Consider the following 122,197-nt stretch of genomic DNA (forward strand, 5'->3'; position numbering starts at 1 on the left):
CAGGTATTGCAACTACATAGAAATGAGGCGAGAGCATTGAAGGACAGCCAATGCCCATTTAGTGAAGGAACAGAGATGCTGGCTCCTAGTGAAAAGGTCAAAATTCGGAAGAAAATAAACATTAAGTATGGAAAAGACCAGGGTTTTAGAAACGAATGTATTACTATTTCTGGAAGAAGATTAGTTACTAGGAGCAGGAAGTGCAATAATGAGAATATTTTTGGTCTTTGCGGTTGGGAAAAAAGCAATGGTCTATGACATATATCTGAACGATTTGAAATAGATGAGAAAGCAGAATGCAGAGCCTTTCCTCCAATTTAAAGACAGGAGAACAAGACCCTAATTATCACGCAGACATTTCTGAGGCCAGAATTTTCATTTTAAGTAAAAGTAGCCACTGGAGTGTATATCTCCTTAAGTATATATTAACTCATTTCTCTGTCAGTTCCTTATTTGGACTACAGGTTAAGCTACCAATGAGACAAGCTGAATTTGCAAAGCTTGTCATACCTTTATAGGTGTGTTATATTGTTAGTTATCTACTGGCTGAATTAGCACTTACAAAGTAATGGTTTGCATAAAAGCTATGTATGGAAACCAAGGAGTTGGGTTACAACTTTTTATTTTGGCTGCAGATTAAAATGAGCTACACAGGCAAAGCCTGGCGACATGAGTCACGGGTGGCCTCTTTGCCACTGGATGGACTCCAGGGTACGTTCACCATTTGTGACACATAACAGCTCACGGGGAGCCCAAACATGTTAAATGCCCACTGCTTCATTTATTCTTGGAGCAGAGAACATGGTTTTCCATTAATGAACCAACAGGGTCCAGTTTTGGGACAAAGAGTCAGGAGATCTCTCCTGCTCTTCACCTGGAACTACTGCCTTTGGGAGCACAAATTTTCTGAAATTCTGTCACACATGTTTGATGCAACAAAAAGCAAAAGGCTCCTGAACCTTCATTACCTTATTGCTCCCTTTCTGAATCAACTGGTATGATACCACATCAGGAAAGAAAAGCCAGGACTGAGAGAGGTGTTGACTCATTTTTTCATGAGCTTTTTCCCGCCAGTTAAGGAGGGCTGTGCTGCTGCACAGAAACCCCACAGAGTGGAAAGCCACTTCATCCTAAGTAAAGACTGACAAGGGAGTGACAAAGCTGGTGGCCATTCTGCTGCCATGGAAACAGCTAAACGTCATAAGGAAAGTAAGACATGTCATTGGCACGCACTTTGCAAACAGTGACCATTTGCATTTGCACCCATTTTATTAGCATGTCAGCCACTGGCCATTTAAAATGCAATTTTGACAATGTGAAAAATTATGCTATTATCAGAGCATTGGTTTTATCTCACTTTGAAACTAAAATTGAAAAAGGGAGCAACAACAGTTGGAAATGCTTCCTGTTCTAAGTAAAGGTCATATCTTAGTCATATCTTCAAAAAAAAGTTGATGGATTTCGGTTCATTAATTATTTTATATTTGCCTCCTGGTTTAAACTTTAAGTAATAAACATCATGTTATTTTTTTAAATATAAGTTAGCATTGATGTTTTTTTCTTTCTTACTTAATTAGTTTTGCATCCTTTATATTTCTACAGTTGACAGGATTGGTAGTACTTGCACTAAGCTTGCAATCTACTTTTTATTTTAGTTACTTTCATCATATATTATTTTTACTAAATCTCTGAGAGGATTGCAAAAGATATATTATAAAAAATAATAAATACTTGCTTTGTCTGGAAAATTAAGTTTTAAGATCAGTTGGAAACAAGAAACAAGGATTTGGAACAGCGAAATAATTTTGGCAAAAGTAGATCACCATCTTTTCTTTGTCCATCAGTGATAAAACTGTAATCACTAGCAGAATATATCAGTTAGAGAATTTTTCTAGTTATGGAAATTAAAATAAACTGAAGGTTTTTTACAAAAACACATTTTAAAACTAGGCAGAAATCTCGGGACACTCCTAAATCATCAGGGAAAGGGAGTAATCCTCAAGAATGATGGCAGACTTGCACTGAAATTTTTCTTTGTAAAGGTTAATGTATGCAAAAGAAAACAGAGAAAATATATCCTATAAAATATTCTGGAAAGTAAATTATAATGAGAGATCCTGGTCCTTAACATAAGCTGTGAAGTAAAGGAAATTCCTTCAAAAAGGAAACTCAGGACACTTCTGATCCTTGAAGCAGGCACATATGATCCTGAGGCGACCAATTTGCTTCTTGAGTAGCTGGATTGAAGAGCCTGGAAAGTTCTCACAGCTCTACTAGATGTGGTCACCACGGGCTCCCAGAGAACCAGAGACCCAGAGACATCCCTTTGCTGTGACCTGCGCTGGTCGAAGTCCTGCCTGTTCGCCCATGTGTGGGGCAGGAGCACAGCTCTGGAGGTCCTGAAGGGGAAATCGCACAGGATGCCCATGAGCCTGGCAGGGGGAAGGTTTGGTCAGGCACAACAGCCTGCAGGTAGTTCTGACATGAGGAGTAACACTGCCCTGAAGTGGGTAGAACAAACCTCACAGTGACCTTATGTTTAGATGCCTTCACGTTTGGCATCTGCTACCTCATGGCCCTAATTACTGAATCAGAAGCTAATGGGAAAATGAATACCCGTCTCTACCTACAAACTACTTTTTCTGCTCTTAGTGGTAAGCAACACATTAGAGCTAACTAGATAAATGACAGGAGCATTCCTTCTGCCAAATCCAGCTATCTGCTATATTATTTCCACCTAGTATGAATTTATCACACTGCTTTTTTTTTTTTAAATCAAGGGCTCTTTAATATTTTAGATCTCTCCTCTGACATTTATTTGCCAGGAACTTCCAAAATTACATTGTGCTAACCTGTCTTTCATATTATAAATTATGAGAAGTAAGGAGAAGCATTTAATATCCATAACAATCCACACTGGTTCCATTAAACAGGTAGCAAGGAAACACGTTTATCTTCTCTTACCATACGCTACTTCTGTACAGCACAGATTCACAAAGTCACTGAGTCACCCTCTGCCCAACACAGAGAAATAATTCCCAAATTTCACTTCCAATGAAATATAAATGCCAAGGCCTGTCTTCTATATGATAGAAGTACCACAGGATACTCACGGCAGGTAGCAACTCATGGCCATACCTGGCTTCAGTACCCACATCCAAGGCAATCACTGCACTGGGAAGTGTTTAACTGGTTGGACTGACAGAGGCATTTTGAACATCGCCAGGTTCCTACTGAATATCCATCATAGCATCGGTGCTTGCTAGCAGCATGTTTTACACAACCCTGAATTAAGATCCTTTATAACGAGCTTCCTACACGGAAAGAGCGGTAGTCTACGCTTGCTGCAAATTGCTTATACACCAAAAAGACAAGGCAGCCCGCCTGAGGGGCTGGGGCTCCCCTTCAGCACACTGAGCAGTTGCTTTCTGCTCAAAGTTAGTCCTCCAAGTTTACTCTAGAGTCAGTGAGAGAGACTTATCATACCTGATGTGGGCACCAACGAGGCTGGGCTGACCTGGTGCTGAGAATGGCCACAGATTATTTCTCCTAAATCTAAACCAACAAACAATGAGTATCTCAAATAGTGCAGTTCACTTTGAGGGTGTGCGTCGGAGGAGAATTCAGTCCAAGCATTACATCAGTTTGAAAAAAAGCCCAAATCATACTCATGGCTACAAACAAAGTAACTGATATTAACTCTTCTAAAAGAAAATATTGTTGCTAAACCCAGATGTACAGTAACATGTTCTCCAAAGAATGCTTAACCACACTTCTGTAGCTAGCAGGTCAATAAAATGCTTCAGAAGTTTTGGGATTGTTATTAGGTCTTCATGAATAAATTAGTCCATAGCCATTGTAAACAGACTTTATTCCTTGCTTCCTTTAAAATGCTAATGGTGAGTTTTAACAATCACATAGTTCTAATGGTTTGTGCCACTTGGTTAGACAAGTACTTTATGCCTACAGACTCTATTAGTGTTATTCTCTAGCCTGATATTAAAGATATTCTTAAATATAGAAGGAAAATTCTTGAGAACTGAAAAACTTCCCCCCCTGAGAAATCTGCATCAATTCAGTACATGTTAGATTGGTGTTACATACAAAAAGTTCAGAGCATCTTCGCTGCTCTAAGGAGATTATAGTCCTACAAGGGTATGAAAAAATTATTGGAGTTTCACAGACAGCTATTTTGTTCCCTTCTGTCGCTGGATTATATTCTGTCTGAGAGAATGAAGGAAGGTCTCCTGACCTTCTAAAGTTGACTGTGATTACTGTGTTAAATTCCACTCTTATTATACTTATTTAACTGCATGGACCTTTTCTTTCTTGTTTCTGTTTATTTTCTCTTAAAATTCATCTTTAGATACAAAATTTACTTTCAAAGTGCCGTAACATTTTACTTCATTGTGTCAGTACATATCTACACTTGAATGTAACAAATAGAGTTTTAAATTAAAATTATTTTTGTCCCTAGTAGATAAAAAATATACAATATCTCCACAGTTACTTCCTTTCATTGTATTTGGAGTACTCCTCCAGCTCATAGGGTACCGCAAGAGTGGCATCATTGATTTTCATGATTACTGTGCCTCAATACAGTATATATCAACTTAGAAATAAAAAGCCAGCTTTCTAACCATCTGCGCCTCAGAGACTCAGCACAAACTAGAAGGCTTGGAGGATTTTATATTCCTTTTTTTCCATTACGACCAGGAATAAACATTCTGTGGACCAAATCTTACCCTTACTTTTATTTCAGTAATTCCAGTGTCTTTATCATCTGCTTTTGGAGACAGCTGTAACGCTGTCACACCTTGTACGGTGAGATTCATCAGCACATCATCTCTTTCAGCAGAGGGTGCATATCATACCAGATAATATGTCTTTGGTGTGACATTAACTGTGGCTTTGCTTGAATAAGAACAGTCATGCTTTCAAACATGATCAAAAGGTTATTTCATCTGATCAAGGTTTAACCTAGGAGTCCCAGGGTCTTCTAACATGGTGAATTTCTGAGGACGATAAACCAGGTAATTATAAATGGTTAGTTTGTTTCCATATAACTGCCATTATCTAGGGCAAGGCAATTTTTAAAATGCTTTAATAAAATGTTTTAATTAACAGATGCTTTCTTCCTTGTAAGATGTTCTGAGGTTGAAATCCTGGCCTCACTAAATCCAGTCTGTTTCAGCCTATTAAAAATGAAAGGGTGTGAGGAAACCAGGCTGCAGTTTTTCAAGTAGCTACAAGAGTTTCAGGGGATGTTCTTTAATGACACTACACAAATGTTTTCCCTTTGATATAGCCCAGCTGTGCTTTTGAACCTTGTACACAAGAGGTCTGTAGCACCAACAATCCTCACGCTGCTTTAGCATCCAGCTGGTTGTCCAGTGGGACTTGGAATGAAAATGTTTTGCTCCTACATTATAAAAAAACCCAAATGATGGATGGGTTTAGACACGAAGTTCTGTAAAATCTTGACTACTTTACTGTTTCTGTAATGCCAGCAGGAGCATTCATTCCCCTGCTGTTACCATGCTGAAGCCTTCATGGTCTGGACCATGTTTTCCCTCGGTGTGGCCAGCAAGATCCCCACCAGCACAGCCCAGGACTGTGCACTACCTTAGCCCTGTGCTACAGAAGTGTGACATTTACTTCCATATGCCACAGAGACCAAGTTCCACAAACCACCAGTGCTACAAAGCTGGCCAAATATCAAAAAATGAAAAATAAAATCCAGAGAGTGGGCACAAGGGTTTTAAGATAGGGTATTTTCAATGCTTTTAAACTTTAACACAAATAATGCCAGCTATCATCTTCTGTTACATTAAAACCAGAATTCCTCTCAACCACAGCTTCTCGTCATCAAATAGGTAAGACATCGGTCCAGTAGGATGATATGTATTAATGTCAGTGCAGTTATCATTACACGAGTGCTTCCAAAGCTATCTAACCCATTTTCATCCATTTGGTTTATTCCTGAAATTTCACTGGGACTCAAAAATCAAGACCAGACTGAAGAGTAACTTGCCCTTAAAATGTATAAAATTTTCTAGTTTATATCTTTTACAAAAAAATTTCAATTTGAAAAAATGCCTGAATAAACATTTTTCACTGAACCTTAACACAGCATTTATTCAATCCAAACACCGAAAACCAAAGTAGCAGAACATGAAGGATGACATATATCTTGTAATATCCATACATACTTAAAATGAACACAAAAAAATACTTTTCATCTCAAAGATCCCTAATTCTGATCTAAGCTTTAAAAAAAGGGTTTTTTCAATAGCATTTTTAATCTTGATTCTGGTATCAAAATGTTATTTTAAATGTTATTGTTAAACAGCCACTATTTTTAGAACATATTTATTAATGGACAAACTTTTGATAAAGTCTTTTTGATCTGAGACAGTTTCACATAACTACTGAAAATACATAATACTGTCTATGTATGTATATGTGTGTGTTTATATTTATATGTAAACATAGATATAAACATAAATATGCAGATGTACAGCTATAAAAGTTGATTTAAATTTTTGAAGCTATTTTATGCTATGCTCATGTCTAATTGCACTTTTCAGATTACTGAGGAAATAATGGTTCTCTTGAATAACAATGGTTGAAATTTACTTAAGTGCAACATTTTCAATGTGGGAAGCTCCCCAGGCTGGGCATGGAAGAAACAGAAAAGACAGAGGGAAGGATGCTTGGTTTTGACTTGGTTTCATCTGTGCAACTCTCCCTCCTGTGCATATGCATTGCCATGGAGATTTTAAAGGGGATGAACTGGGTTATTACCTCCAGGATTTCTGCTTCACGCAGGGAACACATTCAGCAGAGAGATGGAGTGAAAAGATCAGTACAGCTTTATTCGTTATGATTAACGTGCGCTGACGCCAAAAGCACCCCAACACTATTGTTGCAGCTACGAGATCCTGCGGGAGTTCAGCTTCCAGTTAAATCTCAGCCCCGAATTTCTTTGCCATCTTGAACAAGTCTTACTGGGTATCACATTTGTTAAGGGGGCAGCAACAATATTCCTCAATTTCACAATGACAGATTAAGGTAGAATTAAATAGCATCTTGCTACAAGTGATCATTTGCTTACAAGTTGTAAAAGAAAATAAAGTCTTAATTCAATGCTGGGTGAAAATCAGAAGTTGTATGGACTGTGTGGCAACACTTCTCTCCACTTTGAGCTTGGGTTACATATAAACGTATAAAGCCTGTGCCTCTCCTCGCAGACTCTTTAATTTGCCAACTATCACAACTACCTATCTCCATAGTTAGGAAGAAAGGTGAAGAAATCACAAATACATTTATCATGCATTCAATGTCCACTCACTTCTGACCTTTCTCAGATCCGAAATCCCTCAGTTCAGAACCAGGCTGAAATTAGATTTATTTTCTAAATTTTCATGTGTTCTTCTCCCCTACCCCCAACTGGCTCTGAAATGTGTCTCTGTGGTGCGTTGACCTTGGCTGATGGCCAGGTGCCCACCCAACTGCTCTCTCACTCCCCATCCTCAGCAGCACAGGGGGAGAAAATAAGATGGATTGAGATAAGGACAGGGAGATCACTTACCAAGGGCTGCAGTTCCTGCCAGAAAATCTGCTCCTGTATGGGCTCTTTTCCACAGGCTGTAGGGGACACATCTGCCTGCTGTAGTGCACGATCCTCCACAGGCTGCAGGGTAGATATCTGTTCTGGTGTGGTCCTCCATGGGATGCAGGTGAATCTCTGCTCCACTGCCTGGAGAACCGCCTCCATCCTTCTTCACTGACCTTGTGGTCTGCAGGGCTGTTTCTCTTGCATCTTCTCACTCTCTCACAGCTGCTGCACTGCATTTTTTACCCTTTCTTGGATATCTTTTGCAGATGCACCACCAGCTGATGGGTGCAGCTTTGGGCAGCAGTGAGTCCATGTTGGAGCTGCCTGGAACTGGCTCTATCCGACATGGAGGCAGCTCCTGATCTGACAGAGGCCATCCCTGCAGCCTCCCCCCATACCAAAACCTTGCCACATTAACCTAGTATAGTCTGATGATATTTCTTGCATCTTTTAAACTCTATTTGAATACTGGTTCACACTAGACCATTGGTATGAACACATAAAAATTTTGGGGCACCTCAGACTCCAGAGTGTGCATGAGAAACTATAAGAAAAGAAACTGAGCATTCATAAAAAGGTGTGGAATCCTTGAAAAAAGGTGCTGAAGAATTCTCTTTATACTTTATAGGAAAGAGACAAATATTTCATGAATCTTCTTGCAAAGTATTTGCTCCAATATCTCCAACATTTGCTAAAGGCAATATTTACCATTTTCCTCCGTAACACTGCATCATTCACTTTTAGTACCACTTGAATGACATGACACTTTTCAAAACCTACTGTGAAGGCAGTAAATCAGTCTAGTGCTTAGAACAGATAAAATTCATTATTCAAGCACCAGTGTTATTGACAGTATATCAAAAAGGTCAAATGAGCAGATTAAAAACATATTAAACCTATCAGTTGATCCTTATGACAGTGAATATATTTCACACAGGCAACAGAGATTTGTACATTTTCTGTTAACAGATTTGGGCACATCTTTTGCACTTTCTGCTTGAGGAAGTGCAAAATATGTTTGGAGAGAGGCAGATGACAAGCAACGAGATAATAAGAATGTGAAATTTTGCACATTGCCATTTTAAAGGGAAACATTGACTGAGAGGGTTGTAATAGAAAGAAAAAGTGTAATTTTTAATCCTCCTAACTGGACAAAACCTTTCTGACTGAAGAGATGGGTTGAAATTTTGTATACATTAATACCACATATACAAATAGATAATTTCCCTTTTTTAGTCTTTAAATCATCCCATAAAGGGCTTACAGCAGTCAGATTCACTTTGGAGGCTATATGCAGTTATTGCTAATCTAGGAAGCATAATTTTAAACAGAGCCCTTAAATCAGAGTCCATGGGACTAGAAAATCCAGACACAGGAATACAAAATCCAGACGCAGAGAATAATGAAGATTTCTAATCATTATGCTAAGCAGCCCAGTTTGATCTGCAGAAAAAAGAAAAAAAAAAAGAAAAATCAGGAAAAAGATGAACTGAAAATATGTATATGCCATGTTCGGTTTTTCTTCTGGTCTCTGAAAGCAACAAGCTCCCAAGAAAGCAGCTGTGACTCATTTTTCTCACTGACCTCTTCCAGGTAGGAAGTTATTCCTATACTGGAATACATTGGAGGTACCTGTGTTCACAGTCAGCACTCCTTCAAACAGGACTGGTTTGACAGAGTTTTGTCAAGAGAAGGACATGCACAGTCTGTATGGGTCACAGTTACCACAATTTTTGACATTTCCGCACTTCACACTTAGTGTAAATTTTCAAAACAGTAAAACCACTGGATGCCAAAACTGTTTCCCAGCTGATCAAGAATATTTTACAGCTCTTATGCAACTCTTATGTTCCCTTGCAGTCATCTTTGGTCTCAATTTACATTGCAAATTACTGTGTGACAGACACCATCTCTTCAGAAGACCACAGGAAAATTCAGATTAGAAGGATCTGCAAGGGTCAACCACCTGCTTGAATTAGGCTGAGCCATGAGGTCAACCCAGATTCCTCAGGGCTTCATCCAGTCAGGTCTTGAAAAGCCCCATGGGTGGAAACTGTACATCCATGCCTGTGCCATTGTCTGACTGTCCTCAGAGAAAAGTTTTTCCTTGCGTGCAGTCTGAACCTCTCTTGTTTCATTTTGTGCCTGTTGTATCTTATCCTCCCACCATGGACTATGGTGAAGAGCCTGGCTCCCTCTTCTCAGTGACCTCCCCATAGATACTGGGGGTCTGCTCCTAGGTGCCCCCAAAGCTGTTTCCTTCAGGCCAAACAAGACCCCATACCCCAGCCTCTCCTCACAGGGCAAGTGCTCCAGTCCCTGGCTGGATGCCACCCAGGATGCCATCAGCCTTCCTTCCAACAGCACACACTGGGCTCATGTGCCACTCACTGTCCACCACAGCCCCCAGGACCTCTTCAGCTGCGGGCTGCCCCACCAGTCTGTCCCCATCCTATATCACTGCCAGCCATTCTTCCTTCCCAGGGGATGGACTTCATCATTGTCCTTACTGAATTTCATAAGTCTAATGTTGGCCTGTTCCTCCAGCCTGTCCAGGTTCCTCTGGATGGTGCCCTGCCCTCAAACACTTTGACTGGTCCCCTCCATCTGATAAGCGTGTAATGTCACTTACTCTAGGTTATTGATAAAGATGTAAAACAAGACAGGTCCCAGGATAGACCCCTGTGGTGCTTTGCTTCTCACCAGCCTCCAGTTAGATTGTGACCTGTTAACCACCACCCTCTGAGCCCAACCATCCAACCAGTTTCTAGGCCATGGCAGTGCGAGGGAAACACCTGTCTGACAAATAACAAATTAGTACACCTCTGTTGACCATGCTGGGCTTTTGGCTTTCCCAATCTGATGGAAAGATTTTTCCTAACTGAGGTTTCTTGCCTGATTAACTTCACCTTGCAGATGTCACAGAAAGAGAATAAACAAATTAAACAGTCTTGTTTTTTCCACATGAGACTATTTACATTGTGCCAGGCCATATTAGCGTTCATGGCTCTACAACAATAAAATACACATTCAGACAAAAAAGAGAGAAAAGTGGCCAATGATCCATGGGAGACCAGTGTCAGGAATCAACAAACCATAAAAGACCACTGAGAAACAGAATAGAAAGAAATACTAGTTTGAACCCTATGGAACAGTTGGGCTATTTCTACTGCTGGTCTTTTAGACTTTAAATTACACAGCATATTAAAGGAAAAAGAAAATAGCTATGGTTGCATCTGCAGCTGTCTATGAAGTATGAGAGCCGAATCAACAACAGTGCTACAGGAATAGCAGTTACGCTTGGCCAAAAGGAAGTCATCACAAGAAACATCAGATCACTAGTTAAAGAGGTCAATGGCTGTTTCAGTCAATTACTGTTGAAACACATGGATGCCTCCTGATTTCACAGCAGAGCAGTAGCTAGCTTTCTGCTCATAGTAAGTTTTGAAAGCGCTATATAGTGACGATATGCATGGTCCTGTGACAGTGTGACACGTTTTTATACATTCTGTACATTTGTGTAAACTTTGCAAAGGTAACTTGGGTAATCTAAGTTTCTGTATGACAGTGGTTATTAAGTATCACCAAATATTCCAGTCATTCAAAATAACACCTACCACAGTTAGAGAGCATATTGCTGTCAATGTCCAGACCTTTCCTTCATAAAAGCATTTAGCTCCATGATCTTACCAGTCCCCAAGCTTCAGAAGAGAGTGCACCCCCTCCTCGCTTTAAAGGTCCCTGTCAGCCTTACCTGGGAGGAAGAATCCTGCCCAAATCAATACCTGGGTACTGGACTAAAGCAGAGAAATGAGCATCCGCACCCACACATAGTTTCAGTTCCTGTTAAAATAAGCGTGCTCAATTTGGAGCTTTATAAATAAGCAGCTCTGACTGTACATGTCAACATTTCACGTCAAGCAGAGGTCTCATTCCAAATTCCCTGTCACAAGGCCTTTTTTGTCTCAGCTGCAAGACTGGTATCATGGTGTTATAGACTTGATGACTTCCTTGGAAGAGAGTAGCATATCTTGTCACTTAGCGTTACTCTTGCCATGTAACCTGTATGTCCAAACCTCTCAAATGACCTCCTCTGTTGCTATCATAACGATAACAAAACTCTGCAGTTCCTGATTTGTACTGATTTATTTCAGTACAACTCAAGTTCTTACTTTTTTTTATATAGAACTTGCATTTAATCTGAACAACTGCCCCTTTATTTGCAAAATTAAACAAGTAGTAGTCCATCCACCCAACACAACTCTTGATGCAGGATAGTCCTCTGGAATATTTCCCTGAACAATGCATTTTGCACCATATGCAGCGCTTTTAAGATTTAGGTCTTTTGAGATTTTTTCTTTTAGTGGTAAACAGCCTGCTGCTCTTATTTACACCCACATATAATAGTGAAAGCAATGGGTTTGGGTCTTGGAGTTACTCCACAGCTTTCCTTGGCACTCAAAGAGGTTTCCTCCCACAGAACATAGTCTCCAGCTCAAGACATCCCAAGGGTCATATTAATGAGCACAGTATCTTTGGCCCCATTCCTGTTCCTTGGAAATGCTTCTTCCCTGGAGCCACAATACCAATTAACTGCTCTTTGCCCAGGCACCCCAGGTTGCTAAGACCCAGGAGAAAATCTCTATGAGGTTTAGAAGACAATCTCTCTGAAGCAGGCATTTCATATCTCCAATTGTACATCTGTGCTGCCATCACAAGTGTCTGAGACTCGATGAAAGCTAAAAACATGCTGTAGCCTAAATTAAAATAATCATCAAACTCTATTACAGATAATGCAGTGCAAAAGCAGTCAAACCACAGATGGCATTTGCATTTTTACCTTCAGAAAAACCCATCCAATTTTACTTGAAATAAAGCTAACACAAAGTTTAAGAACAAGCTTAGCTGAACGTGTAATAATGAAGATGGTGTGTTCTTGCGAATTAGTCCCCGCTTCCTTCCTGTTTTCTAAAAATATTCTTTTGGACAATCAAGCATACTGCGTTTCCAGATCTGGTAAGTGATGAAAACATCTATATCCCTTGATAGTATTCTCCTATACTTGCAGACCAGCAGAAACCTGCCTGGTTTTCCTCTGTATTTGTATGTTTTGCCCAAAGCAATTGTCACAGGATTACTAAGGGTTAAGAATATCACCATCCACAGCTAATCTGCTGCCCACTGTTACTCTGAGGGTTTTTTTGACATTATATTTTTCAAGTTTTCTGCCTTTTATGGAACTTTCCATCCTCCCTCCCTACCACCCCCATTTGCATTTCTTCAATTTGAATGTGATTTTAGAGTGTTTTGTCTCCAATTCTAATCTGTCTAGGTAGCACTGAGTTATTCTTTTGATCTGAATGGCTTTTGCATACTATTACTCCAGGGGATGTGTTGTGAACATACTCTTATTTTGTTAGTAGGATATTTCCAAAAGATCTGTATGTTCCAGCTCTGAGCTAAGTTTTTTTGATATATATATATATGCATGTATATTTAAAAAAAAAAAAAAAAAAAAAAAAAGAAAGAAAAGAAAGGAAAAAAAAAAATGAAGGGAAGCTTGGCTATCTTTTTCCTGCACCTTCTTTAAGTTAGCAGACTCCAAGGACTAGGACTATCATTCTGGCACCTTCCATAAGTCTGAATGAATGTAAAGCTCTCCCATAACTCATCTCATGCATCACTTCAGATGGAAAAGTGATTTTAAAGCAACCAAATGTGTTTGGAGCCTGTTGAACTCACTTATAAACTAAAAGTATCACTTTATCTGTGTCACCTCAGCTTGCAGTCACGTAAGCTGGCGCTTAGGCTTTGTGTCAGTGTGAATTTCTTTTGTAAGAATTTCTGCTGCATCTTTCTACCTTCTCCTTAGAAACTAGTTAAAGTCAATGCTGTGTTTCCCATTTTGCGACTGGATTGATACTGTTAGTTGACAACAGAAAACGTGTTTTCCCCATGTCCTGCACAGGGGCTTCTAGCAGGGTCCCACGTCCTGCAGAGGGGCTCGTAGCAAGTCAGGCACGCTGCAGGCAACCACATTGCCAAGCCAGGCTCCGAACCCATGGCAAACCCATCTGCTCTGGGCCCAGCAGAGCTTCACACAGGATCAGCCCGTAGCACCTTCAGGAGCTCCAGATCTCAACCAATGGCCTCCTGAACAGACTGATCACAGCGTATCAGGGTATCTTTTTGGGCTGTCACTATTTTTGCTTTCTACAGTTACCTGAACAGAGGTTGTAACGAGGTGGGCGTTGGTCTCTTCTGCCGAGTAACAACCAATAGGACAAGAGGAAATGACGTCAAGTTGTACCAGAGGAGGTTTAGGTTAGACATTAGGAAAAACTTCGACACTGAAAGGGTTATCAAAGACTGGAACAAGCTGCCTGGGGGAGTGATTGAATCGCCATCCTTGGATGTACTTAAAAGCCATCTCAATATGGTGCTCAGGGACATGGTTTAGAAGTGGGCCCAGTAGAGTTATATAACGGTTGGACTTGATGATCTTAAAGGTCTTTTCCAGCCATAACAATTCTATGATTCTATTCAAACAGGTTTCAGGAAGATGATGAAAGATGAGGTTTATTCCCTGTTGGACAAGCATCTCCTTTACTGTTAGTTATTAGCTCTGTCAACGTAAATTAAATGTTCTCATTCTGTTAGGCATAGTGTGTTACTTAAAATTCATTATGAATATTTTATAAAGTGTTGTTTATTTGTGGAAAGTTGATTGTTTATTCCTCACCCACACATACAACTTCAGGAAGTTACATAACCAAGATATACATATATATATATATATATAAAAAAATACATTGTTCTGTGTGGGTATGTTTCTAGCTGTTCAGTCCAGTTTTCTCAGGCCACAGGGAGAGACAAATTTAAGTAACAGCAAAGTCCTCTGAGTGACAAGGAGGTCACATAGAAGTGGTTCTTGCCAATGAAATGTTTCAAAATCATTGACCCACATGCTGCATAAAGCCGGCATTTCTGGCAAAGCTCAGAGATGGCTGTTCCTAATAAGTGATAAGCCTCCCGACCAGAGGTGCAGGAGAAAGGCTCAGCAAAAAAGGCTTTTTTTCTGAAAAGCTAAAAACTATGTGCTGACTTAAATAGCCCTTGAGGGGTCCTGATATCCCAAAACTGGAAGAGAGCTGCAAAGATAAATCCCGAGTTTAAGTTTCCCTTATCACAAAGCAGTTTCAACTGAAGCACTTTTCTTTTTTAACCCAGCACTTTGAAGAATAAAGTGGAAGTGATAATGTTAGATGAACTGCCTTCCAAACATTAAATATATTGGTCTGTAAATTCTCAAGAGGCAAACACCTGCAAAAAATGTGCTTTCTCTGTTTCTCAGGGTTTCCTTCTAAAGCTCCACACCCACCCACATAGAGCAGAATTAATTCACTAGGCACTCCATTGCTTTCACCTTTGTTATTACTGAATAGAGCATTCCATTTTAGCCCCAGGTCTGTCACTTCTGCAGAGCTATTTCTGCTTGCTTCTGGCCAGAAGAGTGCTGAAAGGGAGGAGATAAGGTAATAAATATTGTTCTTCTCACTTAAAAGAGCATCCACAACAGTAAAGTAAATTTATATTAATATCACTGAGAATTGCTAACTTCCTAGGCCAATTCTAGAGCTGGTGTAAACTGAAGTTGCTTACTTGAAGGCAAGTGAAGCTCTAGTCTAGGTAGGTCCTTTGAAGTAACAGTGAATTTATTCCAGCTGAGAATCTAAGCCGTAATCTGGAAAAATCAATGTTACTGTAAAAATGTTAGCTTATATAGAACCTGCTCAATAAATAAAACGTATTCACCTTAGGATAAACGCATTTGCAAGTGCTTGTTTACAGAAATATCTAGTCTGCATGGAGAAAAGCATCCATTTCTGAATACCGGGTGACCCACAGCGGTTACTGCAGTCTTCTCCCCACACGATGAACTGCCTGGTCAGCCTCCACAAAGCATGGCAGCAGGTGTCCTCCCATCCTATTCCCAGCTCCAAGTTATTCTGCATTGCAGTGGTTTTCTCTAAGGTGCACTGGGGCAACACTGAAGAAGCAACACTAAAAGCAGGGGGATCTCTCTCACCATCTACCACACTGTAGGACCCAGCTTTTAGACATGCTGCCCCGATCAAACACAAAAGCCTGGTGTGCAACTAGCGGATGTCGGTGAGCTTGTCCTCTTTTATTGTCAATGAAGAGTACCCCATTTTAAACTGTGGGAAAGCCCAAAATGCCACCCAACTTTCCCTTCATAAATACGCTGTTCTTCCTACACATACATTTCTTAGACTCCTGCTTATGAAGAGACAGGCTGAGCTCAGGCAGTTGGAGTAGACAATCAGGTGATCCCTCCTAACCCAGACAACTCTGTGACCTGTGATGTTACACACAGCCATCCAAACATCAACCATGTACACTCACTTACGCTAACCCACCTGTTGGCACAGAACCACCACCTTTCCTGCTATCACCAGCTCAACAGGGCAGCACCTGAGAAGCTCCTGCCCACCACCCTCGTGGTAGCTATGAAAGGTACCCATGCCAGTGACAGTGGGCAACTAACCGACCCAGAGCAACTTTCCTGACCAGGGTCTGTGCCTACTGCTTCTCTTCCTTGGGCATGCTGCAAAGAGTGTCTGAAGGAACATTCCCAGTGTTGACCTACTATGACTTTGTGCTTTTTCTGGATGATTGCTGGTCTGGCATCCAGTTAAATATTTCCTCAGTCACCTTGCCATGATTTTTTCTAGTGGTGGTTGGTCTCCATCAGACCTTGTCCATCTACTATTAGCTTGGAAAAAATTGCATTTAAGGTCAATAGTTTCCTTTTGGGTTGTAGCAATTCCTTACAGCTCACTAGTCAGTTTTGTAGCTGTCTGGAAGGATTTGGGTTTTAAGGAAAGGCTGTGTAGATTCCTCCACACAAGCCAGCTTCTCAAATAGCAATCATCTTCTGGAAGAAGCTCAAGATTTGCATTAGTTTTCCGTATTTTAGCACGAATCTGTTCCTTCCCATCTTGAACAAGAGTATACAAAGGCCACATGCAATGTAAAGTTGCACTGAAAGATGTTGCTATCTGCAGATGAATTCACAGTCCGACTAGCTGTGCATGAACCTCTGTTTTCAGGTTAATTGTGGGGGCTGAGGCAAAAGATAGGTTAAGTCTGGTAGAACTAATAGGCCATAAGCTGTGGGAGGAATACACGGCTTATGGCCTATTAAGCACTGTGTGAAGCAACTCCTTAGATAAGGAGGTGCCGCTCACAAGGAGGAGAGATTCCCTTTTCGGTGGGAACGTGATCTTTTAGAGTACGTGATGGTGTAAACAAGTAAAGTAGAAAATTAGTGGCCTTGGTAGAAAAGTATATAAAGAGCACGCTTGCTTAATAAAGCTGATTTCAATCCTGCATATCAGAGTCCGTGTCTTTCAATCTGCCACAGTTAATAACAAAAACCAGTAAGACATTCCATTATTAGACACAACAGGGAAAAAAAATGTGAAAAGATACAGTCAGTCTCTCCACAGATCGGTTATTACACCCTTGACAAGGAGAGAGTCCAGCGTCTAGCCATGCTATTATCCTATCTCAGTGAGAACTGGAAACTGCTGGGAAAGAAATTAAAAGCAATAAAGGAAGGAATTGAGTAACAGTACTTCAGGAACAGGGACAGCCATTTTCCGAAAACAGACTCTTTTTTCTCTGGTGGGATCAAATATAGTGAATCAATACTTTAGCCCAGAAGTGGTTCATGTTTTTCAGACGACCTTGTCTGGAGGAACAGATGCATTTCCCATTAAGAAAAAGGAAGGGTAAGGGTAAGGGTAAGAGTAAGGGTAAGGGTAAGGGCAAGGGTAAGGGTAAGGGTAAGGTAAGGTGGGTGGAGGCAAGGGAAGGGGAAGGGGAAGGGGAAAGGGAAAGGTCAGCTTTCTGTCCTGACACGCTGCAACACTGACAGGGCTGAACTGGAAAATGCTGCCATTTCCCTAGAAATGGTGTGTCTCTCAGTGCAATAAACCCAGGAGGTTCGTGAGCAATAAACAAATGTTTGTTATTAGCTTGTGTCCTTGCTTTTATTGAGTCTCGTGTTTCTTTGCCAGAAGGAATATTATTAGTTTTCTTTCTTTACCTCCCAAATGTCTTCAATCTGTACAAATTGAGGGGTTTATTCCTCAATTACATTTTTGTATATTTCTATAAAAATACATATGTATACACACACCCCAAGTGAGAGATAATATATTTACAGAATATATTAATAATTTATAATGAATAATCAATGTTTATTATTTATATTTAAGGAGGGTTACACCAATGTATCCAGATATATCTAAAAACTTGTTTTGTAGAAAGATGCATGGGATCAGCATTCAGAGTTGCTGCATATTTCAAAGAGTTTCATTGTAATCCAGTGTCCTGTGACCAAATTCCCTGTTGTCCCAGTTCAACCTATTCCTTCACTTCCCTTCACTTCTGCCTATATGAATAAGGAAAACTATAACGACACCCCATTTAAAGCTTTTTCTAGACATCTCCAGTTTAGGAACACTGTACAAGTGCTAAAACTTTAGTATTATGAATGTACAAACCCCTTCCAGGTTTCGTAACCTGGAATTGGTGAAGACTTCCCGGCCAGGGAAAGGCTGAGTTTCTTAGCAACACATTCCTGAGCCTTGTATTGGGTCAGTCCTTTGTAATAACTAGGGTAACCATTTGGCACTTTCTATCAACTTTGATGTTGGAAGAGATTCATAGGGACACATTTCTACATACAGTTCTGTAAAAAGTGAGGAAAAAGTATTTTATGGACTGCTCACTACAAATAGTTAATTCCGTGAGCTTAGTTTATCAAGTATTTTTCCTTTAAACTGTTAATTATTATCTGTTCCTCTCCTTATCCACCTGCTTTTCTGCTGATCCCCCTCATTCCTCTTTGCAAACAAGGTTTTATACAGGAATTTTTAAATTTGAGCCTCCAGATAAATATGTACTCAGAAATTCATTCTCAGCATGTCACTCACATACAGTTTTCATTTTATAAAATACATATATTTGAAAAAAATAGCAGTGAGCTTCTCCAATGGATTTAGCTAATTTTTATTAGCTGTGGGAAGCGGCAGACTAGCTGCCTCTGGCAAAAAAAAAAAAAAAGGAGCAGATGTTGCACAGAGGAAGGGAGATTATTTTTCTTTTCATATTCAGCATCTGCTTTAATCTTCTTTGACCTGTTGAATGATTAAGCTCCAACGAGACTGTTTGCACTTAGATCTTCCTGAAGCCTCCTCTCACTGGGAAGGATTCTGTGTCTATTAGGAAGGATTTGATGATCTGCCTGTTCAATATTAACATCCTGCAGATAATTCTGCTGCTTCTTTGTTTCAAAAATAGCATGTTCCCTTTCTGTCACCTGGTCACTGCTGTGTGTGGAACAAGCTGCCCACTACACTGAGCATTAGGACATTTTCCCTTTGAACAACATTTGCTTGTAAACTTAAGTCAATAAGAAAAGCAATCATAAATATTCAGCATAAAGTATAAAGGCTAGAGTATGTGCCTGTTACCATGAGGCAGTAGAAGTTTTTCATCTTGAAAATTCTAGCCTCTGAATAGTAATGGCAGACAAGTGACCTTCAGTGACCCTTCTAGTTGCATGCATCAGTTTTATTTATACTGTGCTTTAAATGCAGATGCTGGAGATGTAATTGTCAGTGGATGCAGATTTTCACTGACTGAAATAGAGATGGACAGAAGATCTAACTAAAGTTTTGGCCCAGAAAGCGCATTAATGACATGTTAAGTATAATTAAGCAAATAATTTGTTCAATGCATTTTATTTCTTTTTTCTTTATATGGAATATTCATTTCTAATATATATATAAAACAGAATATAAAACTACTGCTCCTCGCATCTACTTATCTGAAGCTACAAACAGACGAGCAATATCTAGTCTTACTTCAACATTTTCACAGAAACATCCTTCAAGTCACGTACTTGATCCACTAAAAAGTATGGACTCATTGGTGTCATTGAAATGACACTAGGCTATTGGTCTAAGAGGAAGAGCTGAAGGGATACTGTCCCCTCTAACGTTAAGTATCACCCATTTCCATGGAGCTGTACCACCTTTACCGTACGGATGCAAAGACCGAGGTAACAGTTAGTATCTGTGTAAGCATGAATCTTCATGGAAGACTACTACCAAGAAAAGTTTATGTTCAAATCTGAAGAATTATCAGGGAGTGTAGTGATAGGACAAGGGTTAACATTTTTAAACTGAAAGAGAGTAGATTTAGATTAGATATTAGGAAGAAATTCTTTACTGTGAGAGTGGTGAGGCACTGGAACAGGTTGCCCAGAGAAGTTGTAGATGCTTCATCCCTGGAAGTGTTGAAGGCCAGGCTGGATGGGGCTTTGAGCAACACGGCCTAGTGGAAGGTGTCCCTGCCTATGGCAGGAGGGTTGGAACTAGGTGATCTTTAAGGTCCCTTCCAATCTAAACCATTCTATGATTCTCAGAAAGAATGGAAAGTCTACTCCTCTTTCTGTCCTGTAAAAGAGTTATCCGAACATAATGTAACTTGGAAAAAAAAAAAAAAAAAAAAAACAGAAAAGAAAAGGAAAACTAAAGAAATGGACGTCATGATAAAGAACCTTGTATCTTGTTAGAAAACATACTTTCTATCATGAAAAAAATATTGTTATGCTCTAAAAGACCTCATCGGTTATTTCTGTGGTGAGTAACTCCTGAACTAATAGGACCCATCTTAATAGGACCCATCTTGACTGGGATAGTCTGGGCAGGTTGAACAAAGATGACTGGATAGGAGGAAGATCCAAAACTGCCACCGTGGCCAGCCACTCTCTGTGACCCTGCTGCTTGCTGCTTCTCCTGCTGAGACACCCACCTTGCATACCGCTCCCTCTGCACCAGGGACCAGGCATTAACTGTGTGCAGGGAAAATATAACCCTTGGGATCATATCTGCACTACTGCCTTATTTTAGATATTTTTTTGCTGATCATCTCTAATTTACTGATAAACGTCAGAAAATGTATATTTTAAAACACATTTCTGTAATTCTGCACCTGCAAGGCTGACAAGGTACTAGACAGAGGAGACGGTACAGTGCAGACAGTGGCTGGCAGCTCGCATTCACAGCTATTCATCACTACCCTGAATAGCTTTGTACATCAGAATAGGACTCAAGGCAATCACACTTATCTGATGCAGTTATTGTTTGTATGAATCCTCATTTTAATTGCCAGCTTAGTGGCCTGGCACAATCCACTTCCCCCACACTTTTCTTCATTTTCCCATGTTTATAGACAGGACTGTGATACAGGCCTCTCTGTGAAGTGTTTAGGAACTGAACTGATGAAAAGTGTTGGTTGAAACAGGAGCCCTCACACAATTACTGTGTGATAATGGTGATGATAATAACAACAATAATAATAACAATAACAATTTCATCTGGTCATTGCAAGGACTGTTTTTCCTTCTACAGCTTGAACACAACGGACATCCCAAAAGTAGAGGCTTTCCATACAGACTGTGGTGCATTTAAAAGATTGCATTGCTACCATAAGGTTTAAATACAGAAAAGCTATAATTAACAGCAAGACGTTAGTGCTGCCGGTGTCTGAAATTAAATTAGATTTTGCATTCAAATTCAGTCACACATGTATGCATCTACATGGTTTCTTTTCATATTTGCCTTCTTTTCAGAAGGACAACTATAACCTTTCCCTTAAAACATCACAATATTATTTCCTTAAGTTTTAATGATTCAATAATTATGCCTCTTTAAAACAACAGATAGAAGTACCTTGAGTATCGTACAACATCAAAATATTATATAAGTTTTAAGGATTCAATAATTACGTCTCCCTAAAATAACAGGTAGAGGAATCTTTGCATTAGCTACCAAGAGAGGCTGGGCATCTAGCTTTCATTAGACACCCGAGTTTCAAATGACAAAAAAGTGTGTTCAAACAGGTTAGCTTACTGTGCACTTGAACGCCAAGAGCATCATCATGGGAGGGGTTTTGCTCTCCTTTGAAAATGAGTAAAACTGCCTTGTAGCTAGTGCATGGCCAGGGTGATCATCAGGGAAATTAGATCAGAGCAACTGGCTTACTATAAATTATTACACCCTTGCTAAATGCAAAATAACTTCCTCCAGTAAACAAGTGCTCTGAATAAACATACCTGGTTGCAGAGAGTTGCTCGCTCTAATCAATCATTACACTGTTGGAGGGGTATGAAGACAGATTTAAAAAAGTGTATTTCAATAACATTTTTAGAGGACTGCAGGCAGAGCTGCAAAATGAAAAGGCATAAAGGCCTCACTCGAACACAGTTTTATCCTGAAATTTAGGGTCTTACAGAAAGGTATTTAAATGTATGACAACAAAGACATATTGACAGTAAAAGAATTTTTGAAATAATTCTTGATGCATTTCTGATATGAGTAAGCTAAAGAACCTGAAGACAAAGACTTCAGCAGGTAGTCAAAATGAATTATTTCTGCTTAACCATGCACTATAGTTGAACCTGGAGAACAGGGACTATTTTCACAAGCGAGTTTAGTACCCATTGTGCCTCTTGCCAATCCAGTTACATTCTCCCGAGGAAAATGTGGTTTTGTAAGTAGGGAAGCAAAACCTTGACATTGTTCTCTCCCCAGATTAATTATTTATACTGTGCCTACTCACTCGTGAATTTAAAAAATGCATAGATTACCATTAAATACTTCAGTTACTCATGGAGTTCAAATAATTTCTAAGTACTTGATATTCTTGTAGTGGCACAGACTTTATGAGGATTGTACTAGTATGTCATAGAGAAAACAGGAAAGAAAGATTACTGCTAATCTCAGTAACGGATGTTAGAACTACAATTATAACTCCCTTGAAATACCACTCAATAAAAATTGTCTGGAGAATTTTTAATAAGCCAGGTGTGAAATGTGGCAACTGCCTGATTGATACAAGACGCACCTTTTGCCTTCTGCGATACCTACTTGTGAATCTGGTAGGCAGAATCTCTTCCTGCCCAGCAGACAAACTGGAGCAGCAACCTCCCTGTCAGATTAATAGTTTGAAACAAATATGGAAAATAGGCAATAATTGTAAAAGTCTTAGTGAGATTTCTGCTTCCTTTGAGTGCTTCTAGGAGGACAAGGATGGTGTTCTCCAAGGTAGAGTTTGGTTGTAGGAAGGAACCAGAGAAGCACAAGCAATTTGTTGCCATGAAGGATCATAAACTAAAGGAGAAGTAAATTGTGCCATACACCACAAGCTGGCCAAGTACTCACTTCAGCACAGAAGCCTTCAGCCTTCACCCCTCTTGCACAGAAGTAAGAGTCATCTGACAGCTTTTCCTTTTAACAACCTCATAGGATAAGGCTTTAGCGATTCACAAAGAATGCAAGTTCAAAACTGAATTCAAACATCAAGAAAAATGAAGAGCTAGAGTTTTAGCCACATTATCCTGTGAAGAAATCATGTTTCCAGTAAGCTACAGCTGAGGAGAGAAAGAACTGGGGTGAAGAATTGGGATGAAGGGGCTGGAGATGTAGGAAGGGAGCAGAGCGTGATGAGAGAGGTGCGAGTTGGCCATCAGCAGGCCCGTCACTGCTGGGCCACTTATTTCCAGTGTCACCCTTACTGCACATGCTCTGTGGTGTTCAGTCAGGTAGATTTGCTGCAAATGGCTCGCTGGGTCAAGGCGGCTTCCCACAGAAAACAGGCTTGCCAATAGGGACAGAAAGCAGGGTACGGAACAGGACGCTGGGTACAGTCAGTGAAGCTCAGCTGTTCCATCTGTCCAGGGAAAATTAAAATGAGATATTGATGGCTTTAACACAATGCTGTAGCGAAGAGAAATGCAGCCCTGGTACAAGAGTAGAGGCCCTGAGAAGTGGGGGCACAGGAGGTGGAACAGGTGGACACTGGCATGGGATGGCAAGAGATGGGGCCGGCAGTGGCCGATGGGGCCTGGCAGTGGAGGCCCCAAGGTGGACCACAGCTCTCTAACAGTCAGTTAAAAAAACAATGCAGACAACAATGGGCAACACTGGTGTTGAGTATAACAAAGGACAAAGAAATAGTGTCTAACACGCATAAAAGTTACCATTTATACTAAATTCAGAAGTAACGTGAGGCTGGAGACCAGTGGAGTAAGGTGTAAAAGAGTGCTAGCAAATATATACAAATGACCCCAAGTGCATCATGGTAGAGGAAACCATGCACACCATACACCTCCTGGTGAAGGACTCTAGATGTTGGTGACGTGTCGTAATCCCTCTCCACACACCAAGCCCCAGAGTGAAGCCACTGACCTTTGGACCCAGCAAAGCAGGGTAAGGGTGAGCATAACCCCAGGAAAAAGGGAAGAAACTAAGTGTGCGTTACAATTTTAACTGCATTATAATTATTTCTTTGTCTGTAACAACTAGATCCGGACTAAAATAGACTCTTAAGATTCCAGTTATATTTAAAAAAAGAAAAAAGAATCTGGCTTCCTTTTATGTAGATGTGCTTCCTCTTTGCCCACAGTCAGGATTTTGAACATGGCAGGATCAAAATGTCAGCGATGCCTCTCCTATAGAGCCTTCACAGCCCTATGCCACAGAGCCAAGCTCCCATTGCTCCCCCACTTGCTCCAAGACAAGCTACTGAGTGCTAGGCAGAGAGCTGGTGGGGACAGGCTAGCAGTGGTAATCTTTTCATGTGGAAACATAAGGCAGGATCTCTTCCAGATTTGGGTTATAGACAGAAGCAGGGTTTGAAACACCAAGTTCTCGCTCATGTTTCTTTTTTTGGTGGGTATAAATGCCCCCCTTTCCAAATACAAAATTTTGTTTCCAATTTTTATGTCCCTGACTGTCTCCACAGTCTCCTCATGGAGTGAATATTGTCAGAAGTCAATATTAATGTCTCAATTTACAGTTTCATTCCAAAATATCCTATGTAGAAAGATCATTGTTCAATGCCTGATTATAACAGCTCTACAGTTCCTGACCAGGTACAATTCCTTCTCAGCAACCCGCAGTTTCAGGGACTTAAGAACTTCCTTGACTAATGTGGTACTATGTCATTTTCCTTCATACTTTTAACCCTCATCTAATCTTAACATTAAGGTCAGGTTATTTTTTCACCAAGCCAATAGTGAAGTAAAACTCCTTTATTCATATGATCATTACTAAAGCTTACAAGGGTGTGATTTATACTGGAAAAAAAGCTTCTGGCATAAGGGAAGCCTATATGTGCAAAGAAAACCAAGGAACTTTGACAGAAAGATAAAAAAAAACTCGAACAAGTCTAACTTTTCATCGAGATGCAATATTTCTACAAAGAATTATCTATGATTCTAAGGTCTCCGTGTCATTCAAATAAAAAGGAAAAGTTTTAATAATGCCATATTTAGAGTAAGACATTAATTTCTTGGTAAATCACACTCCTCTACCCAGAGCCTTTAATCAGAGCCCTACCCTGCCTATCGGCCAAAATTATTGCACCATCTTCTGACAGCTGTCAATCTTATCAGTGCAAATCATTCCAAATCCCAGTAACTGATAAGCTAGTAAACTTTTCAAGACATAAATGAAAACTGATGCAATGTATGAAATCTCTTGCTATAGGGTTATGTGTAGCAGAGGACAGATCTTACTGTTAATATCTTAAGCCATGACTAAATTTAGCATTCAAAAAACAAGTCTAGATAAAATTCTATCAGATAACTTCAGGATTTTCAAAGGGACTTTGGTACTTAAATCCCTTTGAAACTCAGATGCCTTAAGCCCAATGAAAAATCTCTATTTAAACATTTAAGGCTAACACTGTGAATTATGTTGCTGGTACAGATCTTGGGAGTACTATTAACCCTTTTAAGATTTAAAAATCAATCGATCGATCAACCTCTGAACTCTTGGTATTTTGCACAGATTACTGAAAAAAAAGTATGGTTGTGCCATGCCGCTTGTTCTTGGGGCCAAGTCCTTTTAGTGCAGTGGCCCATAGCCACAGCAACCATCTGCACAGTGTTGCAGCTGGGAATGAACCAGAGAGCAGGACTGCAGCTTTCAAGGGCCAAGCAGGTCACATTCCACATGTGACAACACATACATCAGGGGTACGTGTTTGTCATGGGTGTGCGCTTGTATTTGGGAGGAGTAGTTATACCAGTGAGATGAATAAAATGAGTAACTGACTTGCATAACTTCAGAGAAACTTCCCAAAAAATATTTTTCAGAAAGCCCACCATCAGTTTTGAAATGTTGGTTATTTGGATAAATGAGTTTCCAGACTGGGCGGAGGAATGTGCACCTCAGAATCCTGGAAAGGACCCAGGAAATGTAGCTGGTTTATTTTGCACTGCATTCTAAGTAGATATTTTGATATTTCATCATTCTCAAAGAATACAAAAGGCTATTATTCATATTGATACCTATAAAAATGTGTAATTCTGGTCAGGATTCAAAATGTTTATTAAATTTTCCACTCAGGCTTGCCTTTTCAAATGGAAGGTGGGCATGGCGACCTTACCAACAGTTAACCTTTGTTTCCAGAGTACTGAGATTTTCCAACCCTGAGATTTTTATAGCAGAACCTATCTGTGTTTTCACATTCAGAATTGTCATGAGAACAGCAGTTCTGCAGCTGGAAGGATTGTGGATTTTGACAAACAGCAGCTTTTCTACCATGCCTGTCCCAAACCACTAGATACTGACTGCCATAATTCATGGAGAATCGGATGTACAAGTTGGGGCAGGCAGAGCAAAGAGGGGATGTGAAATTCAGAAGTCCCCTGCTGTGATTCTTTGTTACCTGTTACCTGGAGCAGCTGTTCAAGCCAGGATTTGTCAGATCTGGTTCCATGCTACACTCATTTATATTGGTTTCTCTCATTAAGATGAGCTATCATTCTGGAAGGCTAAGTCCCAGGAAAATTCCCTGGATAGTGCAAAGCTAATTTTATACACCACTTCTGCACCAAGCCAGCAGCTTGGGGTGTACTGAGACATTGCCAGATTTCCCTTATCCCTGCCTATTGTATAGACACCACAACGTTATCCTGGTACTCTGACCCAAATTAAAATCAGCCCTGTGGGAGGATTCTGGTGCATATCAGAATTAACCCGGCCAGGAAAACAACAGAGAATCAATAAGCCATCTTTAATTTCAGATCTCTTGCTCTAAAAATCAAGCTAAGTTGTGCTGACAGATCAGATTTACCAAATGCAAGATGCTCTAACGGAACCCGATGGTTTCACACATATTTTGTTTGAACAGGGCCCCAGCTGCCAGGGAATATGGCCCTGCATCACTTTATAGCAGTATAAGACGGGAAGGTATATGCAGGAGACAGCAGGTAAATCCTTTGCTGTTTGTTTAAATTCAAGGAGATTTGCTTGGAATAAGCTCCATATCACACAAAGGGCACAGACTTTTTCTATTATAAAGCCACATGCCAATGAAGTTTATCTTACCCTTATACTGTATTGATCTGATAGTTCCCCTGCTCAGGTCTTCCCTGGTGCAAACAGCGCAGCTCTCAAGTGAGCTTTAGCCTGGAGGCTCTAGAGCTGGTAAGTCAATGTCAACTCACCACAGGTGTCAAGGACAGAGTCTGGAGTCCTTCACCGCCTGCAGGAGCTCTTTCCTTTGGACCCCAAAATCACCCTGCAGTGGCTGGATACCTGTCTGCAATAGCAGGCAGCTTATTTGAAGTAACTTTTTAGGTTAAGGTAACAAAATAGATCAACTTAGCAGTGTGCTACCAACAGATTTATTTTCTCTGCTACTCAAAATACAGGTCCCACAACACAAAGCATCAGTAAATCAATTAATAAATTAATTGCCATACAGGAATGCTTAGAAGTAATAAGAGTACCAGACATCCAGACTGATCTTTCACATTACTTATAATTTACACAGCTGGTGTTTAAAGGAAGAGAAAAACTCTACCTTCTACCCTGCTTCCAATATGTCCCTGGAAGAAGGTCAAAGATTGTTCTGCCTCCCAAAACAGAGAATTTTGTCAGGTAGGTTAAATATTCTACAAAAAGAAATCAAATCTGATGACTTCTTTCAAAATTTTTTCAACATTTTGAATTAAAACAGTTATTTTGGAAGAACCTTAAACACTGTTTTTTGCCTAGATTAATTCAGCCTCCTTGTCTTTTTCTACCAGGAAGAAAAAGGCCAATTTGGTGCTCTGAGTTCCTCAGCAGGGAAGCCTGTTCTCCATCAGCTGCAGAGAGAACACATTTACAAATTAAACTAACATTTGCTTTTGCTTTGGGTTGGTTTGTTTTTAATTAAAGTGCCCCAGGTTTCCCAAGAATTTTGAAAGAAAGCTTTTCCCCAGAAAATGACTGCTGGGAAAGGATTGGATTTGTCTCTGTTTTACTTCCTTTGTCATCTGAGGAACAGTAGGAGCAAACACGCAGCTTTCTTGGGGAACCTGAAAGTCATTGATTTCAGGCAACTTGAACCATGAAGATCTTCCAGTATGACAAGCACCAGCACAGCTATAGCTATGATATACGTGAAACAGGAGTGTTTTTCTGTGTATATAATGCTCATCCTGACAGAGAAGAGGGATGGAAACCAAATCCTGCAGAGGCACCCAGTGTCCTCAGCTGGAGATATCACATGGAGGAAAAACCTTATCAGCCTACCCTTCCCAGAAAGCCGTGGAAAATGTAAAGTACAAACAGTCCATTTGTCAACCCCATCACATTTTGGCACTTACCTGAGTGTCAGTTACTTGGTGTAACAGAGGGAGAAGCCAACCTCAGAGAGTTTTTTCTTTAATGTCAAACTAAAGATAATAAAACCAATAGTAATAATAACTCCACACAAAGTAATTCAGACAAAAATATTTTATTTTCCAGATCCAATTATTCAACATCAAAAATGACAAAATTGAAATGATCTACATAGCCTCCAGATGGGCCTCCTGGGTACCATATTCATGTGTTTAAGTAATATAATTGAATTCTCCTCAGGATACCTGCTTTATTTGGGTGAACAGGATGAAGAAATTGCTTTGAGGGCAGCAAGTGTGCTACAGAAGTTTGGCTGAAACTATGCTGCTGATGTATTTTTGCATAGATGGCATTTCTACCGCAAGGTCTGCTGTGCAACGTTTGTGTGGGAAAGGTCTTATTTATCTTTAAAATAAGCAAAGTAATACACAAGTCCTCTATAGACAGTCTAATTTAACTGCCAGACAGAGAGCTGAATTTCTTCTGAAATGACATATTCAAGACCAGACAAAAAAGCACCCAACTCCTCAATTGGTTGTAAGTCCCTACAAGTGTTTCTAGAAAAAGGAACAATAGAAAACAATCTGGAAGATAGAACAGTGTCATTTTTCTTGCCAGAAGTTCAGCTCACTTGCTTTAAGTTCAAAAAAAAGATTTCATCCTGTCGATATCTCTGTATGCCTACTTACAATGATACCAATCAAAGACCAGAACCATATCTGGGTCAGTATTGTTCTTATGAGTGACTGAAAATCTTTTACTAAAATCTGAAGGAGAATAAGATCTAATTACAAGAGTAAAAATCAATTCAGTTTAAGAAATACTTCAACAGAAATTTATATTTTACAATCTGTAGCACTTTTGTTTCTAAAAGTAGGAAATTCAGACATAAGGGTGCACTTAACACATAGACAACCAGTGCTTTATCTGCTGAAAACAGGAGACCAAATTAGTAAAAGCAATATTTCAACCAACTGAAAGCATTATTTGCATAAACCATCCCTTTCACGTTCTAAAGGCATTGAACAAAAATTAGATATCGTTTCTGCAAGCTGCCCCCTACTGCACAGGAGTTTAAGTGGAATTTGTGACTTTGTTGTTGAAGCAATTTAATCCCAGATCCTTTTGACTAAAAGGAAACAAGTCATATAGTGAATACATGAAAAGGAAAGGAAAAAGCAGAACGAACACACAAAAATTAAACTAGGAACATCCATTCATATTGCCTCCTCATATATTAATTCTTTACAGGACACCATTGTTTCATTTCTGGTATTTCAGACTTTTCTATTTTTTCATAAACAAACTATTTCCCTTGCTGTTAATTTAAACTTGTGATTATGTAGGTTTCTTCTAATTTTGTATACCCTTTAATTATAACAGCATGAAAATCAGATTTCTTGTACACTTTTCTCTGAGCACTCAGTAATGAAGAACTACCCTCTATAATTAAAATAGAATTATCCTGTGCTCTGAGACACACTGTAAACTCTCATTACTGTCTGCAGCATGTCTTTAAAAACATGCTTATGTAAACAGCAAAGTCATCCAAGGATACAGTTTTGGTGATATTTGGTCTATGAGGCTTTGCCTGTGTGTAATAAGAGAGGGGGTAGAGTGTCAACAGTAAATTTTACACAGGCTTGCAGCGTCTCAGTATTGCAATTCTGTGTACTTAAAGCTTCCAAAAGTGCAACAGCATTCAATTTTGGCTTTATGAATACCTTATTCTTTACATGGGCTTTCTGTAACCCTTCTTCAAAGAAAGAAAAATAATAAGCCAATACGAAAAAACTGCATATGGCAGTCTTAACCAACAGGTCTTTACACCCATGGCATTTAAGACAAACTGAAAAGAAAAAGAAAGAAAAAAAGAAATCAGAAACAAGAGGTATCTTTTGCTCCAATCCAGCAAGATGCATCAATACTTTGAGCTGTACATTAACATACATTGCTGCTCTCGGTTCAGCGTAGAAAGAAGCATCACAGCATAGCAAGTGCCTGCTCAGCATTAGGGGGGGACTTCAGTGCTTCATTTCTGAGCATGCAGCAGAAGCAGAGCCGTGTTCCTGCTGCACTCCCCTCCGGCCCTTCCTCCATGAGAGTGCACCCACAGGCAGCATCCATCCCCGATGCGAAGAGCTCCTCCCCTGCGATCGCCCGTCAGTGCCTGGCAGTAACCATCACCATCCCAGCATCAGCCTGTTAATTTTCTACTGCTGGGGAGAAAAGAAAATATATTAGGCAGTGAAACATCTAAGGAGACACTTGGATGTGAAGCTGTTTACTGAGGTTGTGAAGGAAATGACCAGAGAGAAGTTTGTCAAAATGGAGGTGGTTTCATTTCCACCACGGAGCTGCATGCTGAAAGACTCAGGGCAGCTGTGTAGACCCTGGGTGCCTTATTTGTGGGCTTGCAATGGGCACACAAATAGCAGGAACGCACCTGCAGGAAGCTCTGACCTCTGCAACACACGCGGGCTGCTGGCACATCTTGCTTTGTAGCCACGGGGATGGACGAGGCTGCACGCCCGGGTGCTTTCTCCTGCTGCAATGCCGCAGCTGTCTTCTCAGGTTGATGCATTACCAGGACCAGTTCCTCTGAGACTGTAAATGCTTGGTGTTGTCGTGGAGCCAGCATTATATCTATAAACGTAATATATCTAAAGTCTGGAGAAACTCTTGAGTCTACACTGTAGGATAGACGAAAGTTCAGCATGCCTTCGGAAAATATTGTGAAAAGGAGGTTTTGTGTAGAGTGTGACTAAAGGACCAGGTGAGCAGGAAAACCACCACACTGCTGTACAAGAGTAGGCCCACAGCAGACATTCAGGTAGGAAACCACAAGTCACTCATCTGCATTATGAACTGCTGAAAACATTACCCTAAATCAGTGCAGGATGGGTACATGTACTCCTTTCCAGACGAAAGAGACATCATCAGCCCAAGGGGACAGCTCGATCTAGGATGAGGTCTAAACAACATTGCCTCCATCAGCAAAGCAAGTTGAAAACAAAATATCCACACCCAACCCCCTCTTCTGCCCAAAAAATCCAAGACGTTGGCTGCAGGTACAGCTGATGCACCAACCCACTGGTCTATTTGCTATTCTGGGGTAAGTAAATCTTCTTCCGAACCTGACCATGATTTCCAGGTTGAATTTTAAAGGTCTTTAGGAACAAGTTTAATCAGAACTATTTTATTCTACGGAGAAACAGACACAAACCCTTTGGAAGACGTTTTCTGTCCAAACTGGGCGGGGGGGGCGGGGCGGTTCAAGACATTTTGACCAGTTCAGCCTCCTCTAAAAATTAAAACCTTCATAACTTTTTGTTAACTTTAAGCAGTCAGTCATGTCAGGATCAACAGTGTACTGATGAAATTTAGGAATGACTCCCTCAACGTGTTTGAACAGTTATTTGGATGAGGGGAAGAAGACTTTATGATTTTAATTTTTTTCAAGACTTTGATACAGGAGGCTGGAGAGCTGCCTTCACAGCCTGGTAAACCAGAGACACAACAGGGACTTTAATGCAAGCTTTCAAAGCCCCTTCACAATTTTGAGATAAAAGATCATTTCCATCCTTTGTTCCAGATTCATTTTAGAGGAACAAGTGGGTTTTTTTTGTTGTGAGGACAGAGGGCTTCAGAGAGACAAACCAGAACTTTATTCACCAGTTGCCTCATTGTCCTGTATGTCTTCAAAGTATTTAAAAACAAGCTATCTTCTGCTTTCTGGCCCTTGTAAAAGGAGTTTGTGATTGTACCAAGAATATGGACTATGCTCCTGTGTTAAGATGAGTGCAATTTGTGGAAGCTTGGTTTGCTACAAGATTGCAATGACTCCTTCTTTTTAAGTCACAAAATTGAAGACAGATACTCATCAGGAGATCTGAATGCAACTGGCTTTTCAGCAACTGTCCTACAGCTTCATTTTTCAGCAACAATAAAATAGTTACAAAAGAAAGGGACTATAATCATGCTGATGATGAGCAAGATAGAGGAGCTTCAGGCAATACACGACACCATGATATCCATTAGGATAAGATAGAGCAGTCACAAGGTAAGGCAGAAGCACTTCTGACAATAACCAGACGGAATATACAAAGGCTTGCTTACTTGAAGTTAAACACAAGCATTCTTCACCCCCAAAACAATAAAAAAATCCAGTAAGATGAAAGAATGGCAGAGCTCCTGCAGCAGGCTGAGCACAGAGGGTTTGTCGAGTGTTTTCAATATTATGCCAGAGTCTTGAGTAAGTGGGGAGGGCTGGGAAGGGGTAAAGTTTCCAGGCACAGACTGAGGTACCCAGTACAGAAAAGGCTTTTCTGAGACACTTATTTAACACCTACACTGAGCAGCTCCTTTCTATTTCCATTCCAGTTCTCATCAGTGAGATGAGACAAGTCCTCCTAAAGATACTTAGCTCAGCTATGTCCGAGGCAGTGAATGAGGGCTTGCCTACCCAGGAAAGCCATAGTTAAGGGAAAAAAAAAAAAAAAAAAACCAACCCTCAGGTGTGAAAAGAAAGCATATTAAGCAATCAGTACGAAGCCCCCCTGCCCATGCCACCACTTTGGTTTGATGCACTCATGGCCCCTTTGTTCAGTTTCATTGAAGAAAGTCAACTTATCAAAAGGTTATTGAAGAATAACTATTGCAGACCATCGCCATGCAGTCACTCCTTCCATAGCAAGCAATGCCTTACAGGAGGAAATCCTGCAATGTAGCTCATCTGGCAAAGTTTCTGCCTTCCAACCCTCATGAAGAAGGACATGTAAAAAGAGTGCCCAGCAACAGTATTCATCAGTTTTCTTGAAACTGAAGAACTACCTGACTGCTCTAAAAGATAATCCAGGTGCCATCCCATGCTCTGATACCATAATGATTTTCATTTACAATAAGTGAACACTAGGATGAATTTTGAACCTTCATTCGGATGAACCTTATATCATTATTTTCTTCCTGTTTACCCTACTCATGCATACCTACATGGGAATATCGGGGTGTTTGGGGTTTTTTTTTTAGGGTGGAGTGTTTCTTTTAAACAGTTCTGTAGTCTTTTCAGAGGATTTCTTGAAGTCTTTTAGACTGGAAATAACCCCCAGGCTATAAGAATATCACTGCTCTAAAATTCACTCTGGCTAAAAGGGCCTGAGCAGAAAGCCATGCTGAAGCTACCAATTCCTGATGCAGTCCAGACCAAAATAGATTACAGATATTGTGGCATTAGACTGTATCCTTTTGACCTTAAGCATGAAAAGCTCACCAGAGTACAAGCCACAGAAAAACACCCTGAAACTCTACAAAAAGGACGGTTCTCCCAGCATGCTTTTAAAGCTCACTGGTAGGTCCACACAGCCATTTAAGGGTGTTCCTCAAATAAAAGAATGCTTTTAGCAACAAACAGCATGGCAAAAGTAGATGAAAAAATGGAACTGAACAAACTAAGGATGCAGGGAACAGTTACCCACTGAAATTAATAAATTAGATTTCTTTGCCTGTCAAAAATTCCTTATAATTTTTTTACTCCTTTGGAAAGTTACCAGTGTTTTAGCTTTGTGAAGGGTAATCTTTTTCCACATCCATTTTTTTTCCAGTTTCAAATTTAAAGGCAACTGAAATGTTTCTTTTCAATACCATAGTGTTTGCTTCAATAACATAGTCAAATTAATGTTTGAACAACTTTCTGAAGAAAGGATAAACTGAGAAACACAAGAGGATGGCAATTCATGCTGCTCTATGAAAACATTTTTGGTTTCATAGTAATGAAAACTTGGAGTTTTCAAGCAACTGAGGTATCAGTGCTAGAAGTGGGGTCAAGCTGTGTTGGTACCAAGTAATCTGTTCATTTTTCAGAAAAAAAGACTACGCTCAAAGCTTCTCAGTTGAACACCCATGCTCTGGTGTTTGGACCCCACCACCAGGATCCTGCACACTCTTGAAAGCTTTCCTTGGCCATGACGCACTTGTTTCCCTTGAGGAAAGCAGTTAGCAGTGCAGAACAGTTCAGGCACAATGTTGAATGTTTCACCAAGTTCTGAGCAACCCAGATCGTAATTGTGTACTCTGAGAAAAATATTTTGACTTTGTGGAGCATCTGCTTGGTGGAGAGTTCAGTACGGCAGAACTGGACCTAAAAAAACCCAGCACATAGAGCAAGGCCCGTAAAACGAAGCACTTCATATGAAGTGCCAACCATATCCTGGGCTGCATCAAAAGAAGTGTGGCCAGCAGGTCAAGGGAGGTGATTCTGCCCCTCTACTCCACTCTCGTGAGACCCCACGTGGAGTACTGCATCCAGCTCTGGAGTCCTCAACATAAGAAAGACATGGACCTGCTGGAGCGTGTCCAGAGGAGAGCCACGAGGATGATCCGAGGGCTGAAGCACCTCTCCTATGAGGAGAGGCTGAGAGAGCTGGGGCTGTTCAGCCTGGAGAAGAGGAGGCTCCGGGGAGGTCTTATTGTGGCCTTCCAGTACCTAAAGGGGGTCTACAGGAGAGCTGGGGAAGGACTTTTTACTAGGGCGTGTAGTGACAGGATGAGGGGGAATGGCTATAAACTGGAAGAAGGCAGGTTTAGATTAAACATTAGGAAGAAGTTTTTCACTTTGAGGGTGGTAAGGCACTGGAACAGGTTGCTCAGAGAGGTTGTTGAGGCCCCATCCCTGGAGGTGTTCAAGGCCAGGCTGGCCGTGGCCTTGGGCAACCTGGTCTAGTGGGAGGTGTCCCTGCCCATGGCATGGAGGTTGGAACTCGAAGATCTTCAAGGTCCTTTCCAACCTAAACCATTCTATGATTCTATGATTCTATGAAGTCAAATAAAATGTGTTATTCCACCTAAAATGGAAACATTCTTGCGAAAAGCATGAGGGAGGAAGACAGAGAAAGAGCAATCAAATTTTCCACACTGTCCTCTTCAGTACCATCGAAGTTTGATTGTCAGGCTGGCTACTTCTCAGGCTGGCAAAACTAGAGGAGGTTTAAAAAAAAAAACCACTAATGGCAGCATGGTATAGAGTGGAAACCACAAAGGAGTAGCTCTGGGGAAGCACCCTAGCTGTAAACAGGCTTGGAAGTGTGAGCAAGGCAAATGCCTGCTATTTGCAGCATTAGGATTGCAGCTTAATGTGCACGTCCCTTGTGAAGAAGCCGTGAAAAACATCGCTGCCATTTTTCCTCCCCACAGGACTAATCCACCTTGCCCCCAGCAAGCCTCTAAAAGTTGCAATAGCATTTAACTTCTTGCCTTTTCTTTAAGCGTGACATTGGAGCAGAGAGCATTATAGTATGTGCATGTTAGATAATACGTTAGAGGGAAGACTTAAAGCAATAAGTCTGTGCCACTCTTGCTCTAAGGATTTTGCAGAAGGCTCCAGTTTATTGCAAACTCAATGGAAACATAACCTGAAAAGTCACATATGGATCTTCTGTTTGAAATGGCTGCTCAGAAAGAAGCACTGGCCAAAGAAAATCACAGCCAAAAGCATTAAGCCTTTACAAAAAAATCCCATTTAAGATAGTGATATTTATTGCATTTTTCAAAGCACTATAAATTCATGAAGCACATAGCACAGTATTTCAACACAAATACTTTTGTATTAAATTCATCATTTTCAAGTATTCAAGTGTGACAAAAATGTATTGTGAACAGCTAAATTTTGGGCATAGCTTTCATGAAGTTTTATGAATCTCTAAAATACCCCCCAAACAAAATTTTATTTCCCTGTAGTCTTACTGTTCTGCAACAGCAGCCACTTAAAAAGTTGCAGCTTTTTCCTACATCAAAACTTGAATTTTGTAACAGATTCTTGCATTCTCTCACTGGTGCCTGCACGATTCAGAGGCCAACCAGCTGACAGCACCTCTAGAAAACTATGTAGGACATAGAAGTCATGATCAAGAGAAAGAAAAGGGTGGAAAGGAGTATTTCAAACAGTCTCTGGATTCCCTGTTACCCTCTTCTAATTTAACCTTTTCACAGAGGGAGAAAAGAAGGTTCATCAGCTACAAGAGGAAATCCCTGATCACAACAAGATGCACATTTGCTGTGCCTTTTCTCTTGCGCCTGCTAGCATTTGTTCCCTCATGACACTGCATTCAGAAGCCATTTACTCATGGATAATAAATTATTAGAGGGGTTTTTTTGGCCTTTCCAGCCTTTCCAAATGACTGTAGAACCTGTAAACTCAGCAGTAATATAAAACTACAAGAGCTGAAGATTTACCAAAGTATTTTATGGAATTTCTTCCAGGCACAAAATACTGTCCACAGCTCTACGATTTGCATGAAAAGAATTCAGCAAAAGTACCAGAAAAGCTGCCCACTCCTCATGCAAGATATACATAGGGCATCTGCAATAAGGACCCCTAATACATCAACACAAAGAATGCCATATAGCAGCTTCCAATGTAATCCAGTTCATGCAAGGAAATGAAGACACCAAGGAGAAGTAATAAACCCACTTTTCAGGTAAATTTCAAACAAAATCGTTTTTTTCAGGCAAAAAGGAGATTGAATGTAGTGAAACCTTCTTATGGCATCACCTTTTTAATGAGATCTCCTGTATGAAACAAGTACAGACAGCTACCGAGTATTCCTCATTCTATCATCTCTTGCATTAAAAGTCCCGTCTTCTCTGTCCTTTTGAATGCCATAGGGTTATCCTTTTAGATAACTAAGATGTCATTCACATTGAAATCCAGTACCGCACCTGTTCATGTGCAGTCAAAGGAAGAGTGTGGCTGTTGCAGGCCAGACTCTCCAATCACCAGCCTCGGTATTTTATATTTCCTTAATTCTCAGGGTTTCCTGGGGACTCAATCCTTCCCCCCAATTCTTCTTCAAAAAGGGGAGAAAACATGGTTTTCCTCTTTTTCTTTTGTTTCTGTTTCCAAATCATCCCCACTTGAAAAGACTATTGTTCTACAGCTTATTAGTATAGCCTTGTCTCACTCAGCCTTTCCTTAGTCAGCTCAAGCGGGCGACCTGAAGACAATCTTCTCCAGCAACACTGGAGATCAAAATTAATCAGCACACAGAGCTACGCCAGGACATTTTTAAACTAATGTCATTATTAATATTGCAATAAGCTTACCAGAAGCTCATAATGTACTTACTGGAAGCAGCAAGGCTAGTGAGGCAGTGGAGGCCCTGCTTTACTGTTTCATGCATAGCAAACTTTCTCTACCTCTTATTGGTTAATCTGGATCTGGTTAATTAGGATGATAAGGTCCAGACCTGCACCTCTCTGAGTGCCTTTATGAAATTTATTCATCCTTAAAAATATTCAAATAACCTCTTCCACCCTTGAAAGTGAGACCTTGTTCTCCAAAGAAATGTTAAGGGAGGGAGGTTGTCCCCATGGACAGACACCACTTGCCCTTGCGTGTGCCTGACTGCTCTCTGCCACATTTGAAAGATCTCAGCAACTTTGATATGAATGAATTTATTTTAAGGGCAGCCACTTGGTGGGTAGGACTGCAGGCACATCAGCTCAGGTAAGGGAAAGGTCTCATGAGCCCAAACGAACAGCGCAATTGATTTCAAAGTATAAAAGTGAGATGTACCCCTCTGTGTTAACCCAGTCGTCTGGGGGGAAATGGGTTAAACACAGTCAGATACCAGCTCAACTGGGAGATGGTGATTTGCAGCTGGAGACTGGAGTGCCAGGGGTCAGATGCCCTCTCTCCAGCTGTTAGTTACCTCACCCAAGCCCAAAGCTCTGTGTCCAGCCACGGCACCCAGAAAAAGGGGTCAAAGTCCATCCAGAAGGTGTAGCTTTCATATAACAGCACCCCAACACAGGGGGTCCCAGAGCTCAGCAAAGGGGTTCCACAGTGTGGATAAGGGACAGGGTGGGATGCATGCTCCAAACACATACAACAGGTATCACCTATGGCAAGTCTTACAGCTGCAAGGCAAAGGAAATTTTGTCAAATCTACACATTTTCTCGACACTTTTGTCTTAAACGTGGGTGACTACAATAGCCAGGGTGAAATTCAGTAACTTCCTTACACATCTCATCACACTAATACTAATGAGCCTGCTGGCAAGACTAAGAAACAGACTTGTGAGGAAAGCTTATGAGCTTTCTAGATGCCTAGACGACACAGGTAAGGTAAATAAGGGAGTTTTCCAAGCTTAGGAAGCAGCAGAGAGCAAATACACAACTTCTGGACTAAAACAACAGCAGGCAACATGACGCAAGGCTTTCTTGAAATACAAAACTGGCTAATTCACATTCAGCTTAATGCAAAAATGCAAACCAGTTTCACCTTATACTAGAAGATAAAACTGGCACTCCCCTGGGGAAAAGGCACTATCAGTATAGAAAATCCAGCATCCAGTCTCGATGGAGTGAAATATATATATATATGTATATATATAAAACCCATAACCTAAACCATTCTATGATTCTATGAGAGAGCGAGAGAGAGATATTTACACCATGGCCTCTGTTCCACACCAGCGGTAACTCTCAGAAGGGAACATATTTACCAGAAAAACCCTGCCAGACCACTGAAGCAATTCTATGGAGTTACCCTGGGGCAATATCTTACTCCTTCAGAAAATAGTCCTTTTTGTTATTTCTCACTGCCAAAGTTTTCCCATCATCTTTGATGGAGCAGAATTTCACTTGCTGTTTCATGTGCATGCTTGAATTAAAACTCAAAATCCCTTTTATAGCTGCATGAGGGGGGAAAAAGACATGGGATTTGTCAGAGAGCTACTCTAGTTTTGGTTCAGATTTGACTTTAGGAAACATTTCTTTACCAAGAGGGTGGTCAAGCACTGGAACAGGCTTCCTAGAGAGGTGGTCGATGCCCCAAACCTGTCCATGTTTAAGAGGCATTTGGACAATGCCCTTAACAACATGCTTTAACTTTTGGTCAGCCCTCCATTGGTCAGGCAGTTGGTCTAGATGATCATTTTAGGTCCCTTCCAACTGAAAATATTCTGTTCCATTGTTTGCAGAGTCACTAAAGGGTACCTCCACTCAAACTGTGTAGTCAGAGTCTCTTAGTTCTAGAGCACCCAAGTGCCCTTACCCCTGTTCAGTATGACAAGCGGTGGGTTCCCAGAGGACAGATGGTTGGCCCTGCAGCAGGACCTGGAGCATCAGCTGGAGCTGGCAGAGGAACTCCAGGGAATTCACTCAGGAGGTGACAGATCTGTAAGTCATTCTTATGACCGCTGTCCTGGTTTGAGGTAAAACAGGACCAATTTTGTTCGGTAACATTGCTTCTTAGCTGGGCCTCTTCTAACTACTGAAATTAACAACATATTGTGCAGACACTGTTCGCTCTCAGAGTGATGAGATGTATGTTTATAGTTGATGTCAAGGAATGGTATGCAGAGAGGCTCTTGCTTATACTTATTGCTATAACCAAGGTCAGCTAACTTTGTTACTTGTGCTGTTGGAGGGTCAGAAGGGGAAAAGGGTAGAGGGGTCACACCTGTGGGGAGGAGCAGACAGGACAGGTGATCCAAAACTGACCAACAGGGTATTCCAACCCATCTGCCTCATGATCAGTATAAAAGCTGAGGGATCAAAGGGTCAGCCCTCTTTCTTCAATGACCAATGTCTGAGGAGGACTCTGGCCGTTCATCTGCCTTTGATCCCAATCCTGAATCCAGATTCGGAATCCAGTTCCCGTCTGTCCCTGCATCCAGTCTGGGACTTCCCCAGGTGCCAGCCGATGACATGATCATCATCCTGGGAGCTCGATATGGTTTTGTATATATGTCATTATTTTCTTTTTATTTTATTATTAATATTTCATTAAAGTAGTTTAGCTTCTTCTAAACTCATAAGTCTCTTTTTCCCTCTTCTGTCTCTGTCTGTGAAGGGGTGTAGGGGGGAGCATCTGTCGCTCGCCCAATGGCCAGTTCAGCCTAAACCATGACAACCTCCGTGGCAGAACAATTCCACTTCTTTTTCTGAACCAAAGTTTTTGCCTTTGGAGGAGTGGAGAAAAAAGTTTGGGAGCACTGTAATGCAATAGCATCTATGATTTATAAAATGTATCTCTCGTATGTTAGTTATCAAAGACACTATTGACAATAACTTAGACAAGCTCCACACTTTATTTAATTTCATGTTTATTTACCTCATATATTGTGAGATAACAGGGAATTTGTAACTAACTGAGGCGTTTACATTTGCATTCAAAAGGAAGGCTTACTGCATGGTGAGATAAAGGGTTTTTTAAGTTTCCTTTTCTGAAGATACGTCTGTGTTTCAATTTTTAATTAGGATGTTCCTCACTAAAAAGCACACAACATGTCTCTTTGGGCAATAGCTTCAGAAGTTATCTTAAAATATAAAAGACATTCTTTGACTAGAGCAAAGTACCATCTATGTACAAGAATCAAATCTGATTTATAAGTTGATGCAACTACTCTGTGTAACCGACAGTAACTGCCAAAAATTAACTTACCAGACCCATATCCAGTTAAAACTCTATTAAAAAGAATTTGCTAAATAGCATCCATTTTAATAGCTGGGGTCAAAAAAAAAAAAAAAAGAAGAAAGAAAAAGGGGAGAGGGATTTTTCCATTGCTTCTAAATTGCCTTGGAGAGAGGGCAAGTCCATTTTTCATAAAGTGTTATTAGTGAAAATAAATAAATGAAGGCCAATTCTATCTGCCTTTGAATGCGCAAGTTTTGAAGAGCAGCATCTTGAAATTATTATTTTCTTATGTAATTCCCCTAAATAACACCTAGAAATACCAGAATCCAGGCAGGGATTTTTCCCTGTGGCCATCCTCACCAAGCCCTTGCACAGGCTATGGCTTCTGGTGGGCATCATCCACCAGCCTCAGGAACAGCCACCTGGAGCCCATAGAGCACTACCATGAAGCGTCAGAGAAAGGGATACTCAGAAGGATACATTTACAACCTTGACCTCCTCTAAGCCTTTCCCAGCAGGGCACATCGTTGTCAGGCATGGTCCTGAGTCCTGTGGATCGGAACGAGGTACAGACCTTGTTGTAGTTAGCTTGATGTACAAGCCAAAAGCCCATTAACTTCACTATGGAGCCTGACCTCACAATCATGGAGCCACCACTCATGAGCAAACTTCTGTAAGTTTTTAAGTTAAATGAATCTAATGTTTTAGCAAGGGTAGGATTTTGCAGGTACCACTGGCAGAGTCCTGAGTGAGCAGAAGCCTCAGAAGCTTATCTGATGACTTATATATTTGCCCTGTTAGACTTGACTTAGTCATGGACTTTGTGCATACCAGTTGTTCAAAATCACAGTAGTTGAAAAGTAAACAACTTTTGCTAGAATAAACGTCATAATGGTCTTCCTACTTGAGCAGGCTATTTAATCATAGTTTTAAACATACTTGTTTCCCCTTCCTTTTTCCTTATTTTGTTCAGGGACTGAAGTACTGCAATACAATAATCTCAAACTCAAGCTTAACATTTCCTCATTTCTTCAAGCAACACAGTTCAGAATCGGTATGTTTGTTTTACTGTGTTCCCCCCCATAAAGTTACGTTTACCTGCATTTTGAAAGTTAACATCTAACAGTTAGTTATACTGGAGTTTGTAATTTGCAGTAAGCGCTTCAAAACCTTCTGTATCCGTAACTAGTGGAGTTTCTCGTTCCTGACTTCTACCACAATACAAGCACAAACACGATTTAAGACAAGACCTTTTCTCTTGCACCTATCTTCCCGTATATCATAAATAGCATAAGAATTACTCACTAATACAGAAGATAGAACTCAGCTTTTGTACAGTAAAGCAGGACTCGATCACTCCAACGTTCCCAATTGCTAATTGCCTTTGAAGCCATCCCTCACCCACTCTTCCCCCCCACATGAACATCTATCCAGAAATTTAAACCCATTTTAAAACCTGTGCCAGCAATTTTTTGAGAAACCTTCCTAAGACTGGCTGACACGCTGTCAAAAGAAAATGTTTGCAAGCCGGCTTTCTATATAGGCAGCTAAAAAATGGCAGGCAGACATCAAGCAGAACTGTCTGTTAGAAAGGGGAGAAACAAGCCCCAACGAGAATGGCTGGCTGGCTTCAGAGAGCTAGGCAGCTCTCCAATCATTTAATTGTGATTAACTAACCCTGCAGCAGAACAACAAAATTAATTGTATTTCTAATTCTCTCAGAATGCTAACAAAAGCAGGATAAAAGAATACTGAAATATTAATTAATTAATGTCAAATTTTCTCACAGGATATTCATGCATTTGCAAGAAATGGTCACAAATGTAACTCCCTGTGGTCATTGGACTGGCTGAACCCTGGGTGTTTCAGCTGCTGTGAAAAAGATTTAGAATTTCTTCTGTTCTGTTTCAAAATAAGGATCTGGAAAGCCATTGAGTTTGGCTTCCTTTAACTTGAAACCCTGCAGTGTTGTTTAGAATTTAGTTTTAAATTATATTTCATCCTTTATGAAAATATTATCTTTGCAATATTTCATGAAAGTTAATAATAATCCAGAACATACAGAGCCATTACTGGAATATTCAGATGTAATACTGTTGTAATATTCATTTTTCTCATTTCAATCTTAAAGTGATTAAAGACAGACTTATTTTGTATGAAATAGCACCTTATCTTTTCTAAATTACAGCATGTCTTTCCATACTGCTATGAAACATTGTCAGGATGGAAATAATCCTCTCAAAAGCCTCTTCACTGAAGCACTCACCTTGGAAGTGGTAGATTTATGTTCACATACAGTGAGTAGGACGGTTGCAGAAGATGGAGATGCTCACTGCAGAGTATTCAGGAGTTTTGTAGTCAGCATGTTTCCCTAGGATGCAGACCTGAAATTGATTCCTTGCTCAAATCCAAGCAGAATAGAAAAAGATTTCCCTCCAGCCCAAGAAGCACCTTATCCACTGGTTTGGGGAATCTAATGGACACATGCATATGGTCTTGCAGTCCCAGAACGCATGTTGGAGGATCATGTTTTGTAAGTGGAAAAGAACATTCACTTTTACACCCGATTGGGCTCCACAAGCAAGGCAGACCTGGTTTAGCAATCATACTAGCTGCCACTTAGCTGTAGTCTGCTCAACAGGCATAACATAAATGCAATAGCAGTGTCTAAACACTGGCCATTGGCCCCGCTATTATAGTTACATCTGTAAGACCCCTCTTGGACTTTGGCAATATTATAGAATCAACGAATCGTCTAGGTTGGAGGGACCTTTAAGATCATCAAGTCCAACCATCAACCTAGCCCTTCTAAGTCCACCACTAAACCATGTCCCTAAGCACCACATCTACACATCTTTTAAATATCTCCAGGGATGGTGACTCAACCACTTCCCTTGGCAGCCTGTTCCAATGTTTGATAACCCTTTTGGTGAAGAAATTTTTCCTAATATCCAATCTAAACCTCCCCTCGTGTAACTTGAGGCCATTTCCTCTTGTTCTATCATTTGTTACCTGGGAGAAGAGACCAAAACCCACCTCGCTACAACCTCCTTTCAGATAGTCGTAGAGAGTCATAAGGTCCCCCATCAGCCGCCTTTTCTTCAGATTAAACAACATCAGTTCCCTCAGCCTCTCCTCATAAGACTTATGCTCCAGATCCCTGACCAGTTTCATTGCCCTTCTCTGGATATGCTCCAGCACCATAATGTTTTTCTTGTAGTGAGGGGCCCAAAACTGAACATAGTATTTGAGATGCGGCATCACCAGTGCTGAGCACAGGGTGAGGTGAAGTACACTAATGAGGTGAAGGTATGAGGGGGGAAAAATGCATCAGTGCTGTAAAAGCAAGTATAACAGTTATGTGTAGAGAAGCTCCATATGGCTTCCCAAGCAATTTCTGCAGATAACAAAATAGTGTAACAAGTAGGGTCCAAGCCTGGCAAACCAGCAGTCTGAGATGGTTAGCAGAGAGCTGGCACATAAATTGTGCTGCTATCGCCTTTTGACTGTTTCTCCATTCCCTGGAAAGATCCTCTGAGGAAAGGAGTTTCCCCAGCACAGTGTGTTTGAACACGTTAGAAGTGATGGAGGGCTTGCAGGAAATGCTGTGGTAACAGCAACTGCGACAAACATTGGCTTGAGATTCTCCAGTGCATTGCTTCAAAATATCTGTTCCAAAACTTTTCCAGGAAATTTGTTAAGTTAAGTAACAGTCATCATTTAGAAAGGTTTTGCTGTTCCCCGCTGGAATATCCAGCTGCAGAACAAGGACCTCCTCACTCCTCCATACCAGAATGAACAAGATCCTGAGAAGGTCCTCGTGATTAGAGCACTAAATAGGGCTGTGAGAAAGAGTTTTACATACCTGATCTAAAAGAAGGCCTTTAACAGGAATACCCACATCCCAAGCCACCTCTGGGTTATGGACCACCTTTTTCCCTGGAAGGGGTCCAGCTCATCCCTGTGAAGAATAGGAACATATTTCATTTCTAAAAAGTAAATAAGCTTGTCACACATTAAAAGCAGTTAGTGAAGTGAAACAGTGTGTATGGATGTGTGGAGCGGGGAGTAGTTCTGACAGTAGGTAGTTAGAACATATCAAATATTTTTTACTAAGGACACTGGAAACATAACCTAAAATGGGCATTAAAAATGCATACTTATGTAGATATAGTAAGATAATAATGGGTGTAATTATAAACTTAAATATCTAGCTTATTAGATTTAGGGACACTTCAGAAGAATCTTAAAATTAGTCTGAAATCCTGTTTAATTCAGAATTAATAGTTTATCCATTGACCACTTATCTTTGAAATCACTGTATATAATTTTAAAAGCATACAAGTAGCTTTAGAGCCTAAGTACCACTGATTTCCAAAGAAACTCACATTTCTATTACCTAAGCTGTTACAGAAGTAAATCTAGATCCATAAATCACTTGGGCTTTTGTTAAAGTATTACCTGATTATTATAACTATAATGGTACGTGGTTAAATAACTATGCTCTTTTCCTATCTCAAAGTTATTGCAATATGCAGGGAAAAATATAGTCATGTTTCTACACAATGCATAGGCATTACTGCTTGTTCTGTTAACAAAATAATGTTTATTTTGACAGGAGCTGCTGGGAAACTTGTGAATACCCTGATCTTACTGCCTACCCATTCCTTTGCTAAAGATTTTGATTATCCTGACAATATGCAGCTCTGAGAATGCTGAGATGTTTTTAAAGATCAGCAAAATCCTTTCCCCTCTGTTTTTCCTGCTATATATTCTATTTATCCTCCTTCATGAGAGGACGTTTGAGGGGTGTGCTCTGTGCACCTGTGGGGTTTGAGTGCATCTCATGTGAAGACTTCTCCATGTCACATCTGTGACTTTTGGGGAGGGATTGTTAAGGAGGTGGGCGGCAAGCTCTCCCGTGAAGGGCTGATCCCCACTCCTCTCTGCCCCGAGGTCTCTGGGCAGAAGGCAGTGACCAGACTGAGGTCCCCAACCCGCGCCGACACCTCAACAGCCTGCTGGGGTGCAAAAACGTGTGGAGCAGCACACCTGTGTGGGCACAGCACACCCAGACCCTGCAGTGCTGATGGGCACGGCGCATGCCTTGCTCAGTGATGGGTCACGAGGGACTAAGGTTCATCTCCAACCCCTTCGCAGTGTCTCAGCCCACCCAGCTGAGAGACTCCGCTCCTCTTTAAGGCGTGATGCCAAAGAGGTAAGATATTATCCAGGCTAATCAAGGTTGTGGCACGTGTGTACAAATCTCCTGAGTAGGAGGGGGGAACCACAGCCTTCATAAGGGTCTCTAAATTGTCTGCTAACGATTCTTCAATCATGTTATTCCCCATTTCCCCACCAGCACCATCCCATTTACTCTGCCCTCCTCTCCAAACCCACTTTTAATCGTGAATAAAACACTACAAGCATCCCTCGTTTTTCTAAAGCATCCTGTTCTTCCTGCCTAAACAAGCTGCTTTGGCTTCAGCCACAGCAGCTGCGGTTTGCACTATTCAGCCTTTCAGGATGGGTTGGCTCAGCAAAACCCACTCTGAAAAAAAAGGGCAAGAGATGCCTTCCTCTTTTGACAAATACGTGTACTTGGTAAAAGGAGAGCTGTCCCCCTGCTTCAGAGAAAAGCCATGTGCTCTCAGAAACTCCCTAATAACACACACAAATCTTAATCCAAGGCTAACTGGATGGAATTGAAATATTTTACCTTCTGTATTACATCTGACTCCATATGTTTTTACAGTGAATGTGTTTAAAATGTCTGTTCATTACCCTGGGATTGTGCTATATGGCCACTGGGCATATAAAGAGTCAAGGCCCCGTGCTGCGCAGCACCGATGGTTTCGGTTGCTTTACGATACCCAGAGGAAAGCTGCTAATCCACAGACACACACCACAAGGTCTGGTTTTCTGATGACCTTCCCCTTTTACTGCCAGAAGCAGCACAAATTGTGCAGAACCCAGGGGAGTGGGGAAAGGCATTTCACCTCTCATCTTGCTGCCCCATCAAACACGAGAGGTGTCAGCAACAAGAGGCTCTGGATCTCTACTCATAAATTTTGGTGTGGAATTGCAGCAGTTTGGGCACTTATTTTGACTTTATGTAACTTTAAATTATTGCATAATCACATTTTGGGAGTTTGAGCTACAGTGGACATCATAGGAGCTGGAGTGTCTCATCCAGCAGAAGAAATTAATAAAATGCAGAGAAGGCAAAACACAGAGGCCCAGTTGTTCCTGGGTGCTTCCATCACAGAAATGCTAATTACAATAATTTGATGTTGTCCAGATTGTAGCACTCCATCAAGTTAATGAATTTTAGCATTGTGACAAATGATTTTTTGTCTCTAAGTAGGCTGTACAGTATTCTCCTCTCAATGAAATGATTTTAAATCTTTAAAATTTCAATTAAATTTCAGAAAAAAATATTGTATGTGAAGCATATGAGTATTTTAAGAAAGCTTTCCCAATGTTTCAGCTGCCTATTTAAAAACACATGCAGTTAATTTCTGTTAACCGGTCCTACCATTCACAATCACGCCCAAAACACGCAAATCACATCATTCTTTATCCAGCTATACATCATCCATAACACCAGCTTGTGCAAAACACTCTTCTAAGAGTCAAGGAGGTACTCAGATTTGAAAGCATCATTTCTGTGTTTTCAGAGACTAAAACGTGCTGATGAATGAACAACCTCACAGCTGCAGAAACAAACAGTGGTTTTCCTCCTGATTGCCTCCACCAGCATCCTCACAGATGACTTACGCACCATTTTTTCTGAATTACTGAAACACCTCGTGCATACAGCTGCATGCACATTGATGTTCTGTTCTTATCAGATGCTTACACTGCAGAACTTCTAATTAAAGAATTGGACACTGGCTAGATGATAGTCTGTCAAATTAATAAATTATATTTCAGTCATTTATGGCAGCACAAAGAATGCAGCTTCTTCTAGGTGTGGGTCAAGCATTTGCTCTTTCATATTGTGTCTGCTTCAAGTAGAAATAACCAAAATAAAAGAATAGGAGGCAAATGACTACACGAAGTGGGGGAAACAGGCCCAAGTCCTTACTTACAAGTGGTTTGATCAAGGTCTGTAAGGTGCTGAGCACTTCTTGCAATGGGAGTGAAGGAGAGCTGGAAGACACCCAGCACTTTGCAGGATTTGACTCTGCTGCATGGTTTCCGCTAAACTTACAGCAGCAGCTGGAGTGATGCCAACAGTGAATGATCATATACCATGGCAGGCGGAGTTCATCCTTGTGAGAAATAAAATGAATGCTTTTCAAATCCTAAACTACATGAAGTTATGGAGGTTTTGTCTTTTTTTTTTTTTTTCTCTAATATAAACTTATGTGAATCATAAGTATCCTCTCCCTCCTGAGTGCAGGAAAGATTAGATTTTCAATTTCATCAGCTACAGTGGAAAAATCTAATAACTGCTCTTTATTAAATTACGTTTCAAATTAATTACCTTGAAGGAAATAATTGCACCATCACCTCTGTTTTATATTAGCAAATAAGAAAAAGGAAGAAGAAAAAAAAAATCTATGTGATATAACAGTCACAGGATGGATGGATGGGTCTTAAAATTAATGAGCTAGGAGCTAACAGTCATTAAACAAAGAACAAATAATCCCTCCCTGTTTCTTATGTGACAGTGACCTATGAGCCAAAACTCTAAGGACAACTGAACAAAAAGTAGGGAGAAGCAATGCCAGACCTGTAGCTGCCAGTGCCCCCGTACTGAAAGGCTAAACCCCTGTCTACATGGCTATGCCCTGACCCCAAGCAAAAGCTTTTAAAGTCTCTGATCCTCTCTCAGGCTTTGTATCGGTCACGTGGAGTAGCCATGCTTCAGACAATTGCATCTCTGATGTTATTACTGAATCAGTTCTCCCATTCGGGTGTGCAATTCTTTATCTTCAATGTACAGTAAGAACACAGAATACCCAGAAGCACCAGTGTCAAATTCTATGCAATTCTACTTGTTTTACCATTTTATAAGTACATGTGTACTTAGATGATCTTTAAGGTCCCGTCCAACTCTAACCATTCTATGATTCTATGACTATTGTAATTATTATAAACATATCTACATATAGTCGACAGCCAGAAGAGACAAATTAAGATAGGATTTAACATATTAGCTGTAGCCAGATGACCACCCCATTATTATAAGATAATAGCGTATGTTTGCAAAACATGATTGATTGCTTATCTGGCATGATATATTTAACATACTTTACTGCTCTAACAGCCAGAGCATCTATTTAGAGCCTTGCCGAGCTGCAATCTCACAGCTGCGGAAATTGCTGCATCGTCAACTCTGGTTGCAGAACTGCACTCCCAGACTTCAGCTTTTGTTTAAGCCACTGATGCTCTTGCCCCATACAGGCTCCTGGAGCCCCACAGTGATGGAGAAAATACTACAAAGGTGAATTACTAACGGCCCTGGGCTTTTTCTAAAAAGAAAGACCATTAACATTTTTCCTGTATTGTTCTTCTTAATTGTCTATGAAAGGTAAATGGAAGATGCAAACATCATCATGCTTTTTAGTTCCCATAGGACAAAATTAGATTTCACTTTAAGCATTTTAGTTGCAGCATTGTATATAAACTGCAGGATTCCATGTTTAAAAAGAAAAAAAAAAAAGGAAAGGAAAGCAGTTCAAAAAGGTATATGCAATGTGCGTTTTGCTTCAGTGACTATGACCTTTAAAAATATTCAAGCTGCTGTTTGATTTAAGATTTCAACAGCAAATACATTTTAATGCATAGTAGACTATTCTCAAAGTTCACAAAACTGTTTGCATAGATGAAAAAAGGACTAAAAGACTGTAACAGGAAAACAAAATAGCTGTAGGTTCCTTCCACATGTAGAATAACCTGAAACCAGTGAGTTTGCTCGTGCACAGTCTGATATCACACACTTCTGACTATTCCCAGCCGCAGACCAGCATTTTATAAGCCGCTTGGTTCAAAGTTCACATAAATCACCAGGAAACCTTCCACTACTATGGAATATTTAATTGGATTAAATCCTTCTCACTTCAGTTAGGCATTTTCCTGCAGCTGTGTTGCACAGCAGATTTTGTAGAAAGGACAGACCTCCCTCTCACGAGGAACACATGTGAAGACACCGGATTATAGGAGAGGTTACACCCTCACCACCTCCTGGTCCCTGCCCTGATTGGGGATCACACTCCAGTCCACTTGTTTCAGTGACATGTTTAGATATAGCATGACCCCAAAGGCAGACCACTCTCACTTCAGCAGAAGTGTCTGCTGTTCTGCATGTGTCTTACAGGTATTTTAGCTTTCTTTACTGTTGCTTAGCAAGCATCTCCCATGCACTGATCTATGGCTTCATTCAGTCACCTGAATATGAGCACCTGGTGTCACCTGAGATGTCTCAGGGAATCCTATCTGCCCACACTGACTAGTATGACTGATAATCTCTAGGCCATCTCAAGTTGCACTGGACACCCTCACTCAGGTAACTAAAACATGTCCATTGTGTAGAGGTCTTACCACTCACGTCCCCACTGCATTTGTGACTGTATACCTTGACCTTGCATTGTCTCCACAGCATCAGAGCCTTAGCTTTTACTCCCGTACCAGGGGACTGGCAGGGCTCTCAGCAAAGTGGGGCCGTGGAGACAACATTGTGAATGAGGGTGGCTCTTGGAGGCTCAGTCTTCTCTCTGCTTGGGTTGAGGATGGGAAGTCCACCCCCTTGCCCAGGAGCTCAGCATGGACCCTTGCCCCAGCAGGAGAACAGTCACGGTGCTGAGCTCCTGTGGTCAGTGCGTGGCCCACACACTGAGAAGCAAGAGGGGGGATGTGCCAGATGAGACATTTCTTCCTCCCTGCAGGGTACTGTGAATTTACACACTCGTTCTCTTTAGGATGGGTCATTCCCCCTCACAAGAGCTGGACAGAGGGGGTTTCCATCCTTGCAGGCAGGAGTATTTTCAAACACATTACATCCAACTTTCATATACATATTCATTGGACATGGACTCTACTGGGTGGGGTTTTTTTCCCCTGTATTTAATTCCTGTTTGTATTTAATTCCCAGCTCACTGTTATCCTTCTGTAGAGCCCATAGGTGACTACTGTAATATGGAGTGTTTTAGAAAAACACTTAGCACATGAAGTGGTTTTTCTGTTTTGTTTCCCCTTCCCTTTCACCAACATCCCTCACCAGTCTGAGGGGCTTTCGCTGATATAAGCAATCATTTATGCCCTCTGGAGCTGTACTGGGGGCAAAGCTCCGAGCTAAAGCCATCAACTTCATATTTTAACAACAACAACAAAAATCTGTGCTTGCAGGACTATTGTTGGTGGTTTTTTTAAGGTAGAATTTGCCTTCCCCAACCCCAGCCTGCAAAGTCTTGTGAACACTCAGTCCTTTTACCTCCTTGAACTAAGCAGCTTGCAGGATGCCAGCATCAGCCATGTGTTGATGGCTGCTTCTGCATCTTGGTCTCACCTTGGTTAAGACTGCCACATGCAGTTTTTTCATATTGGTTTATTATTTTTCTTCTTTGAAGAAGGGTGACAGAAAGCCCATGTAAAGAATGAGATTCTCGTAAAACCAAAATTGAATGCTGTTACACTTTTGGAAGCTTTAAATACACAGAATTGCAATATTGAAATACTGCAAGCCCATGTAAGATTTACTACTGACTCTACCCCCTCTTTTATGACACACGGGCAAAGCCTTACAGACCAAATGTCAGTAAACAGGTACAAACTCCTTTGGGGCTTTTGGTCTGTCATTAGCAATACCTGAACTGAGGTCTCTTCAGTTAGAACAAAGCAGCGTGGAGTACACCAGCACTGGACATAACAGTGCCTTGGATGGCTGCTCCTGTATCTTTGGTGCTGCTTTGGGATGAGCTCAGACAGCTCAAGGTCTCAGGCAGACCCAGAGGAACAGTTTCCTTTTGAACTTTTGGTCTGTCACCAGCAGTATCTGAACTGAGGCCTCTTCAATTAGAAAAGAACCACTATGAACACAACAGCCTCTACAAATATTATCAGGTTTGGGCTTCATTTTTTTCCTTTTGCCTAAAATAATGCACATACATTACTGAAATGCCATGAGACCCCTCCTGTTTATCTCAGCTTTTGAGATAAAAAGGTAGGTGGGTTGTTTCTTTTTCCTAGGTTTAGCAGCATAATACTGCTTTAATCTCTCCAGCTGGGCGACTGCTGTTGTTATGGATGTTGTTAATCTTTCTCTGCTGTTGCATTATTTAAACATTCTGTCACAGACAGTGGCACTTAGGCTAAATATTTTAAAAATCAATAAAACAAAACCTTTTCAAGATATTACTTGTGTGGGGGGAAGTTTTATCATGACTGTACTGGATTTCACTTCTATAGTGGCCAACCTTACCGATACTCTGTTTATGCTTATAGACATTTGGAGCTAAAAGTGAGCTTCAGGAAAAATACTAATGAAGTATTGGCAAGTATACTGGAAGTTATTCATCAAATTATTCATCTCAATTCCCTTTCAAAAAATATATTTTGGAAAATTCAGGAGCAACAACACAGCATATGAGGAAACTGAGAACGAGAATCCAACTCATCCTTGGACTGATGCTCCCAAAGAGGACAGGCAGTTCAAGACCAGGTTTCATTGAAGGGTCCAAGAAAACTTTTCTTGACTTCAATATATGAACCTCTGTCTTTACTGAGGACAGATTTAAATTACTGCTATCTCTCAAGACCTAAAAAGCAATGAACATATTTGTTTTTAAAGAACATATTCACGGTTCTTCACAGGGATTGACCCAAAGACCAATGCAGCTAACAATGTTTTTACTTATTCCAGGGAGGATCTTTCACAGCTAGAAAGAAAAAAAGAAATCTTAAAATCTTTGAGTTTCTGCTTTTATTCTCACAAGGGGACAGCAAGAGCAAGGGTGCAATTGCTTTCCAAACACATAGAATCATAGAATGGTTTAGGTTGGAAAGGACCTTGAAGATCTTCGAGTTCCAACCTCCATGCCATGGGCAGGGACACCTCCCACTAGACCAGGTTGCCCAAGGCCACGGCCAGCCTGGCCTTGAACACCTCCAGGGATAGGGCCTCAACAACCTCTCTGGGCAACCTGTTCCAGTGCCTTACCACCCTCAAAGTGAAAAACTTCTTCCTAATGTTTAATCTAAACCTGCCCTCTTCCAGTTTGAAGCCATTCCCCCTCGTCCTATCACTACATGACCTAGTAAAAAGTCCTTCCCCAGCTCTCCTGTAGGCCCCCTTTAGGTACTGGAAGGCCACAATAAGACCTCCCCGGAGCCTCCTCTTCTCCAGGTTGAACAGCCCCAGCTCTCTCAGCCTCTCCTCATAGGAGAGGTGCTCCAGCCCTCGGATCATCCTCGTGGCTCTCCTCTGGACATGCTCCAGCAGGTCCATGTCTTTCTTATGTTGGGGACTCCAGAGCTGGATGCAGTATTCCAGGTGGGGTCTCACGAGAGTGGAGTAGAGGGGCAGAATCACCTCCCTTGACCTGCTGGCCACACTTCTTTTGATGCAGCCCAGGATATGGTTGGCAATACATATGCTACATATACAATACAATACTACATGCTAATAGGTCAAAGGTAAAACAGCAAAAATAGTTCCCTGGAAAACTGGTTTGAAGGCCTATAGTGTTTTTAGCTCCCAGGAATAATTTTATTGCCATGCCATGCTTCATTGGGTCATGTGGAGGCTTCCTGTCAGCGTCTATCCAAGATACAGTAATACCAACATAGAGATGGCTCCAGGAAGGAAGCTAAAGTTCTGAACACACTAGCACTAACATATTAAACACTAACTATTCAGGTCAGGGGAAGAAACCACCAGATAATTTCTTCACCTGAGAGGTGGTTATGCTGCAGGACTCTCTCATAGGATGTTGTAGCTACGAAAATTTGGGTTCAAAAGGGTGCTGGACAAATTTGTGCAAAACAGATTAAACCTGAAGATTATTAAAGATAGATTTTCATGCAAACAGAAATAAGCTTCCCCCCAGAAGTCCCTCAACTTTACTGGATGCTGGTAAAGCACTTCTGGACATTATCAAGGTTACCCTGCCCTTCCCCTGTTCCCTGCCTTTCTGGGGCTGCCTGCTCTTCCTCTGCCAGAAGGACCTTGGGCCTCAGGGACCGCAGCCTTCCTCACAGTCCCGTGCTCTTCCTCCCAGTACTGCTACTCCAGCCAGATGGTAATGCACTGGGAAGGCTGCTTTGATACAGCAATAGCATGATGGGAATCAAACAAGTCATTAAGGGAGCCATAAAAATCACAGTTTAGTTATTACACCATAACTTCTCCAAGCAGGCCAGTCCTAGAACAGATCAAACTTTACTGACAAAAAGCTTTGTTTCCCAGAAAACCCCGAATGACAACTCTCACAATACATTTTTCCAAATCTTACTGCCAGGAGCCCCTAGATAAATAACATCCCAAGTAATCTGTAGCACAGTCATCTTCCCATAGCTATTTGTCCAAAGAACGGGCTCAAAATATCGACGGAGCTATTCAGTGCTTCGGCAGTAAGTTACAAATATTTATTGATTTAGCTTTCCAACAGACTCAAGTGTTCAGCCTGTTATCTGGCATGGAGGTACGTATCCCCCTCTTAAGTCCTGCCAGGAAAGTAAAGGATTTCTGCCAAACTGGTTTATTGCTATTCTCTTTCCCCCATGGCTATCAATACCACAGAGAACTGTACGTCAGCCTTCTGCGCAGGGATTGATTTTAACCTCCGGTCTGCTGCAAACGTGTGTTTGATTGACTGGTGTCTTCCTGATGGACCCGCTTTTCCCCCAGGGTAGCGCTGAGAATGGAGCATCCTCTTCACCCTAATCCAATGAAATATTTATAACCAGTATTCTTCCTGCAAACTGCGTACATACATATTTTTACATGACAGAAGCAACCATTACAGGGAGAGGTACAAGCCAGCAATGCCACCAGATTATTTCCCACACAATTCATCTTATTAACTTAAGCTTTATTTGGTGCCAGACATCCCAGTACCAGGAGACCATGAGAGCTGGCTTCATAAACACCCACTGTACTTGATGGAAACCGGACTTAAAGAAGAGATCTGAATGGCGGTTATTTCTTCTCTATTTAAAAACAGGTCCAAGATGAACAGATAGCTGGAAAACTCCTTTTGAAACGATTGCGTATTCACTGAGCTAGTTTCACAAGCTCACTGTTCATTGCACTGTGGCAGACACTCTCTACACAATGGATGCTTATAAGCTATTTTTCTAAATCTGATGGTTTACATTCCCTGAGGTTTTGCCCACGTACATTTAACATAATGCTTATCAGCTGTAAGTGCCATAGGAACAGTTTTTTTAAATTATTCCAAACAGTCCATAACTAAATTGGCCAAATAAATTTCTATCATTTTAGGTTCAATTCATCACACACATCATTTTTGTGCCGTTATCCACAAAAAGGCCCTGAAGATGCTTTGCTTGCTATCCACTTATTAAGCAAAAGAATCACGATCCAGTTGTTACTGTATTTCACCTTACAAAGGATTACCAACCACTGATGCACTATTGAACAGAGAAAGCCAAAGTGCCTTTAAATCTCAATTTCCCTGTTTGGTTTGGGGTTTTTTTTAAATTCAGCTTTATTAATATGCCACCTTTTCATCTTTGAAATAACTGGTGGTTACTCAATCACAAACATGCCTTTCATCATTTAAAAAGCCCACAAGTCTCGTTATGCTAACTCTCTCCTCCTGCCTATACGAAGAGCAGCCCATCAGGCATTTGTTAAACCTCTCCTTTGAAGTACTATTGTTCTGATGTCATGGATGTTTCTTCTAACCTGACCATATGAAAGAGGTGATACGCTTTTCACACTCTCATTTCCACATAATTTAGAGCCCATCTAAAGCACGGAAATGAGAAATTATGCTTCTAAGTTTGAAAAATAACAAGGGTTTAGATCATCTTCCCACCCGTGACACCAGTTCCCTGCTGCTTCTGCGTGCTCACAGCTCTCTAGGGACCCTGGAGCTCAACCTCCACACAGAGAAAAGCCAATGTCTGCACACACTCTAAGGGAACCTCATTTTATCCCCACACAGACACTGACCCAGGGCAACAGGCAGGCACAGCCAGCACACAGCTAACTCACACGCTGCCGCCGGGCCCCGGCAATCTGCTTTACTTTAATTGAGAGAAACACTTCCCCCGCTGCCTTCCACCACTCCTTTGCCACAGCCGCACTCTAAACAAACAGTAACAAGTGCGTCTTCCAGGACTTACAGGGTTAGGTGCAGAAGCAAAAAATTGACACGGATAGTTGATGCAGCATGAAATGACAGGTTGCAAACTCACGCATGTTATGCATCTAACGCCAGACCTGCGCACGCACAACTGTGTCAGGCACATCTCCTGGAGAGGTGGCACGTCCTCCTATTCCACTTTGAAGAGCTGTTGCTCAAGCAGGTGGGGATGTGCTCTGCAAACGTTTTTGGCACCTTCAGGCATCGGTTCAGTCATCAAGTCCATATCCACCTGTTCTCAGCAGGCTCATCCTTGGCCGTGGCTCAAGGTCTAAAGCGGTGCCACGCTATCAGTCACTGCTTCCTCTGCTTGCACAGAAAGAGCTCCTTCTCTGCAGAGCATCTCCTAAGCATTTATGCCACAACTGAAACAGTTTCCTAAAGCATCTGTCTCTCTTCTTTGGGAGTTCTGTATCCCTGGATTTTTGCTATGCCTTCATTATTACAGCCTTTATATTGATGTAGTTTTTTTAATTAGTTTTATACTAACAAAATCATTTTGTTGACTTCACTCCACTTCAGTCTCCATGCTTCTTTGTGCAGTGCTAAATTGTGGCTGGCTACCTATCAAGAACACATGAGCCTTTCATACAGAGCAGTAATAGCTAGAAACTGAAGAATATCTTCTCTCAGGTATTTTGGGTGGATAAACTATATTAAGGTTACATTAGAGAACTATGTTTTGGGGAGCTGCATTTTGAAGATGAGTTTGAAGACAGAAATGAAAACATAGCAGAAGAGTGATAACCCTTGCTCTTGCGTTAAATAGACTTTAAATCATGTTGGCAAAGTACCGCACAAAACAGACAGCAAATAACTTCTTTTTTTTCCAAATAATATTTACAGACATAACAGGATCCTTCAGCGCAGTTTGAAGTCCATGGTGGTCTTCACTTCATTCTGAATTTCAGATAGTAAATTATCTTTCAAAATTTACATGGTGGATTTATATTTAAATTTTTCATTAAACAGTTCTTTGCTTTTTTCTATCTTCTTTTTTCTACCTTTTAATATAAAAAAAATTGAAATAACTAATGTGGATAAACTTATTCTTCCAAATTCTCAGATGGTTCATTCATTATTGTTCCCATACCTTCAACAGGATTAAATTAAGGAAAAAAAAAAATCCAACTTTTTATTCTTATTCTCTTTCCACTAAACAGAATACTTGGGAGCTGACCAGGTAAAAAGCATGTGCCGTCATCCCTTTTCTGTCTGTATTTGAAAATGAGTAACAAAGCGCTAGTATTTCAAGCAAACCTCTGCCATCTAGAATTTCCAGACTGTCCTTGAGATCTAAACGATTTAGGCTGACTATCAGTAACTAATTTTTACTTTAACTAATTCCATAGGAAAAAAAAAAGCTTAAAAGGAACATAAAGTTTAATGCAAGAAAATGATAGTCTCTTACATTAGAATGGATTGCTGTTATTAAAAATAATTCATCTACTTTCTTCTCTTACTTCAGTCAGCCTTCAGAGAACAAAATTTAAGCTTTAGAGTACTTGTAATTACAAGTGAGCTAAAACCAGAAAAAAATGCATAAATGCACTTGTTTCAAAAGCACTGGAAGCCCAACAAATAACTTGAAATAAATATTGCTCTGTAACACCGGACTCCCCATGATATAGAGTATAAAGAAAAACAATTCTGGGAGGAGCAACAGAGAACTTCGGTATCTTTTTATGGTAAGTATCTAAGTTTTAATAGGCAAATGAGTAAACTGAAGAACCAGAACTTTCCTTTCCGGAACACAAAACCAGGGATGGTTATTGGAGACTAAATAAAAATTATATTGCTCAGACACCATGGAGAGTCATTCATTTTACCTTTAGTAGTGATTTTCTATATCACTGAAGATACATCAAAGATAATATGGCTTCAGCCTTAATAAAAAACCAAACCAAACCACAGTCCCCCAGTAGCAAGCAGATTATACAACTCATTGTAGAGATGCAAATGACGACACCACTAAAGATATGTGCAGAGGATTCAATTCTCTCTCTGACCTTAGCTCTTACGTGCCAGCAGCCTGCCTTGTTTCAAATAGTTGTTCCTCAGCCAGTGAAAAACAGCTGCTGTTTCCATAGACGTTAATCTTTCTGCAGCCAAACGGGAGCTCTGCTCCGACAGCTCTTTCAGAGAATATAAGGATTCAGGATGCTGCAGACACCCATATTCTTGGGCAGCCAGAGCTTATTCTTTTTACAGAGCAAAGTGCAGACATAATTTCGGAAGGACGGGATAAACCAGGCACAGCAAAGCCTGCAGAACATCGGCAAAACCCTTATTCCCCTATCAGTACAATGCAAGTCATAAAATATGATAGAAATTCTGGAATTAAAAATGCAAAAGACTCCAGGGAGACCTCGTTGTCAATGGACATTTTACAGACATTTCACAGGGGTGTTCCATAGACTAAGGGAAAGATATCCGTGTAGTATATCAAAGGATGGGAAGGAGGGGGTGGGTAATGAGGATGTATTGGATAGTATGGGATCCGTGCATTAAATTTGCTAGAGAAGTTGCTGATGCCCCATCCCTAGAAGTGTTCAAGATCAGGTTGGATGGGGCTTTGAGCAACCTGGTCAAATGACAGATGTCTCATGGCAGGAGGATTGGACTGCGTGATCTTTAGAGGTCCCTTCCAACCCAAACCGTTCTGATTCCCTCTGTTAGCTTTGCTCAGCTCATGAAGATTCACAGCAAAACTCAGGAGTTGAGCATCCAACTCCATCTGTTCAGACCCAAATCACATTCAGTCAGAGACCACAGAATAAGGGAGAAGGTGCAGTTTCATAACCTAAAAGGTGAAACAGCTTGCAGATTTGCAAGAAAGCACATTAAGGATTTCTGCTTACAATTATAGTCTTGTATGCACAACAGCTGCAGAGCTGATGTCTCTTGCCACAAAAAGCCAGACAGCTACTCACAGCGAGAAGTGTGCAATAACCAAAAATTATCAGAATGTGTATTTTTCCCTCCTGATATGAGATCAGTCACCCTACCAAACTAATTCAACAAATTAACAATTGTCACTGTCCATCCATAACCTCTGGTAATTCATCCTATGCTGTATTTTATACACCTAAAGGAGGTGGCTGAGTAGTAAACGACTGTCTTGAATGCGATTGTATTTCTTTTACGCCTGCTTCCCACAACACGAAAACAACACACCGCACATGATCAAGTTATAATTATAAATAATGGCGCTCAACATTTAAACCACCAAGACTCTGCAGCTAATACAGCACATATGGGATGATGGGCTCTATTTCAGGCAAACAAGCAAGATGCTGTTAGTGTGCACAATGCCTAGCAAAAAGGGCAACAGCCCCCATCGGGGCAGGGAGAAACTACTGTAATATAAATAATTGGCAAAAGAAGATTTCATTTCACATCTGAACTCAGAACAGATATTAAAATAATCTATTGTGTCTGGGATTGACATTTTAGATAACACTTAGGTCAAGGGAAGTTTCCTCATCCTCTTCATTTACCGTTGCTCCCCAAGAGTCAAATCCTTCTCCCTATCCTGTGGTCTCCACTTTTTCTCCTAATTACAAAGCAGTTTTCCTCCAGTCAAGATATATAAGTGATAGATTGTGACTTATGTAATTACAGCAGCTCATCTAGCTCAAACTGATGGCATCAGTTAATCACATAACTGCTGCTAACAATAACAGAGAGGAACAAAACCCAGTTCTAAACAGAAAATTAAGTCAAATAAATTAAAGAACAAAGAACCCTGATGGAATCATAACCTGCTCATAGGCATTTTATGAGCAAAATTCATCTCAATAAATCAAATAAATTCTGTAGTTATCCACTCAATACTGCTTCTATGCAAGTGGATGAAATTTTACAGCGAATTTTAGAGAGAAACAGTAAATCACTACATTAAAAATCAAGACAACATGATATCAGCTCTTCTGTGTGCATGAGAGCCATCTACTATCCAGGTGTTAAGTGGATTAACTTATATTGCCATGTAAGATGAAATCAAGTTTTCCTGGCTAGATTTAATTTCTATTCTATTTATGGAAAGTTCCCGTTAACTCTGAAAAGCATTTAAGCTGTTTAGGAACTTAAGTCTAAACGGAAAAATCTGCAAGCCTCAAAATAATGGTTTGAATACTCATTCTTGTTGCGACTACTTCAAATACGTCATCTGCCTAATTTGAAATATCAATTTGAAACCAGGTATCTCTCTCCAGGCGAGTGTTGTAACCACCAGCCCAGTGTTCTTGGGAAATTTCTCCATCTGCTTTGCTGGAGCAGCTCCATTTTGTGCAGTTGATCCACAGATATAGTTATAGACACAGAAGACAGAGGTTATATCAAGTGCTCAGACTGATCTTCAAGGTCCTTTCCAACCTAAACCATTCTACGATTCTCTGCCCCAACATTTAACTTTCTACACAAGGTAGAGAGTAATACATCAAGGGACCATCGCTTTCCAGCATCAGCTCCACTGTCCACCTGGAGCTGGATACAAACTAGAACCATCCAAAGATGCTGATTACAATTTCAGACTGGGAACTGTCCAGCCCCCAGGTTCATTCTCTTGGAGACCCTCATGTTTGCATCATTAGTTCAACAGCTATTAATTATCTCCTTTTAAGGTAAGTGTATAGGACAGTTGGTATCATGCTCAGAGTAGTTACCAATACCATAATACCTAAGCAATTTCATTAAAATAAACAAATCCCCAACAGTTCACAACAAGTTTTTTTCAAGACAGTAATAAAAAAAACCCCAAACATGCTTCATTAACAATCAGCCCATTACAGTTCGGAAATATTTCAGAGTAATTCAGCTCAGGAAGAAGACTGCAAATCCTCTTAATTAGAGCTTGTTATGTAGCTACACGCATGCACAAACAGTCCCGCATTTCAGGAAAACATGTTAGAAGACTTTTAAGTCTTGCAACCAGAAGCAGAAGTTAACCTCTTCTTAGCTCCAGAACTAGAGAAAGCAGAAAAGCCTCATCCCCTCCGCGAACAAAATTAGGAATACACACAAAAAAAATTCTACCCTTACATTTGCAGAAAGCAAAGGCAGGGACTAGAAGTAGGTACTGCCCACTGTAGGAGAAGACCAGGTTTGAGACCGTCTGAGGAACCTGAAGGTGTACAAGTCCATGGAATCTGATGAGATTCATTCGCAGGTCCTAAGGAAACTGGTGGACAAAGTTGCCAAGCCACTATCCATCATATCTGAGAAGTCATGGCAGTCCGGTGACGTTCCCACTGACTGGAAGGGGAAAGATAACCCATATTTTAAAAAGGGTAAAAAAGACCACCCAGGGAACTACAGGCCAGTCAGTCTCATTTCCATGCCCAGAAAGATCGTGAAAAACAACCTCCTGGAAACTCTGCTAAGGCACATGGAAAGTAAGGAGGTGACTGGTGACAGCCAACATGGCTTCATTACAGGCAAATTATGCCTGACAAATTTGGTGGCCTTCTACAATGGCGTTACAGGGTTGGTGGATAAGGGGAGAGCAGCACGTGTCATCTACCTGGACTTGTGCAAAGCATTTGACACTGTTCCACATGACATCCTGGTCTCTAAATTGGGGAGACAGAGATTTGATGGATGGACCACTCAGTGGATAAGGAACTGGGTGGATGGTCACACTCAAAGAGCTGCAGTCAACTGTTCCATGTCCAAGTCGTGAGCAGTGACAAGTGGTGTTCCTCAAGGGTCAGTACTAGGAGTGGTGCTGTTTAATGTCTTTGTTGGCAACATCGATGTTGGGATGGAGTGCACCCTCAGCAAGTTTGCCGAGGACACTAAGCTGTGTGGAGAGGTCGACACACTGGAGGGGAGGGATGCCATCCAGAGGGACCTGGACAGGCTGGAGAGGTGGGCCTATGCAAACCTCATGAAGTTCAAGGCCAAGTGCAAGGTCCTGCACCTGAGTCGGGGCAATGCCAAGCACAAATACAAGCTGGGCAGAGAATGGATCGAGAGAAGCCCTGAGGAGGAGGACTTGGGGGTGTTGGTGGATGAGAAACTTGACATGAGCTGACAAAGTGCGCTCGCAGCCCAGGCCAACTGTATCCTGGGCTGTATCAGAAGAAGCACAGCCAGCAGGTTGAGGAAGGTGATTATGCTTCTCTGCTCCACTCTCGTGAGACCCCACCTGGAATATTGTATCCAGCTCTGGAGCCCCCAACACAGGAAGGACATGGACCTGTTGGACTAAGTCCAAAAAAGAGCCACAAAGATGATCAGAGGGCTGGAGCACCTCTCCTATGAAGACAGGCTGAGAGAGTTGGGATTGTTCAGCCTGGAGAAGAGAAGACTCCGGGGTGACCTTATAGCAGCTTTTCAGTATCTGAAGGGGTCCTACAAGAAGGCTGGAGAGGGACTTTTTACAAGGGCTTGTAGTGATGGTGTGAGGGGTAATGGTTTCAAACTGTAAGAGGGTAGATTTGGAATATATATTAGGAAGAGATTTTTTCACTATGAGGGTGGTGAGGCACTGGAACAGGTTGCCCAGGGAAGTTGTGGAGGCCCCATCCCTGGAAGTGTTGAAGGTCAGGCTGGATGGGGCTTTGAGCAACATGGTCTGGTGGGAAGTGTCCCTCCCCATGGCAGGGGGTTTGTAACTATTTGATCTTTAAAGTCCCTTCCAACCCAAACCATTCTATGCTTCTATGATTCTACGATTCAATAATCTTCCAAAAGCTTACAAGCTTTTATACTAGTTATCCTCATCAGGAACACAGATAGTGCTCATTTGCTGCAGTTAAGAATTAGGTTACATTGGCCCATGTTTTGAGATACCAGCCAGCGGAGGCCAAACAGAACGAATGACTGAAAGGGTGGAGGACAGGTAGAACCCAAATACCACTGCATGCACCAACTTTCATACTGACGGGAAATGGGTCATCACAGGGAAAGCATTGACACTGCCATCAAGGACCATCTGATTAGTAAGTAAGGTAGCCCAGAATTATCTCTGATTGAACACCTACTTAATGCTATGTATCTTCCCCTCGTATCTTCATCTTGCTATGTACCAAATAAATTATGAGGCCACTGTGAAGGCACTGATGAAACAAGAATACCTGTGTGATGTTAACAGAACACCATAGGACTTACATCAGAAACTATTCAAAGAAGGAAAACAGCTTTGGGGAAGAAGATTTTGAGACAACAGAAGTGATTTTCCCCATTATTTTCAAGAGAACGTTGCCATGGGAATGGAGTAATGCAACAGTAAATAACACCTGAGTGACTTAGGATAGTTAAGGGTGAAGAAGATTGACATATTTGACCACATAGTTCTTCAGATGCAAGAGAAAAAACAAATTCAGGTAACAACACACAAGAAGTGTATTGTCGTACCATAGGGTGGCTCATTCCGTGTGACAAACAAGTCGGACCAGCAGACTCAGTCACAAGCTAATGATGAAGCACCATGTTTACAGAAGCTGTTTTTCTCCCCTATAAAAGCGAACAAACAAAAGAGTGTTTGCGTAAACATCTTAATTAAGGCTTTTTTTAAATTTAGATATAATACTGCATCCTTCCCCAGAAAGCCACAAGTCTGACCCAACAAAGAAAATAGAAACACAGCATAGAAACATAGCATTCAGTAATTAAGGCTCCAGTTATACACCAGCTCGTTAGTTCTGCCTGTGCTCCTCATGCTTAAGATTTTTGTTTGTGTGAGGAGGCATCACCTCCATTACAGATAACACATACAGTCTGCGTCTTATAAACCGCTTCCCTCTTACCACAGATGGGAGGTTTGTGTCAGGACTTTCTAACACATCTAATACATCAATCCGTTCAGTAATTAAGGCTCCAGTTATACACCAGCTCGTTAGTTCTGCCTGTGCTCCTCATGCTTAAGATTTTTGTTTGTGTGAGGAGGCATCACCTCCATTACAGATAACACATACAGTCTGCGTCTTATAAACCGCTTCCCTCTTACCACAGATGGGAGGTTTGTGTCAGGACTTTCTAACACATCTAATACATCAAGCCTGTGGTGCTCTTAATTGGTTTTTTGCATTCTGACTTAAAGAAGAAAGCAGACTTTGCAATACTATTAGGACCCAATAGAGACAGAGGTAACAGCGTTTCAAAGTGATTTCTCTCTAAATGACTTTGGGAGGCGTCGGGGGGGAGAGTTACTGCCACTGAAGGTTAAGTAGCTATAGGAAAATATCCACACAGGAGTAAGTTATAATATTCTTACCATAGCTTCAGTGAATCTGGAAGCAAGAAGGTTTAAAGCCATCAGAGGAGCGGGTTTCTGCTCCAGTCTCCCAACAGGAAGAGTAGGAGCAAGAAATACAACTGACACTGAGACAAAGGAAATGAATATTGCAGCCTCTGAGAATGGGGGACCTGAACCAACAAGCCAGGCCTTTGCTGGTCATTTCCTGAACCTTTCCTATAATCATGAGACAATGCTCTGCTTCTGCAAATTCAAGGATCCACAGCCCTTCAGGGATACCAGTTAAGCCCATGGGGATCCAGGGGAGCCCTCCCCTGTCCCACCACAAACCTCCATTCCCTGCTGCACCATCACCTTCTGCCCAGACACATGTGGTAGCCAGAATCCTCCAGTTTGGGAAAGGTCTCTGCAAAGATCTGCGCAGGGAAGCCTGATCACTGAATGAGCTTTTAAAAGGGATGAAATTATGAATGACTTTCATGCTCAGACAATCCACCAGTGCAGCTAAACAGCAGGTCCCTCACTGATGCCCTGCTCCAGCTGCCGTAGCAGTCTGGGGAATATGGGGTTACCAAGCAATGCCCTCCGCTGCTTGTGGCATCTGCTAAAAAAAGTTGGGCCCTTCTCATGGAAACCTTCTTGTTTAATAAAAAGCAGTTACCTCTTGATGCCATGCCTCAGAAAGGAGGCTACACGGCAAGTTAGCTGTGGATCCTGCTCTGGCTGCATGGTGTGTAACCAACTATTTTCGTAACAAATGGCATCAGAATACAGATTGCTTTTGTTTAGCCTCTTTGGCCTGCAACAGTGGTGATTAAATAGTTGTCCCAAGCGCTGCTTTAATTAAGTAGTGTCACTAAGTTATTTATGCTAGGCAAGAGCTCCTGGTCATATGCCAGCCTTTACTTTTAACTCCTTTACTGCAAAGATGTGCTGCAAAAAAGCACTATCTGTCCTCTACTTTGGTCACCCCTTAGTATTCACCAGACACTCATTTTCAAAAAACGCTAGAAGGGCATGCAGTTTTACCAAATTAATGTTTACTATAAGCAAATTCCCCAACATTTAGAGAAGGCTTTAGGCAGACCCTGTTGTAAAGGCCTTTCCGTGGCAATTATTATATTTAAAATACTATAGCCAAAAGGTACTTTAAATGGACAGATGAATTGCTACCTGGTCTGACAGAAGAGTTTCTAAAAGCTCAGAACTCAGTGAAAACATTAAGGGTTCAGCCTGTGGTCATCAGTGAGGAGCCCCTCTGAAAGTAAAACAGAAATGACTACATATACTGCTTCGGGTATACAAGGCATCAGTTTGCATTGTCAAAAAACAGTAACAGGAATTCAACCAGGACATTAGGGCTTCGGGAAGGTGAACTTACCAAAACAAGAATCCAGGCAGAAGCTAGAGGCAGCTGCACGTTTCCCCCCGGCCCAGTACCACCTCCCAGTGCCCAAACCTCAGCATCACGTGGACCCAGGTTATTCCTGGGGTCCCTTCAGCTGCGTGTCTCCCTGCCGCAACTCCCCGGCCAGGCTATGGAAACCCAGCGGCACCTTTTACTTGCGCAGATTTTTTTGCTGCCGAGGATTTTCACTTGCACAACCCGACCAGTTCCTCCTGCTCCCATACAGGTGAAGTATGTCCTCTCAGGCATGGTGCACGCGTCAGCCTAGAGATAGAAAAATCACAAGACTATTCTCAGCCCTTTGAGTAAGTCTCAGAAGCATCATTTGATCAGGTCTGGGTCTATTTCACTCGCTCCCCAGGCACTTCAGGTAGGAAATAGCTTGCCTACCACTTCATAAAATGACAAGTTTTATCTGCAATTTCTAACAGCTTCACATAATAGGAAAAATATAATCGAGATTTTTAAAAAAGGCAGCTTTAAAGGAAGTACAAATGACTCTCACCCCTGGAAAAGCTGCGTGGAGCTGTTTAGCTATAACTACACCAGGAGGAAACATTACCTCTCCTGGCTTGCCTGGTGTTTATGCCTCAGGGGGGAGCAGATTTTCCTGCAGTCATGGTGGAAAAGAGAAAAATGAAGCTGTAAGTCTGCTTACAGAAGGAAACAAGTTGGCAGCAATGAAATATATTCAGCCACGCAACCCCTTCTGCTGCTTTGCCAACCTCACAGAAAGCCAAAAGGTTAGGTGGGAACAGCAAGAAATTCTTCATTGCCCCAGGAGTCAGCATTTGTATCAAGACACAGCATGGAAGTAGAGTTAGCCACGTTCAGAATAGCGAAACAACTCAGCACATATTCTCAAGGGGTTTTATTTGTTGGATTCTTCTAACGTAAGCAAGGTGGTAGCTGTCTTTCATAGAGAGAGGGGGGGAAAAAGGCATCCGTATCAATTCTTTTACAACTCGCGCAATGCCATACAAGCCGTTGACAGCTGAAATGCAGCTTGAGGAATCACCCTCCATTTACTGATGTCTTTTGGAATCCATTTACCTGACGAATGTCCCCAGTTCAATTACTTGTATGGAATTCAGATTGGGCACAAGGGAGAAGCAAACAGCTAGAGATGTTGCACCACAGGCATCTCAAATGAAATACGGCTTGAGACACTGAGCAAAGGGAGGAATAGATGGCACAGTCTATTTTGAGAAAGACTAAGATTTAACTTGCTTTTGCACATTATTAACATCACCTACGCAAGCTGCAATGGAGTGTTTCGGAGTGTTTCTCCAGAAGTGGTTTACAATTCGCTGTTACTGATTTATGGTTAAAAGGGCACTGAGGAGAAAAAATAAGTTACCTTTGTATTCCTTTTTTTATTACTGCTTTATTTCAGAATTTTATTTTAAGTTGAGGATACATTACCTAATTCTGTCAGGCTATGGAGCCCAAGACACATAGATTACATTTCAAGTAGCATGCTGCTGATACTGCAGAGCCTGGATCTTGTGAGATATGACCAGAGTGAATACAAAATGCTTCTATTAAAAGCACTATGTGAAAAAGGTCTTCAAGAATACACTCTTCAGAATCATCATTTTCCAACATCCGTTTCTCAAGTCATCTTGGGGTGGAGAGGAATATTTTAAAAATCTATTGATTTCAAGTATTATACTTATTGTCTCTGGTGATCTAGGATTACTCCACAGTATGAATTGGCTATTTTAACCCAAACTGTGATTTGCCATTTCTGTCTACAACATTTAAGCAACAGAAGAGTCAAAATTTACACTACACTAACCTGAAGCTGTAGTCTTAGAGCCAGCGAGAGATGTTTTTGCATCCCCATTGCTGCAAAAAAAAACAAAAACATCTCCATCTCTTCAAAATACAAACTTAGAAATCCACATTTGCATAAACAACAGAAATTTGCAAGTGACTTTACAAAACGAGCAATGCGTGGTCTTTACTCCTCAAAAAAAAAAAGAGATGGGGGAGAGAATGGATAGTAATGACAACTGAGGCAGCACTGAAAAAGCCTCAGTGAAGATGTCTGTAGAGAGAAGTTCTGCTTAATAGTTTTGAACAGGCACACACAAGAGTTTTTCCCTGCATACAGCTTTAAGTAGCTGACGAATGAAGTTGGATCTGGAAATGGAGTTCGTAGGCAATTTTGAGGAAATGAAGAACAGTTAATTCCATATCTACAGGTTAAATGAAAAACACCTGACAAAAAATGGTCTTCAATTACGTGACCAAAGAGGCATCAGATGAAGGAGAAAAAACAGCCTTGCAATACTTCAGAACAAAGAAGGAAGAGGCAGAAAGAAGGGATGCGGGGAAAAAAAGAGCCAAAGATTACATAAAAGAAAGGAAAGCCAGAGAAGACCAGAAGTTCATCCACGTGCAGGAGATGCAACTGTACATGACTGAAGACTTTTTTCCTCATGCAATGAGCCGAACCAGCCAACAGGAAATTCAGACTGTGTTGAGAGCAGGGACACAGGATGAAAAAGATCTCAGTGGTTCAATGGAATAACTCGCTACTTATCCTCCACACTCAGTCGCATCACAAGATTCTCATGAAAATTGTCAATTACTATATGGATTAGGAAACGAAGACAAAAAAGAGAAGAATCCAGCAATATTCAACAGAATCCCTTTCATCTCTAGAAAGGGCAAAGAGGCACGACAGGACAAACAGGCTGTTCTAAAGAAGCTACAGTGCCTCGTGCCTGCAGGGCAGTCAAAGCCCTGAAGTATAGGCTCAGCTTTGTTCCAGGCTAAAGGCTATTTAGATAGACTAATAAAATTTAAGTAGGAAATGGAAACTTCCATAGAAACAAAAATCTAGGGAGCTTAATGCATTCTCTTTAGGGAAAGTTTTCATCCCATTCCAGATTTCTTGGGGGGAGTGTTTTGAGATAGGGCTGAAGACTTGACGATGCATATTAAATCAGGAATTATAAAATTTAGGAAGTTAAATGCCTATAAGTGGAAAAAAAAGAAAAAAGTAGTGATCTGGACTTAAACAGGCTTGCTAGATTGTTCTCAGTAGGATAAAACACTCAACTCTTCCTTTAGAATAGTATTTGACAGAATTTGAACTGGAATGTATAAGGGAAACAGGTAAAATAAAACAATACAGAAGAGGCATAAATAACCCTTTCTTACCAGACAAAGATAACTAGTTTTCTAGAACATTTTCCTTATTCTAGGTCTCATCCATTATCTGCTTGACATAGTACCATAATGTATTTAAATCAGGAAATACTACCAATTCCAAGGGGGATTAGAATATAATATAGAAAGAATTAGTATTTCGGTTCTTAGTGCAATTTAAGAGAGGAGTGACATTCGGAAATACAACAGAAGGTACAATTTGTGCACTTTCTCCTACAAAAGGACTTCACCAGTTGAAGACATCCAAGATGGATTTCAGCATCTCACCAGTGGTCTCATAGCACTCATACATTTGGATAGAAAAGGACCAGCTCAGTTCAAGCGCACCGGCTGGGGAAGCCAAATACAAAGTCATTCTTTGTAAATGCTTTGAGATTAAAATATCCTGTGATCTCCTAGCCAAAAAAAAAAAGTTGCAACATTGAAAAAAAAAAAAAAAACAATCTTAAAAGCAAAAAAAGAACACTTCTAAAAGTCATTTTTCAACTCAGTATTTTATGTCAAAATTATTTAATCTTTTTAATTGATGACCAGAGTGTCATGCATCCACAACCAAACTATTCACCGTGATCCCCGCACTGGCAGACTCGTAATCGCAAAGTTGTATTTTAGCCACCTGAACCTGACAGAATCGGCTTGTTTTGCACACTTCCTTTTCATGAAAGTTACCCAGAGAACAAAGGCCTTCAAGTCTGCAGCTTGTCATGTTTTCTTGCTACAAAATAATCTAATACGGTAGCAGTTTTGAGATTTCCGAATCAATAGGTTTTCACTGTCATCACCAGAATCGGGTACCCAAATTCTTTGCCCATTTTTTGGCAGAGCTGGATGTGTGCGGCCTTTTTAAAATAGCTTATGACAACACTGAAAAAGTTATTTAAATTTTCAGCTTGACAGTTTTGACTTTACACAGAATCCAGACAAGGTAAACTGACTGAAGAGCCTTCAGAAACATTAAATCATGAATATGCACATAACGGCACCAAAGAGGACTCATGAAAAACTTGAATTGTTCCCTTCTGCAGATTGTTTTCACACAGAAGGACAAATTGTGCACTTCTGGGAAAATCTCTAAGATTATCAGGTGAAAAATAAATAATAATTATTGTCCCACTGCCCGCTTTTATATGAAGGGGGCCTTTTTTTCCTTTTTAAGTTTTCCCCCAAGAAAAAATAAATTCCTATAGCACAGAAATGTTCTTTGATACAACCAAATAACAGAAACAAGACACTTTGCACAACAGTCAGCCATTATTCCATTTCGGGTTTTTATTTTGCTCGTTACTGTGCAGTAACTTAACTTACAAGCAGCAGTAAGACAGAGGGCAGGTCATGAAAAATATTCGTAAACAAAGGATATTGAGAGTTTTTAGCACATCATTTGTGTTCAGCAATGGCCGATGCATCTCCGAACTGGCCATACCAATGAAATATGTACACCCCAAGGTAAGAAGCGTTCTCAGGTGACTCCCTAAATGCTACACCTGACATTGGCAAGCAAGGCTGCTGCTTCCTGTGGTATTTGAATGATGATACCCTTGGCCATTTGAAAATTCCAACAGCAGTTCAGATTTTTTGAATGATCATTTTGGAGTCTAAGAGGAAGTAAATAAAACCAAATTAAAAACATACCTGATAATCGTGAGAGCACTAGCTCCGTTTCTCCACTTTGATGCAGCACATGGTTCTAAAAAGACAACCCACAACTACTCTGCAGGAGCTGCCAAAGGAAAAAGCAAAAGCTTTTGGACAGAGATGAGTCAACGGGATTTCTTCGGACCCTGTCACTTACTGGGCTAAAACCAGCATGTCATATTCATCAAAAAAATATTGACCCAGCAGATCAATAATTAGAAATTGTTGACAATCTTCATTTGATCAGGTATACAAAGACAGTTCTGCTGAGCTACTGAAGAGAGGTTCCATGCAGCGTGGTACATCCAGGGCCCAGGCAGCTCATCTCCCACTCAGCCCTGGCTTCTTTCTAGCAGAGTACCTCCCACTGGCCAAGACCAAGATCTGGCCTCCTCTTCACCCAGCTGCAGGCCCCAGGATCTCGAGTGGCTTGTGGGAATAACAAACATGCACTAAGCATATGAGTAAGCCTTAGTTCCAAATGTCAGAATTGTTCTTCGTTGTGCTTCCCCTCCATCCCTCCTGCACTGAATTGTGACAGGTTTAAATTCTTTTCACAGTTGCTGCATCTTGCAAACTTACTCAAATTTATTTTTGTTTAGATTTCAGACCAAGACCAAAGTTTAAAGGAAATTACTTAAGCAGATGTATAATGAAAAGTAAAAGAAACCTCAAATGCAAAACTTGAAATCCAGCTTATAGATTTCAAAGACTCAGTTACTTTCACTAGAGGAAAATTAAACGTCATTTATTCCTGGATGCAACCTAAGAGTGATAACAAGAATTAAGAAAATCGAGAAAAACAACGAGAAGACTGATTACCCTAATTTGGAGGAAGGTAACTATCTCCTCACTTTAGAAGGCAGTTAGTCATCATGGCGGCTAATCTCCAGTCATGTCGCCAGAGAGAAGGAAGGAAGCTGCTGGCACACACTTCTCTTCCTAACACCGAACTCTACCCACGCTGTCATCACACGGCCCTGAGGCGTTCATCTGCCACTGTGGCATCTGCCTATCTGCCCCATGCCAGATTTTGGGAGAATGAGACTGAGCAAGTTAAGTGAGCTAACAGATGAATAGTAGAAGTAGTGCTCAGTAGCAAGAGCTAAAGCTAATTATAACTTGTCAGGCAAAAAACAGATGCAGTAGGAAGTTTTGTGAATTAGTTGAAATTCAACAGAAGGTTGAGTCGAGTTTCCTGATTAAAGGAACCTGATTTTAAGGTTAAAAGTTCCAGGACAGCTCTGCCCCATTTTCTCTCTTGCGATCATGGATCCAAGGCCTTCCAGCACCTACAAGTATAGGTCTGCCATAGGATGGGAGGTGAAGAAGCTACAGCTGGGAAGTGGTCTGCAGCTCCCTGCTATGCCAAGATTCCCCAGGACCTCTAGGACACGGTGAACACTTCGACTCCTGCAGAAATCTCAGCTCTGGCAACTTCACAGTCAAAATTACCAGCTGCACAGAAAGATCCTTCATAACCCCACACCCCTGAGTTCCCAGGCTTCTTACTGTACAATTGTTGGCATGAACTCCCCGAGATCACAACCCTTCAGCCACTTGAACATCACCATTTCCAGATCTCATGGCTTTCAGGTTCCACAGGCACCAGAGTATCAATACTGCACACTAATATAAGTGAAATATCACCACCATTTCTTCAACTACCTTCTTCTGTCTCCAACAGATTTCTAAATAAATGGAGTGACAGGTATCACATAGCTTGGAAACAGACCACATAATGAAAAATTAAACTATGCACAGAGTAATACTAGCAAAGTAACAGAGAGGAGAATTTATTTGTATAATACATGAACACATTTAGATGTTTCAAGACAACCCCTGTAAGCAATTTTGTTTCATGTTACGAATAGCTTGGTTATTTCTAACTCCCAAAAAATAGGAGGGGTTGCCATCAGCAGCATTGACTGTCATTACTCATACAACTCAAACCCAAATCCCCTTACCAAGCAGTGCTTCAGTGTTCCCTTCAGACAATGAAGCAACACAAACTTCTGGTTTTGAAAATAGGTGTATATTCCTCCCCCATTAATGCCCTGTCATGGTTCTTGTGCCCAACATTACAGCTGTAACCATAGTACCAACCTTTTACAGCATCTTCAAGGTAAGTCTAAGGCTATGCTTACATCTACAAGAAGTGTGACACGACAATCTGACTTGTAGAGCAAGATGTTTGGTGCTAAGAACCCAGCTTTCACTCTACATGCATTTCAAAGGGCCATACTTCAAACAAAATCTTACCTGGTCCAGTGGCCTGAACACTTGCCGAGTAGCCAAGACACACAGGATACATCCTGCAGTTTAGCTTTATCAGAGAAGAATCTCATTCACGCACTGACACCATCATGTGATGCAAACTGAAGCGTGAAAAGCAGAGACGACTCAGATTTATTTCAAGAGCATTCAACTGACCCAAGATAAAAATGGCAGTGCAGGTGCACCCTTGTTCTCCCAACAACTGTCTGCACCACCAGTATCCTTTATCACCATGGGAACATGCAGCGCTGAGATAAGATCCATTCAGATAACCCTCACTCCAACTTTAATCCTTTTCAGGCTTCAGCATCTGTCCTCCTATATGCATAAGGAAGCAACAGTCATTAATCTACATGATCCAACTTTAGTTAAGCAGGCCAAGGAATCATCAAACTGTCATCCCCTGTAAGTCTTCCCTCTCTATTGCAACAGTGGTCAAATTTTAGTTATATATGATGAAAATCCAGACTGGGTAAGAAAAGTTTTCCCCAATTTGTTTGTTTGTTTCACTTGATAACAAAGTACCCTAAGCTTCCTCAGAGACTTGCACCACACAAGACTACCAAAGAGAATAAGCCATGTTCTCCCATTTTTATTTTTTTTTTTCCTCATTTTAAAAATAAATCACAGGAATATTAACTGCTTAGTGTTGCAAGTGCCTGGAGCCAAACTCCTGTATGTATACACAACAAGATTGTTTTCACATGCCAATCCAATATCATCTTTGACTTATTGATGCTTACATCTTGTTTACTATCAGAAGCTACAAAACACAGAAAAGATTTACACTAAGTCAAATAATTTGGCTATCAAGGAAATACAACAGATTTTAGAATGACACCAGAACCCTAATATTTACAAGTATTTTCAATAATGAAAACACTCCATGAAATTCCAAGTTCATCAGTTACTACACATTTGTTATTAAAAAAAATAAATACTTGATCTCTGCTCTACAGCCTTAACATTGATATTATACAGCTTGACTAATAATCTTAAGTGTATCAATTTTCATTAGAGGAGTGTCTATTTTCTTTTCCTCTTCTCATTCCAGATTTTTTTAATGCAGTCTCTAACAAGAAAGAAGTGTCCCACCCCAAAAAAAACACACGCATTTACTTTTATGTACAATTTTAACACTTTTTTTTGAGACCTGATATATATTTTCATACTGATAATCAACATTCCTCAGGCTATTGTATTTCCTACAGAACACCAAGTTAAAGCTTTATTAATTTGGAGACATATAGGGACTACGTGCTTTTCTTGAGAAGTGACAACACTGATGACCCACTAAAAGAAAAAAATTCTCTGCTAATTATAACATGGAATGAATATCCTTTAATAACATTCTTTATTATGAGAATAAATACATAAAACAAATGCAATATATTAGCCACATTTCCTCATATACATTCAGAATATAACAGGAAGCTAACAGGCATAATCATCAGAACTAATTGAACAAACAAATTTTTACTAAGCCAACAACATTGAAGGAAAGCTGGAAAGTTTATGCACTAGTAGCGGGCAAAGAACATGTGATTTCAGTGTTTCCTTGATATTAATTTGAAGACAAACATACTGTAGTTATAAGTACGAACTGATGGAAGTGTTCAGCTCCGTGCAGTGGCTGTTTGAGGTTGTTCTGACTGCAACTGCTTTCCAAGGTATTCCCTGAAATACAACAAAAAATTAGATTGAGAAACATTCTGGAATGTGGGGAGTAGGATAGTGGTGGGAAATATGAGGTAGAGAAAGAGGAAAAAGCTTTAAGTTTATAATTATTCCTTCAAATAATGGCTACTGATACTTGATAGTCAACTGGAGCTACTATGATGGTACCTAAGCTTTAGGTATCCATCACCTACCCCTCTGAAAACAAGGTATGAACCGAACATCAACAAAACTGTAAGGAAAAAGAAAAAGCCCAGTGGTAATATTTAGAAGTCCTTGCAACTGTTACAGAACGTGCACAAAGCCCACAGATTTTGCTTGCTGAATACACATATTAGAAAGCGTGGCAAAGTATTTAAAAGTATCTCTTCCCAAAACCCAGCTGCATGAGCACAAGTAATACCAATGGACGTACTGGCAATTTAACCCATAAACTAGCAAAATAGACACTGACTGAAGAACTGCATGTTCAAGTTGGAAGAAAGAAAAGATACCCAAGCCAGGCCCACTGTATACTAACATTTTCTCTCACTTGTATTTTGAAGTGCTCTACATCACTTATTTTATTCTTGTCCTCTCAACACTGGAACAAACACCCCCCCAAAATCTTAGCACTTGCCTTGAGCAACAATATCTAAATTCTATGGAAAAATACTGCACAACTCTTCTGAACGTTCCCATTTTTCACTGTCTCCTGTGAAAGCAGCTCAACGCAGAACCACAAAGAAGCTGAAAGAGGTCTTTAGTAATATCTGAGTTGTTGCTTGTTACAGAAAATAAGCTCCAATAATTGTACCATTGTATCAGCTGAAAGAGAGGTTTCAGAACCTGTGTAAGGTAGGGGGTCTTTTTCCATTGCTGATCGTACACTTAGCACCACAGTTTTTCCTCACTACACAGGTATTTCAACCTACACAGGTTAAACCTTAGAAGCAGTTCAGAGAAATGATGTTCAGAATGAAGCCTTTTTAAACAAACAAAAAAAAAACCCCTAACTCAAGAGTATGCACTTTTGCTTTATTTAAAAAAAAAACCCCACAGAACCATAACAGTTCTTATTGCACATTTCAAAAACTAGTTTCCAGCTTTGAAATGTGAAGCTGGTTTCACATTTCAAGTTGTGAAACTTTGAAACTAGTTTCCAGCTTTTGAAATGGTCCTGTTGAACAGCTATTCCCTATGCATTACAATTCCTATAGGACAATGAAGTTTAGCATCGCAACTGTACCACCCAACAGAACTTTTCTCAGTTTTATAGTTAAGTATCTAGAAAAGCAAAACTCCTATAAAGTATAATGTTAACTTCAAACTCCACTAGCAAACGAAATAAAACCTAGTTGTACACTGAGCTATATGTTATGATTTAGCACCTTCCTTCACAGCTTTATCAGGCGTTGCTGCAGGATCACAGTACTTTAATGCTTGGGTTGCACTCAATAGGCATGACTCTTATGATCATAATAGGTAGGTTATCACCCTCGAAGTAGAGACTTCTGGCGGCAAAGAAGGAAATGAGCTGCTCTCTTGTGGTTTTGCAGGACTTAAAATCGTTCCACTAAAATAGACAAAATTTGACAGCCATCCAAAAACACAACCAGCAACTATGGAATAGCTTCCAAACTCAAACCTCCTTCTGTTCCCTCAGTACTTTGGTTTGGGGTTTTTTTCCCCCCCTTTGTTTCACGCCTATCTGCATGTTCTGATTCCAGTTTCTTGTCTGACAACCAGCCTTGAAACAACTGATGCTTGCTGCACGCATGGCTGTGCTCACAGCATCACAAGCCTGCAAAGTTATTTATTCTTAAAGCACACACAAACCATTTTGAATATGAAATTCCTATGCAATCACTTAGAAGTAGGAAAACCAATCAAGCTAACAATCTGTAACAGTACCACTATTGCACAGCTTACGCTGATTCAGATGGATGCTCAAGGCTTACTAAAATCCAACCATAAGACAGTGTGTTCAGCACAAATCTCTAAGGCAGAGCAATAGCATATTTCGTAGGTACTTAGTGCCTTAACAGACACATTCACCTTCTAAGGACATACAGTAGATAGTACAATACCTTCCCTACAAAACCTTTTTCTTCAGTCATTCATTTGCAGGTGTGAGCTTTAAGTCCAGGGACAAGGAAAAGCTCCTATCCCATTTCCCCATATAGAATGAGTATCTGCAGTTACTGCTCGATGCTGCCGTGCTGCAAGCCCAGGTAAAAACCCCATACTGTCCCTACCCATCACTTCTTCAGCCACCACCAAGGGCCACTGTAATGCAAAAATCTTGTCACACCTGCTGCTACAAGTACCAGTTAATTTTCTGTTTAGTTATCATTTCCAACTGAGTGTCACTAGGTAACCTAGGACAAGTTCTTGCATGGTCCATGCTGGATGATGAGCAGGATTGGTAAGAGACTGACAGGCAGAAGGAACTTAGACAGCTTCTCAACATGAAGCTTTCATGTGCAGCCTTAGGAGAGTGGACTGACAGGTTATTCTGCCAGACCTTTGGTCACTACTCCCTCCCATCTTCCACTAAAACTCAAACTACCAAGAGTAGCTTCAGTAGGCTCCTGTTTTCCTTCTGTTAAAATACATAGTAAAAGGACAAGAAGATTCAAGTATGTTTTTTACATCCTGGTATTTCATCACAGCAGGTGAAGTAGTACTGTAAGCTTCAGTCTTCCCACATAAATTGGACACAGGCATCCATCACTATTACAAATCAAGCATCTAAGATTTTTTTATTTATCCTGCACTGTTAATTATTTACATCTTAAGAGAAAAACTGGGCTTTTAGAGTTACTGTTTACCCCACAAAATTAAAACTACCTTTAAGAATGCAAGCATTCACCACATTGCACCGTAAGAGCATGTATGATGAAAGAAGGAGGACAGACCTTGACACCAAGATACCAAACCACTTCACAAAATATTCAAAACAGCATCTGACAGATTAGAGATGCGCACTACAACGGAAAGTAATGAGGTATTAGATTTGATTTTTACAATTACAAGATATAAACCCATGAATCGGGCCACTTCTCCCTATTTTAAAATACTTTTGTTAGTCTTTCCTTCATAACCGCAGAAGACCATCTTTAGCGTAACAAAGGCATTGTTGTTGGTCTTTTGCAAACATATCAAGTTTCCAAGACGGTTAAACTCAGCAGCAAAGTATACAACATATGAGTGTGACCACTACTGGCAGAGATTCATGTGTGCCTCATCAGCTCATACTAGAGACTAAGACAAAACACATCCTGCTAGCATTCGACATCGCTGAACTCCGGTGCCTACATACCCATTGTCTTTCAATACACAGTCTTACAAGTACTACCATTTTTCCCTTCTAACCAGGCCAAGCAGATCTGCAGGGCGTCACTCAATATGCATTCTACAAGATGTACAAAATTCAAGTACAAAGTTGCGGAACAAGAGCAAAACGCTCTCCTGGCCAACAACAAATTCAGTCACTAATTCTTTCCACTAGAAAGCTGCCTTTTAGCTTGAGCAGGCATTGTATTATTGTATATATTCCAAAAGCCAGTGAGAAGTAATAAACATTTTCTCAATGTAAATACAACAGCTGTCCAGCTGTTATATAAGGCTCATTTTTCTTTTAAATCATTTAAGAGGATGAAGGGAAATGAAATTATATGTACCAGCAGGCCAGTACTATTGAGCATGTTTACATATAATGCTTTTTTCCTTAGCTGCTCTCCAGAAACGGAAGGGAAGTTACCACATGTTTAATGGTGCTCCCTCAAGTCAATGAGCATCTGGTAAAATCTGTGCTCTCCGACAGAAATAAACTTACAGTTAAGCATGTCATTTTAGTATGTTCCCCACATTGGGATTCCCCAACTGTGGATATCTTTAAGGTATCTTGCAACAGTTCCTAGTAGCACTAACTTGGAATCAGCACTAAAAACCACGCAACAAAGAGTAAGAACGCAGTTTATGCTCTAGCATTAATAAAGATGTAAAGTTCATTGAGCAAAGGCCCAAGTACCTTGGAAATTCAAATATGCAAGTTTTGCTCTTTGGAACCAGAAGTTCCACTTTGAACATCTTCTTCACGCTGGAACAGAAAGGCCTTTATAAAGGTCACTTTTAGCCGCCTTCTAACTTCCTTCAACACAAAACCATCCTTATTACAAAGCAGCCAAAGCTGGTCCAGACAAGCTTGGATTTACAGTTAACTGCATTCATATACAAAACAATAGATTCAGTACAAATTTACAAGAGCACAAAATATTACCTCTTCACTGCAGAAAAGCATCAAAACATGCAAATGTAGTACATCACTGCTGAGAATAACTACAAAGTCCTCCACTTCTCAACTAAAGCTCTGATCAACAAAACTTGAAACACCACATTTTCTCACTTTCTTGGTCATTCAGAAGTCTGACGGTGAGGCATAAGTAATTTCCATTTGCAAATTAATCTTTTCATTCATATTAGAATAACTAAGTGAGATTCCTTCCACACTGGCAATTTCCTATTTTTCAGACCTAATCTTTAAACACACATTTTCTGAGGTATCCAAAGTGTTTTTTCCAAGAAGAAAAGGAAACTTAGAGGCAAATACGTGAATTTGTTGCATCTCGAATCCTTCCTCCAATTTGTCACTTCATCCAGTTTAATTTAATGGATTTGTTGGCCTATGAGAGACACTGACACCCTCAAGCTGAAATATACTTAAGTGTGGGTAATTGCAACAAATGCTTAAAGGTCATTGACGAAAAGCCACAAGAAACTGACCCAACATACAACACATCAAATTCAGTGAGTATGGAATAAGGAGAAAATTGCAAACTGCCACAAGACCCGAGCTGAATATTTTATAATACTTTTCCGATTGCACTAAAGACCATTGTCAATAACAAACAGTCTATGATAGATCGGAAGTTTTAAGGTTTCAACAGATTTCTAGAGGTCATGTGCTAAAAGGAACAAGCCTTGCAGTTTAAGAACTACTACTTTTAGTGTTATACTCCAAATTCCAGTGCTGTTAGATTTACCTGTCCTTCAAGGAAAACTGAAAATTCTCCTTTTTGGCAGGCAAGGGAAGAGAAGTAGATGAAGCATAGAAGAAAGGAAGGATGAAATTTTCCTATTCTATCTTTTCTAACATTTGTCTTAAATCTTGCTTAAATCAAATTTATTGAAGAATTGTTATCCAAAAAATTGGCCACCTTGAACACCTGTAATTTCTAGCTTGTTTTAGCAGACTTAGGTTCCCAAGAAGCAGAACGCTTTCCTTTGACAAAGAACTATATAAAAATGATTTTATTTTTCTCTATCTAAACAAAGTCCCATGCGTTTGAAAGTGAAAATGAAAAGCTAGTGCTAAAGAAATTCTTCCCTTTATGAAAGAGTACAGAAGTGTAATAAAGCTACAATAAAGAGTCTGCCACATGACTCAAGCAATCTAAAAGACACTGCCAACATACACAGTTACAGACAAATCATAAAGATACAATGAATAGTTAAACAAGTTCAAAGGACAGGCAGCAGATGGAATAGCTTGAACAGACAGAACAGATTTGCCATCTTTACATTGCATTTCTCCTATGGGTCTAATAACCTGAATTTGTTGACAAAAAGACACCGCAAGAACCTCGTTTTCATTCAGCAATTTCCCTTCAGAGAGGTTTTGTCCATTTTTTTGAAGAGTAATCTTAGATTTCCAGTTCACAATTTTACATACAAGCTGTAAAGAAATAGCAGATCAATGAGTTCCTATTACAAGGCTATTACTCAAACATTTTATTAGATTTTAAAAGAAAAAAAATCTATGCAATTCAATTCAATGCATGCCTTTCTATTAGGGAGTTGTTTTTCACTTCTAAGGTGCGCTATGAGCTAACACACAGAGACATTCTGTGAATTAAAAAGAACGAACTTGACTGAACTATGCAACTTGGTTTGAAAGTGGTTTTATATTTAATCAGAAGATTTAGTTGCCACATTGAACAGTAAGCAAAACGCTTTCAATACCTAAGAGCTTTAGGTTTGTAGAGAATATTTCTGAATGACCGACATGGATCACGTTTAACTGTCTTTTCCTATCAGGAAATCCAATCTTTGAAGTAACACCAATCAGAAGTGAAACTACCAAAAACTTACTACTTTGGTGACATGCTTTTTCAGCATAGTACATAAAAATGAACAATTTCTTTGAAAAAAAAAGAAAGGGCAAACTGAGCAGGATGTTTGACATTTGCAAAATATTTGCTCCGTGTTAACAGAAGCTCTAAAAATATTAAAATGTTTTACAAACAGTGCAGATCTCATGACAGATAACATGACCACAGTGTGAAATCCCTGCAAGCGCACACACAATACAAACCACAGTCCCTACCTGTATAGAATGAAGCTTTACAAGAATACATGTACATGTTCCAACAAAAAGATGGAGCACTCATACTAGATATCAAGCGTGCCTATAGCTAATTGCATTTTTGCCTAACTCATCTCATTCTAGCTAGGAACTGTCCTCTTAAGAAAATACATTAATTTTTATCAGGGACACAATCTACCTTGCCAAACTTTTCAGTTAATTAACTTCTGTTAACTACTAAAAAGGAATTCTTTTGGTGATGAAGGCTAAGAAATAGGATAAATAAATACAGTGGATTGCATTATCACATAGGCATTTTTTCCTAGATTTAAGACTACTCTACTAAGCATTAAGTGCCTGAGTGTTGGGGAAAAAAAAAAAAAAGCTGGGGGGAAGGCCAAACTTCATGGCTGCCAGTTAACTATCATTACACCTTCACTTCTCACTACCTAAAGCAAGGTACAGAAGCTATCTTAGGAGATACATGATCTGTGGAGAACAATGTTTATACCAAAGAAGAATAGTGACAAATGCTGAATATTCCATGCTAACTCTATAGAACAACAGGATCTAAATATAGCATACTGCAAACCCTAGGCAGTTTCACTTTTTTTTTTTTAATGTCTCTCTGCATTACCAGTCATTTTAAAATACGGAAAGCAAGTAATTTTGTCTGGGATGTGCACTCTGAAAATTATATATGAACCTGTTGCATATTCAAAGCTTATCTGAATTTGTTGCTTCATTCAGTATGCCATTTATTAATTTTACTTCCAATACCATACTTGATCATGCATCAATGATGCATCCTAACTCCCATTGTTTAGCATCCTCCAACATACTGCACTCTCCACGTTGGTATCAATTCACTGAAGAGCAGTTTATTCTAAAAGTCTGCCTGCTTAGAGGAGGTTTATAGCTCAGAGCCTGCACAGGTGAACGGACCCTGGGGAGATGAGGCATCATACCTGAATCCAGAGGTAAGAGATGCAATCCCTCACTAACAACAGCTCACTACTAAGGCATAAGCAGAAAGGTGAGACAACACAGTCCAATAGTTTAGTCAATGGGAGCAAATGCCGAAAGATGCTATGAGTTCTGCCATTAAAAATAAATGAGTTTGCAGTTGGATCCACCATGGTTTCAGTACCACTTGTATGAATACCGAAGAACTTTTGACCTATAGAGGTCAAACCACTGCATTTTACTTTGTTCACACAAATGTAAAGAAGACACATGATCCATCTCTGCACAGCTCAGCTAGACTGGATGTTTTATTAATTCTCTCTTATTTCTGACCTCAGGTCTGCAACTCCCAACAACACTGCTGCTGACAAAGCAAGAAAAAAGGAACATACTGTACTTACTACATAAGCAAACTTCCCTGGGCCTAACCCAGGTAGAAGACAAGGAAGTGGTGCAAACTAATACACTATGTTCTAGGTTACCAGCAAAATCATAAATAAATTATACATTAAATGCAGAACATCTAGAATTCACCTAGCTCTTCATCTAGCCCTTATTTTAGTGAAGTAATAGAAGGCTGAAATTAAACACTTTAAAATGAAGCCAGGAGACTACAGGTTGATAAACCTTAAGGACAGAAGATTATTCCCACTGCTCAACAACAGGCACTGAAGCTGCTCTGCACTGCCCTGAAAAACAATCTACTTCTCTCCATTGTTCACACAACAGAGACATGGACATAGTGACTGAGTGCATCCTCAGCAAGTCTTCCAGCAACATCAAGTTAAGTGGTGTGGTCAATGTGCTGGAGGGAAATGATGCCATCCAGAGGGACCTGCACGGGCTGCAGAGGTGGGCCTGTGCAAACCTCATGAAATTCAACAAGGCCAAGTGCAGGGTCCTGCACTCAGGTCGTGGCAATCCCAAGCACAAATACAGGCTGGGTGGAGAATGGATTAAAAGCAGACCTGAAGAGAAGGACTTGGGGGTGTTGGTGGATGAGAAGCTCAACAGGAGCTGACAATGTGTGCTTGCAGCCCAGAAAGCCAACTGCATCCTGGGCTGGATCAAAAGAAGTGTGGCCAGCAGGTCAAGCAAGGTGATTCTGCCCCTCTGCTCTGCTCTGGTGAGACCCCACCTGGAGTACTGCTCTGGAACTCCCAACATAGGAAAGACATGGACCTATTGGACTGAGCCCAGAGGAGGGCCACAAAGATGATCAGAGGGATGGAGCACCTCCCCTGTGAGGACAGGCTGAGAGAGTTGGGGTTGTTCAGCCTGGAGAAGAGAAGGCTCCAGGGTGACCTTATAGCAGCCTTCCAGTACCTAAAGAGGGCCTACAGGAAAGGTGGAGAGGGACTCTTATCAGGGACTGTAGCAATAGTATGAGGGGAGGGAGTTTTAAACTGAAAGAAGGTAGATTTAGATTAGATTTTAGGAAGAACTTCTTTACTGTGAGGGTGGTGAGGCACTGGAACAAGGCTGCCCAGAGAAGTTGTGGAGGCTCCATCCCTGGAAGTGTTCAAGGCCAGGCTGGATGGGGCCTTGAGCAACATGGTCTGGTGGAAAGTGTCCCTGCCCATGGCAGGGGTCCTGGAACTAGACTGGTCCCCTTCCAATCCAAACCATTCTATGATTCATAGAAAGAACTTGGGCTTCTAACTGTAGGTGCTCTGAGTCACAACATCCCATCTCTAAAGTTCAGTAAAATTTTGTGCCCTGAAGTACATGAAAGGCACATGCTTCATCTGTAGAGATTAACATATTGGGTTTCATTGAAGTAATGTATTAAGAGCTGTCAGTTTACAACTTAATGATTTGATTCTTTTAAAGTCTGTATCATTAAAAACATTGCTCCAACCAGCATTAGGTTCCCAAAACCCGTTCCTAATATTAAAATGATCAAGTTAGGTATTGCCTCTGAACACCAGCAAAGACAAGGAATAAGGAAACGATGTTTCTCGTACATAGTTAAAGTACAAATTAAACAAGACACACAAAAAATCTGCACCATCATTGCCATGCCAAACTTCCTCATCTGCCAAGAAAAGGTTTTTACCATCAGCAGAGGGTGCCACAACTAATTCAGTTAGTTCAAGTGATATTAAAACACAGGAAAAATTACCATTTAAATACACTAAGTGATGCTAAAAATATCCCTGCTTCATCAAGTGCACGATCATTTAACTTGCAAATGTAACTGGAATATTTCACCTGAACTTACCTCATCTGAAAAGGTGACAGCAGTTACTGCTTTTGCCAGCCTAGTTTCACCATTACAGAGAATGCCTGACAGTCAGATTTCCCCCCATTTATCCCTGACTTAAAAACCCCTAAGGAAAAGCCAGTTGAGCAGCCTGTAATGAACTATTCAAATTACTTTGGAGTTAACTGTCTCCAAGTTGAGTTATTAGCAATCTAATGATACAGCTGCGTTTTAAGCAGAATGCCACTTCAGCTGCCCCATGACTTTCCCCTCAGTTCAGAAACCAGAGGTTTTCCTTACTCTGCTGCTTCAGGCACAGCACTTGCACCAAGCCTCAACCTGGCAGAGCAAGCCCTTATCTTCTCATCCTTCTCTTAGTTAGCCTCCACATCTACAAAAAATCTGACTACCTGTCACGCATGTGTCAGAGTAATGCAGAGTTGTTCCATGTCAACTGAATTCAAGGAAAAAAAAAAAAACCACCACAATTTCTTTGAATGAAATAACTGGAATTCCAAAACACATAGAAGCAAGGGGAAAAATGCTTATTGTTTCCCCAGCTCTGAAGAGAAAGGTAAGCAAAACCTTGAAGTTACCAAGTAATCCATCTTATGACAAAGCAAAGCTAAATAAGCAGGCACTTGAACTGCGCTATGCAGCAGTTAGGGGACTCTGCTTTCTCTCCTCCCCACACAAACTATGAAACAGAAGAGCTCCTAACACGCATCAAAAGCCAGATCTATACAAAGACAGACCAAGCTTCCCACATACAAATGATGTGTCATTTCCTTAGCTGAAGCCATCTGATGTCCATTCCAGGGTGAACACTATTTTGGCAAACATAAGCCAAGGACAATATGTCCCAGAGGCTTGTTCCAATAAGAATTAAACAAGAACATATTCCCTGAAGTTGACAATATGAATCTGAAAATGGCACTAACTTAAACAGATCCTTTTTATTGACACCTTTGAAGATCTGAGGCTAGATGTAATTGCAGTCTCTCTCAGTCTCAAGTCTAAAGCTTCACAAACTGTGAAAAGCAGGCACAGAAATGTTCACGCCATTAAAAAAAACAAGACAAATCTAGAAAACAAGATGTGATGTTTTTAAAATTAGTATGCTTATGCTGAAAATGAGAAAAAGCCAAGTTAGGCATCCAGGAGAACTTTTACTACCAGTGAGGTTTGTGCTGGAGAAAGACCAGAGTTTTATATTTTTATTACCACATTTTCAAGACATCAGACACACGTGAAATAAGACCCGTCCCCCCTACAGAAGGTAAATTCAGTAATTAAGCCTTCCACACTGTAATCTCTATGTAGCTATAGCTGATTTATGATACTCAGAATGCTTCAAATATATCAGAACAGCATTGTGAAAAAAGCAGCATATCACCAAGCTGAGAAGCAGGGTGGAGCACAATATACAACACTGCCCCAAAACTAGGTTGCACATGACCACACATTTAGTCCCAGTCTCCATCTCCATGCACTCAGAAATTCAATGTCATTTACCAAAGTCCTCCTTAGGTGGAGAATGTTAACTCTGGATTTGTCATAGTACATTATTTAAATATGTAAGGTTTTCTCTGCTATAGAAGTTTCCCACAGTATAAGAGAAGGAGGAGGTAGGATAAAATTATTATAACATACACAAGAGTTAAAATTCATTCTCCAGAACAAAAGGGAGAAAACTAGCTTTGTTTTACAAAGATACACTGCAAGGAGAGGGAATAGGAGGTTTTTGTCAGCCTTGCTAGTCTGTCTTCTACAGAAAGTAGCTGACTTAAAGACCCTGTAAGAATGTGCTTGACAAACCTTGTTCCCCTACCACTTTCTCACTTATCATCACTACTCAGCATTTTAAAAAGACCACATTCTGTCAGAAGCGGAACAACTGACAAGAGTTATAGGTACTTCCAAGCACCAAGCTTTTCAGAAATAAAAAGTTATTTTAAGTTCAAAATTAAATTAGTTGTTTGTATCTCAACATCTATGTTCCAAAGTACTCAGATGTACTGTTGCATTTTATCTTTCTCTAAGGCAATGCCAAACTGGAAATAAAAGCTTTAGTGAAATCATAATTAATAACCAGATTAAGAATTCCTAATTAGTATTTTTAACTCTCCATACTTTGTGCTTAGCATACCTAATTAGTTTGGCAAGTTATACAAAGTTGTTATGCCAAGACTGAAGTTTTTCAGAAGTTCAGCCCTTCAATGCTTCACTATAAAGGTCCTGTGCTCTGCTGGAAAGGCAGCATCACCCATCAGCAAGTTCCATGGCAGAACACGTCAGGACCTCAGGGGTTTTGGAACTTTATTAGACAAGAAGAAATAGTCAACGAACAATGAAAGAAAAACCTCATTTCAAATGCTATTCTCAGAAACCAACAAAAGAGACACCAGCAAGTGATTTTCAACAACTTCTAACCAACCAGCCCATAAGCTTCTGCTACTCCAGGAGCTAAAGAAACGTTAAACTTGCATCCCTTAAAATGGCAACAGAAAAAAATAACATGTAGAGTGGGGGAAAGGACTAGAGCAAAGAACAATGCAAAAGAATGGTCAGACACGCACTTTGCAAAGCAACTGCCAATTAAGTACTTGAAACATCAACTGTTACAACTATATCAAGCTACTGATTCCTTCAGCTGAGATTAAACAAACTTTCTAAAATACCTACACACATCCATAACATTGGAGATTGTAGTTTTGCAAGCCTAAATCACAGCTCTTATTAAATATTAAACAGTTCAAATAAGTTAAAATATATTGTTCAAGTGAATTACTCCTGTGACATTCAATCATGTCAGGTCAAGCTACTCAATTCAACTGCAACAAACATACACAGAAAAACTAGCTAAGATCTTACACATTAACATCATAATGCTCTGTCATTTAAGAACTGCAGTCTTACCACATTAAAATGGTATTCCCACCTTAAAGAAATCTACTGCCTTGAATCCTCTCTCCACAGTCCAGTATTTCGTACTGTTAGTAGTATGTTAAATAGTCTTCACATACCAGTTATGAACCATCAGCTTCTGTACAGCCAGTAGTGCATTATAACGAACTTGCTGGTCTTCATGATGCATGTGGTTCATTACCAACTGTTTACCACCAAGTTGTTCAATCACTCTGAAAGACAGGAGGGGAAGGGTTTTTTTGAAATTACTTCAGCTTCTGGGTAGCTATCCCTATCCAACCACTTCATGTTCAAGGCATTAAAAGGTTAAGTCACAGAATATTTATTTTATTGAAAGTTCTTATTTCTTAACATACACATCTTACAAATGCATATCTCATACTGCCTACTGAAATTTTTTATTTGGTTTGGTTTTGTTGTTTTTTTTTTTTAAATTTACAACATCAGGAAGTGTTTGTACTGGACTCCTCTGTTTGCTACCTACTTCCATAAATTTTGAATTAAACAACATCAAGGAAGAAGTCTTTTTCAGAGAGGGTTATCTGCTTTATGCAGCTTGCTAAAGAACTCAATATTGCCTTGAGAGGGTCAGCAGGGTACAGCATGATCAATTATTATTTAGGAGGAGGTAGTTCTTTCCTCTCCATAAACTGATGATAACCAGGTCACTCCATTTTTTGTGAGATTAAAGCCCCAATCCAGTTCAGCACAGAAAAAGTGCTTGGAATCACACCAACACCTATAAGACAGCCACTTGGTACTCCTCATCATGCTTTTTGCCCTTCAAACTGTACTAGAGGCACAGCTATTCTTGCACAAGATACAAAACTGGCTGCTAAGTTACCATTTACAGAAAAACAGTATGTTTGAGCACATCTTTCACTGCAAACTTCACCATAGTAGTCAGTCATAGCTTTTTAATAGCTATACCAAATCCCACAGGAAATACCAATGAAACCCCGTATCACGTCATGAATATATAATTTCTTAAAAAAAAAAATCTGGAAGGCAGCACACCTAAAACCTGAAAAAGTATCACCATTCAGATGTCTCTCCACATGCAGCATTTTGGTCTGTCATAACAAGGGAAGTTTGGAGAGAATTTGCAAGGAATATACAAACTGATTACTCAGTGACTTGCATATGTTTTGGGTTTTTTTTTTTATATCTGTTCTCTCACAGGTCACTGAGTAGTTAAACATATTATTCTGTGAAGAGGCTACGATTTGCATTACTCTTAACCTGATATTATGCTGCCATTCTAAGCTTGCATTAGCTGTCTGCTTTTACTACTGGTCTTTTCATGGCCCAATTAATGCATTACTGCTGCACAACACAACATGTTTTTGTAAGCTGCAGAACAGTACAAAGACATAGTGTTGAGATGAAAAAAGAATTTCCTATTTCATTTTATAACCCAGTCAAAACCATCCTGGAGACCATAGGGAGTATTATTTCCCCAACAGTATTAAAACATATACGAAAGTTTCATACAACTGAAATGCATTCAGAAAAGTGCAGTTGTTTTTAGCTGGAAAATCCTCGCCAAAAATTCAAGCAGTTATTACTAATATAACAGATTCAAAAAAACTTTATGCTTGCCTTAAGCTGCCTCACATTTTTAATCGTGAGTTAAATATAAAACCACCGCACACAAAGACAAGACTATGAAATACAAACAAGAATTTTCTTCTCATTAAAGGACTGACTTAAACACTGAATTTTCAGGAATTGAAAGGAGGTAAAAAAAGGCATTATGCTCCTTATGCTAGGAGCACATAAGAAACAAAATGAAAAGTTAAAATCCTATAATCACAAATGGAAATAGAGTATTTCAGATGATAGTACACCACTGAAATTATGGCTGAGAACATGAAGAGTCAAAGAACAGCATTACCATTCTTGCATAACACTGCCTACTGGTACAAATCATTTCCCAGCCAGGTGTTTTAGACTGAGAGGTAAGCAACTATGAGGAAGGCGCACAGTGAATCCCGTTCCTTCAAATTCCAAATCTGCTCCAGACACTACTTTTAGCTCTGTTTTCCCTCTTCTCAACTTCTGCTTACTTTACAGCAGTAAGAGCCCCATTGGGCCAGTTATGGTACATGCGCATCTTCTGCAGGGACTGTTCCCTGTAGTAACAGTGCACTAAGCCAAAACTGTGGCCATTCAAACAAGTTTCTGGATGCTGAAGAGCCAGATTTTAACACAATCCATTTAAAGGCAGACAGAAGAAACATAAAATGAAGACAAATGCAAACAGTTTAGACTGTTACAGCAGAAAATATTAATATAAAATCCACACTACGTATCTAAAAGCAGACCAAGGTGGAAAAGGGAATGCAATTAAGCTGTTTCTGAATCATGAGCCAAAGAAAGGAATGGTTCTAGGTGCCAATCTCTTGTACATACAAAATGTAAAACCCATGTTCACAGCATTCAGCACTTTATTTCTGCTGTTACATTGTCAGAAAATGCATGTTGGTGAGCCTCATTAGAATCCCACAGTGCTACAGCCATGAGAATTTGGTCCACAACGTGCACTTTCAAAGGCAAGATAAAATTATTTAAGATGACAACATTAGAGAACAGCCAAGCAAAAATGTAGTATTTAGTTTAACAAACACTTTCTTTGTCTGACAAAGGGAAAGGTTAGCCAGAACTGTAACTCTAGGTCTCTGCTGTGCACAGTAGGCAAACTTAAGAAGTTTTAGGTTCTAATTCACCTCTACAACCTTTGAAGGCTGAAGGACGATCCAGTTAAGAGTTCAGGATAAACACTTAAAGGAAACAAAAGTATAAGACATTTGAATTCTCTTATTCTTCTAAACCAATAAATAGCATCCATTCTCAAAGTGAGTCATGCAATGAGAGTGTGAAATGCCAACCAGGCGTGGGAGCAGTAAATGACTATATATCAAAAGACATCATGGTAAGAAATGGACTATCACATGGAAACTAACACACAGTCCTTAGGTATTTTAAGCTCTTAGTCCTAAAATTGCTGAAGTAAGAATACACCCAATTACAATGGAAATTCTTTAAAAGAAAGAGATGGAGGCATTTTAGTTCGTCCATCAGAACTGAAAGCTAAATAAGCCACGTCCATAAGCAGAAAGCAGCTAAAGTATTAGAATCTGATATGAGAATGTGGGTTAGAATAGTATCTAGGACCACTGACGTTGATGGCCACTCCTTTTGAAGGCTAACACACTTCTGAATACGTTTAACAGCTTGGGAGCTGAGCGGAGCTGTGGTCCTACCACCAGCACATTTTCCCAACTACAGCCAGAGATACAGGTCCTGTTTATCCGTTCATCTGACTTCATAGCTTTGGTCCAGCAACTGCATGGCCATACTAGCCCAAGCATTACGCCACATTTGTGTAGGTGTGTGCAAGCTGCTTAAAGATCATGGTAAATGCCTAATGTAATGGTTTCAGACAAAGGGCAGATGAAAGCAGGGGCAACCGGTATTAGTCCTTCAGCTTTACCACTTGCAGGTAGCAGTATGAGTTTCCACGTTATTGGAGGATATCTTCTCTCTCCTCCAAATACCAGTTGTCATAAATCTCTTTTGGAAGACACAGGAGATGACTAGCAAATACACAGCACTGCTCGGTACAAATAGTACACACTGAACACCTCTGACCTTTCCCAGCAGACCTAGAAAACAGCTTGTTCCAATACTCTAAAAATACTCTCAGTTCAAGTCGCTTACAAGACTACAAGGGTTGTGAATCTTTCTAGAGTGAACAAATCTCTCCAGCATATATATGGCATGAAGTTTCAGTCTGTTGTTTATGATCCTATTACTGTCAAGACAGCAGTCTGCACAAGAAGTGTTCATGAAATTCCCAACAAGCCTAGAAGATCGTTCTCATCTTTCCCATTAAACCCTATGCAGAAACCAGAAACAGACCACTTCTTTGCTACAAAAATTAAGTCACCTGTCCCTTTGGGTGACTGATGAGCACGATTCCTGCAAAAACCAAAGGCCTCTTTCTTCTTCAGTGGTCTCCTTACCTTAGAGATGCAACTACTCAGCAAACAAACATCTTTGCTCACATGTTTTTAAAACAAAACAAAGCAAGAAAGTATAGCGATGTCTGTCTGTATATTTTGGCAAGAATTCAGGTTTACAATAAACATTAACACTTTCACTGAAATGTGTATCACTCGAATTACAATAACAATTGTTTGTGAGAAAAATCTCATCTCACTAATCTTAAGTCACAAAATAATTAATCATTGTTGAAATAGTCTATCCCTATTCTAAGCCAAATAATTCTAGTCCAATAGTCATAATAGAGGCTAAAAATGATATGTTGATTAAATTCTTAGTAGCTGCTCCGATTTCTTCTAGTCCATGTCTTCTGCTTTAGTCTAAACAACTTACTCAATATTTGTTTAGCCATAGGTTGACTGTCGAGACACTTAAATATTTTAAGTCAAAGACCTTGTTGGTATTTTCTCATCTAATCTAGTTGGTGTTTTCTCACACTCCCGGTGAATTAAACTTAAGCCTAACCTGCAATCCCCATGCAGCATAGTGTAATATAAATAAGCAAAAAAGCAACAGGCAAAGTATACATTCTAGCTAGTCTCCTGAGTAACGACATATTGGCATTTTTCTTACCGTTTCCCACGAGGATAGTGTCGTACATATTCTCCCACATCATGAGCAGCTACAGCCAGCACTTGTGGGTCATCAGAAACCTCCAGAAGTTTTGTCAGGATTCTAGGAAAGGATTTGAAACAAGTAAGTCCCAGTGTTTGGTTCAGGGTTTTTTTTTGTTTTGGGTTTTCTTTTTTATTTTTTTTTTTAAATCACTGATAACTTAACATAACAAAATCTGTAACCACAAAAATGCTTTACAAGTCACAGAAAAGCTAGAATAGAAGTTTTTCTAAATGTGCAGTTGCACTTAAAACAATGGAGATCCTGCCGTAATTAACAGAATTATTAAAAGCGTTCAGTAGATTAAGTTTAGTGAGCCGCATCTACATATGCCTACAACGAAGGTTTACAAAATATCTCCTTTTGGGTTTTTTTCATACATTGGCTTCAAGACCAACAGTTTTGAGTTCAAAATAAGCTGTACTAATCAAATATAAATATTTATAGAGTGGGACACAAACACAAAGCCTATACAAGGCCAACAGATGCTGCTGCTTCTGTGGCACAATAGACCCCAGTCAGGCTTGCACGCTGTTCCCAGCTCCTGCACTCAGGATCTTGCACTGAGGGATTCAGAACACGATAAGGTCACACTGCTCGTGACACAGCGAAGGGGGTATGAGAAGCCTGCTATCTATCAGCCTGCTACCTATCAGCCTTTCCCCAACTCTATTCCTCCCCTCACCTTTCAACAGTAACTATGGCTCAGTGCAGAAGACAAAAAGGACAGAATTTTATGCAGAACGCTGTTATACAGAGTCATTTAAAAATTAAAAGGCATCCTAGCAGTTGAGAACAAAACAGCACACTGCGTTCTTTGGTCTGTGCAATTGTGAACTTCTCTTGGTTCAAGACCATCAACATTATCTCAAAAACATCACTCATTCAGTCAACTGTTGTGGTCTAAAAAGCAGTTCTGTCCTAACTCACAGACTGAGATGATGAAAGGTATACCTTGTAACTGACTCCAATTCCATGTACTAGTTATTTTGTTAGCATGAACAGAAATACAGAGCTGTAAGAATTAGAAACCAGTTTCTCAACTCTTAATATTGTCTGCATCTTTTAATTAAGTAGTTTAATCAGTTTTAGTGGAAAACAGCTACCAGTAACACTGTTCTCTAGCCAGTAACGAGGAGGAGGAAAAAATGACAGATACGAAGGTTAGGCACTAATAATAAGTTTAAAAGGTTAAACATACAGATCACTGGAAAATTAGATTCATCTACACTTAGTGAAATGACAAATGTGTTCTAATCACAGAAAGTTAGTAACAAGCTGAAATAGGTAGGTAGGTTAAAAATTCAACTGGAATCAAAAAAAAACATTCTAGTAAAGTTAAATTACTGCAGCTGCTGCCTCCCTAGTGTGCAGAAAGTGACAGAAGTACTTTACCTTTGAAAAGAATTCCTAATTTGGACAACAAGTAGGAGCAGAAACTTGAACCATAACATTAATCAGAAGACACTAAAGATCCCTACAATGTTGTTGAACAAAACACTAGTCCAGCATCACTTGCTTAAGAAGTCAGTAACAGTAGAAGGCAGAAAAAAATAGGTTTAACAGTAAGCTTAAGTATATTAGAATTAGAAAACAAGTAAGCTGGCAGATAAGGGAAAATAAAATGATGTGGCCTGAAGCAAAGAAAGGATTGTCTATCCAATGCCTTACAATGCAAGACAGAAATTTTGAGCTGCAAGAATCTCTCCACCACCTTGTGGGGGCGGGGTTGGAAGCGGGGGTGGTTGGGTTTTTGTGGGTTTTTTTGTTTGGTTTGGTTTATTGGTTGTGTGGGGGTTTTTTGTGTGTTTATTCTAAAGGAACTATTGTAGATCACTGTCTTTGTGGCAGCACAAGCACAATAAATTTACCTAACAGTCCCAGAACCAGGAGAGATGGATACAGGAAAACATTGCAATTGCTACAGGAAATACTAAGCTTCAACATCAACTTCATGTTGAAGTTGGCAGCATCTAAAAGTTTTGAGTCTATAATCCTACATATTTAGCAATATGTCCTCAGGGAGCAATTTATCAGACTCGTTTTGGTGAGGTTTCAGGGCAGTCTGAAATGCACATAAAGCTCAGGATCAGCTTGCTCTTGCCATGCCTTCTAACATCTCACATGCTCCACTCGACCTCCTGATTTCTGTTAGGTCTGGCACTTATTAGCAAATACTGAACAGGAAGAACACTACATATTATCAGTTAGTAACAATGCAGTTAAACAACTAGAAGCTCCTACAAGCTGTTTAAGACCTAAACATCTTTTGAGTACATACTTTCAGAAGCCAACAAATAAGTCCTTGACTCCAAAAGGAAAGATAAGCTTCAGCTTCACTTCATCTAACAATCTACATACACCAAACAGTCCCAAGACAAAACAGACAGACTGCAATGTAATGCACCAAGTCAGATTTTCCATGGAACAGTACCACAACTTTTAACCCCCAAGTACTCAAGACAGGAGTCCATTACTCAGATCAACATCACCACATAACACAAAACTAAGACTAAGGTACAGTTAAAATATTTTTAATTACATCAATTATTATAGCTGTTTTTCAAGTGAAAGCATAAAAAGAGTCATGGCACAAATTTGCATGCATGTTAAGTTAGAGATATTGCCTCGATCATCATCAACACATTTTGGCCAATAAAAGCAAACAAACAATTCTGTGTTTGAACAAAATGAACCACACATAGTATGGATCATACATTCTGTAAATGGCAAGACGTTCTTGACTTGCTTTCATTCTAGACATTATTTCATGTTGAAATGTAAAACCTGTATTAGACACAGGTCCAGTTAAAACACAGAAAATATTAAAGAATTATGTGATTCAACACTTAAGAACTTACTTGAGTAGTTCATAATTCTTTTCATTTAGTCTTACAGCATTCTCCCGCCAAAACTTCTCAGACTTGTGTACAGGACTCCACTCCAGTCTTCCTGACTTGAGCTCAGAACTGTACTCATCGAAGGAGCTGCAACACAGAAGACCTAAATGAAACATTGGCTAAGCATCTATGAACAGAATTTGAACCACGTGCCCAAGCCTGTTCCGAGCAAGACAAAGCTGAAGCACAACTTGCTAACACATTTGGAAGTCAGCTCTCTGCAGAGCATGAGAACTGTTCCCTGTCTCAGAGGTCAAACACTTTAAAAATAATGAAAGGCATGAAAGGCAACAGAAAAACATACCCTTCCATCCACCCCGAAACACAATTCCTGAAGAAGGTAAAAAAGAAAAAAAAAAAAAAAGAGGAAAAACTCAAGACACACAACCACATTTGTGAATTTAATTGGCTGGGTTGCCTGTTTTCTAGGTTTTAACTTCCCCAATCAAGGATCTCAGTCCTTGCCTTTCATCCAATTAAACCTTTGACATGAACTACAATATGCAGTTCAATTTATGCACAAGAGCAAGAACTAGGTAAACACTATCAAAAACTCGAGTTACTCTGGACAGCAAAATGTATTCTAATCAGGTAGTCTTCAGCTTAGGCTGGAACTCCTGTAAGATCCCTCCGAAGTCCTGTAATAATTTACCAGTTACAAAGATCACATAATCAGAAGTGAAGATTTATCTTCTATTCAGCCTGTAAATACTTAGAATAGGAAACTTTTACATACAGCCAGCATCTCTGTATGCTGTACCTTATCAACTAGCATTTACGTTATCATAATTCTGCATATTATTTAGCCTTAAAGAACAAAAAAGTTTTACCAATGTTTGTATAATTGCATTTTTTTTTAAAGTTCACACTGCAAAGCATACCTAAGGTCCTGCACACTCTCGCCAAGCTTGTCCAGTAGGAATTTGATATCTTCACTTATATCTTCATCGTCGTATTTCTGCTGATCCAAATTCTCTAGTTGCTTTAAAACTTTACACTGAATCATGGCAAGAGCATATTCTTGGCGAGTTTCTCTCTCAGTAGATTTCTCTAACAAATTCTAGGGAAGTAAAAATTTATTTTGTTTGTTTTAAGAACAGATTACTTTGTTTCAAAGTGGTATTTTCAATAAATTCTTATTGGCATTTTTTAATTTAGCAAGTGACAGAACTGACCACTTCCTGAAATAATCTCACCAAAGTAGTAAACTATCAGTCTACCAGTGGCTTTACACCCACATTTAGTAGCACAAATTGCCAACGACTGACCTTACTACAGAGTAGTATTAATATCTGTCATTACTGGGGGTGGAGAGGAATGTGGGAGAAGGGAAAAAAAAAAAAAAAAAAAAAGGGCTGTCTTGCAAGGTAGAAATAATGCAACCATATGTGCTGAAAAGCACAACACCACGGCATTCAAGTTTAGGTCACTTAGACTTTTTTCCTCCTAGATGGTATGATACCTTCAACACCAGAAAGTACTAATTCACCTGCTTTGATCATTTTCCACATCAAATCGGGCTGACTACAAACACTATTCAAAAGAAAAAGGGCAAGCTTATATCCCAAATTCAGATTCTCTGCCATAAACAACTACTTTGATCTGGAATTGTCATTTTAGCTTTCTGTGCAGCAATAGAACAATGCAGAAAAGCCTTCAAAAAAAAGTGACCTGAAGTCATCTTTCCAAGTTACCATCTGGATTAGATCAGGTTCTTTTGAATTTGGGAATACTCCAAACTAGACGTTTTTATTCTAAGACTGGAATTACAAGCACAGAATGTAATAGTCAAATTCCAATATCAATTATTCATTACATTTCTACTCAATTTAATCAGCTTCAAATTATGTTGTTTAATCAGAGCTAGCCACCTGCACTTTTTGATAAAAGTTGAAAACAGGAATTCCATATAAAAGACAAAGTCCTTAACAAACAGAACATGTGTTCATATAAAAAAGCCTTAAAATCTACCAGAAATAAGCAATGAAACCATATAGAAGGAATTTGGCTGCATCACTCTCATTCATGTCACAGTAAGGTTTCTAAGACATCAGACATCATATTAGTAAGGCAGAACACTGCAAATAAATGTTAAAACTTGCATACTGAAATTAAGACATATTACTGCTTTTAATGGCCACATACAATTAGCTTTAATGTGCAAAGAAACCCTGTTTCTGTAAATTACCTTTTACTTCTCAGTTCTCTTACTGAAAAAGAAAGTAGTGCTAAATTACTTAGAGTTGAAATTGCTAACAACAGCAAAAGAACAAATAATGAATCTTAAAAGACAAAGTTCAACAAATTCAAGTAGCAGGTACACATAGTTACCAAAGACCTTCCACTTAAAAGAATTATAGGCGGATGTAAAAGCTACTCCACATATTATTACTTATCTCATACTATAGTGAAATATTCAAGCTTTTTACAGTGAAATTGAAAAGATATGTTAGGAAAGTACAAACAAGAACACATGACTAAATAGAATGTATCAGTAAACTACTCGGTGATAAAAAAATCTTAAGGTACAAAATGCGTTACAGGCAGGAAACAGACATAAAAGACAATAAAAGTATGAAAAATGAGAAAAACATATTAATAGGTAAAGAGAAAGTAATTGATTCAAAGTAGACAGAAGTACCCAACACCTGTTGGTTTATGGAAAAAAAAAATTACATTACAATTACATACTTCAGGCTTCAGGCAATTTGTTTGCCAAAGAGGTGAAACTGGTCAAATTAGGAGAAATCAAGTAGTAGAGAAGACGTATGCAAGTTGTCAAGACTCATGGCATACCTTCAGTAACACATTGGCAGTAGGGATGATTTGGGGAATCATCAAGCATAGTCCTTTATGCAATTCACTTCCCCACCCCTCACCCCCTCCATGAACTGATACTGTGGCCTCTCACACAGGGAAAGGGGCATTTGGCCTCTGCTACCTATTTTAATTTTGCTTCAGAACTCACAGCTCTGATGTTTAATTTCCAATCTATTACTTTCTGGCTGCCAGTTTATAACCTCATTTTCATGCCAACCTAAGTCTTTAATGTTGGAGAAAGAAAACAGCTCAGTTAATTTCACCAAAGTCTGTAATAGAACCATCTTATTCTTTGTTAGGCTATTTATTAAAAGAACTTGGCTTAATTTTTGTCTCCTCTGTTTCCAAGACCTATATCTCCTACTCAAAATACAAATCCTGTTTTAAAACAGGATTACAAATTGGTACTCTCACAATGAAAACATCAACCCTCAGTGCTCAGTTATTCCAAATTATCTTAAATAGGACCAGTGATCTTCAGGTAACATGGACACAATAAGATAACTAATCACTTTTACATGGATATTCTCATTCATCTTGACACGGCCACCAAGAAAAGATTTTTGGACTAGTAGATAAAAATAATTTCTGAGTCATTCAGTTGGACAAACATATGCGTGTTTAAAATAGTATTTTTTTAATTAAAGCTTCATAAGGCAACTAGTACCAGTAGAAAAAAGAATCTTTAACTAAAGAAGGGAAATCAGTAGTGCCTGTGTTAACACAGGTTTTTTTAGTCAACCTTAAGACATTGAGTAGCAGACATCTATTACTTGTAATAGCGTGTCTATTACCTGTAACAAGACTCGGTTCACAAAAAAAGGGAGAATTAAGCATTCAATCCAGTTCACTGATACGGTCTAGCAGAAACAGGTGTGCATCAGCAATATTTGAGACCTACACATTTGAGAGAGAAGTGCAGTGCGATTGCAGTCAACAGGCACTTACCCGAAATGCTGCAAGAATGATTCTAGTTACTTTCTCTTTGACAGATTCCTGAAGAATATCCGACAGCACTGGAACAATATTATACCGACGGAGATATTCACACATTTGAGGGCTAAATGCCAGCAGCCACACACAGAAAATCATCTGATACTGGAGCTGGAAGCCGCATTTGTTGCTCAAGACCCCCATGATACTGAAAAATTAACATACATATACATTTAGTATTTAAATAATGACCGCATAGATTGCATTGCTCCACCCTGAAACACTAAAAGAAATGGTTAACAGGAACTTATTGGAAAGAGCTGCTGAGGATAAGTATACAACACACGCTTCACAGTATTCTGCACCAGTATTTATCACTGTACAAGCAGCTTGTTCAGAAAGCCATGTTTTAAAGTTACAGTTATTTCCTCCTTAGCCTTACAACCATAAAGCAGCTTTTCCCACATGACCTGATGTGGTACTGTATCCATCTTCAGGCTCACTGAGACTCTTTTTCTACTGGCATGCTTAAAGCATTATTTGTCATTCTAGGAGAAACAGAGAAACACATAGCTACTCCTTCAGAGTTAAGAAAAAGGAGTTAACAGACAGAACAAAGTCTACACAAATTGAACTTGTTTCCTTAATTTTATCTCTCCACAGGAGTGTGTGAAATGAGCTGAAGCAGTCATTATTTAACAAGTGAGTTCTCAGAAAAGAGCTTATAGATATAACACATCACAGATATACAAAGCACTGCTTGAGGAGAAATAATATCACAAGATCTCCAAGAAGAAATCACACAGAAGCTTTGTTCAGCTGAAGTTTTGAAAGTTTAATAAGCCATTTACAGGTTCATTCCAAAAAAGCTAACCCAATTTAAAAAAAAAAAATCTACTTTCAAGATTTGCTATCAAAATTAAGACAAATTCAAACTTGTTGAAATGCAGGCTTATTGTGAGGCTTTAATAGCTTACTAAAAAGCCTCCTTGGTGCAAAAGTTTGTTTCAATAGTGTCATCTTGACACATGTGAACATGTCTTGAACCTTCATTTCATCGGCAACTGACTTTTCTCCATTTCAGAGTACAGGGGTACTCCTTCAAGTGCAAATCGTATAGCCACCATCCCCAATAGAGGCACACATGGCAGAAAAATCAGTTATAGCCAAGCATTTTTTAAATAAGATGAGTGACAACATCCTAGCCTTACACAGAGCTATTTATGAAGAGAATCTGGATAAAAGAATGACCTACTTGAAGACTTATGTGGAAAACAGAAGTTGAGCTTGGCTTTAGAACCTGTTTCTCCTTTACTAATATTTTCAGACTGAAAAACTGCAAACTGAAATACAAGGAATATTAGCAGAAACTTATTTCATTAGTCCTTGTTCTATTAAACAAAAAGACAGAGCATCTCCAGCAGAAGACAAGTGGCTGTATTCCCGTTCAGATATTTATTTAAGCAGATCCTCATGAAGAGTAAAGTAGCATTAAAGTCTCAACATTGGTACCTATATCCACAAGTTTCACTTGTCCATTTGACTGTGTTAATATTTGAAAACAAATAGGTTTTGTATTCAAACAGAGCAGCTGTCTTTTGCAAGAGAGTTCTATTCCAAAAGAGGTCACTGGGGAAGGTGCTACTGTAAGTGCAAGTATATCCATATAAATTGAAATAAATGCTCACCAATTTACTCCATCTGCTTCTACCCACGCAAAGCGATATTCATTGACCCTGAGCATCAGCTGCAGACATCCAGCAACACATTGTACGTACTGGGAACTCTGGGTGAAAAAAAGAACACATCACTTCTTAGAAGAAGAGTTAGGTATTAAGTGAAGTTCAGTTTTCCAAACTAGGCTTTACTGGCACACTTCAAGACACATTTCTTCAGCAACACTTCCAGGTTAAACAGGCTCACTCTTATCATGCTTTACATCCCCCTATTTAAAAAAAAAAAAACCTCACAAGAAAAGGTGAGAAGCAAAATATAAATGGAGAAGAATTCTGAATAGGAAAGAAGTGTTATGCAAGTGATACCATTTTACATTACCATAATGGATTTCTATAGCCTGTTTGAATGTGCCGCCTTTCAGCATCTATGAATGAAGACTGTCTTCTGTTTTATACTGCCAGAGCCCTTTCATCCAGAGAGTCAATTGTTATTCCATTGAGCAAACGTTGGGAAATAAATCAGCAATCTGGTTACCAAGCTTGAAGAAGTTTGGTAGTGGTCATTGTAAGGAAAGAAAACTTGAGCTCAGGTTCTTCCCACTCCCATTCTCCAACTCAAAACAGCAGTGGTGTCATTACAATTGTATATTTTCCTACGCATGTGCCACATGGTAAGTTACCAAGCTTATCATAATGAGATATATATTTATATAAAAAAATTACCATTAGAAAACCAAGTATGTGAAATCACCCTCAAAGTTTAGCTCCACATTTTACTTTTCCATTCTTTACATTACATCTTAGTACTGTATACTGTACTAAGAAAAGAACAGTAAGACTAAAACTTTCCCATCAGGAAAACACAGAGATGCACTGCCGAATTCTGGTTTTATTCAAACTCCTGTATGAACAGTCACAAAACCAGAATCATTAAACAGTTTTTCATCTCTAAATGCATGTATTTTCTGTGCAGTAACACATAAGATGGGCTGCAGTTCAAAAATGGGTTTTGGTTAATACATTGTTCCTCTACACTACAGCAACAGAAAGATCCTGAGGTACAACAGAAGTGGCTTTTTTTTTTCTTCTCTCTTCTTGCTCAACTTCTGGCATTATCTTCAGTAATACTCAGATATGCTGCTGACAAGATGTTGGGGTATTTTTCCATAATCCTTTTTCTTTACTAAGTGTCTTGAAAGTCTTATGGTAGATCACTCACATAATACAAGAGCAAACCTCTCAAACATTTAATAGAGTAAAGAAGTTAGGCAATCCCATATGAGGGGAAAAGAGAAGAGACAATAAACAGAAGTTAAAATAAAGATTAATTCATTCTGTGTCTTTCAGAGATTAAGACCTTTATGTAAAAACTGAGTCTGAACATTTAGGCCCAGATCATCATACAAAACATCCATTTCCCTGGATAGCTATTCACTCCCGCACACCATGCAAATAAACCAGCTATAAACACAGACAGTCCTCCTGCCCCAAATAAAGTATAACTTTCTCTGCATCCCCAACCCATGCACTACTGAACTTGGGAGTTTTCTTTTAAGAGTCTGTCGTAAAAGCATTCTCTTCCAACACTATTATAATTGACATTTCATAATAGATCCTAGTCCTCATTTCCTGTGTAAAATGCTACAACTGCTTCTCTAATTTACTCTGAAATAAATTGGTCAGGACCTGCTTAGAAATCCTGCACAACCTAGATCTGAAATCAGAACACTAATGAAGTCAAGACAATACTTACCCAACTTAATTATCCTGGAACATATTTGCACTATCAGTTCTGCTGCTTTGGGATGCTACAGTGGTATGGTACATCTGTGCAGTACAATAACTACAGATTTCTAAGCAAGTTAAAAGAGCTCACAGCTCCATAACAAGCGGTGTTGCGTGCTATAGAACTATTTACTCTTTTAAGGCTATATGACCAAGAGCTGTCAGCTTAATAAAACCTAATAGTATGGCACACAGAACTGCACACGAAATACTGAAATACTTCAATTTCTATGCTTAGTCTGTAATTTTAGCCCCTCTCCATGGTCATGCATAATAGTCTTTCACCTCTTCTATTTTAAATGCCAGTCAGGTGGTAATTTAAGAGGCTTTTCTCTATGGGAAGCTAACGCTTTAAAGCAATGACTACATTTAGAAGAAAAACAAATTCCAGGTTCATATTTAAGATTTCTAAAAAACTGTAATCACTTTCAGGTTGCAAAAGGAACAAAAGACCAAACTGAATTCTATCATAGCTTTTGAATGTGGAGTAAACCACCTCGTTGTGCCACAACAAAACCCATTTATGATCATCACTTACATTTGCTATAACGCTGCAGTCCACCTCCAAGCTCAACAGCCATTATAGCTACATGAAATTTGGTATAAGTAAATACAGATGCAAAAATGACAATCCGTTTTCCCCTGAATTCAAGCTATTCAAATATGAAAAGCTTACAGCTTTGAAAGCACTCCTGTAATTTCACGCTGAAGAAGTTGAGGGGCAATCTCAGGTTTCTTATACAAATCCAACAGTTCAGTGCTAAACAGATAGTATTGTTCAAGTAGTAAATTAATTGCATATAATTTTTTCAAGTTTTAACAAAGAGGATGCTAGATGCATCTACAGTTTTAACAACCCAAACCAACTTGTAAAATACATACTTCCACTGCCAAGATTTTCTGTGAAATCAGTGTTTTAAAAATACTTTTGTTTCTTGGCGCCATCACCTGGCACTCTGTTGTCGTACAGTTCTGATTCCAAGTACTTTCTATTACTGACACCTGAACAGCTCTGCACCTTAATCCAAGGAGTGGATATCACCTGCCCAAAACAGCAAATTGACAGATTTCAAAGATATACTCACATCACTTGTGGAGACTGCTCCTGCTTCCACAGAACCCCCTGTACCACGTAGTTTCTAGAAGAAAAAAAAAAAAAAAAAGTTTAAAAACAGAGCTGTCCTTCACCTTTACAGAATAGTCATTACAAAGTTTCTTTCAATTCTCCAATCTCTCTAGTCATTAAAAGAAAAGATTAATAATCTATTGGATATTTTTCCTGGTCAATATATTATGATAATATATTGTATTTATTACACACACACACCATAATGTCTGGAAAAATATGCTTAGAGCTGATCCTGGTAAATCAAGATTTAATTTTATTTTTTAGGTGTGTATTTACTCGAGACTTTTATTCATCTCCATCTTAGAATTTGAAGACTGTTCTCTTCAATTTTTCTGAAGGAAATTCCAACTTTAAGATTCTTCTTTCAGAGAAAAAAAAAAAATAGAAGTTCTTTTTCATAGTTTTCCAGACTGGATTTATTAAAAATATACTGATACTGAACCTACTGAATGATTCTCTGCTCTCCAGAATCTACTTCTGCTGCAACACTACTTTAGAGAATGACAAATCTGGGTTTTTATAAGGATTGAAAGGAAAATCTCCAAAAATGAATACAAAGGAGAACGATTCATCTTTGATGGACAAGCCAGCAGTAAGCAGTTCATACTGAGCTAATGCCATAAAAGTACTGTCCAAATAAGTCAGGATTTATTTCATTTGAAGAGACAGGACTAGAAATAAAAGCTTTGTACTACAGTAAACTGAAAAAAAAAGTTTTGATATTCACTTCCTGCTGCCATGTGATTTTTCAGAGCAGAAAATATAAAATATTAAGATAAGATCTATACATTTCAATAAAGGATATTTAGCTTTAAAAACAACTAAGTAAAATTTTGGTTTTCTTTTTTGAAAATGAAAATATACCTCTTGTTTGTGAATCTCTATATTCATATTCTTGAAAAAAAGTTTCCAAAGTCAGTGTAATGTTTAAATAGAAGTAGCTTTTTACCTGTGAACTGAGCTGAGTTTTAATCCAGTTGAAATAGTAATTCAAGTCACTGCCTTCCATAAGTTCCCTCCCCCAAGCAGCCAGTTTGGCAATAATTCTTGCTGCCTGAAAAAGAATGTAATAAACAGATTTTCTAAATGCAGCATTCAGCATTTCAGAATTCAGTGGGAAGTTCTATAAGCTCTGGAAACCAAGTTTAGATAAAAGATGGCCCCTTACAGAAATCTACCTGTTTTCTACGTAGGGCACTCTTCATGCCTAGTAATTTTGTTTCTTCCATTTTCTACTGCTTCTACTTCCTGGTAACTGGTGTATTTTCACAATGTCATCAGACACCTGTAGCTGATGAAGTTCACAAGGCACCAATGAAGAACTCGGAAGGGGGCAGAGGAGAGCTATCAATGGACTACTACTGTAGGACACCACTGCAGTCAGAAATCCATCAACAGTAAGACACTTAATGGCCTAACACATACATGAGTAGGCTTACTTTAAGCAACTATGGCATATGCCAACACAAATGATTGCAAAGTAGTCAAGATTTTTGTACTGAAACTGAAGCAAGTCATCTTCAAGAAGGGAGAAGCCCAGAAAAAGAAGCGCAGAAAACCAAAAGGGAAGGTAGAATTTGAGAATTGGGTTGAGGAGTAAAAACGTAGTCAGGTTAAGAATTTTCATGATGCCTATGGCACAAGAACACATATAACAAGAGTATATTTCTATGCTAGCCTTTCCAAATTATGTTTGAAGTAACTCTACATTGCAGCCTGCAGCTTATTTGCAGAAACATTTGAGCCAGCTTATATATAAAGAGGCAGTGGAACCAAGACACTACTGAAGTAGGGGTTCGTTTCCCTCCATACAGTTCCATGATGCAGTGAGAAGACTATTTCAGGCACCTTTCCGCTATACTGCATTCAGATGTACAAACCACCACCACTGATTTCTAGAGGGATTACAGAGTCTGGAACAACGATGTCTACACTGAAATGCATCAAATCTACTTCTGAATGCAGCCAAGTAACCCCACAAAATCCCTTCAGCTTTTAAGTATGAGATATTAGACCTCTAGCTTATCATGCTCCTGAGTTAAAATTGCTACCTGGCCCCTGAATGAGAGGCTATTCATGCCTAGCAGAATTTGAGCCTGGACACAGAGGACAAGCATTTTTATCTGTCTATGCAGATGCAATGATGTGGTATTGAAAGGCTTCCAGTGTGCATAGTAAGGAGGAAAAAAAAAAGTAAAAACAAAGCCAACACAAATCTAACACTTTGTTTTGAAAACATTCATGTGCTTTAAAAAAAAAAAAAAACATATATGCACAAAGAGCACTAAAAGGCATAATAAGGGAGTAAACAGTGTTTTAAAGTGGATTCATGTCAGGTGAGGTTCTGTGTGACTTGTGAAGTTATTTGTATATTTTTGCAGTACCTAAAGAAAGCAATATCTGAATAACACATCTGTGAGCCGAGAAATACTGGACAAAAATTTCTATACTATACATTTGAAAGCCACCATTCCAGGGAAACCAATTAGTTTGCACTGCAAGGGTCTAAAAATTACTCTTCACCTGCATACTTGAAAAGTCAATATTGTCCGAGTTTGCTCGGACTGCAGTTTTGCAAGATGGGTCTTCAGCAGCAATACCAAAAAAAAAAAAAAAACCAAAACACCAACAACCAGAAAAATCCCATCAGCCTCCTCCTTCAGCTGCACCAAGTAATCTGATTGCACAGCCGTGCAGTGAATCAGTCAGATTTAAAAAGAAATAAAACATCAAGCCTGACATTTTTTCAAGAAAACAGGCCAGCTCATTGTTCAAGTCGCAGCACAGCCCCAAACACAGTCGCACCGGCCACACCTAAGGGCAAATAGCATGACTTGCCTGGAATTCCTTGTGCCAGTACTGCCACCACAACATAACACAGGCCAGGTATGTGGCTTTGTAGTCTGAGCCACTGATTTGATTCTACCATACGACACCAGCACAGACACATGCAGTGAAGAACAATTCATAGCCATGCAGTTTTCTCCTTCTTCAAGCCATAATACAAGCTTTACTGGTGGAAATTATGGTCTCCATTGGGAATTCACAGTAATACAACCATATTTTCGCCCCACAAGGAAAAAAAATTGCTCAGATGGAATGGCCAGTTCTCACCACAGATGACAGAAAAATATTAAGAATTCCAGAAAAGTTATTCCACATAGATCAGCAGCACCCAGTGGCTCAAAGCACAGTAGGTAGCATAGCATACAGTTATACTGGGCTTGGTTGGAATGGACTTAATTTTCTTCATAGCAGCCTATATGATGCTGTGACCAAAAACCAGTGTTGATAACATACCAATGGTTTAGCTGCTGCTGAGCAGCGCTTGCACAACATCAAGGACTTCTGTTTCTCACTCTACTCTTCCAGTGAGTAGGGTGGGTGAGGAGCCAAGAGGCTGGGAGGGGACGCAGCCAGGACAGCTGACCGAAGAGATATACTGACAAGGCATCAGTCTACTGGTGTTGTGTGATTGCTTTTACATCACTTTTTGTTGGATTTATTTTGGGTTCCTACCTTCTTCCCTTTTTTCCCCACTTCACTTATTAAACTGTCTTTATCTTGACCCACAAGTTTTCTCGCTTTTGGTCTCCTGATTCTCTCCCCAGTCCCGCTGTGGGGGACTGTGCAAGCAACTGAATGGGAGCTTTCCTGTCAGCCAGGGTCAGCCCACAACAGCAGATGTTACTTCATCCCTAGTATGCTTACAAACCATTTTAAGCAGATTTCAAGTGGCATTATAGTAAACTGAGTATATGAGAGAACAAGGTTCATGAAGGTAAAACTATTTCCCTTTCACAGGATGAAAACTTAAATTCTAGTATTTGTACAGCATGGCAGTTGTGACAGAAGTTATTTTTCTAGTTATGTCTTACTGTGCTTAAATAACTCTCAAATTCTTGCTTTTCTGAGCCTTTAAAACCCGCTCTAATCTACCAGAAAAAAAACAATAAACAATGTAACTTTTCTTTCTAAAATGTGGTCAAGTGAAGCTTCTATTAAGAATGACTCATCTAGACAGCAAGAGGAAAACTTTTCAGTCCAGGCAGTAGTTTAGCTTCAAACTCCAAATTCTCCTAAAGAAAAATAAAACCATCATTTTTTTCTACTATCTTCAGAGACAGGTTCATTTAAAACTTACCATATGCACAGTGAAAAGATCCTGTCGATTCAACATCGGCAGAAAATAGGACCATGCAGTGTTTTTACCACGTTTTGCATAATCAAAGAAGATAGAAACACGCTGATGATTTTCCTGTAAAAATTGGGAAAGGGGAAAAGATGGGACTTGTAAAAGCATTCAATTTAAAGCAGGTATTTGCTCCTCATTATGTTAGCATACATTATGAGAATGCATCCTGGCTTGTAACAGCCCATGGAAATTTTTCATTTTGACAGTTACTTGTGGACACAGTTCATTTCAGCATTCCAACATTAAGGTTACAGATTTGGGGCAGGGAAAAACAAACTTTGAAACCCTAGTTATACCTCAGTACTCCAACACGTGCTTGAATAAAAATGGATGTATTCTTTTGATCAAGCAAGCAAAGTGAGAAAAGTGAGAGACTAGCTAAACGCTGCCATTTTCCAGAGAAACGCTACTCTTCATCAAATCAATTATGCTTGAATAAAGTCCATACAAAGTTTTCTACATACTGCTGCTTCTACACAAAAGCCTGTTGTTCAACTTGGCTGTGTGTGCTCCAAGTGGAACTTCAGAGACATAAGCTAGTCCTGCCTCTCCATTCCTCTCAATGACAAGTGAGGTCTTCTCTCCCAGGTGAGACTGTGACTGGTTCAGCTGTTATCTCAGGCAACCTGTACACCTAGGAGAGGACATCGTCACCAGAAGTCTCTTCTCCAGGGCTTCTAGGCTGAATCACAAGAGACCACAAGTACCTGAACAAGTACCATACGCAGTTTCTTCAAGCATTTCATCTAATAACCACTATGAAGAGCAGCTATTATGGTTCTCCTTAAAGCAGACCAGAGAAGAGGCCATGCAAACCTGAAGGAGAAAGAGGAGCTCTGCTATTTTCTAATAGCCTAGAATATAGACAGTCTTCCAGAAAAATCAAATACCTGGATTCTTGCTTTTCCCCAGCATTTCCATGTAATTCCTAGCCTGGTTGATAGTAAGCTTTCATTCTAAAAAGATGTCTCCCCATTGAAGTCAAACTATTGCAACGACACATACAACTCCTATCAAGGAAGGCAAAACTGAAACACTAACCGGGGAAACTCGCATGAGAACAGTATCTCAGTCTCCACTACCCAATGAATTTAATTTTCAAACTCCCCCAGCTTCCCTCCAGCTATTCAGCACCCCATTATTGATTCTACGGACCAAGAATCAGCTAGGCAAGCTTGCTTGTTGGAATACAATTCGTTAAGCACAAGATGACCTGAATGTATCCATGATCCAAACACTGGCATCTTACCAAGCATGAGAGTTGCAACCAACCCTTCACTGAAAGGATCAAAATTATTGCACCACATAGGGTGCAAACTGCTATCCTGATGCCTGACTGGGGAAGGTCAAGCATCACTAGTTATCTGACAGTCATAACCCTTACAGTGATTAATGTTCTACCTGGCATGTATCAAAAAGCACTCAAAAACCCTCTCAAAGCTTGTTGTTCAAACTATGGAATAAAAAATAAAAAAAAGTAAGATCTCTGGAACACAGTGCCTTGTTGGAGAGCCTCTGCTCTGTAAGGGTTAGTTTGATGAAGACTGGCAGTTCGATCAAATAAATCACTGTTAGCATCTACATGTATGCTACACAGTGTCTAGGTAAAAGATCAAAAATAACTAGATCAATGAGTTCAGTTTACAAGATAACTAAGGAGGAGACAGACAGGTCTGGAAGCAGAAAAGCTGAATAACTTCAACGTGCTGTCAATCAGAATAGTCTGGTTTGCTGTTAAGGTGCGGGGAAGGAGTGAAGAAATATGAAATATGTAGTGCTGCACTCTCCTAGGCAGCTACTGACTACACCGATAAAACAGAAATCCTGAAACTCTCACATCAACAGTTGAATAATTTAGCATCTGTCATTTCTGAAGAAGCATAATGAAGCTCACTTGTGTGGTATTGCTACCTGCACCAACCACAGGTTCTTAAGATTTTACAAGTAACAGACTGTGCAGTGTGACGGGGTCACTAATCCAGAGAAATTGTTTCAAGTATATGAATAGAAGTAAGAAATGTTTCCTTAGGGATTCCAGTATGCTAACACTCTCTACCTTCAGAAATAAGAAGTATGGTGATATTCTTCTAAGGCAATCACCACATTAATTTAACTTCTGACAGCCTCCAAAAGAAATCTTTCTTAGAATGATGATCAAACCCGTAAGTAGAACTGCTGGAATAATCCTAGACACCCAGGTAGGCTTTTGGTGTGCTCAGAACACAGTTCATACGATTTTTTACAACCTCACAAGTAAGGCATGGGAAGATAATAGAAAGATAAAAGTCATTATCAACACAGACAAAAGCTGGATACTGTTACCTGCAATAGTTTCTCAAGTTCCAGCTATCAAAAGGTAGCTTTCAAATACTATTTGCTCATCTTATGAAACTGCAGTGACCAGCCTTGCTCAAAACAATTTTACTGAAAGAGTCAGTGGCACCATGACAGGCCATGTCCTTGAACAATTTCTCACTTAAAATCTTTGCAAGTACTGAATTAAGACTACTCGGGCAAAGACAGGAGACTTTAGATCCACTATTGTGGATTCTTCCGTCCACACAGTCTGCAGAGATCCTAAATTAAACTCAGAGTCACAGAGTCAATGGCCAACAAGTTGCTTTCTGATAAGAATCTTACACCTTGAAAGTGTGCAACAAAGCATCCATAAGGCACCACTGACAGCATGTTGTACCATCTGAACACAACCTAAAGAATACAGAAGTCCTGTTTCAGCCTGGCCTAGTGGAGGTACGGAGAGCTAGGAAGCCCTGGGATGATGCCATGCGTACACCTGCACACAAACCTTCTTTGCCAGCGGCAAGACATCCCTGAATAATGAAGTCACACTGAGCATTGCAAAATCAGACACTGCAGCAGAATTTCTAAAGTGAAAAAGGCATCCAATTTCAAACAAAAGCAAACATATACTGTGCACTAACATCTCTATTGTTCTGTAGTATCACTATAAAGCCTAGACAATTTAAAGTCATTATGTTTACCATTAAGAATTCCATATATGCTGCCTCTGTGGCTGGGTAAGGCCCTGAATATAGAAATGTCAGTGCATGACCATAAAGTCAAGAAAACACGTTCATCTAGACATATATGACAGAACTAATACGGCAAATAAGAGATTACTCAAAACTACTTTCTGTGACCACCTAAAATTAATGCAATTGTTTGAGAGTGGGACAGTGAAAGCCTTTACCCATGGGGCATTAATTCCACAGCACAGAAGATGATATCAACTATCACATATTGTAGCTATAGGTTATGTGCTAATGTCAAAGCACGTGAGCAAAACAAGACCTACTAACACTCATGAAAAGTTCCGAAGAAGGGCAAAGGAAATTATTACTTCTGTGGCCACCAACATGTCTCACACAGAAAAGGAGACCCATTCCTCAGAAAAGTAGCCAGAATAAAGAGTTTATGCATTAAGACAAAGTTTGTCATCAAATGCATAAGCCAAAACAAGGTACTCCCAACTCAGTGTCCTAATCAAGGAATGACACTGGGGCTCCTTTTTGTCTTCTCTGCTTCTTTATGTTTGTGTCACACTTGAGAAAAAGTAAATCTAAGGAAGAGACGAGAGGGTCAGAGTGACAAAGCTGCACATGGGCATGAATAAACTTCTGCAACCACCAACAACTGTTATTCTAGCAGTCAGGGACTCACTCGGGGCTCTAATGTGCAGACAGGCACCTGAAAGAACACCATAATCCCCATGTTATATGTATTGCTGGCAGTAGAACTCACATGGTTCACCTCCTAGGGCAATGCCCTAAACAGTTAAATTATCAATAGACACATTTCATTGTAACCTTGTATTAAATATAACATAAAAAAGCAGAAGAGAAACTGTCAGGCAGCCAGACATTCAATGTGAATACCAGGAGAACACTTTGCACAACTCAAACCATCTTGTTAAATCATTACTTCAACCACTTTCTCTTAGTCTATTAGAGAGCAAAGAAATGCAAAAGCAGGATTATCTGATTGAGTAAAGTCTCGACTCATCCAGGTCACCACAGCAGTCCTGACACCAAATGTAATAGCCTGCTCTTGTAAGTCACTGTATCCCATAGCTACAAAGAGCTACATATTTTATTGAATCAAAAGTTCCTGTTTTATAAACCACGGAGAATTTCAGAACATGCTGTCCTAAACAGTCTAACTTATGTTGGAAACCTGAAGCTGCAGAAACTACAAACTGAGGGTGGCCAAATAAACACCTTCGTAGGAAAAGCTTCAACAACTTCAAGTTAGAAGTCATATCCTATCAACAACAGGAAAGGGCAGGGATCACAAATTATCCCTCAACATCCAAGTTTTGCATCAAACATGGTTGAGAGCCAACAGAGAGGCATACAGGTATATTTTAGGTCCATAAAATGAACATATTTATACAAGACTAAGTTACCCATACAACTTTAGTCCTAACATTTAACTTCTGAAGATAAGATCTGAAAATTTAAAATAATATTTTAATATAGTATGACAAACACCTGAAAAGACCTGACTTAGGCTAAGGAACCATTCAAGCATGCATTTAAAGACTTAAAAATAAGACAGGTTATTGACCTACTTGCAGCATATCATCAACCATAGTCAGAATGTACTGAACCGTCTGTTCCTTGGAGATATGAGTCATCAAGTTTATAAATGTTTTAGCACACTAGAAAAATAAGAGAGACATTAAAATTAATATTAAAAATTATCTTCATTCCTTTTGATAATATAAAACAGGACCTCATTAATTCAAAGTTAGGTCTTACATAAGCATTGAACATCCAACATCTTTTATTCAATTACAATAAGAGATGAATACATTTGACATTATATTACAAAGAAAATTTTCTGTCACATTGATCATTACCTTTTACAAATTGTTTTATGGCTTTCAAATGAAGTAACAAGTACTTGCTAGTGAAAGTCAGCAAGGTGCTTTGTTGAAAGACTGATTACAAAAATCTCCATCAGCATCTTTTTTTATGGCAGTAAAGAGAAGAACCAAGTAAACTGATAAAACAGTAACAAATTTAGACACCGTATGAGACAGTTTCAGCAACTTAAATGGAGGGAGGGAAGACAGGTCACTCTTGCCTGTTCAATTCCTATACCTTGTAGACAAATCTTTGTTCTTATTTGAGCTGTTTTCTGCCTCCTGAACAACTCTACAATTTCAGGAATAGATATAATAGGCTGGAACAGCGACAACACTACTTTTTACACTTCCTCCTTCCCCTTCACCACATTCAACTAAGACTGAAAGAAAAATGGAACTCGAACTGCTACGCTGTAATTATATAGTGGCATATAATGTTCACCATATATGCTTTTGCAACTATGCAAATTATGGTCCATTACATAGCAGACACACAATACAAGGGGGGGGGAACAAAACAAAAAACAAACCCTAAACAGAACAGCCTAAAATTAAAGTAGAAAAAGGGCTGGGAAGTTTTGTGTCTTGTGTGCACCTCCTGCTCTTCCCCCCTGCCTCACCCAATCTTCTTGATGTCTGACCTTATCTGCTAGAACCTCAGGCTTCAAGGCTGAGATTCTACTGCTCAAAATAGCATTAAAGTCTCTTTGGCCATCTTGCCTAGACTCCATAAGCCAAGTGGCACAGGTCACCTATCAATCTTGTATCAGTTCTGTCCAATGCAGACGTCTCATCTCTTACAGTGCCTAAAATGACACCCGTGTTTAAATAACTGAATCCACTTTAGTAGTCAGTGGGTTCTATCGCTGGAACTACAGCATAATTGTTCAGCTAGCTAAGCTGAAATCTCATTGGCAGTAACTCTCATCAATAAACTATAAGGAAAAAAGCCAAAAAAAAGTGTCTCAAGTGTAGTTGTGCATGATTAAGTAAACTGGGATGAGGAAAGATTTGAGCTAGCTTGTCCCACAACAGAGCCCTTCAAAGTCAGATGACATTTAGTAGTTATTCAATAGATTTTTAAAAGAATGCCCAACCTATATCTAGGAAAAAAAAAAACAACCTATAATAGCAAGTTTTAAACTTCTTCCGTAACATCTTAATTTGTATATGGCCAACATTAAAATAGAGTAGGTAAGAGAATTTCCTTCCATCATCCTCCTCAAAAGTTACATTATTAAAAGAAAGGAAAGTTACTTGATTGCCTTCCGTTTGCAACAGCTCCTGTTTTTCTTCTGGATTTCTTTTCTGTTCAAATCTTTGAATAAATTCACAGTCTTCACCTGAAATCATCTGCCCTCTGAAAAGCAAAATATGAAACCATAAGCAACATGAACAGTCAGTTATTTCAAACTGTGTTAGATTTATGGCAAGACATGGCAAGACTTGGGTCTCCAAGACGGACCCACTGCTGGCCAAGGCTGAGCCACTCCAAGATGGTGGTAGCACCTTGGTGAGAACATATTTAAGAAGGGGAAAAAACAACGTGTGCAACAGCAACTGCAGCTGGAAAGAGGAGTGAGAATATGTGAAGGAAAAAAACTCTGCAGACACCAAGGTCAGTGAAGAAGGAGGGAGAGAAAGTCCTCCAGGCACTGGAACAGAGATTCCCCTGCAGCTCATAGTGAGGACCATGGTGAGGCAGGCTGTCCCCCGGCAGCCCATGGAGGTTAACAGTGGAGCCAATAACAGTGCAGCCCCTGGAGGATCCCCTGCTGGAGCATAGTAAAAAAGCAGCCTGGTGGGCACCTGGTAGCCAGTCAAGGTCAACCCACCAAACAAACCTTATTTTCTTCAATTTGATGTGTCAATACTATCGCTTTACCAATCCTATATCCCACAGTAGTACATAAAGAGCTCCTTTCTGCAAAAGGTCTCACATACAAATAATTTATAACTAATGACAAAACAATGTCTAAAGCCTTCCCTATGCACTGCCTCTATTAAACAGCATTTTCTAAATAATTCTTAAACTTCCGGAGGCTGAACACAATGATCAGTGGACACAGTTGTAAGAACTGAAATACACACTGCTAGCACATTATGCCAAAATTATAATACATAACATGAATAATAGTCTAGTCCTACATGAAATAAATGCTGAAATATAAAATTGTTATTTTAAGTTTGCCATAAGCACTGAAGAGAATTTTAAGGAGTACAGAGAACTTGGTTCCTAATATATTTTTAGTTTTCACTAATTACAACATTTCACCTTTTCCTGGTAGTTTAAAAACTGATATGCACGCAAGCTGATCCAAACATATAGCACGGGGGCTTGATATAGTAGACTGCTGTGGACACTTACAAGCTAGCAGATCTCTATTTGATCTTCCCTTTTATCTAATATTCAAGGGGTTACTGCCATAATCAGTACTATTTCAGGAAGTTGTTGACTCAGGTGAAGAGCTGGCAAAATATTGTTGGGTTTTTGTTATAATCACAGAATCACAGAATGGTTTAGGTTGGAAGGGACTGTGAAGATCAACTAGCTCCAACACCCCTGCCGTGGACAGGGACATCTCCCACTAGACCAGGTTGCCCAAAGCCCCATCCAACCTGGCCTTAAACACCTCCAGGGATGGGGCAGCCACAACTTCTATGGGCAACCTGGGCCGGTGCCTCACCACCCTCATAGTGAAAAGTTTCTTCCTGATATCTAATCTGAATCTCCCCTCTTCCAGTTTGAAGCCGTTCCCCCTCATCCTATCACTACATGCCCTTGTAAAAAGTCCCTCTTGAGCTTTCTTGTAGGCACCCTTCAGATACTGGAAGGCTGCTATAAGGTCTCCCTGGAGAGTTCTCTTGTCCAGGCTGAACAACCCCAACTCTCTCAGTCTGTCTTAGAATCATAGAATGGTTTAGGTTGGAAGGGACCTGGCAGATCATTGAGTTCCAACCCCTCTGCCATAGGCAGGGACACCTCCCACTAGACCAGGTTGATCAAGGCCAATGATACAAGTCAGTAATACATGATTTACCATCACAACAAATAACAAACTTGTCAAAATGGTACAATCAGGTACTCTTCAGATAAAAAAACCTAATTTTAAATCAAGTAGTCCTGAAGATATCCAAGACTTTAATAGGTGACTAGCTTTACTAGTTAATACCAGGGGTGCTTCAGGAAAGAAGAAAATTTCGTGTGTCATCAACACAAAAGTCACAGGGGATGAAAGTATTAGACATTGCTCTGTTTCAGTTATTTCCAAGACTCATCTTCCCTTACATTTCCACTGAGTCAAATGCCTCTTCTGCTTTGCAAAGCTATGTAATACGGATTCTTTTAATCCATCTTTTCCACACTCCAGGTCAGTCTCCAGACAATCCATGACTAGGGCTTCCATTAAAATCCTTGTAAATTTATGGGATATGTTCACCTTTTTTTTTATTGGCTCAACAGGCTCACAGAAACATAAATAAGACCTACAATGGGTTCTTATCTTTCCTCTTACTTAAATCATTATGTCTTGAGGATGGCCTCATCAGAGTCATCTTTTACCTATTAACTTTTCAAGTAAAGAACATAAGTAATCCGGTACCACCCGCACTATTCCTGTATTTTAGCTGCTTAGTATGAAATATTCTCCTATGAACTGAGGAAAGGCAATTAAGACTTACTAGATGGAAGATTCATAAAGCAAGCAATAGTCCTTGACTAATCTCTACTAAAACTTAACTGATTATAAGTAAAAAAGTAATTAGCCAGTGATGACCATGCTGCTACCACATACCTTTTAGATTGACTTGTGTTCTTTCTCACCTATTAAGGATGGATTTGAGCAGTTGTTGAAAGATGAGGACAATTCATCCACCACAAATACTGGACTTAACAACCTGTAACTAGAAGCCTCTCATGTTTCAATCAATGCTGGCCAAGCTAGGGATTCCGGGATAATATTGATATAAAGTAACCAGATGAGCTGCTTGTTTAGAAGAATATTGCCATTTAGGAAGCACTTCAAAGGCAACATAAGGTGAACCCTTAAAATTTAGCTTTAATGATTGAAAAAGCCTTAGCCTAGGAAGAGACATGCTTCTTTACAACCAGGCTATTAGAAGAGCTCTGCCAACTGTCAAGGAAAAAAAAACCACCAAAAAAACCCCCCACCAACTTTCAAGCTTTTGCTTTCATCCTACATTAAACCTCAAGAAAAAAAAAGGAAAAAAGAAAAAAGTATGCAGAATGACGTTGCCTTGAAACAAAAAGAAGTTAGGGTTTACTCTATTGCTTTGTAAGTGCCATTCAAAAAGACACTTTCTAACCCATACAAAACAGTACAAGGGATTTGACAGTTTCGTAAACAAGTTGTTAATATTTTATCAGGGATCCCATACATCTGATTAATAGCTTTATTACTTTCCAATTCATCCATTTCTACTCATCTCGGTTTAAAATTCAAATAACTGATTATGTAGCAAACCTTAGCAACCAGTGCAAAAAAAACCTCATGAAAAAATGCAAAGCAGCCTCAGACAGCAGGTACCAACTACCATGACATGATTACCACATATACCTTATTACCTCTTCAAGGAGACTGGAATTCAAGTAACAAAATACTCCCTCCATCCCTCTTCCGAACAGCCATTTAATTTCTTATTTTCCAGGATGTGTCTATACAGTCTCTTCTCAACAGCTAAGAGTCACTTTGACCTTCAGTTGTCTGGATATATCAGGTTTAGACCAGGAGTCCTTTAACCACATTTTAAAGTGCAGTGCTTGAGATACTAAGGCCTGCCTTTGACAGCACTGGCTACAGGAGAGTAAACTGAAGCTGTGTAAGATTTGGAAAGCATAAATTTGTAAGATCACCATTTTTAAAACTTCTTGGTCTCTCACGATGATTCAGAAACTTGTGATTCCTTCCTTTTATTATGCATTTCCTCTATCAGCTCTTGTTCCTTTTTTTGTTTGAATGACTTAACAGAAGTAATTCCAGAGGTCAGCTGGAGATTTTTTTGTTTGGTTTTTAATTTGGGGAGGGTTCAGGTTTTTTTGATTTTTTTTGTTGTGGTTTTTTGTTGTGTGTTGGTTTTGTTGTTGGTTTTTTTTTTAATTTAACTACATCTGCAGCAAATATGAAGTTCATATGAAGCCATCATGTCAAGACATGATTTCTTTTATCCAGGTATCTACAGTACTTTGAACGTACCTAAAGGACACTCATTCAATCCAATTACTCAACAGCTTTAACATTACAAAATTAAAACAGTAAAACAGGCCAAAGGTACTCTGCAAGACTGGACCAAATTTAAAGAACAAAACAAAAAAGCCTCAAAAGACACACACACTACAAGTTAGGAAATGTCTATCATTCTTCTAAGACAAGATTTGCTTTTAAAATCCAAGATATTTAACCTACTTTAGAAGGATCTCCCACCCCCAGGAAACCAAAATAGATGTTTTAAGATCAGATTTCACAAACGTATATGTAAAGTACTTGAAGATACATGGGAAGCCATGTACAAATTAGCCATCAGGTATCTCACCTGATTAAATATAAAGTATTATCAAATGCTGTATACCTAGACAACCAACAGTACAGTAAGATGCAAGTTAAACTCTGAAACGTTCACTTTTCCACAGAACTCATCTACTACCCTTCAAAAGCAAAACCAAAATTGCTTCAAGCAAGCTAACGCATCCTCCAAAGGCATTCTGACACCCTAAAGCAAATGCTGAAAACCACCATGCAGTACACAACAGTGATGCACCGTATTTTCAACTAGCAGATGGCATCGATAACTACTACAAGTCTCACGATCCAAAGGCAGGAAAGTCTGTGTAGAACTAATGGCTTAAATGACATTTAGTTTCCAGAAGGTGACTAGACCTACACATCACCTTCCACTGTTCAGAGTTTTGCTACCTTCTTCTCCCTCAGACACAGACCCCAGCTGGAATTCAACACAAAGAAAGTGTAAATTTTAGCATTAAAAAAAGAAATCTTTTCCCACAGCTTAATTTTGAAGTGAGCAGTGAACACAGTGACAAACCAGTACTACATACAGTTGTAATACCTAAATATTTCACTTTTGTAACAACAGTATACAAAGAAAACTGCAGAAGTCAGCAGTTGTGTGTTAGTATAGTTTGACATTTAGTTTACAGTTATAACCTTCAGAGATGGAATAAACAATATGCCAGTTAATCTTTAGCTTGAACTGACTCTACAAGAGAAGTCAGACTACTAGAGTCTGACCAACTAATAGTAAGACATTTTACTTTTGCACTGAATAACAGAGAGCAGGAAAGAACTTCGGAATGCCTTCCTGTGTAACCAAGACTTCAATGCTGTTGCAACTGACGCAATCTTTAAAGCATCTTTATACATACACAACTGTCACAGATAGATTATTTAAAAAAAAAAAAAACTTAAAAACTTCATCAGAACTGCTTGTGAAGTTCTTTAAACTCCAACTACATAAATACTATCTATAGTTTAAGGAACACAAATTATGTCATGCTTGTTGTCATACCGCAACAGGAGCTCAGAAGACACACAAGTGTCCTTCAAAACCATAAGCACCTCATATTCCTTCTACTCTACAGACCAGAACAAACCATCTGACCTGCCTCTAACAGGTGCATCAGAAGCAGGCAGTTTCCACTCATTAATAACATCCTTCATTCCAGAAATTAGTCAATATAGCTCCACTGTCTGACTTTGCAATAAATCCTCCAAGACACCATTATGTCCAAATGAGCCCGTTGTAAAATGGACATGTCCAAAAAGAGGTATAATTTTATTTCCTCTTTAGAAGCACAAAAAGTTCTGCTGATATTTTCCAATAACTAATGATAAGCAAACTCCTCAGCCAAGGAACTACAGTTATCTTCATGATGCTCCACAATCCCTCTGGCACCACTTAAGTTCATCCTTGAAGCTACCTTAGCCAGACAGCCAGGCTGTTATCAGTAAATATAAGACACAAAAACTACATTTATTTCAGCGCAATAATAAACAGGATACATTGTCATTGACATACAAAGGACACCAGGCATTGAACAGTCTCACAACAGGGTCAGAAACACGAGCCAGATGCACTACAATAGCCTCTAAAACCTAGCTAACCCATCAAAGTGAGGAAATAACTAGTACATTCCTCTTTCACGGATTCCAGAACAAAGTTAAATTCTACATCTAGAATCTGAAAGAGAACCATCAATCCTGCCTCCTGGTCAAAAGAAGTTACATAGAAATTTGCTGACAGATAAACAAACAAAATTCCCCCATCCTTATTCTGCACCAGAGAGAGAACACCCCAAGAATGAAGGCGAATTATAAATGGTAGACTATACAAAGCACAGTCAAGCGATTAATACCACATATGTATTCAAAATACAACTCCTTGCCAAACAGAACCATCCCCTATACTAACAAAAGCAACAGATGAATCTCACCAGCCTTACCGTCTGAACCACTAGAGACACCACAAAAAAGATTATCCCATATTCACTTAGATTGACAATGAACAATCGTACTCTCACTTTCTGCAACTGCAAACTACCTGTTCACTCGCCTCTAGGACAGCAAAAGAACAGCTGCCCAGGCTTCCTATCAGATGGATAACAGGGCACACAGTAGCAACCAAAGCCATTTAGATTGTTTGACAAATACTCGGTAGCTGCCACTATCAAGTTACCACACCAACCTCACTCTTTCGCCTGCAAAGCTAGTGTAATGTCACACAGCAAACTCAACAAGGAACTGATACATCTGAAAAAATAGCCTAGAAAAAGAAAGCTTCCTTAGAAGATCAGTTCTTTAATCCAGTTTAGCATGCAGATATACAATCACAAAGAGGAAAAATACCCCAGCTGAATGAATGGAATAGGCAAGACTGAGATACATAGCACTGGGCAAAGCAGGTAGTCGTTAATGAGATTCTACCACGTTAGCATTTCTCAGCTTGCATGTGTACAGTTTTGCAACGTTATTTTAATATATAGCATACATTTATGTATCACAGCTATCTTGAAAAAAACTATCTTTTGCAAAGTGGTGTAACATTGATAATCACAAAGCATCACCAGCACGGCTTGTACCTCTAGAATCATCACGATTTCTGCTACTCCAGTTACAAAGCAACTAACACTGAAGTAATATGTGGACCCTTGAGAGATAATACTAATTTACACTTTGCCAATATTCTTCATAGGTACCCATCATGAGGAATGCAGGGACGCAAAAATCCTGCATTTCACTTCAGAGTACAGAGGACTAGTAAAAGTCTGTTTCTTCTCCCTGTTCCCTATCTCATGCACAAATCTATTTTCCTCAGCTTATGCCTATATTGTCTCTGGACAATATTTATCTCAGTATACCCAGTGCTATTATATACACCTTCCAAAGTAAACTCTGAGCTGGTCTGAAACGGCAAGCGTAGCTCTTCCCACAATGAAGTATTTGTTTCAGCCTACTCCCCAATTTACTTGCTTCAATTGCTCTCCAGCACTATTCTTCCTTTAGCTGAGGTACAGCTTATTTTCCTGGACTACCAGTCCATTTTTGCTAGTACAATTTGTATTCACACATAAGGCACTTCAGCAATAGAGATAATGTACCTATATAGAAGACAACTCTTACTGTAAACTTTTCTTACACCACTATTCATGCAATAAGGCTAAAATTGAGAATGGTGTTTGAATGATAAAGAGGAAAAAAATGGATAGTCTTACCACACATTTGTGCAAACTTATATTATTTGTTATCAGAGCATTCAGTTTACAGAAGTAGAATTCCCTTTCTTGTAATAAGTCAGAAGAAAAATTTCCCCAACCATTTCCTTTTATTGTAGACTTTTTCCAATTGTTTTCGTGGGACCAAGACAGAACATTCCCCAGTGTAACCTAACATTCCAATGTAAGCCAAATCCCAAAAAGTCTAACACTTCAGAGGGAAGAAAAAAAGAAAATTGTGGAAAGCTTTTACTTACTGGAGATACGACTGCCAGTTTACTTTGTTTGCTCGAACTTCAGCAGCTTTGGCAGCAATGATGTTTGTTGGGACAGCGGCATCTACAGCACCTCGGATATCCATTTTAATTGATAATTAAAACGTACCTAGAAATGCAAGTCAGATTTGAGACATCTTATTAAAATATTAAAGAGCAGAGTATCTGTCCAATATTTTAAAGAAATAAAAAGAACAATCTATTTCAGGTGTCCCACTCCCTAAAACTGTACTCAGAACTTTCTCAGAAATCAAAGTTTTATAAAGCATTTAAAACATGACTTCCCTGAAACAAACAAAAATAAGCCATACCTATACACTAAACTATAACCAATCACAAGTTTGCTAAAATAAAAGATATACACCATAACTCCCAGTCTTGTAAATTCTTAAACAATCAAATTAAGTTATTTTAATAAAGACTACTCTTCTGCAATGCCCAAGTAGCCCTACAGATAACAGAAGCTGTCTTCCTTCTAAATCAGAGTTAAAATTCAGTGCCACTCCCACACATTAGGACTGACTTTGTTCAGGTATTTGCCTAAGAGTATTTAGACACTAGGAACACATGAACTAAAACTTCAGAGAAGAAATACAAGTTCAAATTATCTCTGTCCAGAAAGCAACTGAAAAATAAACACAAAAGCTCTTCATCAGGACACACTACATTACCATAGACAGTGACCTTCACCACTTCTCCTTTCTCCTTCCTTTATGGTTTAATCTCCACCTGATTTTGATGCCAAAACAAGAAGTGTGTTTGCAGAAGCCTGAGACCCAGCCAGAGCAGGAATTCCTTACAACCTAAACTGCATCAAGCCTCTCCATGCAGCCCGTTTCCAGACTTCTTTGGCTGCCTTCGCACAAGCAAGCAAGAGCAAACCTGCAGGTTCTGCCCCATCCCTAACAAGCATACCTCGTTTGTATGACTGAATGAAAACATGATTCAAACAAAATCCCCCCAAAAAAAAGGAACTACCCTGAACAAATGCAGCAGCGGAACTGTCCTCCCTTTGAAACTACTTCTGTGAGCGGATATCCACAAAGGCGGCATTATTTACTACGGCCTTCAACGACCAGGGAACGTTTCCTAGCTCTGACGTGACCCAGACAGCGCCATTTAAATACTCCTTGAGCCGCAGAGGAGAGGAGGGATGGTGACAACGGTGTCAGGA

At 39.8% G+C, this 122,197-nt stretch overlaps 1 protein-coding gene across 2 annotated transcripts; it reads right to left on the minus strand.

Moving 5' to 3' along the window:
* Positions 1–74,210: 74,210 nt before the first annotated feature.
* Positions 74,211–121,132, minus strand: ATP6V1H (ATPase, H+ transporting, lysosomal 50/57kDa, V1 subunit H). 2 transcript variants are annotated; one of them, XM_009889182.1, is made up of 13 exons: positions 121,006–121,132; positions 113,263–113,365; positions 111,706–111,795; positions 107,064–107,177; positions 103,869–103,973; positions 102,876–102,929; positions 100,018–100,115; positions 98,345–98,537; positions 95,458–95,636; positions 94,538–94,663; positions 91,635–91,736; positions 87,092–87,205; positions 74,211–74,544 (listed from the first exon to the last, which is right to left on the minus strand). In XM_009889182.1, exons 1-13 carry the CDS (start codon positions 121,107–121,109, stop codon positions 74,484–74,486), a joined length of 1,443 nt encoding a protein of 480 aa, XP_009887484.1. In that variant the 5' UTR covers positions 121,110–121,132; the 3' UTR covers positions 74,211–74,483. The 2 variants fall into 2 exon arrangements, with proteins under 2 accessions (XP_009887484.1, XP_009887485.1); XM_009889183.1 differs by lacking the exon at positions 102,876–102,929 and having other exon boundaries at positions 121,006–121,109.
* Positions 121,133–122,197: the final 1,065 nt, after the last annotated feature.

Source organism: Charadrius vociferus, unplaced genomic scaffold (genome assembly GCF_000708025.1).
Source record: "Charadrius vociferus isolate BGI_N301 unplaced genomic scaffold, ASM70802v2 scaffold347, whole genome shotgun sequence".
In the NCBI taxonomy this organism is placed as follows: domain Eukaryota; kingdom Metazoa; phylum Chordata; class Aves; order Charadriiformes; family Charadriidae; genus Charadrius; species Charadrius vociferus.

What these genes read in the sequence shown, in the direction of transcription:
- ATP6V1H (XM_009889182.1), bottom strand. Translation starts at nt 121,109, where the DNA reads ATGGATATCCGAGGTGCTGTAGATGCCGCTGTCCCAACAAACATCATT. An exon ending in AACTGGCAGTCGTATCTCCA is followed by an intron (nt 113,366 to 121,005) that starts GTAAGTAAAAGC and finishes TTTGCTTTTCAG; the next exon opens with AGGGCAGATGATTTCAGGTG. An exon ending in TCATTCTTGCAGCATTTCGG is followed by an intron (nt 95,637 to 98,344) that starts GTAAGTGCCTGT and finishes TTACTTCCCTAG; the next exon opens with AATTTGTTAGAGAAATCTAC.